At 38.0% G+C, this 144,179-nt stretch overlaps 4 protein-coding genes, 1 non-coding gene and 3 pseudogenes across 5 annotated transcripts; 1 reads left to right on the top strand and 7 right to left on the bottom strand.

Moving 5' to 3' along the window:
• Positions 1–2,752: 2,752 nt before the first annotated feature.
• LOC113893728 (olfactory receptor 6C2-like) lies at positions 2,753–3,688 on the bottom strand. The gene has a single exon (XM_027543599.1). It carries the CDS (start codon positions 3,686–3,688, stop codon positions 2,753–2,755), a length of 936 nt encoding a protein of 311 aa, XP_027399400.1.
• A 9,753-nt stretch (positions 3,689–13,441) lies between these two features.
• Positions 13,442–14,363, bottom strand: LOC113893727 (annotated as a pseudogene).
• Positions 14,364–33,419: 19,056 nt separating this feature from the next.
• Positions 33,420–34,355, bottom strand: LOC113893726 (olfactory receptor 6C2-like). The gene has a single exon (XM_027543598.1). It carries the CDS (start codon positions 34,353–34,355, stop codon positions 33,420–33,422), a length of 936 nt encoding a protein of 311 aa, XP_027399399.1.
• A 15,253-nt stretch (positions 34,356–49,608) lies between these two features.
• On the bottom strand, positions 49,609–50,535 carry LOC113893725 (olfactory receptor 6C2-like; the record flags this gene model as incomplete). Its single annotated transcript, XM_027543597.1, has 1 exon — positions 49,609–50,535. A coding segment is annotated over exon 1 (927 nt), but the record flags the coding sequence as incomplete, so codon positions are not given.
• A 461-nt stretch (positions 50,536–50,996) lies between these two features.
• Positions 50,997–101,775, bottom strand: LOC113893516 (annotated as a pseudogene).
• Positions 101,776–118,608: 16,833 nt separating this feature from the next.
• Positions 118,609–119,535, top strand: LOC113893515 (annotated as a pseudogene).
• A 6,312-nt stretch (positions 119,536–125,847) lies between these two features.
• On the bottom strand, positions 125,848–125,951 carry LOC113893895. Its single transcript, XR_003511407.1, has one exon. It is a non-coding gene; the product is annotated as a U6 spliceosomal RNA (small nuclear RNA).
• A 16,824-nt stretch (positions 125,952–142,775) lies between these two features.
• Positions 142,776–143,711, bottom strand: LOC113893724 (olfactory receptor 6C2-like). The gene has a single exon (XM_027543596.1). The coding sequence runs from the start codon at positions 143,709–143,711 to the stop codon at positions 142,776–142,778; it is 936 nt and encodes a 311-aa protein (XP_027399397.1).
• Between the last annotated feature and the right edge of the window lie 468 nt (positions 143,712–144,179).

The following is a 144,179-nucleotide window of genomic DNA, read 5'->3' as shown; positions in this document are numbered from 1 at the left end:
CCACTGTTTCCACTGTTTCTCCATCTATTTGCCATGAAGTGATGGGACCAGATGCCATGATATTAGTTTTCTGAATGTTGAGCTTTAAGCCAACTTTTTCACTCTCCTCTTTCACTTTCATCAAGAGGCTCTTTAGCTCTTCTTCACTTTCTTCCATAAGGGTGGTGTCATCTGCATATCTGAGGTTATTGATATTTCTCCCAGGAATCTTGGTTCCAGTTTGTGCTTCATCCAGCCCAGTGTTTCTCATGATGTGTTATGCCTATAAATTAAATAAGCAGGGTGACATCATACAGCCTTGATGTACTCCTTTTCCTATTTGGAACCAGTCTGTTGTTCCATGTCCAGTTCTAACTGTTGCTTCCTGACCTGCTTATTTACCTCTCAGTAAATAAATATGGGGCTTTCCTAGTGTTTCAGACAGTAGAGAATCCCCCTGCAATGCAGAAGACTCCAGTTTGATCCCTGGGTTGGGGAGATGCCCTGGAGAAGGGCAACCCACTCCAGTATTCTTGCCTGGGAAATCTCATGGACAGAGGAGACTGGCAGGCTACAGTCCCTGGGGTCGCAAAGAGTTGGGACATGCCTGAATGACTAACATTTTCAACATTTGGTGAGTAGCTATGTAATCCTCTGATCTTAAGAAAGTGCATCTGATTCTACCTTTATTAGTAAACCTTTATTAGCCCACAGGACAGAGGAACCTGGTGGGCTACAGTCCTTGGGGTCTCAAAGAGTTAGACGTGACTGAGCGACTAACACAAATAAATAATAAGCATATTAGATCTCCTCACCCTAAGTCTAATCACTGCGGTGACATGATGACAGCCAAGTCAGATATCCTGTGTGAGCAATTCTAAACCCACAGGCAATGCATGCATGCTAAGTCGCTTCAGTCGTGTGTGACTCTGTGCGACCCCATGGACTGTAGCCTGCCAGGCTCCTCTGTCCATGGGATTTTCCAGGCAAGAATACTGGAGTGGGTTGCCATGCCCTCCTGCTGGGGAATCTTCCCAACCCAGGGATCAAACTTGCTTCTCCTATATCTCTGGCATTGGCAGATGGGTTCTTTACCACTAGCGCCACCTGGGAAACCCATAGGCAATAGATGAGGAGAAATAATTCTCCACTTACAAAGGAAAAGGAGGCAGTTGTCCGCTCCCTTCCAGAAAGGGTCTTCTCTTTAGCCATTTGATAGGTAAATAAAATGTCTCCAGTAGTCAGATAGATCCATGCAGGTCTTAGCTTTTACAATTTAGAGATGGCAGCCAAGTTCCTGAGTTTCCTTTTTCCTTGATGTGTAAAATAATTAGGGAAACAATCCTAGTCTTCCTGGAACCTTGGTGTTTAACCTAAAGACAGTATTTGGCTGTAACCATTTGACTTGCTAGGGGAGATAGAATTTTTATTATCTTTTTAGATCAGAGCAATTAACTAGCCAAATGGCTGCAGACCTAATTCTTAAGGCAGGAGAAGAGTTGGGAATTGGCATTCCCAACTGCCAGTTAGCATTCCCAAGTGCCAACGAAAAGAATTAACATTTACAGGAACCATAAGAAATCCAGGGAAAATTCATACTCCCACATTTACCTGAATACTCTTCTAGACTCATATATCTGCCTTTCATTCTCTAATGTTTCTTGATGAATGGAACTTTCCTTACTGTAAAATATTTCAGTTTACCATACTTTAAAAAAGTTATTTTTTTAGGCTTTTAAAACAATGGTTAATGCTTTCTGTTTTTAGTTTAAAAAAATATCCTTAGCCACATGGAACTCTGTTCAATATTCTGTAATAACCTAAATGGGAAAAGAATTAGAAAAGATTAGAAAAAAATAGTTACATGTGTATGTATAACTGGTGGCGAGGGAAATGGCAACCCCCTCCATTAGAGTCGGACATGACTAAGCAGCTAAAACAACAACCACAGCATATGTATAACTGAATCACTTTTCTGTACACCTGAAACTAGCAGAAGATTGTTAATCAACTATACTCCCATATAAAAAAAATTCTTTACCCCTAGATCATGGAAATATTCTTCTAGTTTTCATCTAGAAGATTTATTATTTTTCTTTTCACATTTTTAAGATTAGAGTCTGATCATCTATTAAGAAAAAAGCCTTAAGGTGTTGTAGTTAATTACCGTAATATGTTGTCTTAGATATACAGTCATCAATATCAAAGTGGCAAACAAGCACATACTTGACAGAAAGTGTATCCTAGAAGGAAATAAATCTGTGCATATGACTTCACAAATAATTTTCCCTTTTGAAGACAGCTTTATTGAGGTATAATTGATATTCACATATTTAACATATGTGCAAAGTACATATTTTCACAGAAATTCACATTATTTAATGTATACAATGAGGTCAGACATATTCATACACCAGTGAAACCACTGTCACTGCTGCTCCTGGGAGATCTGGGACTCGCTTAGGACATATCAGTCAGTAAAAGAGGAGTAGCTGAGCACCAATATAATAGTACATTGATATTACTTACATTTCTTGGTTCTGTAAGTAACAGACATATGGTTATAAATATTTACAGAGAATTTCCCCCATGTATTCCTGGAGATAGGTTGAGCTAAAAGGATTATCAATACATGTATTAATGGTAGGTACTAAGTGTAACAGAATGAGGTTGTGGTGTATAAAACCATGGCTAACATACCATTAGAGAAAAATAAATGAATACCAAGGAATACTTTTACAATTTTTTCTTTTGTACTCAGTAATCATTTTAGTCATTTGAAATAGGATGCAACCCTTTTGATCATGTCTTTGAAAGCTTGTACCACTTGTTTGTTCCTCAGAGTATAAATGAAAGGATTCATTACTGGGGCAACAGAGGTGGTAAGAACTGACACCACTTTATTAATAGCTACCCCTTCTTTTGCATGTGGTTTAATATAGATGAAGATGCAGGTTCCATAAGTGATGGAAACCACAATTAAATGGGAAGAACATGTAGAAAAAGCCCTTTTCCTTTGCTGCACAGAAGGGAATCTGAGAATGGTCCTGATGATGTATGTATAGGACATGATTACACACACCAAGGTGAACAGGAGTGTCAATACAGCCAGTACAAAGACAAATCGCTCTAGGAACTCTGTGTCTGAGCAAGTAATCTTCAGGATGGGAGCAGCATCACAGCCAAAGTGATCTATGACATTAGAGTCACAAAACTCAAGCTCAAAGCCCATGCCAAATGGTGGGAGGACGATGATTAGAGCAATCATGTAACAGCCAATGAGGAACTTAATGCAGACCGTGTTGTTCATGATGGTCGTGTAATGCAGGGGTTTGCAGATGGCCATGTAGCGGTCATAGGACATGGCCGTCAGAATAAAAAACTCAGTCACAGCCAGGATAACAACAAAAAATAATTGAGTGGCACATGCATTGTAGGTAACAGTGTTGTCCCCAGATGCCATTGTGTAGAGGAATCTGGGAATGCAGACGGTTGTGAATGACACTTCCAAGATGGAGAAATTCCGGAGGAAAAAATACATGGGTGTTTTGAGGTGAGGATCTACCAGAGTGAGAGTGATGATGATCAGGTTCCCAGCAACACTCAAAAGGTAGGTTAGAAGCAAAAAGATGAACAGCAGAATCTTTAGATTCGGGTCATCGGTTAGTCCCACAAGGATGAACTTTGTTATTGCTGTGTAATTTTTCATCCCTGATTCCTGACAGTGGTTGTGTCTGTGTGTTAAAAAAAAAGAGAGAAATTAGATCAGAGAACTAGACTGTTACATGAGTTAGCAGAGGGATGACATGAAATTCCTAGCTAATGTTAACTTAGTTACATAAGCCAAGGTTTTATTTTATTTACCTGTGAATCAAGAATGCTATTTTATTTACCTGTTAATAAAGAATGCTATTGGAGCAGGGGTTAATTAATCATTATTGCTACTGGATTCTCACTGCTGAGCATTGTACTGGATACTAGTCAGAAGGCTCTACTAAAGATTCTTATTACTATATCAATGTAGTATTAATTCAATAGTAAAGGAATTATTTGGTTAACAACTTAATGGAAAGGAAGCTAGGCTTTATTATCAGTGTTAATGAACAGAAAAACACTGTCATAAAAATACACATGGTTTGTAATTTCCTGACAATAAAACCTCAAGCTGTGCTGTCATCTTGGTTCTATGTGGGATACAGGGGTGACTACAGTTAAGGTTGTGAAATTAAATTTTTTCTTCTCTCTGCCTCTCCTTCCTGGCTTGTGATGATAATCCACATTCTCCTCTAAAGTGCCTCACATCTCTCTGCTCTCTTCCCTTTTAAACCACACGGATGTATGCTCATAAGTCTATTCGAAAGATAGAATCAGAGTAATTTTCAAAACCTTACATAAGATCCATTTCTCTGTTTACAATCACTCACTGGAGTTCCAGAACCCTTGGAATAAAAGTCAGACTCCTTACTCTGGTTTATAAGATACTTCATGATCTCATTGGTGTGCAATGCTCCTAATTTTTGTCTAGCTTAGCTGTTTGGGTCTTCTGTTCCTTGAAGATGCCAAATTATTTTTCATTTCCGACCTTTTGCCATTTTCTCTCTTCTAGAAATGCTCTGTTTGCATTCTCGTGTGACTGGATCTTATTTTTCAGGTGCCAGCTTAAACATAATCCCCTCAAAGTTGCATCTCTCAGGATCCTATATGTATTTTTTCTGCCTCCAATGTCGTGAGCACTTTCTCTGTTTATTTCTTTTATTATCCATTTACTTTTTACTCTACTTGATAACAAGTTCCGTGAGAACACAGATGGATTTATTTTGTAAACCACTGTAAACCCAGGGCTAGATTTTTTTTCCTGGCACGTAGCAGATATGCAATACAAGTTTACTGAGTGAATGAGGCCGGGCATTTTGTCCTCGATGATTGATTGACTAGTTTCATTTAAAGTGTAACTGAAAAGTTACATCATTCATTTATCTTTTAGCTTTAGTCTTAACTTAAGGATCTCAGTGTATTGAGGCAATTCTAGAAATCATAAAGATAAATGATATATTTTAGTCATCATCTCCCATGATTACACTAAACTACATTATCTGTACCTAAGATCTAATAAGAATTAATCTTTTAAAGCTACTTGGGGTTAACGGTGGTGTCTTGAAGGAAGGATTGTTGAGGGAAGGAGGTGGCTTGGTGGCAAGGTTTTCACTTTGTTCATCTCTTTGCCTCATTTTCTCAGAAGGAACTTGGCCGAGGAGAATTGTCACCCAGTCCTAGGTCTCCTCTGAGAGAGCCCATCTGGGTTAATTATAAGATGTAGGGATGGGACTTCCCTGGTAGTCCAGCAGGAGGATATGGGACTTCCCTGGTGGCCAAGACATTGGGATATGGGGATATGGGTTCGAACCCTGGTTCAGGAACTAAGATCCCACACGCTGCAGGGCAACTGAGCCCATGCACCACAACTACTGAGCCTGTACTCTAGAGCCCACAAGGCACAATTGCTGACGCCCATAGGCTCTAAAGCCCATGTTCCACAACCAAGAGAAGCCACTACAATGAGAAACCCACACACCACAACGAGAGAATCACCTCTGCTCAGTGCAACTAGAGAAAGCCCACCCACAGCAATGAAGACCCAAAGAAACTTTAAAAAAAAAAAAAAAAGAGGTAGGGGTTAAGACTGGAAGTTCTGGAATAAAATAGATACCAGGGCTTGATGCTTGGGTTCACACATGGTCATGAAACTTTGGAAAGTTCAGTAATGGGCTCTGTTTCCTGGTCTGTGTCATGCAAATAATAATTGTATGTTTTTCAAGGGTTAGTATAAAGATTAAATACATGAATTCTTCCAGGCTCTTAGCATCCTGCCTGGCATAGAACAGATATCAAATACATTCTATTCACTCTATTTCTTCTTCCAGGACCTACTGCCTCTCCCTGTGTTCACATACCGTCTCATACTTTTCCCCACCTTATCCCTAGATTTACCTCTCAGCTCTTACTGTATTCTGTATACATATTTTAAGTTTGCTATTATCTTTGAGATTAAATACAAAATTATAAGGTCCTCTTAAGTTCCACGAATGTAATATTCACTGATAAGTCTGTTTACATGGAAGTAATTCAACTATATACAATGTAACATGTGACTTATTCTCTCTGAATCTCAAACATTCATGATCTATACTGTTAATACTTTCTAATGTGATTTCTTGCCCAAGTCTCTTAATTCAAACATTGTTCCTTGGGATATTCACTTCCTCTCAGTAACTGCAGCTTTCATATTCTCTCCTTGTCCTAGGGTCCTCTTGTTTCATTTCATTGTACTTGAGAACTCCCCAGAAATTCCTCCAACTCATTTATAAGAAATCTCTTTATGGCCTCTACATGTTGCCTTATCTCTTTCTCTTTGAACTATTGCAAAGGAACAAGAGAGAGAGAGAGAAAACAACAACAACAACAAAACAAAACCTTAGTCAAATGGATGCCAGGTTACAGTAAATGAAATGGTCAAGGACTTAAGAGAGCTACATAAATTGAGATACAAATCACCTTAATAATTATTTTAGCCTAATTGTAAAGATAGAAATCAGAGGGTTAGCAGTCACCAGGCTCACTAGGAGCAAAATCTAAGGAAGAATCTCAGTTTTCTAAATCTTATTTCTATGCTTTTTTTGCACTGTGCTAAATTTATGAGAGAATTTCAGTTTTTTTTTTTTTGGTTTCCCTGATTTCCACTCACCCCTTAGGAAGTTTGCCACTTCTAATGTGTGTGTGTTTTAATCTTCCAAGGGTACTCAGTCCATTCTAGCCGATTCCTCAGTCTCTATATTACTTCAGGGAACACTTACCATCAGTGCTGTAGGAGGAAATAAATTCACCTAGGGTTTTATAAACTGGTAACCATATTTATGTTACTCACTTCAGGCATATTTATGTTTTTAATTGAAGAATAAACTTGTCATGAGGAAATTGCTGGGATAAGAATTGGCTTTTAATGGAGATACCAGTGTAGAGAATTCCCTTTTCATTGTATTCAATTTAATTCACAAACTTCTTCAAGGAAGGTAATATTTATAAGGCAGGTACTAAATGTCAATAATTATGTTAAACATTTAGAGTACATCATTTAATTTTCAAAGCAGCTCTCCGAGGCTGCTTGTAATTTAATCCTCATTTTACAATTGAGGAAATCATGGTCCAGAAATATTTAGAATTGTGCCCAAGGTCAATGACTTAGGATACGGTAAAGCAGGAATATTAACTGTCTGTCTATATGACCCAGCTCATAACCACTATAAAACACTGCCTTCTCAACTGTTTATTTGACTGATTTATTTCTCCTCTTTATCTTTTGAGAAACAGAAAACGGCCAACATCTTCTCTGTGATGCTGTCAAGTAACTTTCAGGGAATGAAATAAATCAATGACCAGGGTGTATTTATTTCTGAGTTATGGGTTATAGTAGAATGATAGTTGGTCTTCAACAGTAATAATTCATTACATTTGTAGGGTTTCCTGGTGGCTTGTACAGTAAAAGAATTTGCTTGCCATGCAGGAGATGCTGGTTCGATTCCTGGGTCAGGAAGATCCCTGGGTCAAGAAGATACCCTGGAAAAGGAAATGGCAACCCACTCCAGTATTCTTGCCTTGGAAATCCCATGGACAGAGGAGCCTGGTGGGCTACACAGTCCATGGGGTTGCTAAGAGTCAGATGGAGTGAGCAACTAATGTGCACATTTGTAGCAAACAGAATGTTTCCCATTTGCAGTCACTGTCTCTAGGGCCTCTGGTTTCTCTCATCACTGGGGTGGAACAAGATCTTCCCAGGAGAGCTCAATTAGTTTAGAACATGAATGTTTTCTCTTGGATGTTTCCACCCATTTCCCATAATGATATTCAGGCGAGTTTCCCCTGAGACTAGGGAAATGTGGCTTTTCCCTTCCCACTGGGGGTGCAGTGTCCATTTCCAATATGTGCTCAGATCTCACTTCAGAGTCCACTGTCTTGCATTGCTGGACAACGGTCTGATTTGGGTGTGTAATAAATGGTTGGCCAGTTAACTGCTTCTTTCTCAGGTACTGTGGAACCACTCAGGGAGTGACCACACCCGACCAGATGTGAAAGTTGAGTAGCATTCCTGTTATCTTTTCTTGTCTTTTGATCTAGATTCCCAGTGCTCACATGTGGTGTCCACCAAGCTCTCGTCAACCTGGGATAATCCTTGTGAACTCACAATATTCTAACTTCGCTCCTTGCAAATATCTGTTATTACTTTAGTCTCACCTGAAACATATTGGGTAAACTCACGCAGAATAACATACAAAAGTTCATTGATGTATTGTGGCATCTTATTTATAGCCACTGTGCAGATGATGATTGCAGCCATGATGTTAAAAGACGCTTGCTTACTACTTGGAAGTAAAGTTATGACCAATCTAGATAGCATATTAAAAAGCAGAGATATTACTTTTCCAACAAATGTCCATCTAGTCAAGGCTATGGTTTTTCCAGTGCTCATGTATGGGTGTGAGAGGTGGACTGTGAAGAAAGCTGAGCGCCGAAGAATTGATGCTTTTGAACTGTGGTGCTGAAGAAGACTCTTGAGAGTCTCTTGGACTGCATGGAGATCCAACCAGTCCATCCTAAAGGAGACCAGTCCTGGGTGTTCATTGGAAGGACTGATGCTGAGGCTGAAACTCCAATACTTTGGCCACCTCATGCGAAGAGTTGACTCATTGGAAAAAGACTCTGATGCTGGGAGGGATTGGGGGCAGGAGGAGAAGGGGAAGACAGAGGATGAGATGGCTGGATGGCATCACTGACTAGATGCACATGAGTTTGGGTGAACTCCGGAAGCTGGTGATGGACAGGGAGGCCTGGCATGCTGTGATTCATGGGGTCACAAAGAGTCGGACATGACTGAGTGACTGAACTGGACTGAACTGAACTGAACTGAACTGGAGGAGGAAATTGCAACCTACTCCAGAATTTTTTCCTGGAGAATTCCATGGACAGAGGAGCTTGGCAGGCTGTACAGTCCAGGGGGTCACAAAGAGTCAGACACGACTGAGTGACTAACACACACTTATTAATAACACAATGTTTTACCCTGTCAAGTATATTTTGTGGTACTTCTCATTAAATACAGGGAATTATCTCTAATGGTAGATATTCAAGCTTTTGAGCAAAATAGATACATTAGGGAGACATTTTTGCTGGATTAAGAGAAAAGGAAGTCTTAGGGTTTCACACATGGGAGACTATATTCTTCCCCTAAAAATTTACTGTCCTAGCCTTCAAAATTTTCCAGAGGACACCTTTATAAAGTCTTATCAGAATTCAAATGTCACTTGTCAGAGAATAGAATAACATTGGATATAACTATTGATTTCTATTGTGAAACACTGTTCTTAATTCTTCTGGACCTGGGTTTTGAAACACCTAGGTCAAAGCTTTCTGTCTTGTAACTTTGAACCAAGTAAATCATACTCACCTTTCAGATAGCTGCTCATGGCTTCTGTGCAATTTAACCACAAAGATCCTTAGGGTGACTCAGAGCTGAGAAGACTTTGTTAGCTGATGGTGTGTCCTACAATATGTTTCACGCACTCACACACTTGCACTCACTGGCAAGTGTGTGAGTGAGCAGAGATCTCTTAGGGTCCCATTGCCCACAGTTTCCCAGGGATTTTTTTCTCAGATGTCCTTTTATCTTCTATAGTCTTATAAGGATACAAAATGAAAGATATTTTCTGACTTAATTCTAGGAAGAATGCTCATATGTTCTGTATAGTTAAAAGAATTAAAGACTCTTGTCGTTGGTGAGAAGCTCTTTTTGGTTTGGGCAAACTGATATCTTGACCTCTGCACAGAAAGAGAGCACTCTCTGCAAATTACATATTAACAAGAATGGTATAAGTTATATCTGGTCCCCAACAGGTTAGCAGGGATCATCTGAAACAATACAATGCCTTGGGATCATAGGTTCAAAAGTCACTAATTAACCTATAGTGTAATTAACTTTGGGTGGAAAAAATACTGTTCTCAATTGGGACTGTGTCCTTGGAGAAAGGAAGATGCAACAATAGAATTAGAAATAGGTCAGGTGCAAAACAGTAAGTGTTTGTTGTTGATGAATCATAAGTGTGGTTTCTTTTCACCATTTTTTTCATTGTTTAAGGAATTCTGCTGAGTTCAGGGAAGAAGCTTTCAGGAATGCAAAGTTGCTGCTCTTGGTGAAACCACACCGTCTATTGTGGGAGAATTAGCTGTTCCTTTGATTTTGGGCACCCATTCATCTCATGTGTGTTTTGCCCAATTACACGACTTGTTATTATAAGTACTTAGGAGATTGCACACTCATAATTCTAAAGTAAAACAATATACCTCACTATCAGATGGTTTTATTTTTTTGTAAGTAACATGGGTAGGAAAGAGCAAAACTAACGATTTCAGGTCTACTTGGACACTCCACAATTCACTTCCATTCATAACTCACTAAGAATTATCAAGAATGAATTTTGAATTTTATCAATTTTAAAAATATCTAGTAAATTAGACCCAATGGACATGAATTTGAACAAGCTCTGGGAGATGGTGGACAGGGGAGCCTGTCATCCTGCCATCCATAGGGTCAAAAAGACTTGGACACAACTTAGCAACTGAACAACCACCAAATTCAGTCAGTTCAGTCTCTCAGTTGTGTCTGACTCTTTGGGACCCCATGGACTGCAGCACACCAGGCTTCCCTATCCATCACCAACTCCCAGAGCATGCTCAAACTCATGTCCATTGAGTTGGTGATGCCATCGAACCATCTCATCCTCTGTCATCCCCTTCTCCTCCTGCCTTCAATCTTGCCCAACATCAGGGTCTTTTCCAGTGAGTCAGTTCTTTGCATCAGGTGGCCAAAATATTGGAGCTTCAGCATCAGCCTCAGTCCTTCCAATGAATATTCAGGATTGATTTCCTTTAGGGTTGACTGGTTGGATCTCCTTGCAGTCCAAGGGACTCTCAAGAATCTTCTCCAACATCATAGTTCAAAAGCACCTGTTCTTTGGTGCTCAGCCTTCTTTATGGTCCAACTCTCATATCCATACATGACAACTGGAAAAACCAAAACTATTGATTAATTTCCTTAAACTTTATAGTACCATTTAGGCTTTTTATTTTTTCAGGTCATTTTAAAAAGAGGTAGTTCATTTTACTAAGATTTACATTTACTGATATAATATTTTTATGGCATTTTTATGTTTGCTATCTAAGTTGTAGCTATCAAAGTCTTTCCATTTTTAATATTATCTATATCCTCCTTATTATTTGTTTATCAATTTTACCAGAACATGAAAACCTTATTAGTTCTATTTTTTGGGAGAGCACTTTATTAATTTCCCTCATGCTGTATCTTTGTTTTTCACTTCATTAATTTCTGATCCTGTCTTTATATCTTATCGTTATATTTTAATATATTTACTTAGAGTTTTAAAAAATTCCATTAAAGTTGAAAGTTTAACTTTGGTCATCTTTTCCAAATATGTGCATTTAAGTTTAAAAATACACCTCAAATCTGGCTGCTGATACAGAATCTCCAGTGACATTTAAATTTCAAATAAACAGAAATATTTCTTTAAAAAATGCCTGAAATTAACACTTTCAGAGAATGATACATGCCTAAAAGTGTCATATTGGTATTCAGTTTTATGATAGATACATTCAATATAAGCTTATATTTTAAATTGTATGAATTATGAATGAACTTGCATGAATGATGAATATGAATTAAATACAGATGTGAATAAAATGTAAATATAAGATTTTAATAAATATAAGATTTTAATATTAATGAAATATAAATGTATTTTATATAGTATATGTAAGTTCATTTTTGATAGAATATATTGTATAAGTTGTATTTGTATATATACTTTTATATATTTCCATGATGAATACTCATATTCATTATATGAGTTTTTAAAGCTTTGTAACAGCAGAATGTATAAAAAGATATTCAGTTAAAGCTCATTTTCATCACCTTATCCTTATATGCTTGGTTACCTATCCATATATTTTCACTATTTTTCCATTGTTTTAATGAATTTTTAGGCATATGTAAAATTAGATGATAAGTTTTCATCTTTTTCTAAACAGAAAGGATGTATGCACTATTTTGCATCTTTCTTACTTTAAATATATAGCATAATGGAAAATTTTCTATGTCAATACACAAAAAGCTAACTTAATTTTTTAAATAGATGTAAGGTATTCTACAGAATGGAACTTCTGTTGAATTGATCAGTCTTCTATTGAAAAACATTGCACTTAATGCCTTTTGCTATTACAAGCAATGCTGAAAAGAATGACTTTAAATGAATATTACTTCACAGATTTATTCACATACCACAAATTGGGAGAAAATATTTGATTTTCAAATATCAAATATTTAATAAAGGACTTGGATCAAAATATACAAAGAGTTCTTGCAGCTCAGTAAGAAGACAAGCAACCTGGAACTTGCTTATCAGTCCAGTGGCTAAAACTTCACGTTTCTCATGCAGGGGGCATGGGTTCAATATCTGGTGAGGGAACTAAGAACCATGAATGCCATGTAGTGCAATCAAAAATTAAAAAAAATAAAAGACAAGCAACCCAATTAAAAATGGGCTAATTATTTGAATAGAAATTTCACCAAAGAAGACATACAAACATATGATAAACACAGGAAAAGATGCTCAATATCATTCATCATTAGGGAAATACCAATTAAACCCATAATCAGGTGCCATCACATACTCATGAGAATAGCCATAATAAAAAAAGAGTCACAATTCAAGTGTTGGTGAATATGTCATGAAACTGGACCCTTTACACATTGCTGGTGGGACTAACATGTTACAGATTTAGAAAACAGCTCTATAGGTACCATACAACTCAACAACTCCATTTTAGTTACAGAGAATGAAAACGTATGTCTCACAATGACATGGAAACAACCCAAATGTTCAACTGGTGAAGGAAAAAATGAATGTAATATATCCATGTGATGGAATACTATTTGCTATAAAATGGAGTAAGCTTCTAATAACTGCTACAACATGAATGAACCTCAAAAACTTTATGCCAAATAAAAGAAGTTAGACACAAATACATATATGTTTCCATTTGTATGAAATGTCCAGAAAAAGCAAATTTATAGAGGAGGAAAAGAGATCAGTGTTCGTACTGGAGGTGAGGGGATGAAAGTGGTGACTGACTGCCGATGGTCATCAGAAAAATATTTGGGGTGATGGAAATGTTCTAGAATGGATTATAGTGGCGATTGGACAGCTCTATTAATTTACTTGAGTGTATTCAATGGTACAATGAAAACTTGTGAATTTTATAATAGTTAAATTACATCTCAATAAAACTGTTAAAATTATAGGAAGTTGTTTTACACTTTGATCTTTTAAGCTCACTAATCTTAGTTCTTTGAAATAGATGCAACCCTTTTGATCATATCTTTGAGAGCTTGTACCACTTGCTTGTTCCTCAGAGTATAAATGAAAGGATTCATTACGGGGGCAATTGAAGTTGTTAGCACTGACACCACCTTGTTTATAGCAACCGCTTTTTTTGCATGTGGTTTGATGTAGATGAAAATGCAGCTTCCATAAGTGATAGAAACCACAATTATATGGGAAGAACATGTAGAAAAAGACGTTTTATTTTGCTGGGCAGAAGGGAATCTGACAATGGTCCTGATGATGTATGTATAGGACATGATTACACGCACCAAGGTGAAAATGAGTCTCAACACAGTCAGGACCAAGAAGAATCACTCTAGGAACTCTGTGTCTGAGCAAGTAACCTTCAGGATGTGAGCAGCATCACAGCCAAAGTGATATTAGAGTCACAAAACTCAAGCTCAAAGCCCATGCCAAATGGTGGGATGATGATGATTAGAGCAATCATGTAACAGCCAATGAGGAACTTGATGCAGACCATATTGTTCATGATGGTCGTGTAATGCAGGGATTTGCAGATGGCCACATAGTGGTCATAGGACATGGCCGTCAGGAGGAAAAACCCAGGACAATAAGAAAAAATAATTGAGTGGCACAAAGATTATAGGTAACTGCATTGTCCCCAGAGGCAAGGGTATAGAGGTATCTGGGAATACAGACAGTGGTAAAAGAGACTTCTAGAATGAAGAAATTCCGAAGAAAGAAATACATAGGTATTTTAAGGCGAGAATCTATAAAGGTGAGGGTGATGATTGTCAGGTTCCCAATGACACTCAGCAGATAGATGATGAACAAAAAGATAAAAAGCAAAATCTGTAAATTTGGGTCATCTGTCAGTCGCACCAGGATGAATGTTGTTAACACAGTGTGATTTTTCATCACTGATGTCTGACTTCTGCACCTTCTGTTGGTTAAAATAAGGTAGATATTGGATATGAGTAGGGTTTAAATGGCTTAGAAATGCGAGTAGAGTAAGAATGCTAGGCAAGACAATATAATTTTATTTGATAATGTGATTGCATTGGTGACTCATGCTCGTCCAAGATTGATACAATAGTGTGGCCAAAAGCTGGTATTAAACATTCTTATCATTATACTTATAAGTCTGTGATACAAGGACTCCCAGATTACAGCCGTCTAGAGAACGAACCTCTTTCAGATGACATCAGTCATGTAGAAAAGGAAAAAATAAAGGCAAAAGCATTATTTATCATGAATCATATAAAGACCCCAGAGAGGCAGCACAACACATTGGCTTGGGGCATGGACTCTGGAGCCTGATTTTCTGGGCTCAAATTATCATTATTTAGCACAAGACTTTAGGCAAACTATTAATCTCTGTGTATCATTTTCTTTATATGGAAGAATTATTCCATGGAGAATAACTGAATTTATTGAATAGTGTTGTTAAAGGAATAAATGAGTCAATATGTTTAAACAACTTAGAAAATTACCTGAAAATAATGAATATCATATATGATTATGTTATTATTATTCTATACAAGACTTCAGAATGAATGTCGATAATCCTTCTGATCATAAATACTGTGTATCTTCTTTCAGTGGAATGTAAACAGAGTTGACTATAATGAAAGGTGGGATGTTCCCAAAGCTTTTTCTATAACTCTCTGTCTTTTCTGAATTCCACAGCCAAACATGCTCATTTAACAATTGCAAAGAAAAAAAGATTGCTTTTCTACTCTCTTTACTTTCAAAACTAGAAAAAATAAAACGAGGCATCTTCTACATATTAACCAGAATGCTCTTTTAAGCTGATACATTGAACTGTGTTATTTCCTGGTTTCAGTTCCTTCCGTGGTTTCCTTCTGAACTTGAAACTAAAGCGAAATTCTCACTTTGGCCTGAAAAATCCCAGGTGACCTGGCTCCCTTATCTCTCTCCAACCTCAGTCTTTCTACTCTTTCTCTCATTCGGTAGGTCCCATTTAGCGTGCCCTTTTTTAGTTCGTCCAGCTTTAGAGAGGAGGTCCTATGCTCCCTAAACAAACCTGTGAACTTGGGGTTTTCAGAACATCACTGTTTATCTTATGTCACACCTTTGCTATTTGCAGTTATGTATTTTTCTTTTAAGCTTCTCTTTATTCTCTTACCCCACTGCAAGACACACAAGAACACAGATCATGTTTGTTTTGCTCACTATTAGTGGATTGCCTTGCAACACATCTGGCACTCAGGAAGAGTTAAATATATATTTTTCAAGTCAATAAGAAGGACTAAGCATTTTATACATGGAAAAGTTGGCTGATTTCCTTTTTATTTTTTTAATTTTTTAAAAATTTTATTTTATTTAACTTTACAATATTGTATTGGTTTTGCCATATATAAAAATGAATCTGCCACAGGTATACATGTGTTCCCCATGCTGAACCCTCCTCCCTCCTCCCTCCCCATACTATCCCTCTGGGTCGTCCCAGTGTACCAGCCCCAAGCATCCAGTATCATGCATCGAACCTGATTTCCTTTTAACTGAAACATCATTCATCTATTTCCATATAGTCTTATTTACCTCCCATAATGTCTTGAAACTTATTGAAGCTATTTTTGGCATCAAGGGTAAAGAGATCACTTTTACCTGAGTCCCTTCAACTGATGTGGGTGCATTCTTGCTCAGTCGCTAAGTCTTGTCTGACTCTTTGTGACCCCATGGATTGTAGCCTGCCAGGTTCCTCTGTCCATGGGATTTGTCAGGCAAGAATACTGGAGTGGGTTGCCATTTCCTCCCCGAAGGGATCTCCTCAACCCAGGGATTGAACCTCTCCCATGGCTCCTGCATTGGCAGGCGGATTCTTTACCATTGAGCCACCTGGAAAGCCCCTCTTCTCAACTGACACTAGGTGTCTTTGCCTTGGCCCAAGAGTAAACCATACAAAAATTTTTATATTATTAAGATTAATGTGCAGAAATGATTTGTGGAAATGAGCTACTATAGGACTGAATTCTGTTCAAGCCCTTGAGTCTACCCCTATTCCCAGTTCTTCTCTAGGAGGTTGGTTGAGACTTCAGGAAAGGTAATTCCTGAATCAGGAGAGTTCAGTTACCTGGGTCATTTTGTAAATGGTGATGGTGAAGGACTGGGGTATTGGAATCAGTCAGATTATGGTAATGATCTGGGTAATGAGCCAAATAATGGATCAGTGCCCTCTGCTTTCTTTATTTCATCATCCAAAAAGTGCAAATATTAATATCATGTGCCTCATTGAATTATGGTGAGAATTAAGTAAGATTAAACCCAAGGTTCTTAGCATAGTTTTAGGGACATTATTAATACTAAATAAAGGCTGAGTATTTTCACTCTTCTTTTTCCCTTAAAAAGGAGTTGTGTGTGCTAAGTGCTTTCTCTCTTTGGTTTTGTTTGTTTTTGGCTGCGCTGTGTCTTCACTGCAGCCTGCAGGCTTCTCTTCTTGCAGAACATGGGCTTTGGAATACACAGGCTCACTAGTTGGTGGCTCTCAGGCCTTTCTAGTTGTGGCATGCAGGCTTAGTTACCCTGTGGCATGTGGGATCTTGGGCTTCTCTGGTGGGTCAGTGGTAAAGAATCCACCTGCCAGTGCAGGAGACCTGGGTTTGATCCCTGAATTGGGAAGATCCCCTGGAGAAGGAAATGGCAACTCACTCCAGTACAGTCTTCTTGCCTGGGAAGCCCAATGGATAGAGGAGCCTGGCGAGTTGCAAAAGAGTCAGACATGACTTAGCAACTAAACAACAACGACATAGGGGCTCTTTGTTCCCTTACCAGGGGTTGAACCTGCATTCCCTGCATTAGAAGGCAAATTCTCAACCACTGGACCACCAGGGAAGTCTCTTACTTTCCCTCTTTGGTTAAGTGAAGTTTGGTACCCTTTCCATTCTTTCCTTCACTGTGATCATAGTTCTATCCTCCTTAATTTATTTCCCAGACTTCCATAAACTTTTCTATCCACTTTTATTTTGAGGACTTCTGGAGTCTCACAAGTAGTGCCTCCTTGGAAAGTCTAATTATTAATAGAGCTCTTCATATATGTAGCACAGAGTATGATCTCTTCTTTCCAAGAGAGAAAGAAGTACTTGTCATTTACTGTTTGCAGTTTGTGGCATAACATGCTGACCATATTTCTTAATCCATTCACCTCTTTTTGAACTCACTCTACACATGCACATAAATTTATCTTCTGGACTTGTCCTGGTACCCTGACCTTTCAAGACTTTCTGCCAAATCAGAATACCTCATTCAGACTGTGCTGCAAACTTAGCTGTCTCTTCCACACTCTCTTATTTATTTCCTTTTATCTCTTTGTTTATTAAAAAAAGCACCCAAACTTAATGAATACCAGTCCCCTTTATATAAAAATGTTATTTATAAATTATGAACAGATTAATACAATTTTAAATGCAGCTGATACTGTCAACCATTTTGTTCAGTCCTCTAATTCTGATATTTAGGACAAATTGTTGGAAATAAATGTATAACTGTCTCATAATTGGCAAGAAAATAAATTTGTCTCCTGAATCTTAATTATATATTTTCTTTCCTATAAAAGTGTGAGTAAAAAAGTTTTAGGAATCTGTTTTGTGATATTCAGATTTTCTAACTCTAAACTGTTCTCTAGCTTCCAACAATTACTAGTTCACGTATTTCGGTTTCTTGGTCTCTAAAATTCTCTGGAAAACTTAATAAGTGAATTACGTATTATATGAAAGGTTAACCACTTAGTGAGGGTGTCTTCTTATTTGGAAAGCTTCTTTCTAATAGCTTTCTTGTTGTAAAGTCAGAACATGGTTCAATATTCAATTTTCAAAAGCTACATTAAGTTTTTAAAAAATTCAAAATATTTTGAACTATTGATTCTAGAGATATTTTGTTTTAATTGGAAAGTATATTTCTGATAATAAATTTCAATCATAGAAAAGATGCTCCTGGAAAAGGAAGTCCATTTTTCTTCCTTCAAATTAACTTCCAAATTTTATTAGGCGAACAGCTAACATTTCATAAACTAGGTGCCAGATGTAGTGTTACATACATTACATAGTTTATCTCAACATACCAGACCACCTGACCTGCCTCTTGAGAAACCTATATCCAGGTCAGGAAGCAACAGTTAGAACTGGACATGGAACAACAGACTGGTTCCAAATAGGAAAAGTAGTTCGTCAAGGCTGTATATTGTCACCCTGCTTACTTAACTTATATGCAGAGTACATCATGAGAAATGCTGGGCTGGAGGAAGCACAAGCTGGAATCAAGATTGCCAAGAGAAATATCAAAAACCTCAGATATGCAGATGACATGACCCTTATGGCAGAAAGTGAAGAAGAGTCTCTTGATGAAAGTGAAAGAGGAGAGTGAAAAAGTTGGCTTAAAGCGCAACATTCAGAAAACTAAGACGATGGCATCCGGTCCCATCAGTTCATGGCAAATAGATGGGGAAACAGTGAAAACAGTGGCTGACTTTATTTTTCTGGGTTCCAAAATAACTGAAGATGGTGACTGCAGGCATAAATTAAAAGACACTTACTCCTTGGAATAAAAGTTATGACCAACCTAGACAGCATATTAAAAAGCAGAGACATTACTTTGCCAACAAAGGTCTGTCTAGTCAAGGCTATGGTTTTTCCAGTGGTTGTGTATGGATATGAAAGTTGGACTATAAAGAAAGCTGAGCGCTGAAGAATTGATGCTTTTGAACTGTGGTGTTGGAGAAGACTCTCGAGAGTCCCTTGGACTGCAAGGAGATCCAACCAGTCCATCCTAAAGGAGATCAGTCCTGGGTGTTCATTGGTAGGACTGATATTGAAGCTGAAACTCCAATACTTTGGCCACCTCATGAGAAGAGCTGACTCATTGGAAAAGACCCTGATGCTGGGAAAGATTGAGGGCAGGAGGAGAAGGGGACGACAGAGGATAAGATAGTTGGATGACATCACGAACTCAATGGACATGGGTTTGGATGGACACTGGGAGTTGGTGATGGACAGGGGGGCCTGTGGTGCTGTGGTTCATGGGGTCACAAAGAGTTGGACATGACTGAGCGACTGAACTGAACTGAATGTAGCAACTCTCTGAGGTCTGTAGTATTGTAATTCACACTTTGAAGATGAGGACTAAGTATTGTTGTTTAGTTGCTAAGTTGTATCTGACTCTTTGTGACCCCATGAACTGTAGTCTGCCAGGCTCCTCTGTCCATGGAATTTCCCAGGCAACAATATTGGAATGGGTTACCATTTCTTTCTCCAAGGGATCTTCCCATCCCTGGGATTGAACCTATGTCTCTTGTGTTGGCAGTTGGATTCTTTACTGGTCAGCCTTGAATGAAGCTCCTCATAAGTATTAGGGAACCTAAATTACCCATCTAGATTACCAATCCATCAAAGGTATGGTAAAGTGGGGATATAAGACAAATAATTTGATTCCAGAGATTCAGTTCTTAAACATTTAAGAATACTGCCACTGAAACTTCCTTCCACTTTACCTGTGTATAGCTTTTCATTATTGGGCAGATGGGAGGGCATGGATAACTGACTTCTCCATGTTCTCATTTCCCCTGTTTTTTTGAGTCGAGAATCAATCTTTTATATGATGCCACTTCTGCCTATTTGACCAAAGTAAATGTCAGTTAACTAATTGAATCTGAATTAGGACCAGTAGTAGGCAGACAACTGCTCTTTAAAACCTATGATTAATCACACTCTAGCTATTCAAATGTTTCCCATCTGTATTCTGTCTCCAGGGCTCCTGATTTTTCCCTTTTAGAACAGGATCCTCCCAGTAAACACCAAGTAGTTTTTTTGCAAGAATGGTTTTCACTTGGTTGTTGTAAAATATTTCCCACAAAGAGCCTTGAGGTGGGTTTCCCCTGAGTCTAAGGAAACATGGCTTTGCCCTCCACAGTGAGGGAATGGACTGTGTCCAGTTGCAGAGTTTTCAGATGTACCTGATTTACAGATGGCATTATGGGGATGTGAAATGGCTTTTGTTAGCTGCTAGCTGCCATTCTAGGTAATACAGTCACTCAGGGACTGATCATAGGAGACTTCATGTGCAAGGTCAAATCTTTGACCTCCAACTGTCTTTCCATCTTATCTATCTGATTCTATCTCTTATTTTTGATTCTGGTTTCAGGTAGCCTCATATGATACCTTGCCCTGGACTATTCTTTGGTCCCTGAAAACTTCCTTATTTTTCCCTGTCAGTAGCTACTTTTTCGATATCTCAATTTCATCTGGGAAATAAATTAATAAACTCCTGTGCAGTAGCATAGAAATGTCCTAACTTAATGTATTCATTGACCAATAGCCTAATGTGTTTATATACATGGGGACAAATGTGTTATAAAATATAAAGCTCATTAAAGAAGATTATATTCTCAGCTTGGAGATTTAGATTGTGTAGTGGAGAACAATGAGGGAGACATTATCATCAGATTGAGAGGAAAGGGCTTTCTTGGAACTTTTCCTATTGACTGTATCCTCTATAAATCATCAGTCTCTGTTCTTAACCCTTCTGTCTTTCATGAACATTATTCAAAGATCTTGTGCAAAATCATGTCACATGTCATAGGACAAGGCAATATCTCAGAACTATCTGTTGATTCTTCTTCTGGAATATTGTCAACATTATTTAGTACCTAAATTTGAGTCTATTAGTTTCGAGTGGTGAATATCTGTCAAAATCAATGAACTTACAGGACAAATTTTATTATACTTTACAGTTGTAAATTTAATTATTCAAAAACAAATATGTCAACAAAGGAGAGCAATGATACAGGATGAAGGAAACAGGATGTTGTGAAAGAAGTTGAAGGAAACTTCATTTAAAATGGAGGCAGAAGGCCAGAAGGAAGAACCTTCACACACTACAACTTGACATCAATCACAGACCCTGACAGGAAGAATTTTCCTTGCCCAGCAACAAGCCCAGCCAATGGAAACTACTGCACTATACTTATTTACTTATTATTTATTTATTTATTGAACTCCTTTCCTTACCAAGAACAGACTTGTAGTTGCTGAAGGGCAGTGGGTAAGGGAGGGTAGGAATGGGAATTTGGGATTAGCAGAGGCAAACTATTATATATGGGGTAGATAAACAATGGACCTATGGATAAATGGATAAACAAATGGACCAACTCTACAGCACAGAGAACTGTATTCAATATCATTTGACAAATCATAATGGAAAAGGATATATATGTGTATAATGGAGTCACTTTACTGTACAGAAGAAACTACACAACATTGTAAATCAACTATACTTCAAAATTTAAAAAATACTCACTTTCCTTACAAGGAATTTCATATGAAACAACCCCTTTCAACTTCCACTCTTTTCTCTACAAAGTAATGTTTCTCTTATTTGCTTGTTAGACTTGCCTATAATTTTTGCTATAGCAGCTTGTCCCAAATTACAGTCTTCTGCTAAAGTCATTATGCTGATAAAAATATCAGCTTGGTTATACTCACCTCTTTGATGGTCCTTCATGGCTTCTGAGTGCACTTTAATCACAAAAGTCCTTCGTGTGACTCAAAGCTAGACAAGAATGGATGACTGAAGGCAAGTAAGTGTAGACTTCACCACATTATTTGTGTGCACCTCACATTAGTATTACACAAAAGTTCTGTGAGAATGTTCGCCTCAGTAACCAATGCCTATTAATTTCCAGTCACCTCTTCTTTTAGGAAATTTTAAAGAAACACATTTCAGTTTTATGGTTCCACTCTATCATAGGAAAAAATGTTCATGTATTCTGAAAAGACTCTGATGCTGGGAAAGATTGCGGGCAGAAGGAGAAGGGGACGACAGAGGATGATGGTCGGACGGCATCACCGACTCAATGCACATGAGTGTGGGTGAACTCCAGGAGTTGGTGATGGACAGGAAGGCCTGGTGTGCCTCCCGGTTCATGGGGTTGCAGAGTCAGACATGACTGAGTGACTGAAGTGAGCTGAACTGAATTATGGTTAACTGAGAAGATGGAAAGACTGTGGAAACTGATTGCAACTCTCTCCAGTTTGAGAAATTGAGATTTTGGCCTTTTCAAACAGGGAGACAGGTTTCCTCCTAAAATTTACATTTACAAGAACAGGATTAGTTATATCTGCTGAGTCCACCATAGATGTGAAGGGAACAACAGACTAAACAAACTCAAGGTTCCATTGGGAGCCCAGGTTCAAAAATCACTAATTAATCTACAGTGTATTGAACTTGAAGAAATTCTTTGAAATAGAAGTTTTCATCATACATCAGGGGGAGGTGTGTCTTTGGAGAAACGAAGATGCAATGACAGGTCATCTGCCAAACAAAAAGAATCAGATGAAAAGTCAAAAGACTTGATTCTCTCCACATGGCCTAGAGATAGTTCAGATGAATTTAGGAGAGAAGCTGCTCAGAATTCCCTGAGGGAAGCCAGACTGATTTATTTATAGCTTCCCTGGTGACTCAGATGGTAAACAATCCACCTGTCAATGGAGGAGACACAGGAGACTCTGTGTTCGATCCCTGAGTTGGGAAGATCTCCTGGTGAAAGAAATGCAACCCACTCTAGTATTCTTGCCTGGGAAATCCCATGGATGGAGGAGCCTGGTGGGCTATAGTCCCTGGGGTTGCAAACAGTCAGATACGACTGGGCGACTAACACTTTCATAGTTGATTTACAATGTTCTGTTAGTTTCTGCTGTACAGCAAAGTGACTCAGTTATATACATACATATATCCACTATTTTTAAGATTCTTTTTCTGTATAGGCCATTATAGAATTTTGAGTAGTTTCCTGTGTTTTACAGTAGGTCCTTATTAGTTATCTACTTTATGTATATAGTAAGGTATATATGTCAATCACAATCTCCCAATTTAGCCCTACTCCTTTTTTCACCCTGCTAGAGCCATAAGCTTGTTTTTTACTTCTGCAATATAGAGTACAAACTAGTGGTTACCAGTAAGGAGAGGGAAAGGGAAAAGAAAGGTTATTACAGGATTATATGAAAGCATATGTGTGGAATTTTTGAAAATTGTAAAGCACTATAGAATTTAAAGAATCATTCAATTAAAAAAGGATGAGTTTTATGGTTTGTGAATTATATATCAATAAAGCAGTTATTTTTATTTATTAAAATTATTTTTATTGAGGTATAGTTGATTTGCAATTTTATGTTAGAAGCAATTATTTTTCAAAAATGGATGGATCTTCTAGACTGAAGAAACTGCATTGCAGAAATTCTGCTGCATGATCTCATGTTGACTGAACAGAAGGCCTGAAATATTAGAAGAGGACAGTGAGAAAGAATTTTTACACTGGATGACTAAAGTCCTAGAGTGCTATCTTAAGAAGATTTGACTAAAATCTGTCCTCAAGGAGGCACTGAAGAATTTTTTTGAGGAATGTGAAAAGCTCAAATTCATTTATGGAAGATTATTCTGGAAAGAGTATGAATGTGGATTTAAGAAGTAAGAATCTTGAAAGAAGGTGGAAAGACCAATTTGGAGAAATGATCAAAAAGCACAATGCTGATTCTCCATGTTAATTGCCTATTTGTGTCAAGAGCAGTATAATTCCAGTCATCCAGACTGAAACTCTGTAAGAAACTTATACTTTGCTTTCATCTAGTATTAACGCCAGCAAATATCATTAATTATTTCTAATTTTTATATTTGTCTGAAACATTTTGCCCAGGTGGAAATATTAACCCAAAGAGTTTTAAAAGACAGACATATATTTGTTGATCCAGTTTTCTTAAAGAAATGCTCTCTGCTTACTTTTCCACTTTTCTAATCTTTTCTGAGTCTAAGGTGGGTTCTATCCCCTTATTGGTCCTAGCAGAACAGAAAGTAGTATTGCGCTTCCATCATATACACAGACATATATGCTCAGTTGCTCAGTCATGTCTGACTCTTGTAATCCCATGAACTGTAGCCCACCAGGCTCCTCTGTCTATGGGATTTCCCAGGCAAGAATACTGGAGTGGGTTGCCATTTCCTGCTCCAGGGGAGCTTCCCATCCCAGGAATCAAAGCGGCATCTCTTGTGTCTCCTGCATTGGCAAATGTATTCTTTACCATTGCACTATCATTAACTTTTTAGAGGTTCTTAAACATCCAAAGTAACATATTTTCTCTCTCTTCAGAACAGCCACTTTGGGATCAATTGTGCTGAGAAACAATACATTCCTTAGGGATCCTGGTTCTGAGGGACTAATAAAGACATTTTGTTGCCCTCTCCAAGAACAAAGTTAAGTAGATGTTTAAGACAAGTCATCCCAGAGAGATTGGTAACAAAATTGCAATGAGAGCATCAAATACAGGTCATCAGGAGACTAAGGAGAAGAATGAGAGACAGAACAATGGAGTTGGGAGGGGTCTTTTGATTGAGTGGCTGGCAAAACACATCTTTATGTCTTCATTCAATTCCATCACTTAAGTCTCCACGGATTTTTCTCAGCATGGAGAAATAGTTGCTATTTAACTTGAGGATTTATATTTATTTTTAAATAGATTTTATTTTTTTAAGAACTTAAAAAAAAAGAACATTTTAGATTTATAGGAAAATGGAGAAGGTAGTGAGCTTCCCAGGTGGCCCTAGTGGTAAAGAACCCGCCTCCCATGTCAGGAGATGTAAGAAACATGGGTTCGATCCCTGGGTTGGGAAGATCCCCCAGAGAAGGATGTAGCAGCCAACTCCAGTATTCTTTCCTGGATACTCCCATGAAGAGAGGAGCTTGGAGGGCTACAGTCTGTAGGGTTACCAAGAGTCAGACACAATTGAGCTCCCACAGAGTAGATAGTAAGGGTGATTCCTATATACTATATACCCAAATTATCCTTTTAAAATCTTACATTAGGATGATGCATTTGTTACCATTAATGAACTAGTGAAAAAGTGAAAGTGAAAGTCTCGCAGTCGTGTTCAACTCTTTGTGATTCCCCATACTGTGCTTGGAATTCTCCAGGCCAGAATACTGAAGTGGGCAGCCTTTCTTTTTTTCATGTGATCTTCCCAACCCAGGGATTGAACCCAGGTCTCCCACATTTCAGGCAGATTCTTTCTCAGCTGAGCTACAAGGGAAGCCCAAGAATACTGGAGTGGGTAGCCTATCTCTTCTCCAGGGGATCTTCCCAACCCAGGGATCAAACCTGGGGCTCCTATTTTGCAGGTGGATTATTTTTTTTTTAATATAAATTTATTTATTTTAATTGGAGGTTAATTACTTTACAATATTGTATTGGTTTTGCCATACATACAGGTGGATTCTTTACCAACTGAACTATCAGGGAAGCCCAATGAACTAGTACTGATACATTATTATTAAATAAAGTCCACAGTTTATTCAGATTTCCTTAGCTTACACAGGTATTTTTATTTTTATTGTTTTTTCTATTCCATGACCTCATCTAGGACACTATGCTACATTTAGCGTTCAGATCTCCTTAGGCTCCTCTTACCTGTGACAGTTTCTCAGACTTTCTTATATTTGAAAACTTTGGCAGCTTTGAGGGTTGCTGGTTAGATATTTTATTAATATAAGATGCCCACTATTGGAAGTTGTCTGACAAGATTGGGAAGAAGACCACAGAGGTAAAGTGACATTTTTTTTTCACATGCTGTCAAGGATACATACTATCAACATGATTTATGGTGTTGATCTGGATTATCTGACTGCTGTAGTGTTTGTCAGTTTCTCCTCTATAAGAGGAGTATCTATATGAACTATTTGGGATCCTTCTGCACAATATTTCTCCCTCCTTTGTTAATTTATTCCATCATTTGTTTGTATCAGTATGGACTCTTGGTGTTTTAGAAATTTTAAATGGAAAAAGAAGAAAGGTCTTGGAGAATAGAGTCCCATTTTCCCTGAATATTTTTGAAGTATAGAAGAAGCTTGCACTCATGCTATGGCCATTATCATGTAAAGAACAATTAAAATATAGAAATAAAAAGTACATTTTAGCAATGAGGTGATGGTTAATAAACATAGATAATATTGTGAAAGCACAAAATTTTATTTTCACAAGTGCAGAACTACAAAGACTGTCATTACCATTTAATAGAAAGATTTTTAATCATTTGATCCAAGGTCCTTGTGTAACTGTTACTGTTTTACCATTTCTATCTTCTGTAAGTCTATTACTTTTTTCACACTATACCTGGATTTTATCTTCAGTAGTCTAGGATAAGCAACAAAACACTCCTTAGAATATCCTTCCCAAATCATGAACTTTTTGATGTTTTTATCAACCCTCCTAATTTATAACTTTCTCCTTAAATCAAGGGATAATAAAAGTTTAGATACTGGAGAACTTAATTAACTAAGATTTACTTATCTTATCCTAAATTCAGGGCTTGTTCTTCTTGGGTCTATGTCGAAGCACCATTACTGGTAATGTCAGTAGAAGTCTCCAGCCTTTGGAAGTCTTTTTATGTCTCTTCTGTAATCATGTATTTCAGGATGTAGTACAGCCAAATAATTTTTAGAAAGGTCAGCAGAAATATTTTTGTATATAAATTGATTTAAAAGAAAGAATATAATTATCTTCACTGATTTTGAATTTTCTCTATTAATACTGTCTACTCATTCTTGAAAAATAAACATTTTAAAATGAGAAAGAGAGTTTTAGTATTTTAAAGATCATTTTTAAAGCTTTGGTAAAGAATCTTTAATGACTAATGACTCTTGTACAATTGAACACTAGATACTGGAAGTATCTTCCCAATGAGTATTAGATATTGAAGTCTTCCCAATGAGTGAGAAATGCTGTCTGGGAATTTATATTCTGTATCATGAGATGGCCATATGATCAGAAATATAATTTTATTTATTTAAATTTCTTTTTTATGACATGGGTTATTTTGGGGAATCTGGTCTCTGGAACATGCATTAATTGAAAAAAACATACTGAATGAAATAAGCTTGAAGAAAAGAAGAAAAAGCTTTATTTTGGCTTTTGTATTATAAGAGAAAAATCTTGCTGGGGTTGGATTAGCTTGATGAATCTGCAGAATATAAAGAAACCATTTATTTGAAGATGGTGGAGGAATAGGTGGGGGAGACCACTTTCTCCCCCACAAATTCATCAAAAGAACATTTAAACGCTGAGTAAATTTCACAAAACAATTTCTGAATGCTGGCAGAGGACATCAGGCATCCAGAAAAGCAGCCCATTGTCTTCAAAAGATGTTTTATCAATGGTGCTGTATAGAAGGAGAAGTCTTGAGACTACTGTAAAAATAAGACAGAAAACCAGAAGCAGGAGGATTAAGTCCAAATCCTGAGAACATCAGAGAACACCTGACTCCAGGGAACATTAATCGATAGGAGCTCATCAAACGCAACCATACCTACACTGAAACCAAGCACCACCAAAGGGCCAACAAGTTCCAGAGCAAGACATACCACACAAATTCTCCAGCAACACAGGAACACAGCCCTGTGCTTCAATATACAGGCTGCCCAAAGTTACTCCAAAACTATCGACATCTCATAACTCGTTACTAGACACTTTATTGCACTCCAGAGAGAAGAAATCCAGCTCCACCCACCAGAACACCAACACAAGCTTCCCTAAACAAGAAACCTTGACAAGCCACCTATACAACCCCACTCACAGTGAGGAAACTCCACAATAAAGAGAACTCCACAAACTGCCAGAATACAGAAAGGACACCCCAAACTCAGCAATATAAACAAGATGAAGAGACAGAGGAATACCCAGCAGGTAAAGGAACAGGATAAATGCCCACCAAACCAACCAAAAGAGGAAGAGATAGGGAATCTACCTGATAAAGAATTCCGAATAATGATAGTGAAAATGATCCAAAATCTTGAAATCAAAATGGAATCACAGATAAATAGCCTGGAGACAAGGATTGAGAAGGTGCAAGAAAGGTTTAACAAGGACCTAGAAGAGATAAAAAAGAGTCAATATATAATGAATAATGCAAAAAATGAGATAAAAAACACTCTGGAGGCAACAAATAGTAGAATAACGGAGGCAGAAGATAGGATTAGTGAATTAGAAGATAGAATGGTAGAAATAAATGAATCAGAGAGGAAAAAAGAAAAACGAATTAAAAGAATGAAGACAATCTCAGAGACCTCCAGGACAATATTAAACGCTCCAACATTTGAGTCATAGGAATCCCAGAAGAATAAGACAAAAAAAAAAAAAAAAAAAAAGACCATGAGAAAATACATGAGGAGATAATCGTTGAAAACTTCCCTAAAATGGGGAAGGAAATAATCACCCAAGTCCAAGAAACCCAGAGAGTCCCAAATAGGATAAACTCAAGGTGAAACACCCCAAGACACATATTAATCAAATTAACAAAGACCAAACACAAAGAACAAATATTAAAAGCAGCAAGGGAAAAACAACAAATAACACACAAGGGGATTCCCATAAGGATAACAGCTGATCTTTCAATAGAAACTCTTCAGGCCAGGAGGGAATGGCAAGACATACTTAAAGTGATGAAAGAAAATAACCTACAGCCCAGATTACTGTACCCAGCAAGGATCTCATTCAAATATGAAGGAGAAATCAAAAGTTTTACAGAAAAGCAAAAGCTGAGAGAATTCAGTACCACCAAGCCAGCTCTCCAACAAATGCTAAAGGATATTCTCTAGACAGGAGACACAAAAACGGTGTATAAACTCGAACTAAAAACAATAAAGTAAATGGCAACGGGATCATACTTATCAATAATTACCTTAAACGTAAATGGGTTGAATGCCCCAACCAGAAGACAAACACTGGCTGAATGGATACAAAAACAAGACCCCTACATATGTTGTCTACAAGAGACCCACCTCAAAACAAAGGACACATACAGACTGAAAGTGAAGGGCTGTAAAAAGATATTCCATGCAAATAGGGATCAAAACAAAGCAGGAGTAGCAATATTCATATTAGATAAAATAGACTTTAAAACAAAGGCTGTGAAAAGAGACAAAGAAGAACACTACATAATGATCAAAGGATCAATCCAAGAAGAAGATATAACAGTTATAAATATATATGCACCCAACATAGGAGCACCGGAATATGTAAGACAAATGCTAACAAGTATGAAAGGAGAAATTAACAATAAGACAATAATAGTGGGAGACTTTAATACCCCAATCACACCTATGGATAGAACAACTAAATAGAAAATTAACAAATAAACACAAACTTTAAATGATACAATAGGCCAGTTAGACCTAATTGATATCTATAGGACATTTCACCCCCAAACAATTAATTTCACATTTTTCTCAAGGGCACACGGAACCTTCTCCAGGATAGATCACATCCTGGACCATAAATCTCACCTTGGTAAATTCAAAAAAGTTGAAATCATTCCAAGCACCTTTTCTGACCACAATGCAGTAAGATTAGATTTCAATTACAGGAGAAAAACTATTAAAAATTTCAACATATGGAGGCTGAACAACACGCTGCTGAATAACCAACAAATCACAGAAGAAATAAAAAAAGAAATCAAAATATGCATAGAAGTGAATGAAAATGAAAACACAACAACGCAAAACCTATGGGACACTGTAAAATCAGTGCTAAGGGGAAAGTTCATAGCAATAGAAGCATACCTCAAGAAACAAGAAAAAAGTCAAATAAATAACCTAACTCTACACCTAAAGCAACTAGAAAAGGAAGAAATGAAGAACCCAGGGTTAGTAGAAGGAAAGAAATCTTAAAAATTAGGGCAGAAATAAATGCAAAAGAAACAAAAGAGACCATAGCAAAAATCAACAAAGCCAAAAGGTGGTTCTTTGAAAGGATAAATAAAATTGACAAACCATTAGCCAGACTCATCAAGAAACAAAGGGAGAAAAATCAAATCAATAAAATTAGAAATGAAAATGGAGAGATCACAACAGACAACACAGAAATACAAAGGATCATAAGAGACTACTATCAACAATTATATGCCAGAAAAATGGACAACGTGGAAGAAATGGACAAATTCTTAGAAAAGTACAACTTTCCAAAACTGAACCAGGAAGAAATAGAAAATCTTAACAGACCATCACAAGCACGGAAATTGAAACTGTAATCAGAAATCTTCCAGCAAACAAAAGCCCAGGTCCAGACGGCTTCACAGCTGAATTCTACCAAAAATTTAGAGAAGAGCTAACACCTATCCTACTCAAACTCTTTCAGAAAATGGCAGAGGAAGGTAAACTTCCAAACTCATTCTATGAGGCGACCATCACCCTAATATCAAAACCTGACAAAGATGCCACAAAAAAAAAAAAAAAAAAAAAAAAAAAAGAAAAGAAAAGAAAACTACAGGCCAATATCACTGGTGAACATAGATGCAAAAATCCTTAACAAAATTCTAGCAATCAGAATCCAACAACACATTAAAAAGATCATACACCATGACCAAGTGGGCTTTATCCCAGGGATGCAAGGATTCTTCAATATTTGCAAATCAATGTAATACACCACATTAACAAATTGAAAAATAAAAGCCATATGATTATCTCAATAGATGCAGAGAAAGCCTTTGACAAAATTCAACATCTATTTATGATAAAAACTCTCCAGAAAGCAGGAATAGAAGGAACATACCTCAACATAATAAAAGCTATATATGACAAACCCACAGCAAACATTATCCTCAATGGTGAAAAATGGAAAGCATTTCCCCTAAAGTCAGGAACAAGACAAGGGTGCCCACTTTCACCATTACTATTCAACATAGTTTTGGAAGTTTAGGCCACAGCAATCAGAGCAGAAAAAGAAATAAAAGGAATCCAAATTGGAAAAGAAGAAATACAACTCTCACTTTTTGCAAATGACATGAGCCTCTACATAGAAAACCCTAAAGACTTTACCAGAAAATTACTAGAGCTAATCAATGAATATAGTAAAGTTGCAGGATATAAAGTCAGCACACAGAAATCCCTTGCATTCCTATACACTAATAATGAGAAAATAGAGAAAATAAGGAAACAATTCCATTCACCATTGCAATGAAAAGAATAAAATACTTAGGAATATATCTACCTAAAGAAACTGAAGACCTATATACAGACTATAAAACACTAGTGAAAGAAATCAAAGAGGACACTAACAGATGGAGAAATATACCATGTTCATGGATTGGAAGAATCAATATAGTGAAAATGAGTATACTACCCAAAGCAATCTATAGATTCAATGCAATCCCTATCAAGCTACCAACGGTATTTTTCACAGAGCTAGAACAAATAATTTCACAATTTGTATGGAAATACAAAAAACCTCGAATAGCCAAAGCAATCTTGAGAAAGAAGAATGGAACTGGAGGAATCAACCTGCCTGACTTCAGGCTCTACTACAAAGCCATAGTCAGGAAGACAGTATGGTACTGGCACAAAGACAGAAATATAGATCAATAGAACAAAATAGAAAGCCCAGAGATAAACCCATGCACCTATGGACACTTTATCTTTGACAAAGGAGGCAAGAATATGCAATGGAGAAAAGACAATCTCTTTAACAAGTGGTGCTGGGAAAACAGGTGAACCATTTGTAAAAGAATGAAACTAGAACACCTTCTAACACCATACACAAAAATAAACTCAAAATGGATGTATAAAACTCTTAGAGGAGAGCATAGGCAAAACACTCTGACATAAATCACAGCAGGATCCTCTATGACCCACCTCCCAGAATATTGGAAATAAAAGCAAAAATAAACAAATAGGATCTAGTTAAAATTAAAAGCTTCTGCACAACAAAAGAAACTCTAAGCAAGGTGAAAAGACAGCCTTCAGAATGGGAGAAAATAATAGCAAATGAAGCAACTGACAAACAACTAATCTCAAAAATATACAAGCAACTCCTGCAGCTCAATTCCAGAAAAATAAACGACCCAATCAAAAAATGGGCCAAAGAACTATTTAGTTCTTTAGACATTTCTCCAAAGAAGACATACAGATGGCTAACAAACACATGAAAAGATGCTCAACATCACTCATTATCAGAGAAATGCAAATCAAAACCACAATGAGGTACCATTTCACGCCAGTCAGCATGGCTGCAATCCAAAAGTCTACAAACAATAAATGCTGGAGAGGGTGTGGAGAAAAGGGAACCCTCTTACACTGTTGGTGGGAATGCAAACAAGTACAGCCACTATGGAGAACAGTGTGGAGAATCCTTAAAAAACTGGAAATAGAACTGCCATACGACCCAGCAATCCCACTGCTGGGCATACACCCGAGGAAACCAGAATTGAAAGAGACATGTGTACCCCAATGTTCATCGCAGCACTGTTTATAATAGCCAGGACATGGAAGCAACCTAGATGTCCATCAGCAGATGAATGGATAAGAAAGCTGTGGTATATATACACAATGGAATATTATTCAGCCATTAAAAAGAATACATTTGAATTAGTTCTAATGAGGTGGATGAAAATGGAGCCGATTATACAGAGTGAAGTAAGCCAGAGAGAAAAATACCAATACAGTATACTAACACATATATATGGAATTTAGAAATATTGTAATGACAACCTTGTATGTGAGACAGTAAAAGAGACACAGATGTATAGAACAGTCTTTTGGACTCTGTGGGAGAGGGAGGGATGGAATGATTTGAGAGAATGGCATTGAAACATGTATAATATCATATAAGAAACAAATCACCAGTCCAGGTTTGATGCAGAATACAGGAAGCTTGGGGATAGTGCACTGGGATGACCCAAAGGGATGGTATGGGGAGGGAGGTGGGAGGGGCTTTCAGGATTGGGAACACGTTGTACACCCATGGCGGATTCATGTTGATGTATGGCAAAACCAACGCAATATTGTAAAGTAATTAGCCTCTAATTAAAATAAATAAATTTAATTAAAAAAAAGAAAGAACCCATTTATTTGGCAAATTCACAATTGTTACTTCTGAGTTATTAAGATTTAAATTTAATTTACCTTGGTCTCAAAACACTAATAGTCTCTTACTTCTTTGTGAGAAATACAACTTGTTTTATTGTGTCTTTAAAGGCCTCTTTCACTTGTTTATTTCGAAGTGTGTAGATGAATGGATTAAGCAAAGGGGCAACTGAAGTTGTGAGCACAGACACCACTTTGTTGAAGGCCACTCCTTCCTTTGCTGAAGGCTTGATGTAGATGAAGATGCAGCTGCCATAGGTGATGGAAACAACAATAATGTGGGAAGAACAGGTGGAAAAAGCCTTTTGCCTTTGTTGGGCAGAAGGGAATCTTAGAATGGTCTTGACGATGTATGTATAGGAGAGGACCACACACAGTAAGGTAAAAATGAGTGTCAGCACAGCAAAACTCAAAGCAATTCTCTCTATTAACACTGTGTCTGAGCAAGTTATCTGTAGAATAGGAGATGTATCACAGCCAAAATGATCTATCACATTCGAGTCACAGAATTCCAGCTGGAGGCCCATGCCAAGAGGTGGGAGGATGATCAACAGGCCAGCCAACCAACAGCAGAGAACGAGGGCAGTGCAGACTCTGTTGTTCATGATAGTGGTGTAGTGCAGGGGTTTACAAATGGCCATGTAGCGGTCATAAGACATGGCTGCAAGGAGAAAAAATTCAGTTGCTGCAAAGAGGACAACAAAAAATAATTGGGTGGCACAAGCATTGTAGGTAACAGTATTATCTCCAGTTGCCATAGAATACAGGAATCTGGGGATACAGACCGTGGTGAATGAGACTTCCAAGACAGAGAAATTTCGGAGGAAATAATACATGGGCATTTTGAGATGGGAATCCAAAAGTGTGAGGGTGATAATGATGAGGTTCCCAGCTACACTCAACATGTAGGTGAGAAACAAAAATACAAAAAGCAGAACTTGTAGTTTTGGGTCATCTGTCAGTCCCAGGAGGATGAATGTTGTTATTGTATGATTTCTCATCACTGCCTCCTGTCAAGTCAAGAGTGAATCCACCTGAAGAAACAAATGTCATAAGAACATAATATTAGAATACGAATGAAATATCCCAGCAAGCCAGTTCACATGCACTTTTTTCTCTTACTTAATAATCAGTTTGTTAACAGCGACTTTGACATCCTACTGAGACATTTATAAGAAATACCTATTGTGAATCTTACACCTCTGATTCTCCAAATAGGAAGTATATTTAGGATGTAGCTCAGATGGTTATGTGTCTGCCTACAATTTGGGAGACCCGGGTTCGATCCCTGGGTCAGGAAGATCCCCTGGAGAAGGAAATGGCAACCCACTGCAGTATATGCATGCCTGGAAAATGCCATGGACCGAGGAGCCTAGTGGGCTACAATCCATGGAGTGGCAAAGAGTCAGACAAACTGAGCGACTTCACTTTTCTTTCTTTCTTTCTGGTGGTCTAGTGGTTAAGACTCTGAGCATGCAGGGGTCCTGGATTTTATCCCTGGTTAGTACTTTGGCCACCTCAAGTGAAGAGTTGACTCATTGGAAAAGACTCTGATGCTGGGAGGGATTGGGGCCAGGAGGAGAAGGGGATGACAGAGGATGAGATGGCTGGATGGCATCACTGACTCGATGGACGTGAGTCTGAGTGAACTCCAGGAGTTGGTGATGGACAGGGAGGCCTGGCATGCAGCGATTCACGGGGTCGCAAAGAGTCGGGCACGACTGAGTGACTGAACTGAACTGAACTAGGGATGCCAGCATCCCACATGCCACAATGAAGAGCCCACATGCTGCAACTAAGACCAGGGCAGCCAGATAAATTAATAAACAAACAAATAAGCATTAGAAAAAGAAAGTATACTTAAAAAGAGATGGAGAAGGCAATGGCACCCCACTCCAGTACTCTTGCCTAGAAAATCCCATGGATGAAGGAGCCTGGTAGGCTGCAGTTCATGAGGCCGCTAAGAGTTGGACATGACTTAGCGACTTCACTTTCACTTTTCACTTTCATGCATCGGAGAAGGAAATGGCAACCCACTGCAGTATTCTTGCTTGGAAAATCCCAAGGACAGAGGAGCCTGGCAGGCTACAGCCCATAGGGTCACAAGAGTTGGACATGAGTTAGTGCTATCTTTCTTTCTTTCTTTTATGTATAATAATCTGCAATCATTAAAAGATTTGCAGTTCAGTGAGTTTGGAAAAAATGTATATATCTGTGAAACCACCACCACAACCAAGATACCTCAAGATGCAATGCAAGATACATTGCATTTCCATCATAAAAAATCTCCCTCATTTCCCTTTGCAATTCAATCCATTCCTTTACTCGTGGCCCCCCAAATAATCATTAATTTGCTTTTTGTCAGTATAAATTAGTTGTCAAGAATTTTGTATGATTGGAACCAGTTTTTAAATCTGATTTCCACTCAGGATGTTTTTGAGAATCATCTATATGTTTGCCATATATATTCCCTTTTAATCTGCTCAGTCATGGTGGACTTTTGGGTTGTTTGCACTTTGGAACTATAATAAATAAAGTTACTATAATAAAATTGATATTCACTCAGTCGTGTCCAGCTCTTTATGACCCCATGAATTGCAACCCACCAGGCTCCTCTGTCCATGGAATTCTTCAGGCAAGAATGCTAGAGTGGGTAACCATTCCTTTCTCCAGGGGATCTTCCCAACCCAGGGATCAAACCCAGGTCTCCTACTCTGCAGGTGGATTCTTTACCAACTGATTTACCAGGGAAGACCAATGAACTAGTACTGATACATTATTATTAAATAAAGTCCACAGATTATTCAGATAATCTACACTTACTCACACAAAGAAATACTTAATAGGCATCTATTACATAAAGAGCATAATATCAGAGACTGGAGATCCAACAATTAACTGGATCTCTTCCCTCTAGGAGTTTTCAGGCTACCAGTGAAAGTGAAGTCACTCATTTGTGTCCGACTCTTTGCAACCCCATGGACACCAGGCTCCTTCGTCCGTGGGATTTTCTAAGCAAGAGTACTGGAGTGGGTTGCCATTTCCTTCTCCAGGGAACTTCCCGACCCAGGGATGGAACCAAGGTCTCCCACATTGTAGACAGACACTTTACTGTCTGAGCCTGTGGAAGATAACATTTCACTGTAGTGCAAACTCAATAATGTGGTAACATAGATAAAAGTGAAAACACACTTTAAATTTTGGATGATAACTGCTCATGCTAAGTTTGTTCCTTAGCACTATGTAACTATTCATATTTTTCTATGCTCGTTCAGTTTCTTTAGGTTCTTTTCTTTCTACTAAAATCGTCAGCATTATCACTTACCTTAGGTGAGTTATCAAGGTGCACTGCTCAGGGTTCACAGACATGCTTTTGAAACAGAAATCCCTCCCTTAGCACATGGGGAAAATGATTTACTGGAGAGATAGTATGTTGTTATTCTGAAGGAACATGAAGTTAGAATTTTCCTGCCACAGTCACAACATAGTAGAAATGAGTGTTGATTACTTTTTGCATAATTATAATGAACTAAAAACCCACATTTAAGATTTTACTGAACTCACCCTTTGCATATAGTTAGGGAATGTGGAAAAAAAGACTTTCATGACAAATTAAACACTGACAATTTTCTGACAATTTTTATAAGCAGCAGCCATTGAGGAAACCACAGTCTGAGGAGCATTGAGTTAGTGAGGAGCTTTTATTCACTTCTTTCCCTAATCTCACATTTCACCTGCCTCAGCTCCCAGTCTCACTCTCCATAGAGACCTGCATGGATGGACACACACACACACACACACACACACACACACACATCCTCTCACAGGCAAATCTGACAATCAATAGAAATTTCCTAGATTTTCAAAGATCCCTGTCTCAGTCTCCATTTCCCTTGCCAACTCTAAAATGACATCTGATCCTAGAGTTCCAAGTTCTTCTTTTAGTTCAAAGGGAAAAGAGATAGTGCAGAGAAAAGGAAGACTTCTCTTGAGTTTTGTTAGGGAATACTTGCTCTTCCTGGGTTGGGAGGCGATCTTCTCCACAAATTCTGTAATAGGAACATTTCTTTTATATGTTTAGTATGCTACCAGTGCACAGGGAACATTTGAGTGAATGACAAAATAGTCCTTGGTGACCTAGTTTCCAAAGTACTAATGAATTGGTGGAAGCTTAATCAACAGTGCAAAAACACACGTAGCAATGGAGACAGTGTCCTCAGAGACACTGAGGGTGGTCTGATGTCATCCGAATTCTGTTTTGATTTCTTTGCAGAATCGTAAGATTATTCCTAGAATTTGAAAATCGATTTAGCACTTTATATATTATGTATATATATATATATAAAATAAAGTAAAGTAAAGTGAAAAAAAAAAACACTCTTACCCTCTTTTTACAGAGGAGGAAATTAAGGAGAAGAGAAATGAATAATCAGGATGCCCTATAGTGGTGATGCAAGTTTAGAACAAAAGTTTATCTGAGTACAAAGATACTGCTTCTTCCTCCATGCTACCTTAGTTGCTTGTTCTGATACTGAAGATTCACTAGCATTTAAATATCGAACTTGATATTATAGGGATACTTGATCTGATTTTCATTTTTTTCATCTTCTACTTATGATTTTTCTGGTAGGCAATGAAACGATCTTTGGTATTTGAAACAATGGAAAGTTTTCACTCCAACTATTGGACAAAAAATTGCCTCTTTCCAGGATATGTTTTTTGTTTTTCTTTGGCTTATTATTGTCCAGATACTGGGAAATGTTGAGGGCAGGAGGAGAATGGGGCAACAGAGGATGAGATAATTGGGTGCTATCACTGACCCAATGTATATGAGTTTGAGCAAACTCTGGGAGAGTTTGCATAAGGTTGCAAAGTGTTGGACATGAATGAACAATGAACAACAAATTACTGTCCAGTGACCTTGAGCAAAGCTTTCTGTTTGACTATCTCTGCTGTCATTTCTGGACATTTTCATTCTTGATGCTCATGTCAGATGATGCAGCAGAGGAGTGGTCTTGCTGCCTTAACTGGGGCAGGTATTTCCTCTCCTCAGGCCACTCACTACTGCTCCATGCAGTTTTCTCACACTGAATAGACATGACACATCATACTTCTCCCACTATGGGGAGAGAGTGATTGAAAATGTTCCTTGGCAGAGGAATGGGCTGGGGAGAAAGAAGATCTTTCTCTTTGTATTTATAGTACATTTTTGAAAAACATCCTGATGGACTATGGCAGAGATGGTCTTCCTGATGAATTGTCCCAGTGATCATTAGATAGTGCCCATTTTTGCCTCTTGTTACTTTTTTGCTTAAAGTCTATTTTTGCCTGATATGTGTATGGCTTGACAACTTTCTTTTGGTTGTCATTTGCCTGGACCATTCATTCTCCATTCTTTCACTTTGAGCTTTGTGTTTGTTTTTAAAGCTGAACTGTGTCTCTTGGAGGGAGCATGTAGTTGAGTCTTGTTTTTTAATCTATCCAGCACTCCATGTCTTTTGATTGGTGAATTCAGTTGGTGAATTCAATTACCTTTAGGATGATCATTGATAGATGAGTACTTGGTGCTGCCATTTTGACTTTTATTTTCTGGTTGCTCTATGTCTCCATTTCTTTCTTTTCCCTTGTGTTTCTGTCTGCCATTTTGGCTTGGTAGTTTTTCTATGATGTTTCTCTTTTTTATGCTTTGCATCTGTGCTCTAGATTTATGTTTTATTGTTACTATGGGGTTTGTATAAAATGTCTCGGAGATAAAATAGCTCATTTCTCTACTGATAGCATCTTATCATTATTTAACCTATATGGATTCCATCCTTTCTTATTCCCTTTTTGTGTTTTGATGTCTTAAATTATCCCTTTTTATATGGTGAGTTTGTTTCCAAATTGAGGTAGCTAAAGCTATTTTTTTTCTAATTTCCCTTATGCTATAACAAAGTGGTTAAAAATCTGTTCTGATAAAGAGTTTCAATTTTCTGATTCTGTCTTTCTATTTATCACCTTACTAAAAGTTTTGTGTGCTTTTGCCTTTTTGTTTCTGGTAGAAGAGCTCTTTTTGTCATTTTTTTTTTTTAATATAAATCTATTTATTTTAATTTGAGGCTAATTACTTTAAATACTGTATTGGTTTTGCCATACATCATCATGAATCTACCATGGGTGTACATGTGTTCCCCATCCTGAATCTCCCTCCCACCTCCCTCCCCATACCATCCCTCTGGGTCATCCCAGTGCACCAGTCCCGAGCATCCTGTATCATGCATCGAACGTGGACTGGTGATTCATTTCACATATGATATTATACATGTTTCAATGCCATTCTTCCACATCATCCCACCCTCACCCTCTCCCACAGAGTCCAAAACACTGTTCTATACATCTGTGTCTCTTTTGCTGTCTTGCATATAGGGTTATCGTTATCATCTTTCTAAATTCCATATATATGTGTTAGTATACTGTATTGGTGTTTTTCTTTCTGGCTTACTTCACTCTGTATAATGGGCTCCAGTTTAATCCACCTCATTAGAACTGATTCAAATGTATTTTTTCAAATGGCTCAGTAATATTCCATTGTATATATGTACCACAGCTTTCTTATCCATTCATCTGCTGATGGACATCTATGTTGCTTCCATGCCCTGGCTATTATAAACAGTGCTGCGATGAACATTGTGGTACACGTGTCTGTTTCAATTCTTGTTTCTTTGGTGTGTAAGCCCAGCAGTGAGATTGCTAGGTCATATGGCACTTCTATTGCCATACTAGTTTGCATTCCCACCAACAGTGTAAGAGGGTTCCCTTTTCTCCATACCCTCTCCAGATTTTACTGCTTGTAGACTTTTGGATAGCAGACATTCTGACTGGCGTGGAATGGGACCTCATTGTGGTTTTGATTTGCATTTCTCTGATAATAAGTGATGTTGAGCATCTTTTCATGTGTTTGTTAGCCATCTGTATGTCTTCTTTGGAGAAATGTCTATTTAATTCTTTGGGCCATTTTTTGATTGGGTCATTTATTTTTCTGGAATTGAGCTGCAGGAGTTGCTTATATATTTTTGAGATTAATTCTTTGTTGCTTCGTTTGTTATTATATTCTCCCATTCTGAAGGCTGTCTTTTCACCTTGCTAATAGTATCCTTTGTTGTGCAGTTCAGTTCAGTTCAGTTCACTCGCTCAGTTTTGTCCGACTCTTTGTGACCCCATGAATCTCAGCACGCCAGGCCTCCTTGTCCATCACCAACTCCCGGAGTTCACTCAAACTCATGTCCATCGAGTCAGTAATGCCATCCACCATCTCATCCTTTGTCGTGCCCTTCACCTCCTGCCCTCAATCCCTCCCAGCATCAGAGTCTTTTCCAATGAGTCAACTCTTCGCATGAGGTGGCCAAAGTACTGGAATTTCAGCTTTAGCAAAGAACACCCAGGGCTGATCTCCTTTAGAATGGACTGGTTGGATCTCCTTGCAGTCCAAGGGGCTCTCAAGCCTCTTCTCCAACACCACAGTTCAAAAGCATCAATTCTTTGGCACTCAGCTTTCTTCACAGTTCAACTCACATCCATACATGACCACTGGAGAAACCATAGCCTTTACTAGATGGACCTTTGTTGGCAAAGTAATATATCTGCTTTTCAATATGCTATCTAGGTTGGTCATAACTTTCCTTCCAAGGAGTAAGTGTCTTTTGATTTCATGGCTGCAGTGATTTTGGACCCACCCCCCGCCCCCCGCAAAGTCTGACACTGTTTCCACTGTTTCCTCATCTATTTTCTGTGAAGTAATGGGACTAGATGCCATGATCTTCGTTTTCTGAATGTTGAGCTCTAAGCCAACTTTTTCACTCTCCTCTTTCATTTTGATCAAGAGGCTTTTTAGTTCCTCTTCACTTTCTGCCATAAGGATGGTGTCATCTGCATATCTGAGGTTATTGATATTTCTCCTGGCAATCTTGATTCCAGCTTGTGCTTCCAGCCCAGCATTTCTCATGATGTACTCTGCATAAAAGTTAAATAAGCAGGGTGACAATATACAAACTTGACGTACTCCATTTGCTATTTGGAACCAGTCTGTTGTGCCATGTCCAGTTCTAACTGTTGCTTCCTGACCTGGATATAGGTTTTTCAAGAGGCAGGTCAGGTTGTCTGGTATTCCCATCTCTTGAAGAATTTTCCACAGTTTATTGTGATCCACACAGTCAAAGGCTTTGGCATATTCAATAAAGCAGAAATAGATATTTTTCTGGAACTCTCTTGCTTTTTTCCATGATCCAGCGGATATTGGGAATTTATATCTGGTTCTTCTGCCTTTTCTAAAACCAGCTTGAACGTCTGGAAGTTCATGGTTCACATATTGCTGAAGCCTGGCTTGGAGAATTTTGAGCATTACTTTACTAGCATGTGAGATGAGTGCAATTGTGTGGTAGTTTGAGCATTCTTTGGCATTGCCTTTCTTTGGGATTGGAATGCAAACTGACCTTTTCCAGTCCTGTGGCCACTGCTGAGTTTTCCAAATTTGCTGGCATATTGAGTGCAGCACTTTCACAGCATCATCTTTCAGGATTTGAAAATAGCTCAACTGGAATAAGGAGCTCATGATCTGAGCCACAGTCAGCTCCCAGTCTTTTTTTTTTTTTTTTTTTTTGCTGATTGTATAGAGCTTCTCCATCTTTGGCTTCAAAGAATATAATCAATCTGATTTCGGTGTTGACCATTTGGTGATGTCCATGTGTAGAGTCGTCTCTTGTATTGTTGGAAGAGGGTGTTTGCTAAGACCAGTGTGTTCTCTTGGCAAAACTCTATTAGCCTTTGCCCTGATTCATTCTGTACTCCAAGGCCAAACTTGCATGTTACTCCAGGTGTTTCTTGACTTCCTACTTTTGCATTCCAGTCCCCTATAATGAAAAGGACATCTTTTTTTGGGTGTTAGTTCTAAAATGTAGGTCTTCATAGAACCGTTCAACTTCAGCTTCTTCAGCATTACTGGTTGGGGCATAGACTTGGATTACTTTGATATTGAATGGTTTGCCTTGGAAACAAACAGAGATCATTCTGTCGTTTTTAAGATTGCATCCAAGTACTGCATTTCAGACTCTTTTGTTGATCATGATGGCTATCCCATTTCTACTAAGGGATTCCTGCCCACAGTAGTAGATATAATGGTCATCTGAGTTAAATTCACCCATTTCAGTCCATTTTAGTTTGCTGATTGCTAGAATGTCGATGGTCAACTCTTGCCATCTCCTGTTTGACTACTTCCAATTTGCCTTGATTCATGGACCTAACATTCCAGGTTCCTATGCAATATTGCCCTTTACAGCATTGGACCTTGCTTCTATCACCAGTCACATCCACAACTGGGTATTGTTTTTGCTTTGGCTCAATCCCTTCATTCTTTCTGGAGTTATTTCTCCACTGATCTCCAGTAGCATATTGTGCACCCACTGATCTGGGGATTTCCTCTTTCAGTATCCTATCATTTTGCCTTTTCATACTGTTCATGGGGTTCTCAAGGCAAGAACACTGAAGTGGTTTGCCATTCCCTTCGCCAGTGGACCATATTCTGTCAGACCGCTCCACCATGACCCACCCATCTGGGATGGCCCCACAGGGCATGGCTTAGTTTCACTGAGTTATACAAGGCTGTGGTCATAGTGTGATTAGATTGACTAGTTTTCTGTGATTACGGTTTCAGTGTGTCTGCCCTGAAATACCCTCTTGTAACACCTACCGTCTTATTGGGTTTCTCTTACCTTGGACGTGGGATATCTCATCATGGCTGCTGCAGCAAAGCTCAGCCACTGCTCCTTACTTTGGATGAGGGGTATCTCCTCACCACCGCCCCTCCTGACCTTGAACATGGAGTAGCTCCTCTAGGCCCTCCGGTGCCTGCGCAGCCACCGCTTTTTGGATGTGAAAAATATGGAATGCGTCACGAATTTGTGCCTCAGCTGGTAAAGAATCTGACTGCAATGCAGGAGACCTGGGTTTGATCCCTGGGTTGGGAAGATCCCCTGGAGAAGGGAAAGGCTACTCACTCCAGTATTCTAGCCTGGAGAATTCCATGGGTTGCCTAGTCCGTGGGGTTGCAAAGAGTCGAACATGACTAAGCAACTTTCACTTTGTTGTGAAGAAGCTTTTAATTTTAATTAGGTTCCTTTTGTTTATTTTTGCATTTATTTCCAATATTCTGGTAGGTGGGTCATAGAGGATCCTGCTGTGATTTATGTTGGAGCGTGTTTTGCCTATGCTCTCCTCTAGGAGTTTTATAGTTTCTGGTCTTACATTTAGATCTTTAATCCATTTTGAGTTTACTTTTGTTTATGGTGTTTCTAGTTTCATTCTTTTACAAGTGGTTGACCAGTTTTCCCAGCACCACTTGTTAAAGAGATTGTCTTTTCTCCACTGTATATTCTTGCCTCCTTTGCAAAAGATAAGGTGTCCATAGGTGCGTGGGTTTATCTCTGGGCTTTCTATTTTGTTCCATTGATCTATATTTCTGTCTTTGTGCCAGTACCATACTGTCTTGATGACTGTGGCTTTGTAGTAGAGCCTGAAGTCAGGCAGGTTGATTCCTCCAGTTCCATTCTTTCTCAGGATTGCTTTGGCTATTCGAGGTTTTTTGTATTTCCATACAAATTGTGAAATTATTTGTTCTAGCTCTGTGAAAAATACCGTTGGTAGCTTGATAGGGATTGCATTGAATCTATAGATTGCTTTGGGTAACATACTCATTTTCACTATATTGATTCTTCCAATCCATGAACATGGTATATTTCTCCATCTATTAGTGTCCTCTTTGATTTCTTTCACCAGTGTTTTATAGTTTTCTATATACAGGTCTTTAGTTTCTTTAGGTAGATATATTCCTAAGTATTTTATTCTTTTTGTTGCAATGGTGAATGGAATTGTTTCCTTAATTTCTCTTTCTATTTTCTCATTATTAGTACATAGGAATGCAAGGGATTTCTGTGTGTTGATTTTATGTCCTGCAACTTTACTATATTCATTGATTAGCTCTAGTAATATTCTGGTGGAGTCTTTAGGGTTTTCTATGTAGAGGATCATGTCATCTGCAAGCAGTGAGAGTTTTACTTCTTCTTTTCCAATTTGGATTCCTTTTATTTCTTTTTCTGCTCTTATTGCTGTGGCCTAAAATCCAAAAATATTGAATAGTAGTGGTGAGAGTGGGCACCCTTGTCTTGTTCCTGACTTTAGGGGAAATGCTTTCAATTTTTCACCATTGAGGATAATGTTTGCTGTGGGCTTGTCATATATAGCTTTTATTATGTTGAGGTATGTTCCTTCTATTCCTGCTTTCTGGAGAGTTTTTATCATAAACGGATGTTGAATTTTGTCAAAGGCTTTCTCTGCATCTATTGAGATAATCATATGGGTTTTATTTTTCAGTTTGTTAATGTGGTGTATTACATTGATTGATTTGTGGATATTGAAGAATCCTTGCATCCCTGGGATAAAGCCCGCTTGGTCGTGGTGTATGATCTTTTTAATGTGTTGTTGGATTCTGATTGCTAGAATTTTGTTAAGGATTTTTGCATCTATGTTCATCAGTGATATTGGCCTGTAGTTTTCTTTTTTTGTGGCATCTTTGTCAGGTTTTGGTATTAGGGTGATGGTGGCCTCATAGAATGAGTTTGGAAGATTACCTTCCTCTGCAATTTTCTGGAAGAGTTTGAGTAGGATAGGTGTCAGCTCTTCTCTAAATTTTTGGTAGAATTCAGCTGTGAAGCCATCTGGACCTGGGCTTTTGTTTGCTGGAAGATTTCTGATTACAGTTTCAATTTCCGTGCTTGTGATGGTCTGTTAAGATTTTCTATTTTTCCTGGTCAGTTTTGGAAAGTTGTACTTTTCTAAGAATTTGTCCATTTCTTCCATGTTGTCCATTTTATTGGCATATAATTGCTGATAGTAGTCTCTTATGATCCTTTGTATTTCTGTGTTGTCTGTTGTGATCTCTCCATTTTCATTTCTAATTTTATTGATTTGAATTTTCTCCCTTTGTTTCTTGATGAGTCTGGCTAATGGCTTGTCAATTTTATTTATCCTTTCAAAGAACCAGCTTTTGGCTTTGTTGATTTTTGCTGTGGTCTCTTGTTTCTTTTGCATTTATTTCTGCCCTAATTTTTAAGAAATCTTTCCTTCTACTAACCCTGGGGTCCTTCATTTCTTCCTTTTCTATTTGCTTTAGGTGTAGAGTTAGGTTATTTATTTGACTTTTTCTTATTTCTTGAGGTATGCCTGCATTGCTATGAGCCTTCCCCCTTTATCATTTCTTATAAGGCAGGTCTGGGCTTCCCGGGTGGTGCTAGTGGAAAAGAACCCATCTGCCAATGCAGGAGATGTAAGAGTCATGGGTTCCATCCCTGAGTGTGAAAGACCCGCTGGAGAAGAGCACAGAAATCCACTCCAGGATTCTTTCCTGGAGAGTCCCAGGGACAGGGGAGGCTTGTGAGCTACATAGTCCATAGTGTTGCACAGATTAAGACATGACTGAAGTGACTTAGAATGCATGCATAAGGTAGGTCTAGTGTTGATGAACCGCCTAAGCTTTTATTTGTCTAGGAAAGTCTTTGTTTTCCTTCATATCTGAATAATAACTTTGCTGGATAGAATATTCTTGGGTTGCATTGTGGATGTTTTACTGGTTGTAGATTTAAGGGGAGAGACAAAGTTGTTTTTCACTCCACTATTTTGCTGACGTCACCTGCTCATTTCTTCAAAAACTTTTTCAGTCCTTTCTAGTTTTAAAAGGAGACTCTATACAACGTATAAGACTTTTTGAATTTATTTCAGTTTCCTGATGCTCTGTTAATTTTGTTCAGTGATCTATTTATTTGCATGTTTTATGTAGAGAACTTTTATTGCTGCTTCTTCCAGTTAACAAAATTTTTCTTCTGTAATATTTAATTGATATTAAAACTACTCAATGTTTATTTTTCTCAATGGTGCAGTTTTAATCTCTGTAAATTTGATTTGAATATTTTAAATAATTTTAATATTTTTACTTAAAATATTCTTTTTCTATAGTCTTCAACCTACTGGGTATAGTTATATTGCTATTTTAACTATATTCTATTTTAATTATATTATCTATGCCATTTTGGGGGTCTGTTTTTATTCATTGTTCTCATTATATGCTGGATTTCCTGCTTCTTTGAATGTCTGGTAATTTTTATTATGTCAGACATTATGGATTTTGCCTTCTGGAAGCCTCGATGTATCTGTATATTTATGAAGATTCTTTAAGTTTATTCTGGTAATATTTAAATTATTTAGAAACAGTTTTATCCTTTCAAGTTCTGGCCTCTCAAATGTTTGGACAGGACTCTATTTGGCCCAAATGTGCAAATTAAATGTGCATTAATGTTTTTAAACACCATCCTTGTAGAAAAGGGGGACAAAAAGAAGCAAATGTAGAAAAATATGGGAAACCTATTGAAAATGTGTTCATTTCCCCAGTACCCATCAACTCCCTACACTGGATGAAGTTGAAATTCCAAAACTTCTTCTTTATGTTGTTGAGGATGCATCCAAAGACTTAGGGAGATTGGAATACTGAAGTAGATTTATTATGTAAGACTTCCTTGCCTACTGTATAAGAATGGCCCTGCAAGTTATAGGGTACATTCCATTCATCAGCCTCTGCGAAATACATTGTTGATGAGGAGACTTGGCTTCCTGAAGTACTCTGTAGTGAATATTCTTTGAAGGCAAGGGATGACAATGGGAAATATTGCTATCAAAAAGAGCTCCCTGAATTCGATGGAATGATGGAAACCTGTAGTGTAGGCATCAGGTGGCATCACTTAAACCTAACAGATAAAATAAGTGTCATTATCATCGTGGCCAGAAGAGTGGAAATGTTTGATCTGAAGAGATCTTTAGTGTTGTTTAGATGACCATACTGTCTGTAGGACTAAAATAGGTGGTCACCCACAATGGGGAAATAATAGACTCTTCGATAAATGAAGGGATAAGCTGTATATTCACATGCAAAAGAGTGAAACTAGACCCTTATCTTACACCATAAACAAAAATCAAATCAAAATTAATTTATGACTTATATATTAAGACCTGAATGTGTAAAACTCTTAGAATAAAGCTCCTTGATAATGGCAGTGATTTTTTTGAATATGACACCAAAAGCTCAAGCAACAAAAACAAAATTAAATGAGAAGCTAAATCAAACTAAAAAGCTTCTGTACTGAAAAGGAAAGAATAAACAAAGTGAAAACACAACATGTGGAATGGGATAAAATGTTTGCAAGCATATATCTGAAAAGGGGTTCTTAGCCTCAATATACAAGGAACTTGTACAACTTAATAGTAAAGATATCTCAACAAGTTAAGCAAAAAATGGGCAGAGAACTTGAATATACATTTTTCCTAAGAAGATATAAAATAGCCAGCTGGTACATGAAAAGGTGCTTAATATCACTAATCATCAGGGAAATGCAAATCAAAACTTCAATGAAATTTCACCTCAGACCTGTTAGAATGGCTATAACAACAATAACAATAAAATTATAATAAAAAGATAAGTATTGGTAAGTATGTGGAAAAAGGGAACCTTGGCACTCTGTTTAGTACTATAATATATATATTAAATATAAAAATAGCTTTATAATATACCATAGAAGTATATTATGATCCAGTAGTCCCTCTTCTGGTTATGTAATTGAAGGAAATGAAATTACATATTTCATTGAGATATTTGCACTCCCAAGTTTCTTGTGGCATTATTTAAAATAGCCCCAAACATGTAAACAACCTAAGTATCCATAGATGGTCTATGAATGGATAAAGAAGAGGTGGTATATATAGAAAGGAATAACATTCAGTCATAAAAAGAAGGAAATTCTGCCATTTCGACAACATGGATGGACCTTGAGGGCGTTATGCTAAGGAAAATAAGTAAAACAGAGGAAGGAACACAAATACTGTATGATATCACCTGTGTGTGGAATCTAAAAAGATCAAATGCATAGGAACAGAGAACAGATTGGTGTTTGGCCAAGGCTGAGGGAAATGCGTAAAGGGTGTCAAGGGTACAAAATTCTGGTCATAAGAATAAATATGTCCTGAGGATGTAATGTACACTATGGTGACTTGAGTTAAAAATACTCTGTAGTTTATGTAAACGTTGCCAAGAAACAACATCTTAAAGTGGTCTCATCACATAGAAACTGTAATTATGTGAGGTGGTAGATGTTATCTAAAATTATTGTGGTAACCATTTCTCAATATATACATATATCAAATCATAATGTTGTATAACTTAAGCTAATACAATGCTATTTGCTAATATATATATATATAAATGAAACTGGAAAAAAACAAAACAAAGGGCAGTAATGCCCAAAATTAAAAAAAAAATTAAAACATCAAAACAGTTTAACAGCAAGTATAATGAAATAGTTCCATTTTAGTCTGTAGCAAGGTGGGGTGCATTATAAAAAACAAGATTAGAAAAATTTCATCTACCTATTCTTTTATTTATTTATTTTTTGCTGTGCTGGGTCTTTGTTGCTGTGCAGGCTTTTCACTAACAAGTGGGGGCTATTCTTCATTGTGGTGCGCAGGCTTCTCATTGCCTTGACTTCCTTTGTTGCAGAGCACAGGCTCTAGGGTATAGGCTTCAGTAGTTGCAGTTTGTAGGCTCAGTAGTTGTAGCTTCTGGGCTCTAGAGCACAGGCTCAATAGTTGTGGCACACAGGCTTAGTTGCACCATGACATGTGGGTTCTTCCCAGACCAGGGATCTAACCTGTCTCTCCTGCATTGGCAGGCAGATTCTTTACCACTTGAGCCACCAGGGAAGGCCAACTTATTCTTCTTGATAGTGGATGCTAGATCAGGAAGGAATCCTAAGATAAATAATTTTGCCCCCAAAGAGCTGTAAAACTAGAGGAATGAATAGAAAAAAAATCCATCTCATATTTTTGTTACTGTCTTTCTGTGGTTCAGCTATCAGGATGGTGAGGGGTTGTATAGATTCTGGAAATCTATATTCATTCCTACTTATGAAAGTAAGCCATAAGGAATGAAGGCCTATTAGAATTAAGGCCATAACACTTTTTTTCAGGCCATGGTTCTTAGAGAAATAGAAAAGAAATTTCAGTGATTAATCAGACTGTACCTTTAGTTCTGCTCTGTAGATCTGAATTAGAACACATAGTAAAAGATGAAATACTTATGTATATATATTTTTACTTTATAAAATATTTTTAGTCACCTACTTTTTGGAAAGAAATGCCATTTTTTAAAATAGAGTCCCTGAAGGCTTGTTTGACTTGCTTATTCCGTAGAGTATAAATGAAAGGGCTCATCAAAGGGATAATGGAAGTGTTGAGAAGGGACACCACCTTATTAATGGCCACACCTTCCTTTGCTGGTTTGATATAGATAAAGATGCAACTCCCATAAGTGATGGAAACTACTATCATATGGGAGGAACAAGTAGAGAAAGCCTTTTTTCTTTGCTGAGCCGAAGGGAGTGTTAGAATAGTCTTGATGATGTTCATGTAAGACACAATTACACAGACTAGTGTGAGTATGAGGGTCAGCACTGCTATGATTAAAACAAGTTGCTCTATAAATTGAGTGTCTGAGCATGCAATCTTTAGAAGAGGAGATGCATCACAGCCAAAATGGTCAATGAGATTGGAGTTACAGAAGTCTAGCTGAACTCCCAGGCTAAGTGGTGGGAGTATGACAATTAGCCCAATCAGCCAACAGCAAAGGACCAGAATGGTGCAGACCTTTTCACTCATGATGGTGCTGTAGTGCAGGGGCTTGCAGATGGCCACGTAGCCGTCATAGGACATGGCAGTTAGAAGAAAAAATTCTGTTGCCCCGATGAGGATGACAAAAAATAACTGGATAGCACGAGCATTATAGGTCACTCGTTTGTCTCCAGTTGTCATGCTGTACAGGAATCGAGGAACATAGACAGTTGTGAAGATTATTTCTAAGATGGAGAAATTCCGAAGGAAAAAGTACATGGGTGTTTTAAGGTGAGAGCTCACCAGAGTGAGGAGGATAATGACTAGATTTCCAGCAACAGTGGAAGTGTAGGTGAGAAACAGAAACACTGAAAGAAAAACCTGTAGTCTTGGGTCGTCTGTTAATCCTAGTAGGATGAATGTTGTTATTGCAGAATGATTTTTCATCACTATCTTCAGATACATAAGAAGTCTGTATTAATAGATTATAAGTGTTTAATCTGAGGAATAGAATATAAAAATAAATTTCAACAAGCTATGTAGAATACAGTAGTGAATCAGGAAGCGGCTGCTGCTGCTGCTAAGCCGCGTCAGTCGTGTTCGACCCTGTGTGACCCCATAGACTGCAGCCCACCAGGCTCCCCCGTCCCTGGGATTCTCCAGGCAAGAACGGGGGTTGCCTGGGAACTCCAGGCAAGGAGTGGGTTGCCATTTCCTTCTCCAATGCATGAAACTGAAAAGGGAAAGTGAAGTCGCTCAGTCCTGTCCGACTCTTAGCGACCCCATGGACTGCAGCCCACCAGGCTCCTCCATCCATGGGATTTTCCAGGCAAGAGTACTGGAGTGGGGTGCCATTGCCTTCTCTGAATTAGGCAGCAGGTGAACATTTTAAAGCTTTTACTTGATCATCAATAATCATGATGTAGAAAAGTGATTGAATCATACTTCATTTCCCTGGACTCTACATTAAATTCGTTTTCAGAATGTTCATGAAAAGCATTCATCTGAAATTTTATTTCCATTCTAGTTACAGGATCAGTTTTAACATCTATGTCACAGTCCTCTGAAATTTTGGCAGCCACCGTGGTATCTAATCCTCAGTATAGAATAGGAGACTCACAAATGTTGAGTAATAGAAACAGATGCATAAAAGTTTTATCTTCCTAATTGTTCGTACAACATGTCAACAAGTCATTCTTTTACCTTATGGTAATAAAAACACCACAAGTGCCTTAGTTGTACTATTTTTTATGCTTTGCAAAAGTTATCCTTTTCAAATAATTTCTTAATCTTGTTTTTACTATTTGAGTGACCTAGGAACAGTCTTGATGCTGAAGCTGAAGCTCCAATACTTTGGCCACCTGATGTGAAGAACTGACTATTGGAAAAGACCCTGATGCTGGGAACAATTGAGGCAGGAGGAGAAGGGGATGACAGAGGATAAGATGATTGGATGGCATCACTGACTTGATGGACATGTGTTTGAGCAATCTCCAGGAGTTGGTGATGGACAGGGAAGCCTGGCGTGCTGCAGTCCATGGGATCGTGGAGTCGGACACGACTGAGCTACTGAACTGACTGAACTGAGGAACAGAATGAGAGTTACCATGAAATTTCCTAAGTCCTATCCCCCTCCAGAATTTCTACTTTGAGCCCCTTTCATAATAGATAATGTGCTGAAAGATTAATTTGTGTCTCTCTTGTGTACCAGTTTTAACAGCATGCTTTTTTTTTTTTTTTTGTCCTGAATTCCTGTTTCAACAGGAATTCCATCTGTTGTCTAACATTCCACCCATCCTAAGCCTTCACAGATCACTGACCAATGGGATGTTCTGATGGTTTTCTGGGAAAACAGAATCCTGACCTTAGGCTTCCATGATCCTTATTGGGGTTCTATAGATTTTGCACAGATATTTAAGCTCCCCAAATCCTTCTGAGGCTATATCCTCCAAGATGCAGAAGAGTGAGAATATATCTTAGGGAAAGAACTCCCTTCTTTGCCATGATTTCTTTCTCTGAGGACACACCTCATCCTTGAAATGTTACTTATCATTTCTACTACTCTCATGGCTTCAGGAAACCTCTTTGTTCTTAGTCGTCTGGCCCAAGGATAGACTCAGGCTCTGCAGCTATTCCCACAAAGAACAGGTATCATCAGGCATTACTATTAACAAAGACTAAATGACGTGGAGAATAAATAAAACCTGGCTATTAAGTGTGCATGTTCTTAAAAGCAGATAAAGAATCACAATCCATCCTTTTGAGTTTCTCTATGTGATGGCCTCCTGTGTTATTTCATGTTAAAGAAGTCATCGTTTCACTGCCTACCAGGAAGCCCTTGTGCACTTTTCATTTCTCACATTTCCTATCTGTTCACCCACCACGCCCAGTGAGGAGAGTGATAATGAAATTTTAAGAAGTGTCAGAGCTAGAATTTGGGCCAGTTCACATCAGATCCAAAGCTTAATTGTTTCTAGGAAATTGTAATTTTAGGATTTTTAGTGTCAATTCTAATAATAACACATTAATTAAAATATCAGCTTTTCAAATGTCTTGGTTGCAAACAGTATTTCCAGGGCATCAGGTTTACTTTAGTAAATGAATAGAAGAAATCTCCCCATAAGACACCATTTTTTTTTTGGTAACATGAATGTTTTTTCATGTGATGTTTTAAAATATTACTCAGAAAATACCTTAAGTGATGTTTCCCTCTGAGTTTAGAGAAGGCATTATGTCTTTTCTATGGAGGAGGATTGCCACAGCATGATAGGATTTTTAGACACCTTCACAGGAAAAGTCAGCTCACCTACTGTCATGGGATAAAGGGTTTGCCAGAGTGTTGGAAACCTTTGAATAATGTGAGCCCATCAGATGGCTCTCTAAGGCTAAGACATGATGCTTTACTGAGAGTCACGTGTCTTCCCACTCATACTGCTAATGTTCATCTCCTCAGCTGCTTCTGCCTGCATAACCCAGGGCCTACATCCTTGTCAACACACTGACTCCCAGTTAATACCATATTACGTATTGTAAGAATGTTTAATTTAGTGTTCGCAGTTCAGAGGAAATGGCGGAGTGAGATTTTTAGATAACTTCACATCATTGTTTGAATCACTGCTTGAAGAGGAAAATCATTAACGTAAAGAAATTACATTTAATACTGCACTTTTAGGCTAGGACTGTTTCACATCTTGCTATGAAGAATTATAGAAAATTGATATTTTTCATTTTTCTATTTAAAGATAACATTGCTTTTGTCCTTCACAATAAGATACACACGTATTTATCTTCTACATTCCTCTAGAGGGCGTCCCAGGTGGCACTAGTGGTAAAAAGCCCGCCTACCAATGCAGGATATGCAAGAGATACGGGTTTGATCCTTGGATGGGGAAGATCCTCTAGAGAAGGGCAGGGCAACCCACTCCAGTATTCTTGCCTGGAGAATCCCATGGACAGAGGAGTCTGGTGAGCAACAGTCCATGGTGTTGCAAAGAGTTGTACATGACTGAAGCAACTTAGCAGCAACAGCAGCATTCCTCTAGAACTCATAGAATAGTATATGAAAGAAAGGAAGATTCCCTAGAAACACATTAGAGTCCAGTATTATTAATGTGTCTCCATTTGGTCTTACCCTTCTTACCTTAATTCTAATCACTTCCCCCCAAAAAATGCTCAAGAGTTGTGTTCAGGTTTATTACCATGTTATACAGAAGAAAGTGGCAGCTCAGATTGCTTTTCAAATCCTCTCTGAACGTGAAGATACTTCTTGGACTCAGGTTATTCCATCAGAAAGATCTCACTGCCTTACCCAGGGACTGCATTTACAACTACTTCCATGGTTCCATTTTTCAAACTTTTAGGTACATAAACAACAAACATTTCATACTTACTTTCTGGTTGTTTCCCATAACTTTTCAGGAAATTTAATGCAAAATTTCTTTTTGAGTCTGAGAAACATTAGATGCTAGTGGCTATAATTTTGAGTTAACTTTGACATCCCCTTGAGCCCCACATTTTGTTCCAGGTAAGAGTGTCTGCAAATGCAAGGCAATATGCAGTGACCTACAAACCAGGACCTTTGCTTTTACCATCACCACATGGAAAATGGAATCTGATGAGAGTTCTTATCTCTCATTAAAATACTATTAAAACTTCTCTGAAGTCTGTGACTGAAAGAATGGAAAAACAATGGCAAACAATTGCTAGCAACTCTCCCTGGCTGTAGAAGTGAAGATAGTCAGAGGTCTCTGTGCAAAGAAATGAGTTACTGTATATGTATTCATGAATAGAAATAGCATGTGCTTTACTGATTTTATTTGTGTAAGTGCACAGGGAGCCATTAAGGGAACAAGCAGAAATGTCCTTGGTGACTCTAATTAAACTACTAATGAATCTACAGTAAAATTAACTTTAGCAAAAAGAAAAAAATTACCCAGATCTTGTGGGGCAGTGTCCACAGAGATAAGAAATGGAATCATAATGGTCATCAGTTGCTGGAAAAAAGTCAGATGATAATTTGACAATCTGATTCTCATCATATTTGTTTTACATGGTCTAAATGCTGGGATCCATAATGCTTTTTGTACTGGACACACTCATATAATTTACTCAAGGAAGTCCTTCCTATATTATTAGTTTTTAAGATGTCTTATTTCATCAGTTAGGAGAATTAATATTTGCTTATTTCATTCTACTGATCATATAGTTCATCCACTGGTCCTACTTAAAGGTGAAGTGAAGCAAAATGAAAGTTACTTAGTTATGTCTGACTCTTTGTGACCCCATGGACTATATATATAGTCCATGGAATTCTCTAGGCTAGAATATTGGAATGGGTAGCCTTTCCATTCTCCAGGGGATCTTCCAAACTCAGGGATCAAACCCAGGTCTTCCACCTTGCAGGTGGATTCTTTACCAGCTGAGCCACAGGGAAGCCCAAGAATACTGCAGCAAGTAGCCTGTCCCTTCTCTAGTGGACTTCCCAACCCAGGAATCAAACTGGGATCTCCTGCATTGCAGGCAGCTTCTTTACCAACTGAGCTACTGGGGAAGTCCAGAATAAACATTTAAAATTGATAGTACTATCACCTCCCTATGGATTGTAGCCCACCAGGCTCCTCAGTCCATGGGTTTCTCCATGCAAGAATACTGGAGTGGGTTGCCATGGCCTTCTCTAGGGAATCTTCCACATCCAAGGATTGAACCCATATCTCTTGCATATCCTGCATTAGTAGGTGGGCTCTTTACCACTAGTGCCACTTGGGAAGCCCCTTAAATTAGTAGTCATATACTGAATAAGCACACTCTAAACATGCTGGTACCATGCTAAACCCAAAGGTGTCATTTTTCTTAGCAAGAATGCAGGGTTTGGGTGTATGATGCTCAGTGTACACCATTGACCAAAAGTCCAGAGATTGCTCACACTCTTCCACAGTGCTCAGCAGTGCCAGCTTTTCACAAAGTTCAGGAGTTGAGAACTGGAATGTCTGAGCTGGAGTCACATGTCATGGCCTGTGCTGATTTGGAGGCTTCTCCTCATCCAAGATAAACAGTAAAAATCTCATCCACCCTCATAGAATCATAGCCAACACTTCCAATGTGGAAATATCTTCAGATCTTTTATGAATGTGGGTCAGTTATTGAGAGAGGAGGGCAGGCCCTCAAAAGCAGCAATACTGGAGATTTTACTGAGCAGAGGGAAATAGGGACTGAGGTAGGAAAGGGGAGACCTAGGGAAACCGGGATTTATAGACAGACAGGCTTGGAGAAATGGAATCAGGGGCACACTGACATAAGACTCTGTCTGCACTTCCTGTTTTTTTTTATTGATCTATTTTTCTGTACTATTGCCAGTATAATTTCAATATTTTTATCAGGAGTGTTTTTATTTATTTATTTATTTTCAGTCTGGGTCCTCTGTATTTCCATATAAATTTTAGAACCAGAAAGTCAATTTATAGAAAAATGATTTGCTAGGGTTTTGATGGAGCTTGTTTTAAATCACTGGATCAACTTGAAAACAATTTACATTTTAGAGTATTGTCTTTCAACAGTATACCTGTTCATTTAATTTCTCTTAATATTTTGTAGGTTTTTCTTTCAGGTACCTATGTGTCTGAGTGTTGGGCTGTGGGTGGTGGTGGATTGGTCACCATGAGAGATCAGGAAGGCCTATTTAAGTGCCAGTCATGACTGCCCCTTCTCTGCTCAGATGCCACTTAATTCCTGGGCCACCTCTCGTCTCAAAGGAGCTGGTCCCTTGGTACTGGCAGCCCACACTCTCCTGTGGAGCTGCACTGTGATGTAAGGGGGGTGGGTGGGTGGATGGAGAGCTCTCTTGGCTCAGGCTAGGGTGGGTGACAGGGTGGATGTGAGAAACCTGCCCGCCTCTGGTGGGTTCTCTCTGCTCTGCCTTGGTAGCAAGCAAGCGTTGTGCACTTCTCCCAAGCTGAGCCCAGGCTCTCCACAGCCTTCCTATTTGTCTCACGGGCCCTCCCACTAGGCAAGGGGCTTGTCTTCCCTTGTCAGACCCCAGGGATAGGGAGCACAATGTGTGGCTCAAACTACTCACTTGCCAAGGAGGAAGCCGCCCATGTAATCTCCCCTCAGTTCCATCCCAGGGGCCCAGATCCCAACCTGATGGTCATTTATCTTCCCTTCCTACTGGATTCCTTGTGGCTCTTTCTTACAGCCTTGGTTGTCCAGGAATCTTTCCTCCTGTCTCTAGTTTTCAGTGAGGATTTCTCCACATGTATGTGTGATGTATTCATGAGAGAAGATGATTGCTGCATCCTATTATTCTGCCACTGGATCCAATCCCCTGCAGCAAGTAAATTTTCTGAGTGCAAGGAGAGAGAGTAGAGAAATAAGGAATAGTTAATAAATAATAAGAGTTGATCCATTAAAAATGGATCCATAAATTTTAATATCCATACAGTGTGTTATACAGATAAAGGAGAAGAGGTGGAAAGAAAAACTTGATGAAATTATAGAGAAAAAATTTTCCTTGTGTTCAATAAGCTTTTAATCACCAAGTGAATATCAAGATTGAAATAAAAGGAAATATGGACAGTTTCCTCCACTGGAAATTCCTCTGGTGTGCCACAGGAGTCACCCCCGACTGACTTGGAGAGGCAAGGATGAATCCAGCCAATGGGAATTCCACAGCAGGGCCCAGGACCCACCCATACTGTCCAGGGAGGACTGGACAGTTCCTGATAATTATAATTCCATCACTGGGCCTCAGGACTTGCCCCTGCTGACTTGGAAGGGCTGGTGGGTTAGAGGACTTGCCCCCTCTGACCTGGAAAGGTGCAGACAGATCTGGTCACTAGCAATTCTGCAAGGGGGTCCCAGAACTCCCCTGCTGACCTGGAAGGGTGTGGACAGATTCTGCTACTGAGAATTCTGCCAGTGGGACCCAGGACCGATTCTTGCTGTTCTGAGATGGTTCAGATAGCTTCCACAACTGGGAAATCCATCAGTGGGTGTTGGAACCCACTGGACTGGCCCAGGAAAGTGTGGATGGCTCTCTCTACTAGGAAATTTACTAGGGGGTGCTGGGACTTGTCCCATTGTCCTGGGAGGGTGTGGATATCTCCCCCTGCCCCCACTAAGAAATCTGTCAGCAGGAGCGAGGAGTTGCTCCACTATCTGGAGAGTGGGCAGAAACCTCCCATTACCAGGAAATTTGTGAGTGGGTACCAGGACCCACCGCATGTTCTGAGAGGGCACAAATAACTCCCCGCAAGTAGGAAATTTGCCCAAAGCAGTGGCTGAAACCAGAGCTGAGCCCCAGGGGCTATGTGGCTGATGAAGAAGAACCAAAATCTCTCCTTGTGGCTGCATGAACTGCCAACTTACACATCTACAGATAGCTTTCTAAATTCAGCACCTGTGAAACATCCAAAAAGACAGCAAGTGCTCTTATAGCAGAAATGGGTCTGTCTTTAGTAGCTGTTTGCTCTGTGGGTACGTACACATGAGATTAGGGATGGACTAGATAGAGTTCGTGGAGAAGGCAATGGCAACCCACTCCAGTACTCTTGCCTGGAGAGTCCCATGGGCGGAGGAGCCTGGTGGGCTGCAGTCCATGGGGTCGCTAAGAGTTGGACACGACTGTGTGACTTCACTTTCCCTTTTCACTTTCATGCATTGGAGGAGGAAATGGCAACCCACTCCAGTTATCTTGCCTGGAGAATCCCAGGGACAGGGAAGTCTGGTGGGCTGCTGCCTATGGGGTCACACAGAGCTGGACACAACTGAAGCAACTTAGCAGCAGCAGCAGCAGCAGCAGCAGCAGCAACAGATAGAGTTCGAGCTGACTCCATATCTCCCACAGTAGGTCTAGGCACATGACTACTGCAGTGCTGGGATCTGACATCAGTGGACCTGTACTGGTGGCCGGGTGAAAGCAATGCCTGAGAATTATGAGGCCAGTTCCTGGCATATCCACAGTAAAGGCAGGACCAAGAGCAGTGCCAACAACACTATAATTTGTGAGCCCATACAACAGGTAAAAGGGACTACAACAGAACACATTCACATGAAAATAGCTCTGAACGAGAAAACTCAATGTTTTTACTCCCAGTGTGAGTGCTCCAATTCCACCTGGTAGGAAATTGTGATTCTGATCTGGTCACACCACAGATCAAAATCACAGCTAAGAAATAGATCTGGGAACTTCTACTCCAAAAACTAGGAAGTAGACCTGCTTCTGACAGGGCAATGAAATCCGCAGAGCAAAGGGGAGGTCCTATTCAACATCCAGGGCAGGCTCTGATCACCAATCAATCTTCCTATCAAGGGGATAATGGCACAAACCTCTAGACTAACCTTACCCACCAGAGGGCAGACTCCAGAAGCAAGAGAACTGAGGATCCTACAGTCTACGGAAAGGAGACCACAAAGACAGTAAGTTTGACAAAATGAGATGACAAAGATGTATGTTGCAGATAAAGGAGAAAGGTAAAAACCTATAAGAACAACTAAATGAAGAGGAGATAAGTAATCTATCTGAAAAAGAATTCAGAGTAATGACAGTAAAGCTGATCCAGGATCTCAGAAACAGAATGGAGGCATGGATAGAAAAAATACAAGAGAAGTTTAACAAAGACCTGGAAGAACTAAAGGACAAATAAACAGAGATAAACAAGGCAATAACTGAAATGAAAGATATACTAGAAGGAATCATTAAATAAATGAAGTAGAAGAATGCATTAGTGACCTGGAAGACAGAATGGTGGACATTTCTGCCACATAACAGAGTAAAAAGTGAAAAGAAATGAAAAGTGAAAGTTGCTCAGTTGTGTCTGACCTTTTGTGACCCCATGGACTATATAGTCCCTGGAATTCTCCAGGCCATAATACTGGAGTGGGTGACCTTTCCTTTCTCCAGGGGCTAGAACTTAGGTCTCCTGCATTGCAGGTGTATTTTTTACCAGCTGAGCCACAGGGAAGCCCAAGAATACTGGAGTGGGTAGCCTATCCCTTCTCCAGCAGATCTTCCTGACTGAGGAATGAACCAGGGTCTCTTGCATTGCAGGCGGATTCTTTACCAACTGAGCTATCAGGGAAGCCCAACAGAGTAAAGAAAAAAGAATGAAAAGAAATGGGGACAGTCTCAGAGGCTTCTGGGACAACATTAAACATACCAACATTTGAATCATAGGGGATTGAGAAGAGAAAGTGCTTGAGAAAATATTTGAAGAGATCATAGTTGAAAACTTCTGTAATGTGGAAAGGAAAGGAAAGGACCCACACAAGTCCAGGAAGTGCCGAGAGTCCCATACAGGATAACGTGAACGTGAATGTGAATGTGAACGTGAAGTCACTCAGTCGTGTCTGACTCTTTGCGACCCCATGGACTGTAGCCTACCAGGCTCCTCTGTCTATGGGATTTTCCAGGCAATAGTACTGGAGTGGCTTGCCATTTCCTTCTCCAAGGGATCTTCCCAACCCAGGGATTGAACCTGGGTCTTCCGCATTATAGACAGATGCTTTACTGAGTCACCAGGGAAGTCCATACAGGATAATCCCAAGGAGAAACATACCAAGACACATATTAATGAAACTAAGATTAAATACAAAGAAAAACAATTAAAACCAACAAGGGAAAAGAAACAAATAACATACAAGGGAACCCCCATAAGGTTGTCAGTTTATTTTTCAGCAGAAACTCTGCAAGTCAGAAATAAGGTTCAAGATATATTTAAAAAGATGAAAGAGAAGAAAAACCACAACCAAGAATATTCTGCCTAGCAAGGCTCTCATTCAAATCTGACAGAGAAATCAAAAGCTTTACAGACAAGCATAAGTTAAGAGAAGTCAGAACCACCAAAGCTATTTTATGCAAATTGATAAAGGAACTTTCCTAGGCAAGAAACACAAGAGAAGAGAACAAAAGAGGAAGGGAAGAAAAAAGGCCTACAAAGCCAAACCCAAATAATTAAGACGATGGCAAGAGGAAGATACATGTAGATAATTACCTTAAATGTAAATGAATTAAATACTGCAACCAAAGACTTAGACTGGCTGAATGGGTACAAAAGCAAGGACTGTATACATACTGTCTACAAGAGACCAAGTGAAGACATAGTGACATGTGCAGACTGAAGTGAATGGTAGAAAAAGATGTTCCTTGCAAATGGAAATCAAAAGAAAGTTGGAGTAGCAATACTCATAACATAAAAAAATAGACTTTAAAATAAAGACTGTTCTAAGGGACAAGAAAGAACACTACATAGTGATCAAGGGATCAGTGCAAGAAGAAAACATAACAATTATAAATATTTATGCACCCAACATAGGAACAATTCAATACATAAGGCAAAATGCTAACAGCCATAAAAGGGGAAATCAACAGAAGCACAATAATAGTGGGGAACTTTAACACCCCACTTATACCAATAGAGAGATCATCCAGACAGAAAATTAATAAGGAAACACAAGCCTTAAATGACATATTAAACCAGAGAGAATTAATTGATATTTATAGAACATTCTATCCAAAGGTAGCAGATTACACTTTCTTCTTAAGTGCACATGGAATATTCTCCAGGATAGACCACATCTTGAGTCACAAATCAAGCTTTGGTAAATTTAAGAAAATTGAAATCACATCGAGCATCTTTTCTGAACCACAATGCTATGAGATTAGAAATAAATTATGATAAAAAATTATAAAAAACACAAACACATGGAGGCTATCTGGATGTGAGAGTTGGACTATAATGAAAGCTGAGCACCGAAGAATTGATACTTTTGAACTGTGGTGTTGAAGAAGACTCTTGAGAGTCCCCTGGACTGCAAGGAGATCCAACCAGTCCATCCTAAAGGAGTATCAGTCCTGGGTATTCATTGGAAGGACTGATGTTGAAGCTGAAACTCTAATACTTTGGCCACATGATGTGAAGAGCTGACTTATCTGAAAAAACCCTGATGCTGGGAGAGATTGAAGGCAGGAGAACGGGACAACAGAGGATAAGATGGTTGGATGGCATCACTGACTCGATGGACATGAGTTTGGGTAAACTCCAGGAGCTGGTGATGGACTGGGAGGCCTGGCATGCTGCAGTTCATGGGGTCGCAAAGAGTCAGACACAACTGAGCGACTGAACTGAACTGAACTGAAACAACAGGATACTAAATAACCAATGAATCACTAAAGACATCAAAGAGGAAATTAAAAATACCTAGATAAATGACAATGAATGCAGTAGTCTAAAACCTATGTGATGCAACCAAAGCAGTTCTAAGAGGAAAGTTTATAGCAATATAATCTCACCTCAAAAAACAAGAAAAATCTCAAATAAAAAACCTAACCTTATGTCAAAAGTAACTAGAGAAAAAAGAAAAAACAAAACCCAAAGCTAGTAGAAGGAAAGAAAGTGCTTTCCTTAAGTAATTGCTAGTTTTTATAAACTATACACAAATTTTATTTTATTTGTGATTACCCTCAGTAAATTTTTTGGTTTTGTTTATGCTTTGCCATGTTCTTTTTTATGATTTTTAATAAATATATATAAAATTTACCATCTCAACTACTTAGAAGGTACAATTCAGTGGTATTAAGTACATTCCTTTCATTGCGTATTTCTCTTAATACAATAACACATGTATCTAAGCCTGATATTATAAAATCTAGTAATTACTATTTATTTTAAATTATAAAGTACTTTCTAGTTGTTATCTAAACTTGCCATTTATTCTAAAATTAAATTAGCAAAAGTAGAAAAGTTAGGCCCAAGTATAACAACCAATCATAATAGTTAGGCTACAATTTTCCAGAAATTTTCTATATAAATATATTCATATTAATTGATATATTTCAAAATGTGAAACTGTCTTTATGAGTTGTTTTCTGAAATATTCTATATTTAAAAATTTAAAATAATCTTTTGATCTCAATAGTCATAAATTAAAATAATCATTTGGGGAATTATGTAATGTTTCCTTTAGAGCATTCCATTATAGTTTGAAATCAAGTCTAACAATTGAAACTTCATGACTCCTAAAAAATTTTCTTCCATTAAAAAGTGACTACCTCATGCTGATATGGTATTATATAATTTTGCAAAATTTAGAAAATGAATTTATATAGTTTCTTTCAAAGTAAACTATAAGCTGTGATGCAAAATGCAGTTTTTACAAATATCTTTGTCTATTTACTATATTCCCTAGAAATAAGCATTATTGTTATTCCTTTTGCATATACTCACAACTTACTCTTATGTGTTGCAAATATTTTCCCCACTATTTTATTCATCTTTAATTTAATGGATTTTTTTTTTTTGAAATAGAATCTCATGTTAGAGGTCAGAAAAATTTATATGTTTCTGATTAATTCATTTTTTCTATATATTCCTCACACTTTGTAGTTTTGAAATGAGATGCTCTTATATTTTTCAAATTATTTTTGTTTAATAATAAAGTTAAATATTTTAGTTTTGACTCTCATAGTTTTCTTTCAAACTTGCTTGTTCTGTTCGATATCTTCTGAGGAGGATTTACCTATGGTTTTGTATTATGTGTGGTTACTCTGAATATATATTTTGCTTATACTATCTCATTTTATTTTTTAAAACTTTGATAAAAATATATAAAATTTACCATCTCAGCTCCTTTAAGGGTACAGTTCAGCTTTCCTTGTAAACTTCCCTGGTAAACCTGGTAAAAAAAAAATGGTAAATAATCTGGTGGTAAAGAATCTGCCTGCAACGCAGGAATCCCTGGGTCTCTCTCTATGGAAGATCCCCTGGAGAAGGGAATGGCAACCCATTCCAGTATTCTTGCCTGGAGAATCCCATGGACAGAGGAGCCTGGTGTGCTACAGTCCATGTGGTCACAAAGAGTTGGACGACAACTGAGTGACTAACACTCACTTTTCGGCAGTATTAAGAACATTTCTTTTCTGTGCTTTCCCTTAATATTCTAACATTCACAATCGGTGTTGTGTTTATCTTGTAATACCTGGGAATAGTTGATATCTAGACCATACTTCCTAACAATGCTAGTAACTCAGCCTGATTTTTGTCTTTCTTTTTCTTGTTTTGTACTAGTTCCCAGGATACTCTTGACTAGTATCTTATGCTGAATGGCAATACTTATCTTTTATTATCAACATTAGATCAGATTCAAGTACTGTTACTGATTTATTACACCCCACTACTGTTACTCTGCAGGTATTTTCCTCTCTAGGTTAATGCATTTTTCTTTCTTGCTAGGTTATACCATTTAGGATTTCTATTAGTTATAGTAAAAGCTAAAATTTTGAGTCCTTTTATTTCCTAAATTGCATTGATTTAGTCTCATACTTAAATGGTTCCTATCTCATATACATAATTTCTAACCTAGAGGGGGAGGATGGGGAGGGAGGTGGGAGGGAGTTTCAAAAGGGAGGGGATATATGAGTACCTATGGCTGATTCATGTTGGGGTTTGACAGAAACAGAAAAATTCTGTAAAGCAATTATCCTTTAATAAAAATAAATTAATTAAAAAAGAAATAGTTTTCTGAGACCAACTTCATCTTCTTATATGAAGAATTCCAGCAATATGTTGATATTAATACAATACAGTACATTGATAGGCTATCATTCTTAAGCACTGCTTGGAGTTTTATACTATTCTTTTCTAAATTAAGTTTTATTGGAGTGTAGTAGCTTTACAATGCTGTTAGTTTCTACTGTACAGCAAAATGAATCTGCTTTACCTATACATATAACCCCTCCCTTTTTTGAACTTCCTTCCCATTCAGCTCACCACAGTGTATTAAGTAGAGGTTTCTGTGCTATATAGTGGATTCTCATTAGTTATCTGTTTTATGCATTATATGTATATATGTTAATCCCAATCTCCCAATTCATCCTAATACTCTTTCCCCCCATAGTATCCATACGGTTGCTCTCTACATCTGTGTCTCTATTTCTGCTTTGTAAATAAGTTCATCTGTGTGATATATCTAGATTCCACATGTAAGTGATATTATATGATATTTGTTTTTCTTTTTATGACTTAACTTCACTCTGTATGACAGTCTCTATATCTATACATAATTCTACTAATGGCACTATTTTTTTCCTTTAGATAGGTGAATCATAGTCCATTGTATATATATAGCACATCTTAATTATCCATTCTTATGTTGAAGGATATTTATATTCCTTCCATGTCCAAGGTGCTGTAAATGGTGCGGCAAAGAACATTCAGGTGCAATGCTCCAGTTCCAGTTCCCAGCCTCTGTGAGAGCTGGTGAACATTGATTCTAGTCTGGAGTATATAGGGTTGTGGCACCAATGTCTGTGTGGTTCTCACTCTATCCAGTCTGACACAGATCTGCTGTTTCACCCTCCTCTGACAGCCTCAAATGCTTCCTTTTTGTCTCAACCAAATTCTCCAACAGTGAGGGGCCTTCCTCAGATGTGGGAATCTTTCTCCTGGTTCAGCTCCCCCACCCCGGGGTGCAGGCCCAGTCCTTCTTTCCCTCCTTTTCCTTCTACCTTCTGTTATTTTATTCTACCTAGTTATTCTTGGATCCATACAGTCCTTTCCAATGACCAAGGTCTTCTGGTAGTGTTCAGCCAGTGTTGTGAGAGAATTGTTCCATCTGTGGATGTACTCCTGATGCATCCATGGAGAGAGATGCACTCCATGTCCATCCAGTTCTCCACCATCTTGGAATGCTGAGAAATATTTTTCCTTATTCTCAGATACTCCTCTAAACCAATTCAAATTCCAAAGAAAAATCTAGGTAATTGCACTGTAAAAGAAAGCAAGAGAACTCAAAAGGCATGTAATTATATATATATTATATGGAGCCAATCTTCTTCTGGCTTTTAGAGAAAATTCAATAACTTATCTCTTGCAGACTCTGTAAATTTGATCTCTAGAATTCATTTGATTTTTGCTTCAATAAGTTGCAAACATCACTTTTTTTTCATTGCTATACCACTTTATTTTATTTTTTTAATTTAATTTTATTATTATTATTATTATTTTTTTTACTTTACAATATTGTATTGGTTTTGCCATATATCAATATGCATCTGCCATGGGTGTACACATCACTTTTTATCTTAGGGAATTTATACTATATTTTCTTTCCCACATTTCTTTTGTTCAAAGTATAGCAATACTGTACATAGAATCAACTTAATTAGCAGAAAGAAAAGACTAGTGACTCCACTGACCTTTCTGAGATTTAGTTTGTATCAGTAGCATGACCAGTAACAGTACCAAAGGCTCAGTTGGAAATAGAAACTAGAATAGAATAGTAAACTGCAATTTGACATTGTATAAAATAATAATTATTGAACTCAAATAAGGAATGTTTTAGATGGTGAAAGCAGCTTTATTCAAGCAGGAAAATTCTGTGGAAGACATAGACTGTACTTTGGTTTTGAAGTAAGACAATGCAGCAAATTCTTACATTATAATTCAACTCATAGGTATAGGTAGACAATATCTCTCAGAAACTCAAAATTTAGCAGTGTAATTAAAAATATTTTCATTTGGGGTCATATAAAATACGACTATTTTTCTTATTCATCACATAAAGAATAATCAAAATGTATTGTCTTACTCTGTGAAAACATATTTTGTAAAATAATTATAAATTATATCTTACTTTATAATTTATACAATCTGTTCACACATTAAAAATTATGACACTTATGAAACTATATTCTCAGGAGCATAATACTATATCTATTATAATTGAACTATTTTTTAACTAAATAATTGATTTCATCATTTCTTTCAAGTAGTCAGTTTTGTTCTAAAACTATAACTACAGCTCCATACATTTTATTAACATGCCAAGTCCTGAAAATTTATCTAACATACAGCTCATAGAAAGCCTTATTGAAAACATTTGTTTCTTACAATGTGATCTGTGAAAAATATCACATTTAAAATACTGCATTCCTGAAATTGATAAACGAACAGATTTGTAGAGCAGAAATTCTAGCAGGAAATGATAGCTTGGAAGGAGGCCCTAAGTTGGCTGAAATTGCTATATAATCTAAAAATATAGACAGAATAAGACAAACTAGACCAAGATTAAAAGGAAAACATATTTTCCTTTATACATTTTAGAATTTTCTCATTTGTTTGAAGTAAACCAAACTATCTGGGCCATATTTTTAAAGGCATGTTTCACTAGCTGGTTTCTTAGGGTATAAATGAAGGAATTCAGCAAAGGGGCAACTGAGGTATTGAGCACAGCTACTCCTTTGTTTAAGGTCACTCTGTCATTGGCTGATGCTTTTATGTACATGAAGATGCAGCTTCCATAAGAAATGGAAACTACAATCATGTGGGACTAACAGGTAGAAAAGGCTTTGGTCCTTTGTTGGACAGAAAGGAATTTGAGAATTTTCTTGATGATATAAGCATAGGAGAGAATCACTAACATCAGTGTGGCCATCAGTGTCACCATAGCCAAGAGAAAAGACATGAGCTCTAGGAAATGTGTATCTGGACAAGAGATCTGTAGGATGGGAGAAGAATCACAAATAAAATGATCAATGACATTGGAATCACAGAATTCCAACTTGAGTCCTAAGATCACTGGAGGAAAGATCATCAGGAATCCAGTTGCCCAAGAGCTGAGTACAAGTTGGTGGCAAACTCTATTGCTCATGAGAGTGGTGTAATGGAGGGGTTTACATATGGCCACATAATGGTCATTAAGACATAGCAGGTAGAATGTAAAATTCAGTGATTCCCAGAAAAAAAAAAAAAAAAAAACTGAGTCATACAACTCATATAGGAAATAGTTCTGTCCTTTGTGACAAGGCTCACCAAGAACCTTGGAATGCAAACAGTTGTGAATGAAATTTCTAAAGAGGAGAAATTGTGTAGAAAGAAATACATCGGTGTCTTAAGGTGGGAATCTAGCAGAGTGAGAAGGATAATGGTTAAGTTTCCTGTCACACTGAACACATATTTGAAAAAATAGAAAGAGAAAAACTACAATCTGGAATACAGGGTCATCTGTCAGACCCAAAAGAATGAACTCTGCATTGAGTGGTTCCCCATTTTTCTCATAGGGGTTTTATCAAACCTAGAGAAAAAGATCTTAAAAAAAATTAATAGGATTGGATGTGAGAGTCAATAAGAAAAAAAAAAAAAAAGATGAGAGAGAAGCTAACATGAAATTTATGCCAACAATATGCTAAGCACCGTGTTTGGGAATGTACATAAATTTTCTTGTTAATATCTGCAAACCCCTCTATGAGTAGAGTATTACTATCCCCACTTTTTAGAGAAAGAAATTGAGGCTTAAAAATTTTTTCTGAGGTACATATCTATATCTCAGCTTTTTTAATAGAAATATGTTGAATCTTTAGTGAAGATAAATATTATAAAGACACAACAGATAAAATCCTTCTGAATCCCTTGGGTGAGATCTAAGCATTTATATTTCTACAAAGTTTAAAGTTCATAGGCAATGAAGATGTACTGTGTTGGTAATTCAGTGGGGTGTTGAACCCAAAGCCTTTTACATTCAACACCTTTGCTACTTTCAACTTTATCATAATGAATATCCACTACAAGGTCTTAGTCTTAAGTGCATGAATAAATTTATAGTGTTTGTGAATTCACTTAAAATCTATGGAAATTATATATGAAGAGGGCATATATAGTTTTTTTTTTTTAAATCTTCTGCATGTCTTCTTAGCCTCCTTGTAGATAAGATGTGCTACTTCCATATGAAGTTTACCATTTACATGGTTCCTAACAGATAAAATTACTGTAAAACTTTCAATTGATGGCAATAATGCTTTTTCTCAACATGTCCAAATAGTCAGCTTTCTTTTAAAATCTATCATATATTGTATCTAAAATTTCTTACCATTCTATGTTTCCTTTACTTTCTTTAGTTTCTATATCAGAATTTAAGTCTGTATAGTACAATTATGTGTTGCTTCCTTAATAGCTGTCTCTTAGGGTGATTTAAAAAGATAAACTCTGGTTCTTTGAGAGGATAAATAAAACTGACAAACCATTATCCAGACTCAACAAGAAACAAAGGGAGAAAAATCAATAAAAATAGAAATTAAAATGGAGAGATCACAACAGACAACAAAGGATCATAAGCGACTACTACCAGCAATTATATGCCAATAAAATGGACACCTTAGAAGACATGGACAAATTCTTAGAAAAATACAGCTTCCAAAACTGAACCACGAAGAAATAGAAAATCTTAACATACCATCACAAGCATGGATATTGAAACTGTAATCAGAAATCTTCCAGCAAACAAAAGCCCAGGTCCAGACGGCTTCTGAATTCTACCAAAAATTTAGAGAAGAGCTGACACCAATCCTACTCAATCACTTCCAGAAAATAGCAGAGGAAGGTAAACTTCCAAACTCATTCTATGAGGCCACCATCACCCTAATACCAAAACCTGACAAAGATGCCACAAGAAAAGAAAACTACAGGCCAATATCACTGATTAACATAGATGCAAAAATCCTTAACAAAATTCTAGCAATCAGAATCCAACAACACATTAGAAAGATCATACACCATGACCAAGTGGGCTTTATCCCAGGGATGCGAGGATTCTTCAATATCTGCAAATCAATGTAATACACTACATTAACAAACTGAAAAATAAAAGCCATATGATTATCTCAATAGATGCAGAGAAAGCCTTTGACAAAATTCAACATCCATTTATGATAAAAACTCTCCAGAAAGCAGGAATAGAAGGAACATACCTTATCATAATAAAAGCTATATATGACAAACCCACAGCAAACATTATCCTCAATGGTGAAAAGTTGAAAGCATTTCCCCTACAGTCAGGAACAAGACAAAGGTGCCCACTTTCACCACTACTATTCAACATAGTTTTGGAAGCTTTGGCCACAGCGTTCAGAGCAGAAAAAGAAATAAAAGGAATCCAAACAGGAAAAGAAGTAAAACTCTCACTTTTTGCACAAGACATGATCCTTTACATAGAAAACCCTAAAGACTCCACCAGAAAATTACTAGAGCTAATTAATGAATATAGTAAAGTTGCAGGATATAAGATCAACACACAGAAATCCCTTGCATTCCTATACACTAATAATGAGAAAATAGAAAGAGAAATTAAGGAAACAATTCCATTCACCATCGCAAGGAAAAGAATAAAATACTTAGGAATATACCTACTTAAAGAAACAAAAGACCTATATATAGAAAATTATAAAACACTGGTGAAAGAAATCAAAGAGGACACTAATAGATGGAGAAATATACCATGTTCATGGATTGGAAGAATCAATATAGTGAAAATGAGTATGTTATCCAAAGCAATCTATAGATTCAATGCAATCCCTGTCAAGCTACCAACGGTATTTTTCACAAGCTAGGGCAAATAATTTCACAATTTGTATGGAAATACAAAAAACCTCGAATAGCCAAAGCAATCTTGAGAAAGAAGAATGGAACTGGAGGAATCAACCTGCCTGACTTCAGGCTCTACTACAAAGCCACAGTCATCAAGACAGTATGGTACTGGCAGAAAGACAGAAATATAGATCAATGGAACAAAATAGAAAGCCCAGAGATAAATCCACACATCTATGGACACCTTATCTTTGACAAAGGAAGCAAGGATATACAATGGATTAAAGACAATCTCTTTAACAAGTGGTGCTGGGAAAACTGGTCAACCACTTGTAAAAGAATGAAACTGGAACACTTTCTAACACCATACACAAAAATAAACTCAAAATGGATTAAAGATCTAAGTGTAAGACCAGAGACCATAAAACTCCTAGAGGAGAACATAGGCAAAACACTCTCTGACATACATCACAGCAGGATCCTCTATGACCCACCTCCCAGAATATTGGAAATAAAAGGAAAAATAAACAAATGGGATCCAATTAAACTTAAAAGCTTCTGCACCACAAAGGAAACTCTAAGCAAGGTGAAAAGACAGCCTTCAGAATGGGAGAAAATAATAGTAAATGAAGCAAGTGACAAACAACTAATCTCAAAAATATACAAGCAACTCCTACAGCTCAACTCCAGAAAAATAAATGACCCAATCAAAACATGGGCCAAAGAACTAAACAGACATTTCTCCAAAGAAGACATACAGATGGCTAACAAACACATGAAAAGATGCTCAACATCACTCATTATCAGAGAAATGCAAATCTATGAGGTACCATTTCATGCCAGTCAGAATGGCTGTGATCCAAAAGTCTACAAGCAATAAATGCTGGAGATGGTGTGGAGAAAAGGGAACCCTCTTACACTGTTGGTGGGAATGCAAACGAGTACAGCCACTATGGAGAACAGTGTGGAGATTCCTTAAAAAACTGGAAATAAAACTCCCTTATGATCCAGCAATTGCACTGCTGGGCATACACACCAAGAAAACCAGAATTGAAAGAGACACCTGCACCCCAGTGCTCATCGCAGCACTGTTTATTATAGCCAGGACATGGAAGCAACCTAGAAGTCCATCAGCAGATGAGTGGATAAGAAAGCAGTGGTACATCTACACAATGGAGTATTACTCAGCCATTAAAAAGAATACATTTGAATCAGTTTTAATGAGGTGGATGAAACTGGAGCCTATTATACAGAGTGAAAGAAGCCAGAAAGAAAAACACCAATACAGTATACTAACGCATATATATGGAATTTATAAAGATGGTAATGATAACCCTGTATGTGAGACAGCAAAAGAGACACAGATGTATAAAGCAGTCTTTTGGACTCTGTGGGAGAGGGAGAGGGTGGGATGATTTGGGAGAATGGCATTGAAACATGTATAATATCATATATGGAACGAGTCGCCAGTCCAGGTTCAATGCACGATACTGGATGCTCTGGGCTGGTGCACTGGGACCACCCAGAGGGATGGTATGGTGAGGGAGGAGGGAGGGGGGTTCAGGATGGGGAACATGTGTATACCCGTGGTGGATTCATGTTGATGTATGGCAAACCCAATACAATATTTTAAAGTAATTAACCTCCAATTTAATAAATTTATATTTAAAAAGAAATAAACAAACAAAAAAGTAAGCAGTGGTACATCTACACGATGGAGTATTACTCAGCCATTAAAAAGAATACATTTGAATCAGTTCTAATGAAGTGGATGAAACTAGAGCCTATTATACAGAGTGAAGTAAGCCAGAAAGAAAAACACCAATACAGTATACTAATGCATATATGTGGAATTTAGAAAGATGGTAATGATAACTCTGTATGCGAGACAGCAAAAGAGACACCGATGTATAGAACAGTCTTCTGGACTCTGTGGGAGAGGGAGAGGGTGGGATGATTTGGGAGAATGGCATTGAAACATGTATAATATCATATATGGAACGAGTCGCCAGTCCAGGTTCAATGCACGATACTGGATGCTCTGGGCTGGTGCACTGGGACCACCCAGAGGGATGGTATGGTGAGGGAGGAGGGAGGGGGGTTCAGGATGGGGAACATGTGTATACCCGTGGTGGATTCATGTTGATGTATGGCAAACCCAATACAATATTTTAAAGTAATTAACCTCCAATTTAATAAATTTATATTTAAAAAGAAATAAACAAACAAAAAAGTAAGCAGTGGTACATCTACACGATGGAGTATTACTCAGCCATTAAAAAGAATACATTTGAATCAGTTCTAATGAAGTGGATGAAACTAGAGCCTATTATACAGAGTGAAGTAAGCCAGAAAGAAAAACACCAATACAGTATACTAATGCATATATGTGGAATTTAGAAAGATGGTAATGATAACTCTGTATGCGAGACAGCAAAAGAGACACCGATGTATAGAACAGTCTTCTGGACTCTGTGGGAGAGGGAAAGGGTGGGATGATTTGGGAGAATGGCATTGAAACATGTATAATATATGTGAAATGAATTGCCAGTCTAGGTTTGATGCATGATACAGGATGCTCGGGGCTGGTGCACTGGGATGACCCAGAGGGATAGGATGGAGAGGGAGGTGGGAGGGGAGTTTAGGATGGGGAACACGTGTACCCCTGTGGCAGATTCATGTTGATGTATGGCAAAACCAATACAATATTGTAAAGTAATTAGCCTCCAATTAAAATAAATAAATTTATATTAAAAAAAAAAAAGATAAATGGAGAAGGCAATGGCAACTCACTCCAGTACTCTTGCCTGGAAAATCCCATGGATGGAATTGTCTGGTAGGCTGCAGTCCATGGGGTCGAGAAGGGGTCAGACATGACTGAGCGACTTCACTTTCACTTTTCACTTTCAAGCATTGGAGAAGGAAATGGCAACCCACTCCAGTGTTCTTGCCTAGAGAATCCCAGGGACGGAGGAGTCTGGTGGGCTGCCGTCTATGGGGTCGCACAGAGTCGGACATGACTGAAGCGAATTCACAGCAGCAGAAGCAAAAGTTAAAATTTGATCTAATCCAGAGGGTTTGTGTGAATATCACAATAATTTCCAGAATTAAATGAGGAAAGATTTAGAGTAATTAATGATATCTTCTGTGTCAAATGCTGCTTAATATTATTGTCTGCTAAATGAAAATAATCTGTTCTTCTTCACATATATTCTCATTTAATAAGTATCTTAATAACTTCTATTTTTAATTAATGAATGGATGTATTTTTTTAAGAGGATATAATCGTGCAGAAGAAATTGATAACTAAAATGTGGCCAAATTTTGATTAGAAGTGAGGATGTCTCTTTTTTGAGATCATTTTATTAGTCTTCTTTTCTCAACTTTTTCATTGTTAAGTTTATGCAGTTAATAAAAACCCCAATGGACAGATTTAAATCATTTTATGAATAGACACCATTTATATATGATATATTTCTATACAAAAAAGATGAAAAACAATTATCCAGAAAGAAAAAAATCAAACTGCTTATAAATATCTGCCTTTGATTTCCAGAAAATTACCTTAATTCACAATTAAAACAAAAGATCCAACCTCTAAAGCACTTACCTTATTTCCTGCATTGTCCTGTATTTTTGCCTAAGACGTGAAAAGGGAGAGAAAATGGATTATCAATCTACTCAAAGTCTAAACAATATTATTTCATCAAGAAATTGAAAGAAAAATAGCTTTTAAGTTATAACTCAATGCCAAAATGTGGAATGTATTCTATGCTTCTGTAAAATTTCTGCTCCCACCTCACTCTTGTATGAAAATGTAAACTGAGGCCAACATTCTGGACTTGGGTAGTAGAAGCTACTTTATTTGATTTTAGCCAAAATAAGATAAATTCTCTAGAATTTACGTGAATAAGTCCAAATGATATCATATATATTATTAGTATAATACATTCTTATATTCCTTACATGTTGAAATAGAATTAGAAAAAATCCAGGCACTTTTGACAAAAGTGTTGGCATATCCTCCAAATAGGGAGATGTTTTATAGTTAATTTCACACACTAATTGAAGAGGCTTTCTTTTATAATTTATTTACTTACTTACACATTCAAGGGATTCACTGAGAAGGTAAAAGATGCAAAACTACACAAAGAAAAGTTACCCTTGGGACTAATGAACAGAACACACTAATTATATGCAATAAAACTGACTTGTATAGCATATTATCATACAGTGTGAAGGGCGTATCACCTATAGAGAACTGAGGTTATTAAACATCTCTAAGACAGCAAACAAGAACAACTGGTGGGTCAGGATCATAGTCATTATTCAGTGATTAGCTTTAGTATTTAAGGTTAAAGGTATACAAATTTTGTTAGTTTTACCACATTCACAAAATTTTTCATTCAGTCAATCCTTGTTGAGATGACTGAAAAGTTACTAATTTTATCATGAATTGTGGCATGCTCCAAGCTGATTAATTTGGGTATCAATGACCTTAGTATGTAAGACTCAACTTAAGTAGAGCAGTATTTAAGACTCTAAGAAACATGACTGAGTGAAAGGAGATATGAGGTTAAATGGTGATGTAAGAATTGTATCCAAGGAATGTAAAAACTATATGACACTTTTAGTGACTCAAGAAATTAAGGAAGAATCACATTCAGACATTAGTAACTTTATGGTATTTCTTCCAGGTGTGTTAAAATAAAAACGTTAAAGGTAACGGTATTCCTACCCTTGACTTACCATGTATGAGAGAAAGAGAAACCCCATGAAGTGAAAAAAACCCAGCATTATCCCACTCACATACACTCAAAGAGAATGGCAAGGGTTGTATACCCCTATCTTGCCCCCTCTCTCCTCTCTTCCCCCTGGTAACCACTAGTTTGTTCTTTAATTGTGTAAGCCTGTTTCTGTTTTGTTATATTCGTTTCTTTCATTTTATAGATTCCTTAAGAAAGTGATAGCATACAGTGTTTCTCTTTCTGTGGCTGACTTATTTCACTTAGCGTGATACCATCCCAGTCCATCCACCGTGAGATATTACCTCACACCTGTGTCAGAATGGCTATCATCAAAAAGACCATAAAAAAACGTTGGGGGAATTAAGACAAAAGGGAACCCTAGTACACTGCTGCTGAGAATGTGAATTGGTGCAACCATTCTGGAAAATGGTTTTGTGGTTCCTCAAAAGACTAAAAATAGAACTGTCATATGATCAATCAGTTCCACTCCTGGGTATTTATCTGAAGCAAATGAAAACACTAATTTGAAAAGATACTTGCATGCCAATATTTACGGAACATTGTTTACAACTGCCAAGATATAGATGCAACCTAAGTGTTTATCAACAGATGAAAAGATAAAGAAGGTGCTGTATATATATGCATACAATAGACTAGTATTTAGCCATAAAATAAAGAGATGTTACTTTTGAAATACTAGCATTTATATACAATTTAGAAAATGAAAAAAAGATATTATAATCCCTTTTCTCTGAACAAATTTTGATGTCCAAGAGGAAGGGATGGGGGTGGCAGGAGGTGGTAATGAGTTACACTATTCTTGTTTAGGTTTTATTTTCTCCAGCTTTATTGAGATATGACTGACATATACAATTTTGTAAATTAAGTTGTACAATATGTTGATTTCACACTTGTATGTTGCAAAATGATTACCACCATAGAATGAACTAACAACTCCATCACATTACATAGTTACCGTCTCCTTTTTTGAGGTGAAATCATATAAGATCTACTTTCTTAGCAACTTTCTTGTATATCAGATCAGATCAGATCAGTAGCTCAGTTGTGTCCGACTCTTTGTGACCCCATGAATCACAGCACGCCAGGCCTCCCTGTCCATCACCAACTCCCGGAGTTCACTGAGTCCATCGAGTCAGTGATGCCATCCAGCCATCTCATCCTCTGTCGTCCCCTTCTCCTCTTGCCCCCAATCCCTCCCAGCATCAGGCTTTTCCAATGAGTCAACTCTTCGCATGAGATGGCCAAAGTATTGGAGTTTCAGCTTTAGCATCATTCCTTCCAAAGAAATCCCAGGGCTGATCTCCTTAAGAATGGACTGGTTGGATCTCCTTGCACTCCAAGGGACTCTCAAGAGTCTTGTCCAACACCACAGTTCAAAAGCATCAATTGTTCGGCACTCAGCCTTCTTCACAGTTCAACTCTCACATCCATACATGACCACAGGAAAAACCATAGCCTTGACTAGACGAAGCTTTGTTGGCAAAGTAATGTCTCTGCTTTTGAATATGCTATCTAGGTTGGTCATAACTTTCCTTCCAAGGAGTAAGCGTCTTTTAATTTCATGGCTGCAGTCACTATCTGCAGTGATTTTGGAGCCCAGAAAAATAAAGTCTGACACTGTTTCCACTGTTTCCCCATCTATTTCCCATGAAGTGATGGGACCGGATGCCATGATCTTCGTTTTCTGAATGTTGAGCTTTCAGCCAACTTTTTCACTCTCCACTTTCACCTTCATCAAGAGGCTTTTTAGTTCCTGTAATACAGTATTATTAACTATAATCACCATGCTGTACATTACATCCTCAGAATTTATTTGTTTTATTACTAAAAGTTTGTACTCTTTGACCCAACGTCTGCTTATCTTTGCAAGAACATATAATGGAGAAAAGACAGTCTCTTCAATAAGTTGTTCTGGGAAAACTGGACATATACATATAAAAGAATGAAATTAGAACCCTCCCTAACACCATACCATGATCAAAATGGACTGAAGACCTAGATGTAAGGTTAGACACTATAAAACTCTTAGAGAAAATCAGAAGCAGAACACTCTTTGATATAAATCACAGCAAGATCTTTTTTGACCCATCTCCTTGAATAGTACAAGTTACAATAAAGCAAAAATAAATAAATGGGATCTAATGAAACTTAAAATCCTTTACACAACAATGGAAACCATAAACAAAACAAAAAGACAACACTCAGAAATAGAGAAAATATTTGCAAACAAAGCAACTGAAAAGGAATTAATCCCCAAATATACAATTAGTGCGTGCAGCACCTTACCAGAAAAAAAACAAAACAAAACAAGCAAACAAAAAACAAGAACAAACATCCTAGTCAAAAAATGGCCAAAAGAATTAAGTAGACATTTATTCAATTAACAGATACAGAAGGCCAACAAACACATGAAAATATGTTCACCATCACTTAAGTATTCAGTTCAGTTCATTCACTCAGTCATGTCCGACTCTTTGCTACCCCATGAACCACAGCAGGCCAGGCCTCTCTGTCCATCACCAACTCCCAGAGTTCACCGAAACCCATGTTCATTGAGTTGGTGATGCCATCCAACCATCTCATCCTCTGTCGTCCCCTTCTCCTCCTACCCTCAATCTTTCCCAGCATCAGGGCCTTTTCAAATAAGTCAGCTCTTTGCATCAGGTGGCCAAAGTATTGGAGTTTCTGCTTCAGCATCATTTCCTCCAAAGAAATCCCAGGGCTGATCTCCTTCAGAATGGACTGGTTGGATCTCCTTGCAGTCCAAGGGACTCTAAAGAGTCTTCTCCAACACCACAGTTCAAAAGTATCAACTCTTTGGCTCTCAGCTTTCTTTATATTTCAACTCTCACATCCATACATGACCACTGGAAAAACCATAGCCTTCACTAAATGGACCTTTGTTGACAAAGTAATGTCTCTGCTTTTAATATGCTGTCTAGGTTGGTCACAACTTTCCTTCCAAGGAGTAAGCGTCTTTTAATTTCATGGCTGGAGTCACCATATGCAGTGATTTTGGAGCCCAGAAAAATAAACTCTGATACTGTTTCCACTGTTTCCCCACATATTTCTCATGAAGTGATGGGACTGGATGCCATGATCTTAGTTTTCTGAATGTTGAGCTCTAAGCCAACTTTTTCACTCTTCTCTTTCACTTTCATCAAGAGGCTCTTTAGTTCTTCATTTTCTGCCATAAGGGTGGTGTCATCTGCATATCTGAGGTTTTTGATATTTCTCCTGGCAATTGATTCCAGCTTGTGCTTCCTCCAGCCCAGCATTTCTCATGATGTACTCTGCATATAAGCTTAAATAAGCAGGGTGACAATAAAAAGCCTTGACATGTTCCCTTTTCTATTTGGAACCAATCTGTTGTATTAGAGAAATGAAAACAAAACTACAGTGAGGTATGATCTCATTCCAGTCAGAATGCCCACAATAAAAAATTCTACAAACAATATATGCTGGAGAGAGTGTGGAGAAGACAGAATGCTCCTACACTATTGGTGGGAATGTAAATTGATACAGTCACTATGGAGAACAATATGGAGATTCCTCAAAAAATTAAAAATTAAACAAACATATGGCCCAGCAATCCCACTCCTGGGCATATACTTGGAGAAAATAATAATTAAAGAAGATATGTGCACTTGAATGTTCATTGCAGCACTATTTACAATAACCAGGGCATCGAAGTAACCCAAATGTCCATCCAGAGAGGAATGGAAAAAGAAGATTTGGTATATATATACAATGGAATATCAGCCCGAAAAGGAATGAAACAGTGTCATTTGCAAAGACATAGATGGACCTAGAGACTGTTATATAAAGTGAAGTACGTCAGAAAGAGAAAAACAAATATCATTTAATATCACTTACATGTGGAATCTAGAAAATGTTACAGATGAACTTATTCTCAAAGCAAAAATAGAGACACAGATGTAGAACACAAATGTATAGTCCTACTATGGGGTGGGGGAAGGGATGATGAGTGAATTAAGATATTGGAATCTACATATACACACATTATATATAATATAGATGACATCTATAATATAGATGACTAATATAGATGACTAGATATAGATGATATCTAGTGTATAGCACAGGAAAACTGTATTCAATAACTGGAGTAGGGTATTAAAAGATGAGTAACACTTATTCTTAAATATGAACTAATATTGATAACAAAAAGAAAGCATTACCATTCAGCATAAGACACTGTCAATAGTATCCTTCAAGTTAGTCCAAAACAAGAAAAAGAAAGTAAAAAATCAGGCTGAGTTACAGCTTTGTTTGGAACTATTCTCTGGATGTCAATTATTTGTGGACATTAAAAGAAAAACCAATATTGAATATGTGTGTTAACCTATAATATGCAGTAATAAAAATGTACTTAATACTCCTTTAAAGAAGCTGAGATAGTAAATTTTATTTTATATGTATTTAGTCAAAATTGTAAAAAAATAAAATGAGAAAGTATCAACAAAAACAAATATATATTGAGGATAATCACAGAATAAAAAGAAACACAGGTCAATTCTCTTCACAAGATGTTGAAAAGAATGAGCAATTTTGAAAACTATGAAAATTAAAAATAAAATATTTAACTGTAAAAGTGAAGTTGTTCTGACTCTTTGCCTGCCAGGCTCCTCCATCCATGGGATTTTGCAGGCAAGATTACTGGAGTGGGTTTCCATTTCCTTCTCCAGAGGATCTTCCCAACACAGGGATTGACGCCAGGTCTACCTGCATTATAGACAGACGCTTTACCATCTTAGCCACCAGGGAAGATCACCATTTAATTGTACTACTAAACAAAAATAGATTGTAAAATATAATATTATCTCATTTAAAAGTATAAAGTATGAAAAATGTCATAATCAGAAAAATATGAATTCTTTCTGAAATGTAACTTGAGATTCTATTTCAGGAAAATCCACAAACAAGTTGAAGACCAGTAAAAAAAACTGGGGAAAATAGTCACAACCCACATAACAGTCAATATGTCAATATACACAGAAGTAATAACAGTAATGCTCACTTTTTTGTGGCATCTTTGTCTGGTATCAGGGTGATGGTGGCCTCATAGAATGAGTTTGGGTATTTACTTTCCTCTGCAATTTTCCTGAAAAGTTTGAGCAGGATAGCTGTTAGTTCTCTAAATTTTTGGTAGAATTTACTGTGAAGCCATCTGATCCTGGACTTTTGTTTATTGGAAGATTTTTAAAATTATGATCTCAATTTCCATGCTTGTGATGAGTCTGTTAAGACTTTCTATTTCTTCTGGGTTCAGTTTTGGAAGGTTATATTTTTCTAAGAATTTGTCCATTTCTTCCAAGTTTTCCATTTTATTGACATATAATTGCTCATAGTCTCTTTTGTATTTCCGTGTTGTCTGTTGTGATTTCTCCATTTTCATTTCTAATTTGATTGATTTGATTCTTCCTTTTTTTTTCTTGATGAGTCTGGCTAACAGTTTATCCATTTATCTTCTCAACAAGATTTTAGTTTTGTTGACCTTTTCTATAGTCGCCCTTGTTTCTTTTTCATTTATTTCTGCTCTGATTTTTATGATTTCTTTCCTTCTACTAACTTTGGGGTTCTTCTGCTCTTCTTCTAGTTGCTTTAGGTAATAAGTTAGGTGGTTTATTTGATGTTTCTCTTATTTTTTGAGGTAGGCTTGTATTGCTAGGAGTTAACAAGGCCCAAGGATGGGGAAGCCTGGTGGGCTGCCATCTATGGGGTCGCACAAGAGTCGGACACAACTGAAGTGACTTAGCAGCAGCAGCAGGAGATGGGAGAAAGGGGAGGACTTACAAAGGTTGGAATAAACAATGGATAGGAGGCACAGTGAGGATTTGTAGTTCCGGAGGGAAATAGGTCAAAGATTAGAAGGTAATGAGTTATAAAATCTATATGATAGAAGGATTGAAGATATTGGTAAAGATCTAGTTTATAGCCAGGTCTAGTTTATAGCCAAGGTCTAGTTTATAGTCAGGCCAATGAGAGCTCAAATAAGAAGTTATACCCAGTGGAATATTACTCAGCTATAAAAAATAACACATTTGAGTCAGTTCTAATGGGGTGGGTGAAATTGGAACCTATTACACAGAGTCAGAAAGAAACACCAATATGGTATATTAACGTGTATATATGGGATTTAGAAAGATGGTAATGATGATCCTATGTGCAAGGCAGCAAAAGAGACACAGATGTAAAGAACAGACACTTGGACTCCATGGGAGAAGGTGAGGATGGAACGATTTGAGAGAATAGCATTGAAACATGTATATTACCATATGAAAAATAGATGAATGGTGCAAGTTTGATGCATGAAGCAGGGCACACAAAGTTGGTGCTCTGGGACAATCCAGAGGGATGGAGTGGGGAGGGAGAAGGGATGGTGGTTCATGATGGAGGGATATGTGTGGACCTGTGGCTGATTCATGTTGATGTATGGCAATAATGTTCGTAGGTCTGGTGCTGTATAGAGCAATATTGCATAGGCACCTGGAATGTTAGGTCCATGAATCAAGGCAAATTGCTGCTACTGCTGCTGCTAAGTTGCTTCAGTCGTGTCCGACTCTGTGCGACCCCATAGACGGCACCCCAACAGGCTCCCCCGTCCCTGGGATTCTCCAGGCAAGAATATTGGAGTGGGTTGCCATTTCCTTCTCAAATTGGAGGTGGTCAAACAGGAGATGGCAAGAGTGAACATCAACGTTTTAGTAATCAGTGAACTAAAATGGACTGGAATGTGTGAATTTAACTCAGATGACCATTATATCTACTACTGTGGGCAAGAATTCCTTAGAAGAAATGGAGTAGCCATCATACCCAACAAAAGAGTCTGAAATGCAGTACTTGGATGCAATCTCAAAAACGACAGAATGATCTCTGTTCGTTTTCAAGGCAACCTGTTCAATATCACAGTAATCCAAATCTATGCCCCCACAAGTAATGCTGAAAAAGCTGAAGTTGAATGGTTCTATGAAGACCTACGAGACTTTATAGAACTAAAACACAAAAAAGATGTCCTTTTCATTATAGGGGACTGGAATGCAAAAGTAGGAAGCCAAGAGATACCTGGAGTAACAGGCGAATTTGGCCTTGGAGTACAAAATGAAGCAGGGTAAAGGCTGACAGAGCTTTGCCAAGAGAACACACTCATCAAAGCAAACACCCTCTTTCAAGAACAGAAGAGAAGACTGTACATGTGGTCATCACCAGATGGTCAATTATGAAATCAGATTGATTACATTCTTTGCAGCTATCGATGGAGAAGCTCTATTCAGTCAGCAAAAACAAAACTGGGAGCTGACTGTGGCTCAGATCATAAGTTCCTTATTGCCAAATTCAGAATTAAGTCGAAGATAGTAGGGAAAACAAATACCATTCAGGTATGACCTAAATCAAATCGCATACATTTATACAGTAGAAGGGACAAATAGATTCAAGGGATTAGATCTGATAGAGTGCCTAAATAACTATGGATGGAGGTATATGACATCGTACAGGAGGCAGAGATCAAGACCATTCCCAAGAAAAAGAAATGCAAAAAGGCAAAATGGTTACCTGAGGAGGCCTTACAAATAGCTGAGAAAAGAAGAGAAGCAAAAGTCAAAGGCGAAAAGGAAAGATATACCTATTTGAATGGAGAGTTCCAAAGAATAGCATGGAGAGATAAGAAAGCCTTCCTCAGTGATCATTGCAAAGAAATAGAGGAAAACATTAGAATGGGAAAGACTAGAGATCTCTTCAAGAAAATTAGAAATACCAAGGGAACATTTCATACAAAGATGGGCACAATAAAGGACAGAAATGGTACAGACCTAACAGAAGCAGAAGATATTAAGAAGAGGTGGCAAGAATACACAGAAGAACTATACAAAAAGATCTTCATGACCCAGAAAACGACAATGGTGTGATCACTCACCTAGAGCCAGACATCCTAGAATGTGAAGTCAAGTGGGGCTTAGGAAGAATCACTATGAACAAAGCTAGTGGAAGTGACAGAATTCCAGTTGAGCTCTTTCAAATCCTGAAGATGATGCTGTGAAAGTGCTACACTCAATATGCCAGCAAATTTGAAAAACTCAGCAGTGGCCACAGGACTGGAAAAGGTCAGTTTTCATTCCAATCGCATAGAAAGGCAATGTCAAAGAATGCTCAAACTACGACACAATTGCACTCATCTCAAGTGCTAGTAAAGTAATGTTCAAAATTCTCCAAGCCAGGCTTCAACAGTATGTGAACCATGAACTTCCAGATGTTCCAGCTGGATTTAGAAAAGGCAGAGGAACCGGAGATCAAGTTGCCAGCATCCGTTGGATCATCAAAAAGGCAAGAGAGTTCCAGAAAAACATCTATTTCTGTTTTATTGAGTGTGTGGATCACAGCAAACTGTGGAAAATTCTGAGAAAGATGGGAATACCAGACCACCTGACCTGCCTCCTGAGAAATCTGTATGCAGGTCAAGAAGCAACAGTTAGAACTGGACATGGAATAACAGACTGGTTCCAAATCAGGAAAGGAGTATGTCAAGGCTGTATATTGTTACCCTGCTTACTTAACTTATATTTAGTGTACATCATGTGAAATGTCGGGCTGGATGAAGCACAAGATTGCTGGGAGAACTATCAGTAACCTCAGGTATGCAGACTATATCAACCTTATGGTAGACAGCAAAGAACTAAAGAGCCTCTTGATGAAAGTGAAAGAGGAGTGTGAAAAAACTGGCTTAAAACTCAACATTCAGAAAACTAAGATCATGGCACCCCATCTCATCACTTAATGGCAAATAGATGGGGACAAAATGGAAACAGTGAGAAACTTTATCTTTTTGGGCTCCAAAATTACTGCAGATGGTAATTGCAGCCATGAAATTAAGACACCTACTCCTTGGAAGAAAAGCTGTGACCAATCTAGATCAGTTGGTCAATCTAATACCTGGATCAATCTAATATCTTAGCATGTTAAAAAACAGAGATATTACTTTACCAACAAACGTCCATCTAGTCAAAGCTATAGTTTTTCCAGTAGTCATATATGGATGTGAGAGTTGGACTATAAAGAAAGCTGAATGCTAAAAAATTGATGCTTTAGAACTGTGGTGTTGGAGAAAACTCTTGAGAGTCCCTTGGATTGCAAGGAAATCCAACCAGTTAATCCTAAAGTAAATCAGTCCTAAATATTCATCGGAAGGACTGAGGTTGAAGCGGAGGCTCCAATACTTTGGCCACCTGATGCGAAGAACTGACTCACTTGAAGAGACTCTGATGCTGGAAAGATTGAAGATGGGAGAAGAAGGGGATGACAGAGGATGAGATGGTTGGATGGCTTTACCGACTCAATGGACATGAGTTTGAGTAAGCTCTGGGAGTTGGTGATGGACAGGGAGGCCTAGTAAGACATGACTGAGAAACTGAACTGACTGAACAGAACTATAGGGAGGGCTTCCCTCGTAGCTCAGCTGGTAAAAATCAGCCTGCAATGCAGGAATTCACGGTTTGAATTCTTGGGTCGGGAAGATCCCCTGGAGAAGGGATAGGCCTACCCATTCCTTCTTCATTTTTTCTCGATTTGTTTTCTCCACTAATCTCCCATAGCCTTTTGGGTACCTACTGACTTGGGGAGTTCATCTTTCAGTGTCCTATCTTTTTGCCTTTTCATAATGTTCTTGGGGTTCTCATGGCAAGAATACTGAAGTGGTTTGCCATTCCCTTTTCCAGTGGGCCACGTTTTGTCAGAACTCTCCACTATGACCCGTCCATCCTGGGTGGCCCTACACTGCATGGCTCATAGTTTCATTGAATTAGACAAGGCTGTGGTCCGTGTGATCAGGTTGGTTAGTTTTCTGTGACTGTGGTTTTCATTCTGTCTGGCCTCTGATGGAGAAGGATAAGAGGCTTATGGAATCTTCCTGATGGGAGAGACTGACTGAGGGGGAAACTGGGTCTTGTTTTGATGGGCGGGCCATGCTCAAGAAATCTTGAATCCAATTTTCTGTTGATAGGCAGGGCTGTGTTCCCTCCCTGTTGTTTGACCTGAGATCAAACTATGGTGGAGGTAATGAAGATAATGGTGATCTCCTTCAAAATATCCCATGCGTGCACTCCTGCACTCAATGCCCCTAACCCTGCAGCAGGCCTCCACTGACGCATGCCTCTGCTGGAGACTCCTGGACACTCACGGGCAAGTCTGGGTCAGTCTCTTTTGGTCTCTGCTCCTTTCTTCTGGGTCCTGGCTCACAAAAGTTTTTGTTTGAGCTCTCCAAGAGTCTCCCCAGTTCTGTGTTAAGTTTTGGCAGCTCTATGGCGGGGTTAATGGCGACCTCCTCCAAGAGGGCTTATGCCATATCCAGGTCTTCTGCACCCAGAGCTCATGCCCTGAGGCAGGCCACTGCTGACCCCTACCTCCACAGGAGACATTCAAACACAGTGCTGGCTCAGTCTCTGTGAGGGCTCTGGGTCTTGGTGTGTACAAGGTTTGTTTGAGCCCTCTGAGCATCTCTGGCGGGTATGGCATTTGATTCTAAATGCAATTTTGCCCCTTGCTGGGGCTTTTCCTTTGCCCTTGGATGTGGGGTATCTATTTTTGGTAGGATCCTACACTCTCCTGTCGAAGGTTGTTCAGCAGCAAGTTGTAATTTTGAAGTTCTCACAGGAGATGAGCACGAGAGATGATTATTATATGGCCCTATAGTTATTAAAGTCAAAAATTACAAAAGTATAACTGTGGAAAACTGTGGAGAAATAAAAGTTAAAATATGTAAATATTGCTAGTTGGAAAAATGTGGAGAAATGAAAGTCAAAGTAAGTATACTATTGCTATCAAGTGGCATAAATAGGATTCTAAACTATTTTTATTGATTCAAAATGGAACTCTTTGTCTAAGTAAGTGTGTCTGCAGAGGCACCAATAGTATTTCAAGGAATAACCCAAGGAATACTACCCAGCATTAAAATTGAGCAAGATATATGTCATATACAAAGTACAAAGTTAAAAGCAAAATATAATTCATTATGCTACTGCTGCTACTGCCAAGTCGCTTCAGTCGTGTCCGACTCTGTGCGACCCCAGAGATGACAGCCCACCCGTCCCTGTGATTCTCCATGCAAGAACACTGGAGTGGGTGGTATTGATAAATGATATCAATTGTAATTTGATAAAATACTAAAAATATGAAATTAAATATAAAATTAGTGTACTGATATATGAAATAAAGAGGAAGCAAAAATTTAAAAAGAAGTACAAGCAATAGATCTTCAATCTCATTGAGAAAAGCCTGCCTCCAGGCACTCTTCTTGTTACTAATCATCTTGCTGTGACTTATGTCAAAGAGGTACTGCCTATATTTTCCTCTAAGAGTTTTATAGTTCCTGGCTTTACATTTAAATCTTTACTCCATTTTGAGTTAATTTTGTGTATTTTGTTAGAAAATGTTCTTGTTTCATTCTTTTACATGTTGCTGTCTAGTTTTCCCAGTACCACGTACTGAAGAAGCTGTCTTTTCTCCATTGTATATTCTTGCCTCCTTTGTCAAAAATATGTGCCTATAGGTGCATTGTCAGGAGCTGCGTTAGGTATTACTGACAAAATGGAGGCATAGCCCCAATGCCCTCTCCTCATTCTGCAGGCACGGCCCTGGGATGAAGGAGTTAGGTCTTGTGATTCTGACTTGTTCTTTCCTTTCTTCGGTTGAGTTGGCTGGAAAGAATATTAAGGTGCTTATTGTTCTTGAGAGAAGCATGAGAAAGCACAAAGCCTTCTGCTGTTGTGCCCAGAAAATAATCTATAAAGTAACTATTGGCATTTGTTCAAGGATCTTTACAAAGAATGTTCCAGGATGAGCATGTAGGCCGCAGCTTGAGGCCATGGGAAGGACTGTTATCTGAGACCTGTTTGTGAGGGGAATGTTTATGGCAAAAGAAGTTTGCTGAGCTTAGGGTTTAGGAATAATTAAGAATAGCTAGAAACCTTTTTAGGAGATAGTGATCTTAAGACGCTAGGGGCAAATAGGATTTAGAAAGATAAAAAATAAACTGAGGAATGTAGCATGAGTTACAATGTAATCACAAGTTAAGTATAAGACACATAAGAGGAAGTAGATAATAGATAGTAAAGCTGATTCTGAGAGAATTCCTGAAGCGGGAACTCTGTTTGTAGGGCAACAATGATTTCTGGAGACAATAACTCTGGGTGGGGGAAACTAAAAATGTCAAACCTCTGACTTAACGCTTTGGTCAAAGTATAAAAGAAAACTTGAAGCTTGAAATAAACATGTAGTCCCGTACTTCGAGACAGAGGCTACATCATTGCCTGTCGACACCACTCATCCCTTCAGGCTGATTCCCTGGCTGCTGGAGATGGACTCTGGCAGTGCATATGTTTATCTCCAGGCTTTGTCTCTTATTCCATTTGTCTCTATTTCTGTTTTCATGCCAACACATAGTATTTTAATGACTGTAGCTTTGTAGTATAGTCTGAAATCAGGAAGCTTGATTCTTCCAGTTCCATTTTTGCTTCTCAAGATTGCTTTGGCTATTTGCAGTCTTTTGTGTTTCCATACTAATTGTGAAATTTTTGTCCTAGTTCTGTGAAAAATGCCATTAGCAATTTTATAGGAATTTCAATGACTCTGTAGATTACTTTGGGTAGTATAATCATTTTCACAATATTGATTCTTCAAGTGCAAGAACATGGTATAGCTCTCTATCTGCTTGTGTCATCTTTGATTTTATTCATCAGTGTCTTATAGGTTTCTGCATACAGGTCCGTTGTGTCTTTAGGTATGTTTATCCCTAGGTATTTTATTCTTTTTGTTGCAATGGTGAGTGGAATTGTTTCCTTACCTTGTCTTTATGATATTTCATTGTTAGTGTATAGAAAAGCAAAGGCTTTCTCTGTGTTAATTTTATATCTTGTTACTTTATTATATTCATTGATTAGCTCTTGCAATTTTTGATGGAATCTTTAGCATTTTCTATGTTTAGTATCATGTTATCTGCAAATAGTGAGAGTTTTGCTTCTTCTTTTCTAACTTGGATTACTTTCATTTCTTTTTCTCCTCTGATTGCTGTGTCTAGGACTTCCAAAACTATGTTGAATTTAGTGGTGAGAGTGTGCACCCTTGTCTTGTTCCTTATCTTAGAGGACATGCTTTCAGTTTTTCACCATTAAGAATAAAGTTTGCTGTGGGTTTTTTGTATACGGTCTTTATTACGTTTAGACAGGTTCTTTCTGTGCCTACTTTCTGGAGAATTTTTATCATACATGGTTATTGAATTATGTTAAGAGCTTTTTCTGCATCTACTGAGATGATTATATGATTTTTATCTTTCATTTTGTTGATATGGTATATCACATTGATTGATTTGCATATATTGAAAAATTCTTGAATCCCGGGATAAATACCACTTGATCGTGACGTATGATCATTTTAATGTGTTGCTGGATTCTAGTTGCTAGAATTCTGTTGAGGATTTTTGCATCTATGTTCATCAGTGATATTGGCCTATAACTTTCTTTAGTGTGTGTGGTATCTTTGTTATCTTCTCAAAGAACCAACTTTTAGTTTTTTTGATCTTTGTTATTGTCTCCTTTATTTCCTTTTCATTTATTTCTGCTATGATCTTTATGATTTCTTTCTTTCTACTAACTTTGGGTTCCCCCCGCTTCTTTTTCTAGTTGTTTTAAAGTGTAAGGTTAGGTTGTTTATTTGATGTCTCTCTTGTTTCTTGAGGTAGGCTTATATTGCTATAAATTTCCATCTTAGAACTGCTTTTGCTCTATCCCATAGATTTTGGACATGGTTGTTTTCAGTGTCATTTGTTTCTAGGTATTTCTTTTATTTCCTTTCTGATCTCTTTGTTGACTTGTTGGTTATTTAGCCTCCATGTTTTTGTGCTTTTTACAATTTTTTCCCCCATAGTTGATATCTAGTCTCAAAGTGTTGTGGTCAGAAAATATGCTTTATAAGATTTGTTTTCTTGCATTTACTGAGGCTTGATTTGTGACCCAAGATGTGATCTATCCTGGATAATGTTCAATGTGCCCTTGAGAAAAAAGTGCATTCTGGTGTTTTTAGATAGAAAGAATGTCCTGAAAATATAATTAGGTTCATCTGGTGTGAGATTTAAGGCTTGTGTTTCCTTATTAATTTTCTGTCTGGATGATCTGTCCGTTGGTATAAGTGAGGTATTAAAGTCCTTTACTATTATTGTGTTACTGTCAATTTCACATTTTATGGTTGTCAGCATTTGCCCTATGTTGGGTGCATAAATGTTTATAATTGTTATATCTTCTTGTTGAATTGATTTCTCCATCATTATGTAGTATCCTTCCTATCTCTTGTAACAGTTTTTTTTTTTTTTTTCTTATAACAGTTTTAATTTTAAAGTCTCTTTTTTATGATTTGGGTATTGCTACTTCATCTTTCTTTTGATTCACATTTGCATGGAATATCTTTTTCCACCCTCTGATTTTCAGTCTGTATGTGTCCTTCATGAGAAGGACTAGCTTTCAGCTAGAGAAGCTTCTTTAGCATTTATTGTAAGACTGTTTAGTTGGTGCTGAATTCTCTTAGCTTTTGTTTGTTTATAAAGCTTTTGATTTCACTTTCAAATCTGAATGAAATCCTTGCTGGGTAGAGTAATCTTGGTTGTACATTTTTCTCTTTCATCATTTTAAATATATCCTGCCACTCCCTTCTAGCCTGCAGTGTTTCTGTTGAAAAATCAGTTGTTAGCCTTTTAAGGATTCCTTTGTATGTTGTTTTTGTTTTTCCCTTGCTGCTTGTAATATTTTCCCTTGTGTTTAATTTTTGTTAGTTTGATTAATATGTGTTTTGGTGTATTTCTTTTTGGGTTTATCCTGTAAAGAACTCTCTGGGCTTCCTTGAGAACTAAGACCTTGGGAACTTTTTTCCGTATAAATCACACTGCTTATTCCCCCTACATATTTCTATCTTCATGTTAGCCTTTTGCAATGCTGTGGCATTTTCCTCTTTGTTCTTCTTGTTAAGAAAACTATTCATTTTGAGATATTTTTTATTTTTCACCCTTTTTTGGGTAATTTTTCTGATTTTGCTTTTGATATATTTGACTGCTTTTCTTATAGTTCTTTACCAGCTGTAGCTATTCCTGAATATATCATATCTTTTTCACATACATCTATTTATCTTTGCTTTTCTATTTTTTCTTTTGCCTTTCTGTTTTACCCTCTTTTCCACCTTTCTTTTTCTCTCCCCTCTCCTGTATTTTTCCTCTTTTTTATTGTCCTTGTTTTCCTTCACTCTTTTTTTTTTCACCAAGTAAGTTAAATCGTTGAGCTCTCTTTGCTATATTCCACAGTTGACACTCTGTGCAGGCTCAGTTTTCCAGATTGAACGTTAGTTAGCTCTGCTTTTAATTGGTTGATATCACTTTTTATTTTCTTTGTTCACCAAGTCAATCTCCTGTACTCTTTTGTTTAGAATACTTTGGTTATAACTATGTGTTGAAGTATGCATATATGTCCCATTATTTCTGTAACTGCCTGCTTGATCTCCCACTAGAACACAGGCACAAATCACCCCTAACAAGAAGTCAACACAAACCACTCAACCAACCTTTCCCTCAAAGGGAAAAACCAAAAGGAAGAAGGAATACAACCCTAAAAGAAAAGGAGACCTCAAGTGGAGCAAGTTAGGAAAAAAAAAAAAAAATACAGAGAAATACAGTACAAATGAAAGAACAAGGTAGAAACTCAGAAGACTAGATGAATGGAGAGGAAATAAGCAATCTGCCTGAAAGAGAATTTAAAATAATGATAGTAAAGATGATCTGAAGAGATGAAAATAGAATGGAGAAAATTCAAGAAATAACACAGTTAATACAATCACCAAGGACATAGAAGAAATAAAGAATAAACAAACAGAGATGAATAACACAGTTACTGAAATTAAAAATACTCTCAAGGAACCAACAGCAGAATGACTGAGGCAGAAAAACAGATAAGTGAGCTGGGAGATAGAATGGTAGAAACACCCGATGAAGAAGAGAATAAAGTAAAAAGAATGAAAAGAGTTGAGGATAGCCTCAGAGACCTTTGGGACAATATTAAATGTACCAACATTCAAGTTATTGGGTCCCAGAGGAAGAAGAAAAAAGAAAGACATTTAGAAAATTTTTGAAGAAACTATAGTTGAAAACTTCCCAAACATGGGAAAAGAAATTGCCAGACAAATCCAAGAAGTTCAGAGAATCCCTTATAGTATAAACCCAAGGAGAAACACATCGAGACGTATATTAATCAAGCCAACAGAGATTAAGCACAAAGAAAGAATATTAAAAGCACCAAGGGAAAAGCAATAAGTAACATACAAGGAAAAACCCATATGATTAACAGCAGATCTTTAAGCAGAAACTCTGCAAGCCAGAAGGGAATGGCAGGGTATATTTAAAGTACTGAAAGAAAAAATTTACAACCAAGATTACTATACCCAGCAAAGATCTCATTCAAAATTAACAGAGAAATCAAAAGCTTTACAGACAAGCAAAAGCTAAGAAAATTTAGCACCACCAACCAAGCCTTACAACAAATACTAAGAAGACTTACATAGCCAATAACACAAGAGAAAGGAAAGACCTACAAAAACAAACCCACAACAATTAAGAAAATACAAATAGGAACATATATATCAACAGTCACCTTAAATGTAAATGGATTAAGTGCCCCAAACAAAAGATAAACAGACCGACTTAGTGGATACAAAAACAAGACCCATATACCTGCTGCCTTCGAGAGACCCACTTCAGACCTAGAGACACATACAGGTGAAAGTAAAAGGATGAGAAAAGATATTCCATGCTAATGGAAACCAAAAGAAAGCTGGAGTGGCAATCCTTATTTCAGACAGAACAGACTTGAAAAATATTATAAGAGACAAAGAATGATACTACAAAATGATCAAAGGATCAATCCAAGAAGAAGACATAGCAATTGTAAATATTTATGTACCCAACATAGAATGATCTCAATACATAAGGCAAACACTATGAGGCATAATAAGGGAAACTGACAGTAACACAATAATAGTAGGGGACATTAACACCCCACTTACACCAATGGACAAATAATCAAAATAGAGAATCAATAAGGAAACACAAACCTTAAAAGAAACATTAGACCAAATGGACCTAACTGATATCTTCAGGACTTTCTATCCAAATGCAGAAGAATAAACTTTCTTCTCAAGTGCACAGGAACATTATTGTAGGCCCACATCTTGGCTCACAAACCAAGCCTCAGTAAATTTAAGAAAATTGAAATCATATCAAGTATCTGATAGCTTACTGTGATCGGATTTGTGATCTCTGAAGAATAAGATTTAGCTTTGGGACTAGGGAGCAGGTTTGATCACTCAAGAGCTTTTGTGTACCAGAGTTTTATTAAAATGAAAAAGGTACAGAAAAAAACTTCTGACATAGACATCATAAGAGGGACAGAGAGTGTCTACCCACTGCTAGTCTTAGAAAAGGGAGTTATATACTTTTTCAATTGGTTATTACAATAAATAAAAAGAATGTCTCAAGGTTGTAAAGATCTTACTAGACCCACTCCCACAATTTACATTTTAAGATAACAGGGTTAGTCAGAAGGTTTTCAAGAAGGAGAAACTGTCCTCAAGCAGGATACATTGTTGTCATATAATCCTTAGTACAGAGTTTAAGCTGAGTTGTGTTGTATTATGTAATAATCAGCTCAGGGCTTAAAGAAAAAAAAAAAAAAACGTTTTATGTGACTTTGACTAAGGAATGTAGAGAAAATAATTTGCTCTTTTCTCCTCCTTAAGAATTCCAGACCCTTATCTCCTCCTTGAGAGCCCCAGACGCCTTTCTCTTCCTTGGGGACCCCAGATTTCTTATCAACCTGCCTAGGAATTGACTCATACTTTCTTGGACCACATGCTATAAGACTAGATATAAACTACAGGAAAAAAAAAAAAAAAACTACAAAAAGCACAAACTCATGGAGATTAAATAATACCTCACTAAATAATGAAGAGGTTACTGAAGAAATAAAAGGGAAATCAATAGATTCCTAGAAACAAATGACAACAAAAACATGATGATCCCAAACCTATCGGATTCAGTAAAGCCATTCTAATAGGTAAGTTTATAGGAATACAATGCTACCTCAAGAAACAAGAAAAGCATTGAACAGACAACCTAACTCTACATCTGAAGCAGCTGGAAAAAGAAGAAGAACAACAACAACAAAGAAAAACCCTGAAGTTAGGAGAAGGAAAGAAATCATAAAGATCAGAGCAGAAAAAATGAAAAAGAAATGAAGGAAACAATAACAAAGATTAATAAAACCAAAAGCTGGTTCTTTGAGAAGATAAAATTGACAAAACACTAGCCAGACTCATCAAGGAAAAAAGGGAGAGAAATCAAAATAACAAAATTAGAAATGAAAAAGGAGAGGTTACAACAGACAACACAGAAATACAAAGGATCGTAAAAGAATATTATGAGTAACTGTATGCTAATAAAATGGACAACCTAGAGGAAATGGACAGAGTGTTAGAAAAGCTCATCTTCCCAAGACTGAGCCAGGAAAAAGTAGGAATTATGAACATGACAATTACAAACACTAAAATCTAAACTGTGATAAAAAATCTCTCAAAAAACAAAGTCACAGGGCCAGATGGTTTCACATGGAATTTCTATCTAACATTTAGAGAAGAGGTTAATGCCTATTTTTCTTAAACTCTTCCAAAAAATTGCAGAAGAAGGAACACTTCCAAACTCATCTGCAAGACCACAATCCCCCACCCCCACCCCATACCAAAACCAGGCAAAGACAACACACACACACAAATTACAGGCCAATATCACTTATGAACATAGATGCAAAAAAAAACCCAACAAAATTCTGACAAAAAGAATTCAACAGCACATTAAAAAGCTCATACACCACGATCAAGATGGATTTATTTCAGGGATGCAAGGATTCTTCAATAAACGTAAATCAATCTGTGTGACACACCATATTAACAAATTGAAAGATAAAAACCACGAGTATCTCAGTAAATGCAGAAAAATCCTTTGACAAAATTCAGCACCCATTGATGCTAAAAATGCTTCAAAAAACGAGCATAGAAATAACCTACATCAACATAGTAAAGGCCATATATAAGCCCATGTCAAACATTATTCTCAGTGGTGAAAAATTAAAAACATTCCCTCTAAGATCAGGAAAAAGGCAAGGGTGTCTACTCTCACCACAATTATTCAATGTAGTTTTGGAAGTCCTGGCTGTGGCTTAGATAAGAAAAAGGAATTAGAGAAGAAAAAGAAATAAAAGGAATCCATATCAGAAAAGAAGTAAAACTGTTTGCGGATGACATGATACTATACATAGAAAACCTAAAAGAAACTATCAGAAAATTGTTAGAGCTAATCAGTGAATTCATTGGAGAAGGAAATGGCAACCCACTCCAGTGTTCTTGCCTGGAGAATCCCAGGTACGGGGGTGGGGTGGGGTGGGGGTGGGGCCTGGTGGGCTGTCATCTATGGGGTTGCACAGAGTTGGACATGACTGAAATGACTTAGCAGCAGCAACAGCAATCAGTGAATTCAGCAAAGTCGTGAGATACAATGTATACACAGGTCAATTGTATTCCTATATACTAACAATGAAAAGTCCGAAAGAGAAATTAAGGAATTAATCCCATTCACCACTGCAACAAAAAGATAAAACATCTAAGAATAAACCTACTTAAGGAGACAGAAGAACTCTATACAAAAAATTATAAGACACTGATGAAAGAAATCAAAGACAACATGAACAGATGGACAGATATTCCATGCTCATGGACAGGAAGAATCAATATTGTGAAAACTACTATGCTACCAAACAGTCTAGATTCAATGTGATCCCTATCAAATTACCAATGGAATTTTTCACAGAACTAGAACAAAAAATTCACAATTCATATGGAAACACAAAAGACCCTGAATAGCCAAAGCAGTCTTGAGAAAGAAAGATGGAGCTGGAGGAATCAACCTTCCTTAATTCAGACTATACTACAAAGGTACAGTCATCAAAACAGTATGGTACTGGCCGAAAAACAGAAATATAGACCAATGGAACAAGATAGTGAGCCCAGAGAAAAACCCATGCACCCATGGGTACCTTATTTTTGACAAAGGAAGCAAGAATATACAATGGGGCAAAGATAACCTCTTCAATAAGTGGTGTTGGGAAACTGGAGAGGTATATGCAAAAGAATGAAATTAGAATACTTCCTAATGCCATACACAAAGATAAGTTCAAAACGGATTAAAGACTTAAAAGTAAGACCAGTCAGTTCAGTTTAGTTCAGTTGCTCAGTCACGTCCGACTCTTTGTGACCCCATGAATCGCAGCACGCCAGGCCTCCCTGTCCATCACCAACTCCTGGAGTTCACTCAGACTCACGTCCATCGAGTCAGTGATGCCATCCAGCCATCTCAACCTCTGTCGTCCCCTTCTCCTCCTGCCCCCAATCCCTCCCAGCATCAGAGTCTTTTCCAATGAGTCAACTCTTCGCATGAGGTGGCCAAAGTACTGGAGTTTCAGCTTCAGCATCATTCCTTCCACAGAAATCCCAGGGCTGATCTCCTTCAGAATGGACTGGTTGGATCTCCTTGCAGTCCAAGGGACTCTCAAGAGTCTTCTCCAACACCACACTTCAAAAGCATCAATTCTTCGGTGCTCAGCCTTCTTCACAGTCCAACTCTCACATCCATACATGACCACTGGAAAAACCATAGCCTTGACTAGACCGACCTTTGTTGGCAAAGTAATGTCTCTGCTTTTGAATATGCTATCTAGGTTGGTCACAACTTTCCTTCCAAGGAGTAAGCGTCTTTTAATTTCATGGCTGCAGTCACCATCTGTAGTGATTTTGGAGCCTAGAAAAATAAAGTCTGACACTGTTTCCACTGTTTCTCCATCTATTTCCCATGAAGTGATGGGACTGGATGCCACGATCTTCATTTTCTGAATGTTGAGCTTTAAGCCAACTTTTTCACTCTCCATTTTCACTTTCATCAAGAGGCTTTTTAGTTCCTCTTCACTTTCTGCCATAAGGGTGGTGTCATCTGCATATCTGAGGTTATTGATATTTCTCCCGGCAATCTTGATTCCAGCTTGTGCTTCTTCCAGTCCAGCGTTTAGTAAGACCAGAAACTATAAAACTCTTAAGAGGAAAACATAGGCAGAACAGTTAATGACATCAATCAAGAGAAGATCTTCTATGACCCACTTCTTAGAGAAATGGAAATAAAGCCAAAAATAAACAAGTCGGACCTATTTAAACTTAAAAGCTTTTGCACAGCAAAGGAAATTATGAACAAGGTGAAAAGAGAACCCTCAGAATGGGAGAAAATAATATCAAAGGAAACAACTGACAAAGAATTAATTTCCAAAATATATTAGCAGCTCATACAACGCAATAATAGAAAAACAAACAACCCAATCAGGAAGTGGGAAAAAGACCTAAACAGACATTTCTTCAAAGAAGCCACAAACACATGATGCCTAAAAAACACATGAAAAGATGCTCAACATCACTCATTATTACAGAAATGCAAATCAAAACTACAATGTGATACCAACTCCCACCAGTCAGAATGGCCATCATCAAAAAAGGCTACAAGCAATAAATGCTGGAGAGGGTGTGGAGAAAAGGGAACGTTCTTGCACTGTTGATGGGAATGTAAGTTGATACATCCACTATGGAAGATGGTATGGAGATTCCTTAAGAACTAGGAATAAAACCACCACATGACCCAGCAATCCCACTCCTAGGTATATACCCTGAGGAAATCAAAACTGAAAAAGACACATACCCCAGTGTTCACTGCAGCACTATTTACAATAGTTAGAACATGGAAGCAACCTAGACGCCCATTGACAGATGCATGGATAAAGAAGTAGTGGTACATATATACAATGGAATATTACTCCGCCATCAAAAGGAACACATTTGAGTTAGTTTTAATGAGGTGGTTGAACCTAGAGCCTATTACACAGAGTGAAATAAGTCAGAAAGAGAAATAGCGTATACTGACACATACATATGGAATCTATAATGATGTTACTGATAAATTTATTTTCAGGGCAGCATTCAAAAAAGACATAGAGAATAGGCTTATGGACCCAGAGGGAGGGGACCAAGGGGAGGTTGAGATGTATGGAGAGAGTAATATGGAAACTTACAATACCATATGTAAAATAGATGACCAATGGGAATTTGCTGTATGACTCAGGGAACTCAAACGGGGGCTGTGTGACAATCTAGAAGGGTGGGATGTGGAAGGAGATGAGACAGAATTGTGGGAGGGAGGGGAAATGGGTGTACCTATGGCTGATTCTTGTTGATATTTGACAATAAACAACAAAATAATAATACAAAATGATAATGTAGTAATGCTTAGATTTCCTGAAAAAACAGCTTGTATTTTTTAAAAATATATTGTGTGATTTTCAAGGAATTTTGTTTATAAGAAGACTGTACAGGTAGCTTGATTAAGTCAGTACAGAAGGGAAGATCAAATCTAAATTTGGAAGAAACAAAATAGTTTTAAAATTATTTATGAATAAGAAATAAGAAAATTATAAATTGTTTATAAATAAGAAAATTGTTTATGAATCCTGACTTCAACATGCTCCTAATTCTTTGAGACCAATAGAATCCTTTTGACTAAGTCATAAAAGTCTTGTCGAAATGCAGTACTTGGATGCAATCTCAAAAACGACAGAATGATCTCTTTGTTTCCAAGGCAAACCATTCAATATCACAGTAATCCAAATCTATGCCCCAACCAGTAATGCTGAAGAAGCTGAAGTTGAATGGTTCTATGAAGACCTACAAGACCTTTTAGAACAAACACCCAAAAAGATGTCCTTTTCATTATAGGGGACTGCAATGCAAAAGTAGGAAGTCAAGAAACACCTGGAATAACAGGCAAATTTGGCCTTGGAATATGGAGTGAAGCAGGGCAAAGACTAATAGAGTTTTGCCAAAAAAATGCACTGGTCATAACAAACACTCTCTTACAACAACACAAGAGAAGACTCTACACATGGACATCACCAGATGGTCAACATCGAAATCAGATTGATTATATTCTTTGCAGCCAAAGATGGAGAAGATCTACACAGTCAGCAAAAACAAGACCAGGAGCTGACTGTGGCTCAGATCATGAACTCCTTATTGCCAAATTCAGACTGAAACTGAAGAAAGGGAAAACCACTAGACCATTCAGGTATGACCTAAATCAAATCCCTTATGATTATACAGTAGAAGTGAGAAACAGATTTAAGGGCCTAGATCTGATAGATAGAGTGCCTGATGAACTATGGAATGAAGTTCACTACATTGTACAGGACAGGGATCAAGACCATCCCCATGGAAAAGAAATGCAAAAAAGCAAAATGGCTGTCTGAGGAGGCCTTACAAATAGCTGTGAAAAGAAGAGAAGTGAAAAGCAAAGGAGAAAAGGAAAGATATAAACATCTGAATGCAGAGTTCCAAAGAATAGCAAGAAGAGATAAGAAAGCCTTCCTCAGCGATCAATGCAAAGAAATAGAGGAAAACAACAGAATGAGAAAGACTAGAGATCTCTTCAAGAAAATTAGAGATACCAAGGGAACATCTCATGCAAAGATGGGCTCGATAAAGGACAGAAATGGTATGGACCTAACAGAAGCAGAAGATATTAAGACAGGTGGCAAGAATACACAGAAGAACTGCACAAAAAAGATCTTCATGACCCAGATAATCATGATGGTGTGATCACTCACCTGGAGCCAGACATCGTGGAATGTGAAGTCAAGTGGGCCTTAGAAAGCATCACTATGAACAAAGCTAGTGGAGGTGATAGAATTCCAGTTGAGCTATTTCAAGTCCTGAAAGATGATGCTGTGAAAGTGCTGTACTCAATATGCCAGGAAATCTGGAAAACTCAGCAGTGGCCACAGGACTGGAAAAGGTCAGTTTTCATTCCAATCCCAAAGAAAGGCAATGCCAAAGAAAGCTCAAACTACTGCACAATTGCACTCATCTCACACGCTAATAAAGTAATGCTCAAAATTCTCCAAGCCAGGCTACAGCAATATGTGAACTGTGAACTTCCTGATGTTCAAGCCAGTTTTAGAAAAGGCAGAGGAACCAGAGATCGAATTGCCAACATCCACTGGATCATCGAAAAAGCAAGAGAGTTCCAGAAAAACACCTATTTCTGCTTTATTGACTATGCCATAGCCTTTGACTGTGTGGATCACAATAAACTATGGAAAATTCTGAAAGAGGTGGGAATACCAGACCACCTGACCTGCCTCTTGAGAAACCTATATGCAAGTCAGGAAGCACCATTTAGAACTGGACATGGAAAACAGACTGGTTCCAAATAGGAAAAGGAGTATATCAAGGCTGTATATTGTCACCCTGCTTATTTAACTTCTATGCAGAGTACATCATGAGAAACGCTGGGCTAGAAGAAACACAAGCTGGAATCAAGATTGCCGGGAGAAATATCAATAACCTCAGATATGCTGATGACACCACTCTTATGGCAGAAAGTGAAGAGGAACTAAGAAGCCTCTTGATGAAAGTGAAAATGGAGAGTGAAAAAGTTAGCTTAAAGCTCAACATTTAGAAAACGAAGATCATGGCATCCGGTCCCATCACTTCATGGCAAATAGATGGAGAAACAGTGGAAACAGTGTCAGACTTTATTTTTTTGGGCTCCAAATTCACTGCAGATGGTGACTGCAGCCATGAAATGAAAAGACACTTACTCCTTGGAAGGAAAGTTATGACCAACCTAGATAGCATATTCAAAAGCAGAGACATTACTTTGCCAACAAAGTTCCATCTAGTCAAGGCTATGGTTTTTCCAGTGGTCATGTATGGATGTGAGAGTTGGACTGTGAAGAAGGCTGAGCACCGAAGAATTGATGCTTTTGAAGTGTGGTGTTGGAGAAGACTCTTGAGAGTCCCTTGGACTGCAAGGAGATCCAACCAGTCCATTCTGAAGGAGATCAGTCCTGGGATTTCTTTGGAAGGAATGATACTAAAGCTGAAACTCCAGTAGTTTGGCCACCTCATGCGAAGAGTTGACTCATTGGAAAAGACTCTGATGCTGGGAGGGATTGGGGGCGGGAGGAGAAGGGGACAACAGAGGATGAGATGGCTGGATGGCATCACTGACTCGATAGACATGAGTTTGAGTGAACTCCAGGAGTTGGTGAGGGACAGGGAGGCCTGGCGTGCTGCGATTCATGGGGTCGCAAAGAGTCGGACACGACTGAGTGACTGAACTGAACTGAATTGAACTCATTTGTTTGTTCCTCAGTCTATAAATAAAGGGGTTTAACATGGGAGAAATGGAATTAGTAAGTATATATACTCCTTTATTAATGGTAATTTCATCTTTTAATGATGGTTTGATATAGACTAAGATGCAGCTGCCATAGGTGATCGAAACCATAATAAAGTGGGAAGAACAGGTGGGAAAGGCTTTTGTACTTTGCTGGACAGTGGGGAATCTTAGAATTGTTGTGATGATATACATGTAGGACAAAACAACACATGTAAGAAACATGATAAATATCAAACACAGCCAACAATGGTCATTTCTTTGATGATCCATGGATCTGACCATGGTATCTTCAGAAGTGGATTAACATCACATATAAAAAATGGTCAGTGGCAGAGTCACAGAATTCCCGGTCCCATATCAAGTGAAATGTTGGAATATTGATGAAGAAAGTGATCATCCAACAGCAGAAGACAAGCATTTTGCAGAACCTGTGGTTCATGATGGTCATGTAACGTAGGGGTTTGCAGATGGCTACATAGTGATCATAGGACATGGTGGCCAGGAGAAAAAATTCTGTTCCTGCAAACACATATGTAAAAAAATATTTGGGATAGACAAGCATTGTAGGTAATGGTCCTGTCTCCTGTTGATATACTGTATAAGAATCTAGGAGTGCAGGCAGAAGTGAATAAGGTTTCTAAGAATGAAAAAATTTGGAGAAAAAAGTACATTGCAGTTTTAAGATGAGAACCCAGTAATATGAGGATGATTATGACCAGACTTCCAATTATACTCAACATGTAGGTGATGAGAAGAAATGTAAAAATAAACATCTGTGTTTGTAGGTCATCTGTTAATCCTAGGAGGATGAATGTGACTACTGGCATGTGGTTTCTAATTTCTGCGTCCTTACTTCTGCACAATCTGCCTATAATACTGAGGGAAGTAAGATCTGAGAAGTTGATAAAATGTTTTATAATAGTTGTTTAGAAAAGCAAAACAATGTATTTTATATGTACCTTCTTTTACTCATTAATGAGTATTTTTAACTAATTCATGCTGTTAGCTCTTTTGACATATCACTTGATAGGTTAGAAACTTGGCTTTCAAATATTTCTGATCAAAAAACATGGTGAGATATACATTTTATATTGTAGTTCACTGTACATGCACACACATGCATGCACAAATATATATATTTCCATGTATTTATAAGAATTTCAATAATAACTAACTCTTAGGTGCCCTGCTCTCTGATGTTTTCCATATAGTATATAAAAATATTAACCACAATGCTGTAAATGTAAAGCTAACATAATGCTGTAAATCAACTGTACTTCAATTTTTAAAATAAATACAAAAAATCGTCTCAGTTTTATAATCTGCCTAATGGTCATAAACTGTATTGAAAAAAAAACAACACTTCATTTTTTTAGGGATTCTTTAAATAACATTGTCCAAGTAATATGCCCTTTTCAAAACTTTTAAAAATATACACTATTCTGTTAATTTATACTTTGGAATAGATTTTTTCTTCCATAGCACTCTTGTACCCTAGGAGCATTAATATCATGAACTTTGGGATATCACTTTTTCTACGAACTTTTCCCATATCATTAACTGAAAATTTACAAAGTTTAATTATCTGCTTGAAGGTTTTTGTTCCTGGATAAGTTGAAAAAAGTTGAGGACGCTGTTCCATTGCCATGAGTGAATCTAGACTTACTCTACAAAAGACTGTTCCTGTATTAAAAATTCCTTTCCCAGGTCTTTTCCATGACTTTCTGCAATTGTTTATGCCTTTACATGGCTGTCACTGATTTCCCACTGTGGTGCAAAACATAGAGAGCATTTGACATTTATGGAATTCACTATGTGAAAGAATGTTTTATAACAGCTGAAGGATATTATTCTTGTGTGCTCAGTCACAAAATAGTGTCTGACTCTGTGACTGCCTTGACTGTAGTCCGCTAGTCCATGGAATTTTACAGACAAGAATACTGGGGTGGATTTCCATTTCCTACTCCAGGGTATCTCCCTGACCCAGGGGTCAAACCCGTGTCTCTTGTGTCCCCTGCATTGGCAGGTAGATTCTTTACCACCAAGACACCTGGGAAGTCTTGTTTATCTTTCAGTCTGATATGTATTTGTATGATACACTCTGACACTTTTTTAGCAAGTCATTGATGTTATAGTCAGCTCTATAAGTATGAAATGTTTTCTCCAGTCTGACTTCTATCCTTAGCTTCTAATAATTGTCTCTAGCTCCAGACTTCCAACATACTCCACAACTACTTCTGGGGCATTTAACATTGTCCTGGGGGTCTCTGAGATTGTCCTCATTTCTTTTAATTTGTTTTTCTTTTTTCCTCTCTGATTCATTTGTTTCTACTATTATATCTTCTACTTCACTAATCCTATCTTCTGCCTCCGTTATTCTACTATTTGTTGCCTCCAGAGTGTTTTTGATCTCATTTATTGCATTATTCATTACATATTGACTCATTTTTATTTCTTCTAGGTCCTTGTTAAACCTTTCTTGCATCTTCTCAATCCTTGTCTCCAGGCTATTTATCTGTGATTCCATTTTGATTTCAAGATTTTGGATCATTTTCACTATCATTATTTGGAATTCTTTATCAGGTAGATTCCCTATCTCTTCCTCTTTTGGTTGGTTTGGTGGGCATTTATCCTGTTCCTTTACCTGCTGGGTATTCCTCTGTCTCTTCATCTTGTTTATATTGCTGAGTTTGGGGTGTCCTTTCTGTATTCTGGCAGTTTGTGAAGTTTTCTTTATTGTGGAGTTTCCTCGCTGTGGCTGGCGTTGTATGGGTAATTTGTCAAGGTTTCTTGGTTAGAGAAGTTTGCCTCAGTGTTCTGGTGGGTGGAGCTGGATTTCTTCTCTCTGGAGTGCAATGAAGTGTCCAGTAATGAGTTATAAGATGTCAGTGGGTTTGGAGCGACTTTGGGCAGCCTGTATATTGAAGCTCAGGGCTGTGTTCCTGTGTTGCTGGAGAGTTTTCATGGTATGTCTTGCTCTGGAACTTGTTGGCCCTTTGATGGTGCTTGGTTTCAGGGTAGGTATGGAGGCATTTGATGAGCTCCTGTTGATTAATGTTCCCTGGAGTCAGGAGTTCTCTGGTGTTCTCAGGATTTGGACTTAAGCCTTCTGCTTCTGGTTTTCAGTCTTATTTTTACAGTAGTCTCAAGACTACTCCATCTATACAGCACCATTGATAAAACATCTAGGTTAAAGATGAAAATTTTCTCCACAGTGAGGGACACCCAGAGAGGTTCACAGAGTTACATGGAGAAAAGAAGAGGGAGGAGGGAGTTAGAGGCAACCCGAAAGAGAGGAGGTGGAATCAAAAGAGGAGGCAGCAAGCTAGCCAGTAATCACTTCCTTATGTGCGCTCCACAGTCTGGATCACTCAGAGATGTTCACGGAATTATACAGAGAAGAAAAGAGGGAGGAAGGAGACAGAGGTGGCCAGGAGGATAAAGAGGGGGAATCAAAAGGAGAGAGACAGATCCAGCCAGTAATCAGTTCCCTAAGTGTTCTCCACCGTCTGGAACACACAAAGAGATTCACAGAGTTGGGTAGAGAAGACACGGGTGAGGGAGGAGATAGAGGTGACCTGGTGGAGAAAAAGGAGAGTCCAAAGGGGGAGAGAGAAGTCAAGCCAGTAATCTTGCTCCCAAGTAAAAATGGGTACTGAAGATTGGGTTCTTAAAGGTACAAAATTGATAACAAATACCAAAAACCAAAGATTAAAAATCTAGAGTAGAGGTTGGATTTTCAAAAATACAATATTAAAGAAAAGAGAAAAAAGGAAAAAAAAAAACCCCACAAAGTCACAAAAATTACAATATATATATGTATATGAAATTTGATTTAAAAATAGGGTCTCTCTCTTTTTTTCTTTTGCAAAAATTTCTTTTGCAAAATAATAGTAGGTTATAAAGATAAAAATTAAAGGAGTAATAGAGGACTTAAAAATTAAAAAAAATAAAAAAATGATAGTAAAAATAGTAAAAATATATCTAGGACTTTCTCTGGTGTTGTTGTGGGCAGCGTGGGATCAGTTCATTTTTTGATAGTTCCTTGGTCTGGCTTATATTTCTCAAGATCTATAGGTCCCTTGCCATGTAGTCGGTACTAACTACAGGGTTTTAATCTATTGCACCTGTCACTTCCAAGATGGTTCCCTCCATTTTAGCTTCTTCTGTTTGCTGGTCTCTTCAGTGTCTGATTTCCACCCTGACACAAAGGGGGTGGTGGTGGTCGCTTTTTAAGGCTCACTTGTTCAGTCGCACTGTGGGGAGGAGGGACACTGCAAACAAATAACACTGGCGTGTACTCACAGTGCTCAGCCACACTGGGCCTGCCCCTGCTCATGGCGCATGTGCCCTCCCTGCCCACACTGCTCAGGCTCTAGGTTGCTCTACCGGTAACCATCCGAGGCCAGCCCTGGGCTGCATGCACCTCCCAGGTCTAAGCCGCTCAGGTTCAGGCACTTGGGTAGTCCTCAGAGGTGCAGACTCTGTTGGGCCTGTGTTTTGTGCCCCTCCCAGGTCCGAGCAGCTCAGGTGATGAGGTGTTTGGTGAGCGCAGTTGCTGCGACTTATCGCCTCCCTCATCCCTGCCGCTTGGTTTTCTGGGTGTACAACCGGCACGCCTTCTCAGGCGGATGTTGACTGTCCAGAATCCTCAGAAGCCTTTGTTAGCAAAGAAGCCTGCTTGCAGTTAGGTAGATAATGACTCTCTGGGACTGCGATTGCCCCCTTCTGGCTCTGGCTGCCTGTCACCAGAGGGGCATGGTCTGCAGCAGGATAGCTTTGTTCAGTTCTTTGTTCTGTGAGCAGGCCTGATGGTATCTTAGGTTAGGGCTTTTCACGTGGTACTATCCCACAGTCTGGTTTGCTAGCCCAAGTTAGTTCCCTCAGATTGTGCTTGGGGCACTCAGGCCCAGTCCTTACTCTAAGCAATGCAGCCCGCGCCTCCCTGCCCAGCCCCCACTTGCTAGTGGCAGGTGCAGGCCTCTGCGCTGCTTCTCTGCTGGAGGAGTTACCGCTGGACATGTAATCTGTGGGTTTTAGTTATTTATTTATTTTTCCTCCCAGTTATGTTGCCCTTTGTGGTTCCAAGGCTCGCCACAGACTCGGAAGTGAGAGTGTTTCCTGGTGTTTGGAAACTTCTCTCTTTTTAAGACTCCCTTCCCAGGATGGACCTCCATCCCTACTTCTTTTGTCTCTCTTTTTGTCTTTTATATTTTTTCCTACATCCTTTTGAAGGCAATGGGCTGCTTTTCTGGGTGCCTGATGTCCTCTGCCAGCATTCAGAAGTTGTTTTGTGGAATTTACTCAGAGTTTAAATGTTCTTTTGATGTTGTGGGTGAGAAAGTGCTCTCCCCGTCCTATTCCTCTGCCATCTTAGGGCCGCCTCTCTCAACTACTTCTGATATGGTGTCTGAAGATACCACTCTACTGAAATGACACTTGGCAATTTTAGCTGTTGTTTCTGTAAGTTTCAATGAAATGTGGCCCATTTTACTTGCACTTTTTATTGTATCTGGCACTGTCAATCACTCCCTCTTCTTATGTTGTTCTAGACACATTGTACATATCTACACTTCTGGTTTTTGTTCTGCCTTTCTTGTTTCTCCTTCATTAGAACCTCTTCTCCTATTCATCTGTGATAACACTGATATTTCTCACTTCACCTGTACATCATCTTCTCTGCTTATTTTGCATTTTCTTGGAAATTGATGAAACCATGATGTCAATTTATCATTTAAAATTTGATAATTACCCAAAATTGCATATTTGATATGATCTCTTTCAAATTTAAACATTTTCACCTGATAATTTCACACTCCCTGAAAGCACACACATTCACAATGGAATGCCTCCTCAACTGCATCTCTGTTCACTCCTTGCTTTACTTCCTGTTTGCTGTACTAAAACAAAAATCCAACATGGATTGCCCTATATTAGTAACTGGGATCAAGCTAGAGTTTTCTCAGAAAAACACTAACTTGAAACTCTTTGACTCTGCAGGTATTTTCACTTAATTATGCTGTTTCCCTGACTCAAACACAGGAAGTTCTGTTTGTTTGGCAGCTTTCAGTTATGGAGAGTGGCTCTAGAAACACACCATAGTGAGAGTCAGGTATTGTTGTCATCTTAGGTAGACTACCTGTTTGGAAAGTGGTTTTATCTAACCATTTATGATTTTCCCCTCCTCATGACTCCATCTGTTTGTTCCTTCTGACCTATATCTGGCATTTAGTGACTTGTTCCTCTGTTTTCTGTTCAGGTTCTTTCAAGGAATCTCCTAACTTCTCAAACCACAGTAAGACCTAGGTGTTTTGACACATGCTATGCTTACACTTTATTCAAAAGCTCATTGAATGTAATAACCACAGAACAGAAAGGGTCTGAGAAAGAGAATTAATTCTAGATAATATTTACCCTAGACCTAGGTACTCACACTATTTTGGATAGTCATGACATTCAAATCTTTCTAGACAAAGTGAGAATTTCTGACAGTATTAGACTGATATTTGTTTTTATGTGCCAAACAGGAAGCAAGTGAATAAACACAAGTCCTAGGTGAATAAGGTTTTAAAGTCACTTATGAATGTTTTGTGTATTCTTTTGGCAAAGATCCTGAAACAAACAGCAGTAGGGACAGTTTCATCAGAGAAGTGAAGAATCTACAATGACATTTAAGAAGAACTTTCACATAAAATAAAAATAAAATGATAAAGCTCAAGCCTATCTTTCCTTCATCTTGTTCAATAACATCTATAGTTGTTAAGTGCTGCTTTCAGAATACAATTATCCCTTGATCCTTCTAACTTAATTTTACCATTGTTGCTGTTGTTTAGTCAATAAGTCATGTACAACACTTTTGGGGCTTCATGTACTGTAGCCAATCAGGCTCTTCTGTCCATGGGATTACCCAGGCAAGAATATTGGAATGGGTTGCCATTTACTTCTCCAGGGAATCTTCCCAACCCAGGGACTGAACCCTGCATTGGCCGGTGGATTATTTACCACTGAGCCACCAGAGATGCCCTAATTTTATTTTAAGTAATTGTTACTTATTACAAACCAGATACAAGCTTATTTTATTTGTGGTTACTCTCAGCAAATATTTTTTGGTTTTGTTTATGCTTTTTCATTTTCCTTTTTATAATTTTGATAAAATACATATAACATAAAATTTACCAATTCAACTCAATTAAGGGTACATTTCAGCAACATTAAGTACATTTCCATTGTTCTGTATTACATTGATATATTGTGACTTCCATTCTGTCTGCCCTCGGATAGATAAGGATAAGAGGCTTGTGTAATCAAAATGGACTAAAGACCTAGATGGAAGGCCAGGCACTATAAAACTCTTAGAGGTAATCAGAGGCAGAACACTCTTTGGCATAAATCACAAAAGATCATTTTTGACCCATCTCCCTAAATAATAAAAATTACAATAAAACAAAAATAAATAAATGGAATCTGATGGAACTTAAAATCCTTTGGATAATAATGAAAATCATAAATAGAACAAATGCACAACAGTCAGAACTGGAGAAAATATTTGCAAACAAAGCAACTGAACAGGGATTGATCTCCAAAATATAGAAACAGTGCATGCAGCACCTTACGAATACAAACAAATATCCCATGCAAAAATGGCCAAAAGAGCTAAACAGACATTTCTCCAATGAAGAGATACAGAAGGCCAACAAACATATGAAGAATATGCTCATCATTGTGAAGTATTATAGAAATGCAAATCAAAATTACAGTGAGGTATCACCTCACACCAGTCAGAAAGTGAAAGTGAAAGTCGCTCAGTTGTGTCTGACTCTTTGTGACCCCCATGGACTGTATAGGCCATGGAATTCTCCAGGCCAGAATACTGGAGTGGGTAGCCTTTCCCTTTTCTAGGGGATCTTCCCAAGCCAGGGATCGAACCCAGGTCTCCTGCATTGCAGGTGGATTCTTTACCAGCTGAGCCACAAGGGAAGCCCAAGAATACTGGAGTGGGTAGCCTATCCCTCCTCCAGTGGATCTTCCCAACCCAGTAATCGAACCAGGGTCTCCTGCATTGCAGGCAGATTCTTTACCAACTGAGCTATCACATGAGTTATAATGCTCATAGTAAAAAATTCTACAAACCTTATATGCTGGAGAGAGTGTGGAGGAAACAGAATGCTCCTACACTATTGGTAGGAATGTAAATTGATACAGTCACTATGGAGAACAATATGGAGGGTTCCTCAAAAAACTAAAAATAAAAACTAACTTATGATCCAGCAATTCCACTCCTGTGCATGTACTTGGAGAAAACCATAACTAAAGAAGATATGCGCACCTGAATGTTCATTGCAGCACTATTTACAATAGCCAGGGCATGGAAGTAACCCAAATGTCCATTCAGAGAGGAATGGAAAAAGAAGATATGATATATATACACAATGGAACATTACTCAGCCCCAAAAAAGAATGAAACAGTGCCATTGCAAAGACATAGATGGACCTAGACACTGTCGTACAAAGTGAAGTATGACAGAAAGAGAAAAAGAAATGTTAATGTCACTTGTATGTGGAATCTAGAAAAATGTTACGGATGAAATTATTCACAAAGCAGAAATAGAGACATAGATGTAGAACACAAATGTATAGATATCATGGGAGGAAGGGGTGGTGGGAAGAATTAAGATATTGGGATCAACATATATACACATTATGAATAAAATATATAACAAATGAGTACCTAGTGTATAGCACAGGAAACTCTATTCAATAACAGGAGTAGGGTGTTAAAAAGATAAATAACTTATTCTTAAATCTGAACTAATGCTGATAATAAAAAGAAGGCATCAGCATTCAACATAAGACACGATCAATAGTATCCTTCAAATTAGTCCAAAACAAGAAAAAGACAAAAATCAGGCTAAGTTACAGTCTTGTTTGAAACTATGCTCTAGAAATCAGTTATTTGTGGACATTAAAAGAAAAACACAACATTGAATATGTGTGTTAACATATTAAGGGTAATACACAGCAATAAAAATGTACTTAATACTCCTTTAAACAAGCTGAGATAGGAAATTTTATTTTATATGCATTTAGTCAAAGTTATAAAAAATAATATGAGGAAAACAAATTTGTATTGAGTGTAATCACACATAATACAAACACAGGTAAATTATTTTCAGAAGATGTCAAAAGAATGAGCAAATTTGAAAGAAAACTATGAAAATGAAAATATTTAACTGTGTTAATAAGCAAAAATAAATAGTAAAATATATCATCTTATTTAAAAGTATAGCATATAAATATAGACATGAAAAATGTCATGATCAGAAACATATGAATTTTTTCTGAAATGTAACATGAGATTCTATTTCAGGAAAATCCACAAACAAGTTGAAGACCAGTAAAAAGCTGGGGAAAATAGTTACAATCCACACAACAGACAATATGTCAATATACACAGAAGTAATAGCAATAATGCTGACTTTTAGGGAATATAGAAAACTGAAAGTTATTTGCACAAAATGATTTTTGCATCACAGTTGATAATTTATTTAGAAATAAATGAGATACATTTATTAAAAATTTTAGAATTATATAACAATATCAACTTGAGGTAGTCATTTTTGTAATAGCAAAATTTTTTTTTTAGAAATAACAAAGATTCAATTGTTAGAACTGATTTCAAATTATGATGGAATGCCCCAAGAGAAATATTACGTAGTTTCCCAAATGATGATGTAAATTCATAATTATTAAGGTAACAAGTAGTTTATTTAAAACTTTTTATTAAGTAGTTTGAAAAGCAACTTGTAAATAAAGTTTACATTTTGAAATAACCAATTAATAAAAATATATGTATATAGGAGATATCTGGAATGTTGTAATGTGAGATATTAAGATTGGTTTTCATATTGAAGTTTAACTTTTTTATTTTATTAATTTATTATATATTAAATATCAATTTTAGATAATAATTAGTGAAAACTTTATAATTTTTAATAAATAGTAATATATAACTATATATTATAAAAATAAGCAGAGTTAGATATACGTGTTAAAATGTTAAGGATAATACATAATGGTAAAGTGAAAAGAGAAAGTGTTAGTTGTTCAGTCTTGTCTGACTCTTTGCAACCCCATGGACTTAGCCCATCAGCTCCTCTGTCCACTGAATTCTTCAGGCAAGGATACTGGAGTGGGTTTTCCATTCCCTTCTGCAATGATAGGAATGTACTTAATACTACTGAATTGTACCTTTTAGGTACAATTTTAGGTAGTTGAGATGGTAAATTTTATGTTATATGTAATTTACAAAATTAAGAAAAATAACATGAGAAAGTATAAAGAAAACCAAGAGAAATATACTGAGAATAGCAAGAAATAAAACAAAATCCATATCTAGTTTATAATAAATAACAATTAGGGTAATTTTAAGTTAAAAGGAGCAAGGGGTAAGTGTATTCTGTGAGCAGCTATTAGCAGCTGTAGATGTTATTATTGGACAAGAGGAAGAAAAGGTAAGCTTGCACTTTATCATTTTATTTTTATTTTATGTAAGAGTTCTGTGTTGAATGTCACTGTGAAATCTTCAGTTCTCTGAGGACACTGGCCCCAGGTTGCACATTTCAAAATTTTCCCCAGAAGATCACACTAGAGATTCATAATTAACTTTAAACCTAATTCACCTAGGACTCATGTGTGTTTACTTGGTTTCCTGTTTGGCACATAAAACAAATATGAATCTTGTTATGGTCAGAAATTCTAAGTTTGCCAGGAAGTTTGAATATCATATCTATCCAAACTGGAGAGTTTCTGATATTCCTCCCAACCCTGGAGTAGCAAATACCTTTCAAAGAAACACAAATGCTGTGGCAGGAAAGCCTTAGCAACATGTTAGAAATGATAGGATTGAATAAATTAGAGTCATCTCACTGCCTATGAGGTAAGTGTGGGTCCATGAGTAAGAGTGACCAGATGTCCAGGTACAAGTTTATAAAAAATGTTTTTCTTTATCCCAGGATGTCCAGGGATAAATAGCCAACTGACCACAACATTTCCGGTCTTTGAGAGACAGAAAATTATTATCTCTTATAAACAGTTTGATCAGATCAGATCAGATTAGATCAGTCTCTCAGTCGTGTCCGACTCTGCAACCCCATGAATCGCAGCACGCCAGGCCTCCTTGTCCATCACCAAATCCCAGAGTTCACTCAGACTCACGTCCATCGAGTCAGTGATGCCATCCAGCCATCTCAACCTCTGTCGTCCCCTTCTCCTCCTGCCCCCAATCCCTCCCAGCATCAGAGTCTTTTCCAATGAGTCAACTCTTCGCATGAGGTGGCCAAAGTACTGGAGTTTCAGCTTCAGCATCATTCCTTCCAAAGAAATCCCAGGGCTGATCTCCTTCAGAATGGACTGGTTGGATCTCCTTGCAGTCCAAGGGACTCTCAAGAGTCTTCTCCAACACCACAGTTCAAAAGCATCAATTCTTCAGTGCTCAGCCTTCTTCACAGTCCAACTCTCACATCCATACATGACCACAGGACAAACCATAGCCTTGACTAGAGGAACACTTGTTGGCAAAGTAATGTCTCTGCTTTTGAATATGCTATCTAGGTTGGTCATAGCTTTCCTTCCAAGGAGTAAGCGTCTTTTAATTTCATGGCTGCAGTCACCATCTGTAGTGATTTTGGAGCCCAGAAAAATAAAGTCGGACACTATTTCCATTGTTTCCCCATCTATTTCCCATGAAGTGGTGGGACCGGATGCCATGATCTTCGTTTTCTGAATGTTGAGCTTTAAGCCAACTTTTTCACTCTCCACTTTCACTTTCATCAAGAGGCTTTTGAGTTCCTCTTCACTTTCTGCCATAAGGGTGGTGTCGTCTGCGTATCTGAGGTTGTTGATATTTCTCCTGGAAATCTTGATTCTAGCTTGTGTTTCTTCCAGTCCAGCATTTCTCATGATGTACTCTGCATATAAGTTAAATAAACAGGGTGACAATATACAGCCTTGACGAACTCCTTTTCCTGTTTGGAACCAGTCTGTTGTTCCATGTCCAGTTCTAACTGTTGATTCCTGACCTGCATACAAATTTCTCAAGATGCAGATCAGGTGGTCTGGTACTCCCATCTCTTTCAGAATTTTCCACAGTTTATTCCGATCCACACAGTCAAAGGCTTTGGCATAGTTAATAAAGCAGAAATAGATGTTTTTCTGGAACTCTCTTGCTTTTTCTATGATCCAGCGGATGTTGGCCATTTGATCTCTGGTTCCTCTGCCTTTTCTAAAACTGGCTTGAACATCAGGAAGTTCACGGTTCACATATTGCTGAAGCCTGGCTTGGAGAATTTTGAGCATTACTTTACTAGCATGTGATATGAGTGCAATTGTGCAGTAGTTTGAGCATTCTTTGGCATTGCCTTTCTTTGGGATTGGAATGAAAACTGACCTTTTCCTGTCCTGTGGCCACTGCTGAATTTCCAAATTTGCTGGCATATTGAGTGTAGCACTTTCACAGCATCATCTTTCAGGATTTGGAATAGCTCAACTGGAATTCCATCTCCTCCACTAGCTTTGTTCATAGTGATGCTTTCTAAGGCCCACTTGACTTCACATTCCAGGATGTCTGGCTCTAGGTCAGTGATCACACCATCGTGATTATCTGGGTTGTGAAGATCTTTTTGTACAGTTCTTCTGTGTATTCTTGCCATCTCTTCTTAATATCTTCTGCTTCTGTTACGTCCATACCATTTCTGTCCTTTATCGAGCTCATCTTTGCATGAAATGTTCCTTTGGTATCTCTGATTTTCTTGAAGAGATCCCTAGTCTTTCCCATTGTTGGTGTTGTTTTCCTCTATTTCTTTGCAATTGATCGCTGAAGAAGGCTTTCTTATCTCTTCTTGCAATTCTTTGGAACTCTGCATTCAGATGTTTATATCTTTCCTTTTCTCCTTTGCTTTTCATTTCTCTTCTTTTTGCAGCTATTTGTAAGGCCTCTCCAGATAGTCATTTTGCTTTTTTGCATTTCTTTTCTATGGGAATGGTCTTGATCCCTGTCCCCTGTACAATGTCACGAACCTCATTCCATAGTTCATCAGGCACTCTATCTATCAGATCTAGGCCCTTAAATCTGTTTCTTACTTCCACTGTATAATCATAAGGGATTTGATTTAGGTCATACCTGAATGGTCTAGTGGTTTTCCCTACTTTCTTCAATTTAAGTCTGAATTTGGCAATAAGGAGTTCATGGTCTGAGCCACAGTCAGCTCCTGGTCTTGTTTTTGCTGACTGTATAGAGCTTCTCCATCTTTGGCTGCAAAGAATATAATCAATCTGATTTCGGTGTTGACCATCTGATGATGTCCATGTATAGAGTCTTCTTTTGTGTCTCAGCAATTAGAGAGATTAAATAGTTAATAGGGGATCCCCTGGTGGCTCAGCTGGCAAAGAATCTACCAGTAATGCAAAAGACCTGGGTTCAATCCCAGGGTTTAGAAGACCCCCTGGGGAAGGGAATGGCAACCCACTCCAGTATTCTTGACTGGAGAATTCCACGGACAGAGGAGCCTGGTTCGTTGGGTCTCAAAGAGTCGGACACACCTGAGTGACTAACACACACACACCACACAAATAAATAATTAATTAAATTTTGATTAAAAGAAACCTGATTTCATAATTTTGAATTGATCGAGGATACTGATGAGACTGGGGTTTGAACTAACAAATATCAGGCAACTTAAAAATAGGTGCAATGAAGGATTTCTAGAAGCAGTCTTGAATTGGACATTATTTGCTGATATGATTAAGATCTTTGCACTCTTTAAAACATTCTGTTCTCCAAAAGGCAAGACAAGTAGAGGCATCCATCAAACAATAGTGATAATTTATTTTTCAAGATATTTATGAGCAAGGACAGAGCCTGAAATTTCCAGAGTTGTGAAAGTCACCAAATAAATGTCTCAAGACTGAAGAAAAAAGAGATAGGTGGGTTGTACCTGCAATCCTTTTTTTGTAATCTGAGTCTGTTATTCTCTTTAATTATCCTGATGATTTAATCTGTTGTTTATATTTGTTTAGTTTATTGTTATATATGTGATGCTCACATATTTCGAAGAGACCCCGGCTCATCCTAAAATATGTTTTTAGACAGTCTGCCCTCCCCCTCTTTAATGGAATCTATAAACTCTGGGAGGTTTACTAGGGGAAATGGGCACATAAGTAGCTCTCACTTTTGCAGGAAAGGAATATATTAAAGCAATCAAGTGATGCTGTCACAATCCAGGTAATTGGAACTTCTAGCAGAAATTATGTTTTTTTTTTTTTAATTAAAAAAAATTTTACATGTGTTCCCCATCATGAACCCTCCTCCCTCCTCCCTCCCCATACCATCCCTCTGGGTCGTCCCAGTGTACCAGCCCCAAGCATCCAGCATCGTGCATTGAACCTGCACTGGCATCTCGTTTCATACATGACATTTCACATGTTTCAATGCCATTCTCCCAAATCTTCCCACCCTCTCCCTCTCCCACAGAGTCCATAAGCCTGTTCTATACATCAGTGTCTCTTTTGCTGTCTCGTATACAGGGTTATCGTTACCATCTTTCTAAATTCCATATATATGCGTTAGTATACTGTATTGGTGTTTGTATCTTTAAAAAATTTACTGATGGCCTTGGTCAAAATTTGGGGAGCAAAATCATTTCAGTAGATGTTAGTGTATTGAGTTGGTGTTGGCTGAGGAACAACCACAGAGCAGTTGTTGGTCCAAATCCACAACTGTATTCCTGAATCTCTGGTATTGTTATTTTAGTGTCAGGTGTTTTGAAGAAGCATGAATTGAAGGCATAAAAGGAAAGCTATTTCTTTGCCTAACAGTGTTTGCCTTTCGGCCTTGATGCAAGTGTTTTTTATGTGCTGAGTGGAGAGGTTATAGTGCTATTTAAGAGCCACCTAATGGACTTCCCTGGTGGTCCACTGGTTATGAGTTCTGGTGATGAAGGGACACATGTTCCATCCCTGGTCTGGGGAGATCCCACATGCCACCAGTCAACTAAGCCCATTCACCAAACTTCAGAGTCCATGATCTAGAGCCCACACTCTGCAATGAGAAGCCACCATGAAGAAAATCCCAAAATTGCAACTAGAGTATAGCTCTCATTCACTGCATATAGAAGTATACACAAAACAAGGAAGACAAATCACAGTCAAAAAAGAAAATAAAAATAATAAAGTATATAAACAGATAACAAAATAAATAAAATAAAACTCACCTAGAACATTTCATCAACAAATGTAAAAACCAACAAGAATCCTTGGAATTAGAGTCAGAGATATGTAAAAGGTTAGAAGTGTCAGAGTAGTTATTAAATTGATTCCATATATTATACAATATAAACTGATCTATTTCTAAGGGTAAATATTATCTTGAATTAATTCTATATCTCAGAATCTGTCTGTTCTGTGGTTATTACATAAAATGAGATTTTTGAATAGGATGTGATATAAGGTGTGACAAAACCCCTAGGTCTTAAACTGGCTTGAGAGTTTAGGAGACTGCTTAGAGGAGTCTAAACAGAACAAAGAGGAACAAGTCACTAAATGCCAGTTATAGATTGGGAGCAGCAAACAAGTAGAATCATGAAGAGTGGAAGGGAATAAATGGTTAGGGAAAACTACTTTCTGAACAGTAGCCCACCTAAGATGACTACAATACCTGACTCTCAGGATGGTGTGCTTCTAGAGCCACTCTCCATTACTCCAAGACCAGCAAATTTCCCCAAGACCAGATAGAGCTTCCTCTGTATGAATCAGGGAAAAAACATAATTAAATGAAAATACTTGCAGTGTCGATAGACTTTCAAGATAGGGTTATACTAAGAAAATTCTAGCTTGATCTCAGTTGTTAATATAGGTCAGTCAACACTAAATTTTGGTTTTAGTACAGCAAACATGGATTAATAACCTCAGGTATGCATGTGACCACAATTATGGCAGAAGGTGAAAAAGAACTAAATAGCTGCTTTGAAAGTAAAAGAGGAGAGTGGAAAAAACTGATTTAAAACTCAACATTCAAAAAACTAAGATGAGGGCATCTGGTTCCATCACTTCATGGCAAATAGATGGGGAAACAGTGGAAACAGTGAGAGATTTTATTTTGGGGGGCTTCAAGATCACTGCAGGTGGTGACTGCAGCCATGAAATTAAAAGATGCTTGCTCCTTGGAAGAAAAGCTATGACCAACCTAGACAGCATATCAAAAGCAGAGACAATACTTTGCCAACAAAAGTCCATCTAGTCAAAGCTATGGTTTTTCCAGTAGTCATGTATGGATGTGAGAGTTGGACTATAAAGAAAGCTGGGCACTAAAGAATTGATGTGTTTGATCTGTCGTGTTGGAGAAGACTCTTGAGAGTCCCTTGCATGGAGATCAAACCAGTCAATCATAAAGGAAATCAGTCCTGAATATTCACTGAAGTACTGATGCTGAAGGTGAAACTACAATATTTTGGCCACCTGATGCAAAGAACTGACTCATTGGAAAAGACCCTGATGCTGGGCAATATTGAAAGCAGGAGGAGAAGGGGATGACAGAGGATGAGATGGTTGGATGGCATCACCGACTTGATGGACTTGAGTTTGAGCAAGCTCCAGAAGTTGGTGATAGGGAAGCCTGGCGTGCTGCAGTCTATGGGGTTGCAAAGAGTCAGGCATGACTGAGCAACTGAACTGAACTGAACACCAAACATGGAATAAGGCAGAGAGTGAACAGAGGTGCAGTGGAGATGGCATTCCATTTTAAACATGTGTGCTTTGAATGAGTGTGAAATTGCCAGGTGATGATGTTTAGCATTGAAAGTGTGTGTTAAAGTGTGTTAGTTGCTCAGTCGTGCCCAATTCTTTGTGACCCCATGGACTGCAGCCCACTAGGCTCCTCTGTCCGTGAGATTTTCCAGGCAAGGATACTGGAGTGGGTTGCCATTTCCTTCTCCAGGGGATCTTCCCAACCCAGGGATTGGTCCTGGGTCTCCTGCACTGCAGGCAGATTCTTTATCCACTGAGCTACAAGGGAAGCATTGAAACAGATCATATCAAATATGAAACATTTTTAAATTACCAAATTTTAAGTGATAAATTGAAGTCAAGATATTTCACAATTTCCACAAAAAAGTCATAGATAAGCAGAAGATGATGTAGGGGTGAAGTGTGAGAAATATCAATGTTATAAAGATGAGTAGTGTTAAAGGTTGTTATAAAGGAGAAACCAAAAGGGCAGAATAAAAACCAGGAGTATGGATATTGTGCAGACAATGCGTTTATAGCAATCTAAGTAGAAGAAGTGATTGACAGTGACAAATTAAAACAAAACTTGCAAAGAATATGATCTACACTTCGTTGAAACATAACAGCTACAACTGCAAGAAATAATTGCTACAAATAACAGTTTCAGTGGAGTGCTGTGTTCAGAAACCATATTGGAAGTAGTTGAGGAATAGATTGGAAATTGGATGCAGTTATACTAAAGCTAATGATGAAAGTTCATTTGGAGAAATTCACGGTAAACGTCTAGGAAAGAATTTTCATTACAGGAACTCTCCTCTGTAGATTAAGTATAGGTTTTGTCATGGCAGTGGAACAGAGTCCTCAAATGCTTTTGCAAATGGATAAAGAAACACTTAAATGTTTTTAATATATCAAAAAAGGGAGCTTCAACCAGATAATTAACCTGTGCAAAATTTCAATTAGTGATAAAAGAAAAATTCTTAGAAAACAGGATATTCTAAAGTTCATGATTTTATTGATCCTAGGGAACAAATTTGTTATGAGAAAAATCAATTCCAAAATAGAAAGTAAAAGCATGACATACTTTTAAAGAGATATCATGGAAAATATGTTTTACTTAGACAATATGATTTAACAAGCCCTTAAAAAATGAAATGTGTTTTATAAGTACAGGTTATCACCATTTAGCATGCTATAAAATCAGTTTTGTGATATTGGTATTTTTTGTTTATTTTAAAGTTGATGTATATTTGATTTACACTATTATGTTAGTTTGACACACACAGCATAAAGATTCAATATTTTTAGAGATTTTATAGAAAACCTCAGAGATCAAGGCATGTTCAGATTGATATTGAAATTTTTGTTGTAGGTATATGTTTGTATATATATGTGTGCTTTGTTTGTGTGCCCATACACTGAACTACAATATAAAATGTACATTTTAGCATATTTCGAGGTCCAAAATATTTGGGAGCTAAGTTTCTAGCCTACCACAGATATACCAACAGAGCTTACACCATGAATTAATTAAAATATTCATTATTTAGAAAGAAGATACATATAAATGGCTTGACTTGACTTATCTAAACAAAATCTACATGTGAAATGTAAGCCATTTTCTTACACTCTTCTCAGATTTTCCTTCCAACAGTTTAACAGACTGGACAGTTTAAGCAGACTGGACAGAAGTCCATACCCAGAAATGAGAAACCACACACCAGTAGTCAGTTTCATCCTCCTGGGATTAACAGATGACTTACAAATGCAGATTTTGATTTTCACTTTCTACTCATCACCTACATATTGAGTATAGCTGGAAACCTGATCATCATCATCCTCATATTAGTGGATTCTCATCTTAAATCTGCAATGTACTATTTCCTCCAAAATTTTTCCTTCTTAGAAATCTCATTCACTTCTGCCTGCATTCCTAGATTCTTGTATAGTATATCAACAGGTGACAGGTCCATTACCTATAATGCTTGTGTAGCCCAGCTATTTTTTACCTACGTGTTTGGAATGACAGAATTTTTTCTCTTGGCCACCATGTCCTATGATCGCTATGTAGCCATCTGCAAACCCCTGCATTGCATGACCATCATGAACCACAGATTCTGCAAAATGCTTACCTTCTGCTGTTGGATGACCACTTTCTTGATTATATTTCCACCATTTTGCTTGGGACTGAACCTGGAATTCTGTGACTCTGTCATTGATCACTTCTTCTGTGACGTTAATCCACTTCTGAAGATCTCATGCTCAGATCTATGGTTCATTGAGGAGATGACCCTTGTTGGCTCCGTGTTGATATATATCATGATTCTCATATGTGTGGTTTTGTCTTACATGTTTATCATCAGAACAGTTCTAAGATTCCCTTCTGCCCAGCAAAGGACAAAAGCTTTTTCCACCTGTCTTCCCACTTTATTGTGGTTTCTATCACTTATGGAAGCTGCATCTTTGTCTCTATCAAACCTTCATCAAAAGATGAATTGGCTATTAATAAGGAAGAAGTAATACTTCCATTTCCCCCATGTTAAACTTATTTATGTATACTCTGAGGAACAAACAAGTGAAATGTGCCTTTAATGATTTAGTCAAAAGAATTTTATTGGTTTCAAAGAGCTAGGAGAATGTTGATAGGATCCCTAAACAATTTTCTTTTGTGTGTATCCTATTTTATCTCTTCTTGAACTAGATTTGGTCTTCCATTCTTCATTGACCCTGATGAAGTCAACTCTGTGTGTGTGTGCTGGTCTCTTCAGTTGTGTTTGACTCTTTGCAACCCTGTGGACTGTCCCCTCTAGGTCCCTCTGTCTATGGGATTCTCCGGGCAAGAATACTAGAGTCGGTTGACATGCCCTCCTCAGGGAACCTTCCCGACTAAGGGATCAAACCCATGTCTCTTTCATCTCCTGCATTGACAAGGGGGTTCTTTGCTACTCATGCCATTTTAGAAACCCTTAGAATTACAAACATAGAAAAAATGAAAATTGTTGTTTCAGGATGTTCACTTTGAACTTTTCTTTCCCAGCACTGAAAAGATTGCATATAATTTCTCTAAACAATTTCTATAAATTGAGAGAAATAATAATAAAAAGAAGAAAATACTATTTCTGAGTTTAACAGAGAAAAAATTCTCAAAACCTCAAAGTTTATTTTAAAGTAAAAAATAAGTATAAATATTTAGAATTTCAAAAAAACTTTTATCAATAAGGAAGTTTAAAGTCACAGATTACATAGTCATACAATGGATATAATTCACTGTAAAAATCATTTAATGACTGCCATGAGGACATTGATTAAAATAAAGAGAGAAATGCATTGGTCATTGCTGCTAAGGATTAAATTTTGCGTTGTAATTCCATAAAGGAGATTGATACTGATGTACCAATTGAAATATGAAAGCACAAAGTCGTGGCAGCACGTCTAAGGAACCCCATAGGGCTAGTGTGTTAAGTTGCTTCAGTCATGTCCAACTCATTGTGACACTATGGACTGTAGACTGCCAGGTTCCTCTGTCCGTAGGCTTTTCGAGGCAAGAATACTGGAGTGGGTTGCCATTTCCTCCCCCAGGAGATCTTCCTGATCAGGCAATGTACCCACATCTCCTGAGTCTCATGCATTGACAGGCAGGTTCTTTACCATTAGTGCCCAGTAGGGCTAGAAGAGTTACAAATAGGCCTAGAAGAGTGATAAATAAATAACAAGGAAGATGGAGAAAAGAGATGATAATTAAAAGTAATGTCAACTAAATTATTTGCCTTTTGAAAAGCTTATATGATATTATACATGTTTCAATACAATATTGTAAAGTAAATATATATATATAATAATACAAAAATAAAAAAAATTTAAATGTGAAAAGAAAAGCTTTAGTCATTTCAAGAGTTCAAAATATGCATGTAGTGATACCTCACAAGAAAGATCAGCATTTAATTATTTGTTAAATTCTTCACCACTTGAAGTGCTATTGTTCGTCATATTTAAACTTCCTTTGACTTTTGCTCGCTTTGAGGTTACTTATCTTATCATGGTCCCTGTAGGCAGGAAATTTCCACTCATGTCAACTTCCCAATGTTAGTGTTCAGTTCAGTTCAATTGCCCAGTCGTGTCCGACTCTTTGTGACCCCATGAATCGCAGCACTCCAGGCCTCCCTGTCCAACAATAACACTCGGATTTCACTCAAACTCACCTCCATCAAGTCGGTGATGCCATCCAGCCATTTCATTCTCTGTCATTCCCTTCTCTTCCTGCCCCCAATCCCTCCCAGCATGAGTCTTTTCCAATGAGTCAGCTCTTTGCAAGAGGTGGCCAAAGTACTGGACTTTCAGCTTTAGCATCATTCCTTCCAAAGAACACCCAGGGCTGATCTTCGGAATGGACTGGTTGGATCTCCTTGCAGTCCAAGGGACTCTCAAGAGTCTCCTCCAACACCACAGTTCAAAAGCATCAATTCTTCAGCACTCAGCTTTCTTCACAGTCCAACTCTCACATCCATACATGACCACTGGAAAAACCATAGCCTTGACTAGACGGACCTTTGTTGGCAAAGTAATGTCTCTGCTTTTGAATATGCTATCTAGGTTGGTCAGAACTTTCTTCCAAGGAGTAAGTGTCTTTTAATTTCATGACTGCAGTCACCATCTGCAGTGATTTTGGAGCCCCCAAAAATAAAGTCTGACACTGTTTCCACTGTTTCCCCATCTATTTCCCATGAAGTGATGGGACCAGATGCCATGATCTTTGTTTTCTGAATGTTGAGTTTTAAGCCAACTTTTTCACTCTCCTCTTTCACCTTCATCAAGAGGTTTTTGAGTTCCTGTTCACTTTCTGCCATAAGGGTGGTGTCATCTGCATATCTGAGATTATTGATATTTCTCCCAGAAATCTTGATTCTAGCTTGTGCTTCTTCCAGCCCAGCATTTCTCATGATGTGCTCTGCATATAAGTTAAATAAGCAGGGTGACAGTATACAGCCTTGACATACTCCTTTTCCTATTTGGAACCAGTCTTGTTCCATGTCCAGTTCTAACTGTTGCTTCCTGACCTGCATATAGGTTTCTCAAGAGGCAGGTCAGGTGGTCTGGCATACCCATCTCTTTCAGAATTTTCCACAGTTTATTCTGATCCACACAGTCAAAGGCTTTGGCATAGTCAATAAAGCAGAAGTAGATGCTTTTCTGGAACTCTCTTGCTTTTTCTATGATCCAGCAGATGTTGGCAATTTGATCTCTGGTTCCTCTGCTTTTTCTAAAACCAGCTTGAACATCTGGAATTTCACAGTTCAGGTATTGCTGAAGCCTGGCTTGGAGAATTTTGAGCATTACTTAACTAGTGTGTGAGATGAGTGCAATTGTGCAGTAGTTTAAGCATTCTTTGGCATTGCCTTTTTTAGGGATTGGAATGGAAACTGACATTTTCCAGTCCTGTGGCCACTGCCAAGTTTTCCAAATTTGCTGGCATATTGAGTGTAGCACTTTCACAGCATCATCCTTCAGGATTTGAAATAGCTAAACTGGATTTCCATCACCTCCACTAGCTTTGCTTGTAGTGATGCTTTCTAAGGCCCACTTGACTTCACACTCCAGGATGTCTGGCTCTAGGTCAGTGGTCACACCATCGTGATTATCAAGATCTTTTTTGTACAGTTCTTCTGTGTATTCTTGCCCCATCTTCTTAATATCTTCTGCTTCTGTTAGGTCGAGAACATTTCTGTCCTTTACCGAGCCCATCTTTGCATGAAATATTCCCTTGGTATCTCTAATTTTCTTGAAGAAGTCTCTCATCTTTCCCATTTTGTTGTTTTCCTCTATTCTTTGCATTGATCACTGAGGAAGTCTTTCTTATCTCTTCTTGTTATTCCTTGGAACTCTGCATTCAGATGCTTATATCTTTCCTTTTCTACTTCGCTTTTTGCTTCTCTTCTTTTCACAGCTAATTGTAAGGCCTCCCCACACAGCCATTTTCCTTTTTTTGCATTTCTTTTTCATGGGGATTGTCTTGATCCCTGTCTCCTATACAATGTCACGAACCTCATTCCATAGTTCTTTAGGCACTCTGTCTATCAGATCTAGTCCCTTAATCTATTTCTCACTTCCACTATATAATCATAAGGGATTTGATTTAGGTCATACCTGAATGATCTAGTGGTTTTCCCTACTTTCTTCAATTTAAGTCTGAATTTGGCAATAAGGAGCTCATGATCTGAGCTGCAGTCAGCTCCCAGTCTTGTTTTTGCTGACTGTATAGAATTCTCCATCTTTGGCTGCAAAGAATATAATCAATCTGATTTCAATGTTGACCATCTGGTGATGTCCATGTGTAGAGTCTTCTCTTGTATTTTTGGAAGAGCGTGTTTGCTATGACCAGTGCGTTCTTTTGGCAAAGCTGTATTAGCCTTTTCCCTGCTTCATTCTGTATTCCAAGGCCAAATTTGCCTATTACTCCAGGTGTTTCTTGACTTCCTAAAAGGTCTTGTAGGTCTTTTTTTTTTTTTAAATTTTACTTTATTTTTAAACTTTACATAATTGTATTAGTTTTGCCAAATATCAAAATGAATCCACCACAGGTATACATGTGTTCCCCATCCTGAACCCTCCTCCCACTTCCCTCCCCATACCATCCCTCTGGGTCGTCCCAGTGCTCTAGCCCCAAGCATCCAGTATCGTGCATCGAACCTGGACTGGCAACTCGTTTCATACATGATATTTTACATGTTTCAATGCCATTCTCCCAAATCTTCCCACCCTCTCCCTCTCCCACAGAGTCCATAAGACTGTTCTATACATCAGTGTCTCTTCTGCTGCTTCGTACACAGGGTTATTGTTATCATCTTTCTAAATTCCATATATATGCGTTAGTATACTGTATTGGTGTTTTTCTTTCTGGCTTACTTCACTCTGTATAATAGGCTCCAGTTTCATCCACCTCATTAGAACTGATTCAAATGTATTCTTTTTAATGGCTGAGTAATACTACATTGTGTATATGTACCACAGCTTTCTTATCCATTCATCTGCTGATGGATATCTAGGTTGCTTCCATGTCCTGGCTATTATAAACAGTGCTGTGATGAACATTGGGGTACACGTGTCTCTTTCCCTTCTGGTTTCCTCGGTGTGTATGCCCAGCAGTGGGATTGCTGGATCATAAGGCAGTTCTATTTCCAGTTTTTTAAGGAATCTCCACACTGTTCTCCATAGTGGCTGTACTAGTTTGCATTCCCACCAACAGTGTAAGAGGGTTCCCTTTTCTCCACACCCTCTCCAACATTTATTATTTGTAGACTTTTGGATCGCAGCCATTCTGACTGCTGTGAAATGGTACCTCATAGTGGTTTTGATTTGCATTTCTCTGATAATGAGTGATGTTGAGCATCTTTTCATATGTTTGTTAGCCATCTGTATGTCTTCTTTGGAGATATGTCTGTTTAGTTCTTTGGCCCATTTTTTGATTGGGTCATTTATTTTTCTGGAGTTGAGCTGTAGAAGTTGCTTGTATATTTTTGAGATTAGTTGTTTGTCAGTTGCTTCATTTGCTATTATTTTCTCCCATTCTGAAGGCTGTCTTTTCACCTTGCTATTAGTTTCCTTTGATGTGCAGAAGCTTTTAAGGTTAATTAGGTCCCATTTGTTTATTTTTGCTTTTATTTCCAATATTCTTGGAGGTGGGTCACAGAGGATCCTGCTGTGATGTATGTCAGAGAGTGTTTGCCTCTGTTCTCCTCTAAGAGTTTTATAGTTTTTGGTCTTATGTTTAGATCTTTAATCCATTTTGAGTTTATTTTTGTGTATGGTGTTAGAAAGTGTTCTAGTTTCATTCTTTTACAAGTGGTTGACCAGTTTTCCCAGCACCACTTGTTAAAGAGATTGTCTTTAATCCATTGTGTATTCTTGCCTCCTTTGTCAAAGATAAGGTGTCCATATGTGCATGGATTTATCTCTGGGCTTTCTATTTTGTTCCATTGATCTATATTTCTGTCTTTGTGCCAGTACCATACTGTCTTGATAACTGTGGCTTTGTAGTAGAGCCTGAAGTCAGGTAGGTTGATTCCTCCAGTTCCACTCTTCTTTCTCAAGATCACTTTGGCTATTCGAGGTTTTTTGTATTTCCATACAAATTGTGAAATTATTTGTTCTAGCTCTGTGAAGAATACTGTTGGTAGCTTGATAGGGATTGCATTGAATCTATAAATTGCTTTGGGTAGTATACTCATTTTCACTATATTTGTTCTTCCAATCCATGGACATGGTATATTTCTCCATCTATTAGTGTCCTCTTTGATTTCTTTCACCGGTGTTTTATAGTTGTCTATATATAGGTCTTTAGTTTCTTTAGGTAGATATATTCCTAAGTATTTTATTCTTTCCGTTGCAATGGTGAATGGAATTGTTTCCTTAATTTCTCTTTCTGTTTTCTCATTATTAGTGTATAGGAATGCAAGGGATTTCTGTGTGTTGATTTTATATCCTGCAACTTTACTTTATTCATTGATTAGTTCTAGTAATTTTCTGGTGGAGTCTTTAGGGTTTTCTATGTAGAGGACCATGTCATCTGCAAATAGTGAGAGTTTTACTTCTTCTTTTCCAATTTGGATTCCTTTTATTTCTTTTTCTGCTCTGATTGCTGTGGCCAAAACTTCCAAAACTATGTTGAATTGTAATGGTGAAAGTGGGCACCCTTGTCTTGTTCCTGACTTTAGAGGAAATGCTTTCAATTTTTCACCATTGAGGATAATGTTTGCTGTGGGTTTGTCATATATAGCTTTTATTATGTTGAGGTATGTTCCTTCAATTCCTGCTTTCTGGAGAGTTTTTTTTTTTTATCATAAATGGATGTTGAATTTTGTCAAAGGCTTTCTCTGCATCTATTGAGATAATCATATGTTGTTTATTTTTCAGTTTGTTAATGTGGTGTGTTACATTGATTGATTTGCGGAAAAATATGGAACGCTTCATGATTTTGCGTGTCATCCTTGTGCAGGGGCCATGCTAATCTCTGTATCATTCCAATTTTAGTATATGTGCTGCCGAAGCAAGCACGGTCTTGTAGGTCTTCATAGGACCGTTTAACTTCAGCTTCTTCAGTGTTACTAGTTGGGGCATAGACTTGGATTACTGTGATATTGAGTGGTGTGCCTTGGAAATGAACAGAGATCATTCTGTCATTTTTGAAATTGCATCCAAGTACTGCATTTCAGACTCTTTTGTTGACCATGATGGCTACTGCATTTCTTCTAATGGATTCCTGCCCACAGTAGTAGATATAATGGTCATTTGAGTTAAATTCACCCTTTCCAGCCCAGTTTAGTTCGCTGATTCCCAGAATGTTGATGTTCACTCCTGCCATCTCCTGTTTGACCACTTCCAATTTGCCTTGATTCATGGACCTAACATTCCAGGTTCTTATGTAATATTGCTCTTTACAGCATCTGACCTTACTTCTATCACCAGTCACATCCACAACTGGGTATTGTTTTTGCTTTGGCTCCATCCCTTCATTCTTTCTGGAGTTATTTCTCCACTGATCTCCAGTAGCATATTGGGCACCTACTGACCTGGGAAGTTCTTCTTTCAGTATCCTATCATTTTGCCTTTTCATACTGTTCATGGGGTTCTCAAGGCAAGAATACTGACGTGGTTTGCCATTCCCTTCTCCAGTGGACCACATTCTACAATAGATCATGTTCCAACATGATGATTTAAACTTCTGATAATGCTCATGAGAATTTTTATATGAAGATGAAAAATACAAAAGTAACATTTAGGATCAATCTGTGAACATGAAAGAAGAAAAGTATGGTGAAAGTATAATCCTGTTAAAAATGTTTTTTTTTTTTTTTTTAATTTTGGGATGAGAGAATAGAAATAAAAACTTATTAAAATTTATGATACTGATAAATATCTGTATCTGATAATCAGTAACTGAAAATTACCCTACAATTACTATGGTCAAAAATTAAACTGGAAATATATGGAGAAATAAAAGTTAAAATAAATAAACTATTGCTAGCAAGTGGCATAAATAGGATCCAAAACTATATTTATTGGTTTCAAATGGAATTCTTTGTTTAAGTAACTGTATCTGCCTCTGCAGAGACACCAAGAGTGTCTCAAGGAACAGACCAAGGAATATCTACCAGCATTAAAATTTAGCAAGATATATGTCATAGATAAAATACAGAGATAAAAGTAAAATATAATGTATCATACACATACACTATTCATTGTATGGTAATAATAAATGATATTAATTGTAATTGGATAAAATACCAAACATTTTAGATTAAATTAAAAAATCAGCATACTGATACACGGAATTAAAGAGGAAGAGAAAATGAAAAAACAAGAAAAGCAATAGAAGACTGCCGGGGTCCAGCCCTGGCTGATCCAGGGAATTCGAAGGGGAGACAGCTTCAGCGATTACACTGGCTTTAATTAAATATAATCAAATATATAAAGAGTAATAGAATGAGAATAGCTCAGTAGGAAAATTCAGCGGAGAAAAGAGGCTGAGTAGCTTGGTTTATGCGGAAAATCAATATAACCTGTGACATCAGGCTAGCTCTGACCACGGAGGCTGCAGGGACCCTCTTGAATAGTGGAAGGTGCCCCACCGTAGGCACCTTCTTGAGTGGGTCTTAGAAGCCCAGGCAAATAAGTGGTCGCAGAGGACCCCTGCGCTCCAGATGGAAACCCAGCCAGAGGTTGAGAGAAAGAATGACATGGGGAGACCAAGCTTCGGTGAGCAAGGCCCATAGCTTTATTTTCAACAGGGGCTTTTATACCATAAGTTGCACATAGAGGATAATAGGGGGTGTGAAATCATGCAAAGTCAGCAGTCTTTGATCCTTATCGAAACCAGGGTTTCTTTTCTTCAAATTTATCATATACAAATGGTTTAGGTGATTTACATCATCTTCTGGCCAGAAGGCCTATTAACATTTTATGACTCTGACAAAGGTTTGTCAACTGTAAGACTTATTTTCTCTAAGAGTAATTATTTTAAAGTTTGGCGCCATCCTCCAAAGGTGTTAGATAAAGTTGCAGTCCTATAGGGCAGAGGTGCAGTGGGTTTACAACAAAGGAAAGAATTTATTACCTCAAGGGTCTAAAGTTGCTAACACCAAGGCCACTACTTGTTTTTTCTACATACCAAGTATATTAATCAATACACATTCAAGGATACAAAACAGGGGATGTGGAAACTTGGCAGCAAGCATTGGCTCATCAATGAAATCTTCTACTAGTTTTATTCTGACAGCTTCTAACTCTCCGAGAGGCTCTAAGCTATTTGAATATCTTAGGCTTCCCATGCCTTTCGCGGCTGGGAGACTGTAAACAATCATATGTATAGCTGTAGGAGTCCAGGTAAACTTGTCAGGCAAGTTAGAGAGCTATCTGAGGGGTTTGGATTTAAACACTCCTATTATGCCCAGGCGGAGAAGGCAATGGCACCCCACTCCAGTACTCTTGCCTGGAAAATCCCATGGACGAAGGAGCCTGGTAGGCTGCAGTCCATGGGGTCGCTAAGAGTCGGACATGACTGAGCGACTTCACTTTCTCTTTTCACTTTCATGCATTGGAGAAAGAAATGGCAACCCACTGCAGTGTTCTTGCCTGGAGAATCCCAGGGATAGGGGAGCCTGGTGGGCTGCCATATATGGGGTCGCACAGAGTCAGACACGACTGAAGTGACTTAGCATAGCATTATGCCCAGGAACTTTATTAACTGGAGCTGTAAGTTAACTCCTTTTCAGAGAGAGCGAGATGGTCATGGGGGACAGCCCCCCATAAAGTCAGAGGTGAGAGCACAAAGCAGTAAAGTACACAGACTCTGGTTTTGGGGGTAGATACTCGAGAATATCCAGGGGGACTCCTGAGGCTCAATCCCGCCTTTGTGTATGCTGAGCCTCCTTCCTCATGACCTTTGCCATGGGCAGAATTCCTCACGCTGGCTCCCGGCAGAAAAGGAAAAGAAAAAATGGCCTTGTACTTTGGATCTTCAACCTCACTGAGAAAAGCCTGCCTCCAGACACTCTCCTTGATGCTAATCATCTGTTCTCCTAAGGCAGACTTCAAATGTAGAGCTAGAAGAAATTCCTGCAGGAATTTCTCAAAATCTTAGAGTGCTTGAGGGACAGGTTGTCCAAGTTCAGTCCTCTTCAGGGATCAAAAATGTTTCATGTCCTTGCAAATTTCAACCCAGAAAAAGCATCTGGGTCTAGAAACCCTAACCCTACAGCTATAGTTTAACTTCAGATTTCTGAAATATTTAGCTTCTCTGATATTTTGATTCTGCCTATGCTATCAAGTTAAATATAGGATACATACATATGCATGTATATATATGTGTGTATTTATTTAAGATTTCAGTTCAGTTCAGTCGCTCAGTCGTGTCTGACTCTTTGCGACCCCATGAATTGCAGCATGCCAGGCCTCCCTGTCCATCACCAACTCCCGGAGTTCATTCAAATTCATGTCCATTGAGTCGGTGATGCTATCCAGTCATCTCATCCTCTGTCGTCCCCTTCTCCTCCTGCCCCCTATCCCTCCCAGCCTCAGAGTCTTTTCCAATGAGTCAACTCTTCGCATGAGGTGGCCAAAGTACTGGAGTTTCAGCCTCAGCATCAGTCCTTCCAATGAACACCCAGGACTGATCTTTAGAATGGACTGGTTGGATCTCCTTTCAGTCCAAGGGACTCTCAAGAGTCTTCTCCAACACCACAGTTCAAAAGCATCAATTCTTCGGCGCTCAGCTTTCTTCACAGTCCAACTCTCACATCCATACATGACCACTGGAAAAACCATGGCCTTGACTAGATGGACTTTCGTTGGCAAAGTAGTGTTTACTATTTTTCTCCATGTGAGAGTTGCTTAGTCTATCTATACAGTTAAGATGAAGGGTGCAGTGTTTGCCTTCTGAATAGTCTTCACTGATATCAATTTATATAACTGTGGTTACAGTACTGATTCCTGCCTTCTTTAACCCCAAAAGTGCAAAATCATTTTCTACACAAGCCTGGTTTATCCTCTGGGTTCACAGCTTGGTCACACACGTGAAGGGTATCCATATTAGTTTTCTAATGATAACTGGCTGCTAACTGATATTATTAAATCACACATTTCTTCAATATGCATTCCAAACAAATTGAAAAAAGGCACTGGAGTCAAGTAAGTGTAAATAATTGTTTCACTCACGATGAATGCAAACTGAAGGATATGTCTAAGATAATAGAACTTCCTTTACTGGCCTAATTTATTATACCTGTGGCATTAGAAGTAGAGAACCCACTGCCAATTTAGGAGATGTAGTAGACATTGGTTTGATCCCTGGGTCAGGAAGATCCCCCTGGGGAAGGAAATGGCAACCTACTTCAGTATTCTTAACTGGAGAATCCCGTGGACAGAGGAGCTGGACTGTAATCTGTAAGGATCACGAAGTTGGACACGACTGAAATGACTTTGAAACCACACACTTCTGATGTCATAGGTGAGGACACTGGGCCCTAGGGAGATAATTCAGAGGCAGATGCAGGGAAGAGGGCAGCTTGCTTGTCTTTCAGGTCACCAGTCATGGGTGGTGATGATACCTTCAACTCAGTAAGCAGATATATTTTGTAGGAAGTCATTCAGTCATCTAGGTTTGATTTTATTAGTTTAAATTTTGTATTTTATACTGAAGTATAGGCAATTAAGAATGTTGTTATAGTTTTAGGTGTATAGTAATGCCACTCAGCCATACATATATATGTATCCATTCTGAGCAAAGTTTCATGTGCTATCCAATATTTTGTTGGTTATCTGTTTTAGACATAATAGTGTGTACATATAGGTTTTAAACCATTCTCAAATGGTATTTTTAAACACTTATAAAGGGAGAAAACACATAATAGTTAATGGAAAAGTACCCATTTCTCAGATGTCATAATTAGCAACATACTAAAATTATTTTCCTCTGTCACCTTCTAATCGTTTATTTTTTGACTGTCATTTCACCTTATAGCATTTTACCCATACATACATTTTATTTTATTCACAAGTTTATCAGTAGGTGGAGGAAAGGGAAAATCACTCAGTTGTGTCCAACTATTTGTGACCCAATGGACTGTATAGTCCATGAAATTCTCCAGGCCAGAATACTGGAGTGGGTAGCTGTTTCCTTTTCAAGGGGACCTTCCCAACCCAGGCCTCCCACATTGGAGGTGAATTCTTTACGTGCCGAGCCACCAGGGAAGCCCAAGAATCCTGGAGTGGGTACCCTATCCCTTCTCCAGCAGATCTTCCTGACCCAGGAATTGAACCAGGCTCTTCTGCATTGCAGGTGTATTCTTTACTAGCTGAGGTACCAGGGAAACCCTGGTATCAGTAGGTGTAGCTAACTGATAAGAAAATGTTCTTTTACTTCCACCATGCTGTTGTCCCATATATCAGTAAGTCAAAATAGATTCTCATATTCAGAGTGTATTCATACTTTCCTGGTTCACATAAAGGTGTTTTTTTTTATTTTTATTTTTACTATTAGGCGTGTGAATCAAAATCCAAAGGAAATTCTTTATCTTGTTCAGTTGTTAGGTTACTTACCACTTTCTGTCTATTTTTTTCCCCCGGCATTTTATTTATTTTTTTAAAATTTATTTTAATTGGAGGCTAATTACTTTACAGTATTGTGGTGGTTTTGGCTAAGATCAAGTGTAGTATCTGTCTATTCTTATAATGATGTAATTTTTTTTTAACTTTAATTGTTGGTGAAATGAAGTCATTTTAGTATAGAATGTCCTTGTTTATTTAACTGATTGCTTACTTGCAGGATCACTGAAATTATTTCTCTAGTGCCTAGTTTCTTCTCATGTATTAATTAGATTTAATTTTGATTAAATTTAGATTCATATTTTTATCATATATGGATGAATCTAAGCAATTTATTCTTATGAACAAAGAACAATTTGACAGGGACAGTTCTAATCAACACATCAGGCAGTACTGAAAGGAGGTCCAGCTGACTTTATAAGGCTCATGAAGTCTTGCAGTATGAGTCACACAACCTCATTTATCAACTACCTTTTGTAAAAATATGAATCCAAATTTTCATTGCTGCTAGGTTAAATGATAGTCAAAAATAAAAGATTAAAGCATTACAGAGAAAATAATTTTAAAATGTTGATTGTTTAAATCAACCTTTTAAAATCTGCAAGAAGACTGAAAATTTTTGGTCCCAGATGGGCACAGAAGTTGGAAAACCTCTCGTTCAAGCACTCAAAGATTTTGAGAAATTCCCGAAGGATTTTTTTTTTTGAAATCTATTATTATCTAAGGCTACATACCTAATTATTGTATTATTGTTGTTTGTTCAGTCGCCAAGTTGTGTCTAATTCTTTGATACCCCATGAACTGTAGCACGCCACGCTTCCTTGTCCTTATCTATCTCCTGGAGTTTGCTCAAACTTATATCCATTGAGTCAGTGATGCCATCCAACCATCTCATCCTCTGTCACTCCCTTCTATCCTGCCCTCAATCTTTCCTAGCATCAGGGTCTTTTCCAAAGAGTTGGCTCTTCGCATCAGGTGCCCAAAGTATTGGAGCTTCAACTTTAGCATCAGTCTTTCCAGAGAATATTCAGGGTTGATTTCCTTTGGGACTGACTGGTTTGATATTCTTGCTGTCCAAAGGGACTCTCAAGAGTGTTGTCCAGCATCAAGTCTTCGGTGCTCAGCCTTTTTTACAGTATGACTTTCACATCTACATGACTACTGGAACAACCATAGCTTTGACTATACAGACCTTTGTTGGCAAAGTGATGTCTTTGCTTGTCAATACACTGTCCTTGTCATAGCTTTTATGTTACTAACCCTGTTACCATAGCAACAGCCATGTATCATTGAACACTTGCTCTTATCAGATGCTACACTGGGTTCTACACACAATCTAATTAATCCTAATGGCAAGGTAGGTAAGCCACTTGATAGGTCAAAAGTCCCAGAGAATTTCAGAGAATTAAGTGGCTTCTTCATATCAGGTAGCAAATAAATTATGTAATAAGAATTTGAATATGGATCTGCTTGGTTCCAAGTCAGTCTACTGAAGGATCTCTCTGACCAAAGTACAATTCTGATTTACAGAGTATATAGAGTCAGACTATAGAGTAACAGTAATTTAGATATGGGGTTAGATAGGTAGGTATGGAAAAGTTTGTCTAATGTGCCAGGCAGTGCTGTGCCAACTACTTAGTGTTGTTGTCTCATTGAATCCTGATATGTGTTCAAATTCCAATTTGGTAATATTTGGATAATATGAACTTCACATGATTGATTTTAGGATTAAGAGAGAGGAAGTATTTAAGCACCTGACACCATGCACATAGCATGTGCTTAAGAAATGGGAAAGAGCATCATGATCACCACCATCATCCTTCCTCTGAGGTCACACAACTGGTAAGTGGTTCAGATGGGGCTGGAGCCAGGACCTGTGCCCCTCTGAAGTCTGCTTTCACCCCAGCACACTTCTCTGGCTTCAACTTAGTTTCTTTTCATCTACCAGTTGGCCATGGTGCATTAACTTTTCTAAAATATATGTGAATTCAATTTATTAAAGTTTTGTTAAGAATTTTTCAACTATGTTCAAGAGGATATGGGTCTGTAGTTTTCTTTCTTTCTTTCTTTTTTTAATAAAATATTTGTTCTCATATCAGAGAGATACTGGACTCACAAGATGAGTTGTAAACTATTCCCTCATCCTTAAGTTTTCTAGAAGAGTCAGTGCAGACTTGGACATTTTATAACCAAGCAGGACCCATCTGGGCCTCCCTGGAACAGACCTCCCCTCTCCCCGCCCACCGTCATGCCTACCACATCCTCTGCCTGCCTCTTGATTTTAAAAAAACCTTTAGCCTCCTAGGCCTTCCTTGAGTGACAAAGAATGAATTTAACCAGGGAACCTGTGGGGTCTAGATGGATTGACATTTGAAGTCTGTGCCTTAGGAGGACAGATGATCAGCACCAAGAAATGTTTCTGGAGGCAGGTTTTTCTCAATGACATTGAAGATACAAATTACAAAGCCACTTTTTTCTTTTTTCCTTTTCTCTTGCTTGTACTACTTTTTTCATTTCTCTTGCTCTTTAATTCTATATATTGGCACTCTCAATTCAGTTCAGTCACTCTGCTGTGTCTCTTTGCAGCCCCATGGAGTGCAGCACGCCAGGCTTCCCTGTCCATCACCAACTCCTAGAGCTTGCTCAAACTCATGTCCATCGAGTCAGTGATGCCATCCCACCATCTCATCCTCTGTCATCTCTAAGGGCTCCCCATGCCTTCAACCTTTCCCACCATCAGGGCCTTTTCCAATGAGTCAGTTCTTTGCATCAGGTGGCCAAAGTATTGGAGTTTCACCTTCACCATCAGTCCTTCCAGTGAATATTCAGGACTAATTTCCTTTGGGATTAACTGGTTTGATCTCCTTGCAGTCCAAGGGACTCTCAAGAGTCTTCTCCAACACCACAGTACAAAAGCATCAATCCTTTGGCACCCAGCCTTCTTTATGGTACAACTGTCACATCCATACATGACTACTGGCAAAACCATAGCTTTGACTAGGTGGACCTTTGTTGGCAAAGTAATGTCTCTGTTTTTTCATATGCTGTCTAGGTTGGTCATAGCTTTTCTTCCAAGGAGCAAGCGTCTTTTAATTTCATGTCTGCAGTCACCATCCACAGTGATTTTGGAGCCCAAGAAAATAAAGACTGCCACTGTTTCCACTGTTTCCCTATCTATTTACCATGAAGTGATGGGACCGGATGGCTTGATCTTCATTTTTTGAATGCTGAGTTTTAAGCCAGCTTTCCCCACTCTTCTCTTTCACTTTCATCAAGAAGCTCTTTAGTTCCTCTTTGCTTTCTGCCATAATGGTCATGTCATCTGCATATCTGAGGTTATTGATATGTCTCCAGCAATCTTGATTCCAGTTTGTGCTTCATCCAGTCTGACATTTCACATGACATACTCGGCATACAAATTAAATAATCAGGGTGATGGTACTCTGATTTTTATTTAATCTTGCAGTTTTTATTGTATTTATCCTATTACAATAATATCATTTAAGTTCTCACAAGATGACAGAGTAGAAGGACCTGCCCTCATCATCTCCTGTGAGACCCCCAGAATTACAACTCACTGCTGAACAACCATCAATAGGAGAATGTTGGATCCCACCAACAAAAGATAACCCACATACAAGGACAAAGGAGAAGCCCCAGCAAGATGGTAGGAGGGGTGAAATCTCATTTAGAATCAAACCCCATACGCTCCAGAGATGCTCAGTGGGCTCAAACAAAACTGTGTGCACTCCAAGAAGAGGGTGTTTGCTATGACCAGTGTGTTCATCACTGAGGAAGGCTTTTTGTCTCTCCTTTCTATTCTTTGGAACTTCTTCAGTGATCAGTAAAAGATATGAAACTGAAAGGTGAACTCCCTAGGTTGGTAGGTGCCCAATATACTACTAGAGAAGAGTGGAGAAATAACTCCAGAAAGAATTAAGAGACGGAGCCAAAGGAAAAACAATGCCCATTTGTGGATGTGACTGGTGATGGAAGTAAAGCCTGATAATGTAAAGATCAATATTGCATAGGATCCTGGAATATTAGGTCCATGAATCAAGGTAAACCGGAAGTGGTCAAACAGGAGATGGAAAGAGTGTACATTGACATTTTAGGAAACTAAAATGGATTGCGATGGGTAAATTTAACTCAGATGACCATTATATATACTACTGTGGGCAAGAATCCTTTAGAAGAAATGGAGTAGACCTCACAGTCAACAAAAGAGTCCAAAAAGCAGTACCTGGGTACAATCTCAAAAAATGACAGAATGATCTCTGTTAATTTCCAAGACATACCATTCAATATCACAGTAATCCAAGTCTATGCTCCAACCAGCAATGCTGAAGAAGCTGAAGTTGAATGGTTCTATGAAGACCTACAAGACCTTCTAGAACTAACACCCCTCAAAAATGTCCTTTTCATCATGGGGGACTGGAATTCAAAAGTAGGAAGTGAAGAGATACCTGGAGTAACAGGCAAATTTGGCCTTGGAGTACAAAATGAAGCAGGGCAAAGGCTAACAGGGTTTTGCAAAGAGAAAGCACTGGTCTTAGCAAACACCCTCTTCCAACAACACAAGAAAAAACTCTACACATGAATATCACCAGAAGTGTCAATACCCAAATCAGATTGATTATATTTTTTTGCAGCCAATGATGGAGAAGATTTATACAGTCAGCAAACAACACTGGGAGCTGACTGTGGCTCAGATCATGAACTTCTTATTGCCAAATTCAGACTTAAGTTGAAATAAGTAGGGAAAACCACTAGACCATTCAGGTATGACCTAAGTCAAATCCCTTCTGATTATACAGTGGAAGTGACAAATAGACTTAAGGGACTAGATCTGATAGACAGAGTGCCTGAAGAACTATGGATAGAGTTTTGTGACATCGTACAGGAGGCCATGATCAAGACCACCCCCAAGAAAAAGAAATGCAAAAAGGCAAAGGTTGCCTGAGAAGACCTTACACATAGCTGAGAAAAGAGAGAAGTGAAAGTTAAAGGAGAAAAGAAAGGATATACCCATTTGAATGCAGAGTTCCAAAGAATAGCAAGGAGAGATAAGAAAGCTTTTCTCAGTGATCAATGCAAAGAAATAGAGGAAAATTATAGAATGGGAAAAACTAGAGATCTCTTCAAGAGAATTAGAGATACCAAGGGAGCATTTCATGCAAAGATGGGCTCAATAAAGGACAGAAATGTTATGGACCTAACAGAAGCAGAAGATATTAAGAAGAGGTGGCAAGAATACACAGAAGAACTGTGCAAAAAAGATTTTCATGACCCAGACAATCATAATCGTGTGATCACTCACCTAGAGCCAGACATCCTGGTGTGCGAGGGCAAGTGGGCCTTAGGAAGCATCACTATGAACAAAGCTAGTGGAGGTGATGGAATTCCAGTTGAGGTCTTTCAAATCCTACAAGATGATGTTGTGAAAGTGCTGCTTTTTTCACTCAATATGTCAGCAAATTTTAAAAACTCAACAGTGGCCAAAGGACTGGAAAAGGTTAGTTTTCATTCCAATCCCAAAGGAGGGCAATGCCAAAGAATGTTCAAACTATCCCACAATTGCGCTCATCTCACATGCTAGCAAAGTAATGCTCAAAATTTTCCAAGCTGGGATTCAACAGTACATGAACTATGAGCTTCCAGATGTTCCAGCTGGATTTAGAAAGTAAGAGGAACCGGAGATCAAATTGCCAACTTTCGCTGGATCATTGAAAAAGCAAGAGAATTTAGACAATTATCTACTTCTGCTTTATTGACTATGCCAAATCCTTTGACTGTTGTAGATTACAGCAAACTGTGGAAAATCCTTCAAGAGATGGGAATACCAAACCACCTAACCTACCTCCTGAGAAATCTGTATGCAAGTCAAGAAGCAATAGTTAGAACTGGACATGGAACAACAGACTGTTTCCCAATCAGGAAAGGAGTGCATCAAGGCTGTATGCTGTTACCCTGCTTACTTATCTTACATGCAGAGTACATCAAGCAATATGCAAGGCTGGCTGAAGCACAAGCTGGAATCAATATTACTGGGAGAAATATCAATAATCTCAGATATGCCGATCATATCACCCTTATGGTAGAAAGCAAAGAGGAGCTAAAGAGCCTCTTGATGAAAGTGAGAGAATGAAAAGGCAGGCTTAAAGCTCAACATTCAAAAAACTAAGATCATGGCATCTGGTCCCATCACTTCATAGCAAGTAGATGGGGAAACAATCGAAACAGTGACAGACTTTATTTTTTTTGCGCTCTAAAATCACTGCAGATGGTGACTGCAGCCATGAAATTAAAAGACACTTACTCCTTGGAGGAGAAGGCAATGGCACCCTACTCCAGTACTCTTGCCTGGAAAATTCCATGGACGGAGGAGCCTGGAAGGCTGCAGTCCATGGAGTTGCTGAGGGTCGGACACGACTGAGCGACTTCACTTTCACTTTTCACTTTCATGCATTGGAGAAGGAAATGGCAACCTACTCCAGTGTTCTTGCTTGGAGAATCCCTGGGATGGGGGAGCCTGGTGGGCTGCCGTCTATGGAGTCACACAGAGTCGGACATGACTGAAGTGACTTAGCAGCAGTAGCAGCAGTACTCCTTGGAAGAAAAGCTATGACCAACCTAGACAGCAAATTTAAAAGCAGAGACATTACTTTGCCAACAAAGGTCCGTCTAGTCAGAGCTATGGTTTTTCCAGTAGTCATGTATGGATGTGAGAGTTGGACTATAAAGAAAGCTGAGCACCAAAGAACTGATGCTTTTGAATTGTGGTGCTGGGGAAGATTCTTGGGAGTCCCTTGGCCTGCAAGGAGATCCAACCAGTCAATCCTAAGGAATCCTGAATATACATTGGAAGGACTAATACTGAAGCTGAAACTCCAATACTTTGGCCACCTGATGCGAAGAACTGACTCATTGGAAAAGACCCTGATGCTGGGAAGGATTGAAAGCAGGAGGTGAAGGGGATGACTGAGGATGAGATGGTTGTATGGAATTACTGATTCGATGGACGTGAGTTTGAGCAAGCTCTGGGAGTTGGAGATGGATAGGGAAGCCTAGCATGCTGCAGTCCATGGGGTCACCAAGAGTTGGACACAACTGAGCTACTGAACTGAACTGACTAAATATCATTTATTATTACCAAATAATTATTAATATATATTTAATGTATAAATACTTTGTGCTCAGTTGCTCAGTCATGTGCACCCTACGACCCCATGGGCTCTAGCCTTCCAGGCTTCTCTGTCCATGGGATTCTCCAGAAAAGAATAGTGGAGCAGGTTGCCATTTTCTTCTCCAGGGGATCTTCCTGACCCTGGGATCAATCCCGTGTCTACTGAGTCTCCTGGGTCTCCTGCATTGGCAGGCAGACACTTTACTACTGAGCCACGTTGGAAAACCCAACATTTTATGTTTGTATTTTGTTTATGACACATCTCACTCAATTTTAGTACTAGTAATTATTCTTTGGGCTCTTCCTTGAAACTCTCTTGATGCCTCTGCTGAGGCAGGTACAGTTACTTGATAAAATAGCTCCATTCAAAATCAATAAAAATAGTTTTGGATCCCTAGTTATGTCACTTGCTAATGATAGTTTACTTATTTTAACTTTTATTTCTCCATATTTTTCCAGTGAAAATTATGACTAAAGTGTGTGGGGTAATTTTCAGGTTTATCAGTATTATGAATTTTTACTATCAATTTTTAATAAATTTTGGCTTATATACTATTTCATTACAAAGCTTAAAGATCCTTAACGTTACTTTTGTATTTTTCATGTTCCTATAAAATTTCTCATTTTGCATTATCAGAAGCACTCAAATCACCATGTCAAAAGATGATTTATTGCATAACCAATATTTGTCTAGGTGCCAGGAATAAGAGAGTCTAGAATTTGACACATGGGTTAAACTTCTCCAAGGCATTTACCACTTAGAATAGAGTAAGAACTTAGAATAAAGAACAAGCAAACATGAAAGTGTAGTTTGATAAGAGGTATGAGAGCAGCAGATAAGTGATGACAGGTGTGGATGAGTAAGACTAATCGAGTCTTGATGGTCATGTTGGTGGAGGAAGAATAAGACAATATCAGCAAAAGATTTCTTGTGGAAATGTCATTTAAAATGGAGGACCCTGGAATTGTGTAGCTGAAATGAGTGGAAAATTCCTGCCTGCAGGTGCCATAATAAATAAAGTCAAGTAAGAGAGCAAACGTCAAAGGACATTAAAGTAGGCTGATTCTGAAAGTTCAAGATGGTGAAGAATTTAACAAGTAATTAAATGCTGTTCTTTTCTTGAGAGCTGTAATTGGGTGCATATTTTGAACTCTTGGAATGACTAAGTTTTCATTTTCAAAAATAAATGAATCATTTTACTGAAATTAGTATGCACATTTTCCCCATCTCCTGCATATTTGGGTTGCTGCTTATTTATTTATCTAGCCCTATGGGGTTCCTTAGACTTTCTGCTTTGTCTTTATGATTTAACATTTCAGTAGTTACAATAGTGTCAATCTCTTTTATGAAACTTCAACACAGGATTTAATCCTTAGCAGACATTACAAAGGCATTTCTATCTTTAATCTATGTTTTATTGGTAATTTTTTTGTCTTTAAAAAATTTTTTAACTTTACAATATTGTATTGGTTATTGGTAATTTAAAAATAGCTTTCATATTGTTTAGATGCATTTAATAAATACAATAAATATGTAAATTTTGACTTAAGGCTTTCTTATTGGTAAAGGCTTTTTTGAAAAATTTTTTAAAATTTTATTTTATTTTTTAACTTTACAATATTGTATTGGTTTTGCCATATATCAACGTGAATCTGCCACAGGTATACACGTGTTCCCTATCCTGAACCCTTCTCCCTCCTCCCTCCCCGTACCATCCCTCTGGGTCATATTTCTTTCTTTTTTTAAAATTTTTTAATCTTATTATTATTATTTTTACTTTACAATATTGTATTGGTTTTGCCATACATCAACATGTATCCACCACGGGTGTACACGTGTTCCCCATCCTGAACCCCCCTCCAACCTCCCTCCCCATACAAAATATTGCTTTATAATTTTGAGAATTTTTTCCTTGTTACCAGTGAAAATAGTATTCTTTCTTTTTAATATTATTTCTTTCCTCATTTGAGTACTTTTTTTTGAAAAATTATATGTAATATTTTCAGCACTGTGAAAGAATGTTTGAGAGGGAGGACTTCCTTAGATTTTCTTTATTTTTTTGGTAAAGTTCGTAATTCTCAAAGATTTGATTTATAAGGGGGCTATTGTTGTTCAGTCACCAAGTCATGTCTGACACTTTGCGACGCCATGGACTGCAGCAACCTAGGCTTCCCTGTCCCTCACCATTTCCCAGAGTTTGCCTAAGTTCATGTCCATTGAATTAGTGATCCCATTATACCATCTCATCCTCTGTGGCCCTCTTCTCCTTCTGCCTTCAATCTTTCCCAGCATCAGGGTCTTTTTCGACGAGTCAGCTGTACGCATCAGGTAGTAGAAGTGTTGGAGCTTCAGCTTCAGCATCAGTCCTTCCAAAGAGTATTGAGGGTTTATTTCCTTTAAGATTGACTGGTTTGATCTCCTTGCAGTCCAAGGGACTCTCAAGAGTCTTCTCCAGCACCACAATTAGAAACCATCAATACTTCGGTGCTCTGCCTTCTTTATTGTCCAGCTCTCACATCTGTCATTGACAACTGGAAAGACCATTGCCTTGACTATATGGGACTTTGTAAGCAAAGTGATGTCTTTGCTTTTTAACACACTGTCTAGGTTTGTCATGATCTTAGCTTTTTTTTTTTTTCCAATTGAATTTTAAGCTGGCTTTTTCACTCTCCTTCACCTTCATCAAGAGGCTCTTTAGGTCCTCTTTGCTTTCTGCCATTAGAGTGGTGTCATCTGCATATCTGAGGTTGTTGATATTTCTTCCAGCAGTCTTGATTCCAGCTTGTAACTCATCCAGCCTGGTATTTCACACGATGTGCTCTATGTATAAGTTAAATAAACAGGATGACAATAAACAGCCTTGTTGTACTCTTTCCTCAATCCTGAACTGGTCAGTTGTTCCATACATGATTCTGACTGTTGCTTCTTGACCTGCATACAGGTTTTTCAGGAGACACGTAAGCTGCTCTGGAATTCCCACCTCTTTAAGAATTTTCCATAGTTTTTTATGATCCACACAAAGACTTTAGTGTAGTCAATGAAATAAAGATAGATGCTTTTCTGGAATTCCCTTGCTTTCTTTATGATCCAGCAAATGTTGGCAATTTGATCTCCAGTTCCCATCCCTTTTCTAAACCCAGCTCAAACATCTGGAATTTCTATACAGAAGGGAACTATAGAAATGACTTAATCAGAAAGGAAGACCAGATTTCACTTAGGAAGAGACAATAGAGGATATAAGATCAGATCAGATCAGTCGCTCAGTCGTGTTCGACTCTTTGCGACCCCATGAATCACAGCACGCCAGGCCTCCTTGTCCATCACCAACTCCCGGAGTTCACTCAGACTCACATCCATCGAGTCAGTGATGCCATCCAGCCATCTCATCCTCTGTCGTCCCCTTCCCCTCTTGCCCCCAATCCCTCCCAGCATCAGATTATTTTCCAATGAGTCAACTCTTCGCATGAGGTGGCCAAAGTACTGGAGTTTCAGCTTTAGCATCATTCCTTCCAAAGAAATCCCAGGGCTGATCTCCTTCAGAATGGACTGGTTGGATCTCCTTGCAGTCCAAGGGACTCTCAAGAGTCTTCTCCAACACCACACTTCAAAAGCATCAGTTCTTCAGCGCTCAGCCTTCTTCACAGTTCAACTCTCACATCCATACATGACCACAGGAAAAACCATAGCCTTGACTAGAGGAACACTTGTTGGCAAAGTAATGTCTCTGCTTTTGAATATACTGTCTAGGTTGGTCATAACTTTCCTTCCAAGGAGTAAGTGTCTTTTAATTTCATGGCTGCAGTCACCATCTGCAGTGATTTTGGAGCCCAGAAAAATCAAGTCTGACACTGTTTCCACTGTTTCCCCATCTATTTCCCATGAAGTGGTGGGATCGGATGCCATGATCTTAGTTTTCTGAATGTTGAGCTTTAAGCCAACTTTTCCACTCTCCACTTTCACTTTCATCAAGAGGCTTTTTAGTTTCTCTTCACTTTCTGCCATAAGGGTAGTGTCATCTGCGTATCTGAGGTTATTGATATTTCTCCCGGCAATCTGAAAATTGTTTAGGGAACCTGACTTCAACATTCTCTTAGTTCTTTGAGACCAGTAGAATTCTTTTGAGTAAATCTTTAAATGCTTGTTTCACTTGTTTGTTCCTCAGAGTATAAATAAATGGGTTTAACATGGGGGAAATGGAAGTCGTAAGTATTACTACTTGCTTATTAATAGTCACTTCATCTTTTGATGAAGGTTTGATATAGACAAAGATGCAGCTGCCATAGGTGATAGAAACCACAATAAAGTGGGAAGAACAGGTGGAAAAAGCTTTTGTCCTTTGCTGAGCAGAGGGGAATCTTAGAACTGTTCTGATGATACATATGTAGGACAGAACAACACATGTAAGAGTCATGATAAATATCAACACACAGCAAACAAGAGTTATCTCTTCCATGAACCATGGATCTGAGCATGAGATCTTCAGGAGTGGATAAAAGTCACAAAAAAAGTGATCAATGACAGAGTCACAGAATTCCAGGTTCAGTCCCAAGCAAAATGGTGGAAAAACAATTAAGAAAGTGGTTATCCAACAGCAGAAGGTAAGCATTTTGCAGAATCTGTGGTTCATGATGGTCATGTAATGCAGGGGTTTGCAGATGGCTACATAGCGATCATAGGACATGGTGGCCAAGAGAAAGAATTCTGTTACGCCAAACATATATGTAAAAAATAGTTGGGACAGGCAAGCATTATAAGTAATGGTCCTGTCTCCTGTTAATATACTATATAAGAATCTAGGAATGCAGGCAGAAGTGAATGAGATTTCTAAGAAGGAAAAATTTTGGAGAAAAAAGTACATCGCAGTTTTAAGGTGAGAATCCACTAATATGAGGGTTATGATGACCAGGTTTCCAATTATATTCAACATGTATGTGATGAGTAGAAATATAAAAGTCAAAATCTGCATTTGTAGGTTATCTGTTAATCCCTGGAGGATGAAACTGAAAACTGGTGTGTGGTTTCTCATTTCTGGGCCCTGACTTCTGTACAGTCTTCCTGTAAAACTGAGGGAGGTATAATCTGACAAGAAAGTGAGAAAATGTTTTACAGTAGCTTTTGTTTAGAAAAGCTAAACAATATATCTTACATGTATTATCTGTTACCCAATAAGTGAGTATTTTTAACTAATTCATGCTGTAAGCTCTGTTGATATATCCCTTGATAGGTTAGAAACTTGGCATTCAAACATTTTTGACCACAAAATATGGTGAGATATGCATTTTATATTGTAATTTACTGTACATGCAAACACACACAAATATATATACTTACACAGCTTTGCAAAAAGAATTTAAGTAAAATGCTAACCCTCAGATGCCCTGTTTTCTGATATTATACATGTAATCTATAAAGATTACATATCAACCACTATGCTGTGTATCTGAAACTTAATATCAACTATACTACAATTTTTTAAATAAATAAATTCAAATAT

This window comes from Bos indicus x Bos taurus, chromosome 5 (assembly GCF_003369695.1).
Source record: "Bos indicus x Bos taurus breed Angus x Brahman F1 hybrid chromosome 5, Bos_hybrid_MaternalHap_v2.0, whole genome shotgun sequence".
Taxonomy (NCBI): Eukaryota; Metazoa; Chordata; class Mammalia; order Artiodactyla; family Bovidae; genus Bos; species Bos indicus x Bos taurus.
Note: the sequence above shows the minus strand (reverse complement) of the source record. Positions and strands in the feature narration are given on the sequence as shown.

Excerpts from the sequence above, each read along its gene's own strand:
- LOC113893728 (XM_027543599.1), bottom strand. The coding sequence starts at position 3,688 with ATGAAAAATTACACAGCAATAACAAAGTTCATCCTTGTGGGACTAACC.
- LOC113893726 (XM_027543598.1), bottom strand. The coding sequence starts at position 34,355 with ATGAGAAATCATACAATAACAACATTCATCCTCCTGGGACTGACAGAT.
- LOC113893724 (XM_027543596.1), bottom strand. The coding sequence starts at position 143,711 with ATGAGAAACCACACACCAGTTTTCAGTTTCATCCTCCAGGGATTAACA.